At 32.7% G+C, this 144179-nt stretch overlaps 1 protein-coding gene and 1 pseudogene across 1 annotated transcript; both read left to right on the top strand.

Moving 5' to 3' along the window:
• The window catches only part of LOC126880705 (piggyBac transposable element-derived protein 3-like), a 4413-nt pseudogene extending 1666 nt beyond the window's left edge, over window positions 1–2747 (top strand).
• A 65804-nt stretch (window positions 2748–68551) lies between these two features.
• LOC126880704 (inner centromere protein A-like) lies at window positions 68552–137323 on the top strand. The gene is made up of 5 exons (XM_050644744.1): window positions 68552–68599; window positions 71483–71544; window positions 71869–71977; window positions 96464–97150; window positions 137147–137323. Exons 1-5 carry the CDS (start codon window positions 68552–68554, stop codon window positions 137321–137323), a joined length of 1083 nt encoding a protein of 360 aa, XP_050500701.1.
• Window positions 137324–144179: the final 6856 nt, after the last annotated feature.

Raw genomic sequence — 144179 nt, 5'->3', positions numbered from 1 at the left:
AAGCTGTTTTTAAATGCCTGTATTAAGCGACATTTTTTATTTTATTAAAAAAAATCTCACACTAGGATTTGTAATATCGAACTAAACGCCAATAATGGTACATAATCCATTGTCATAAACAAAAATCCGCATCTTTGTAAGTGTAATAACGAATCAAGCGCCATGAATAGTCGGTTAATTCTTTATTACAAAACATAACATATTTACTAACGTTTAAGATATCCAATTAAAAGACATCATTTGTCAGGTAACATCAGATTAAGCGCCAACTATGTCTCTTAATCCGGTATTCGGATCTTAACTCATGCATATCTTAAAAAATCATTAACGAATTAAGCGACATTTGATCGAATAACTTTTAAAATATAAATTATTTTAAAAAAATTTTACAGGGTACAAGGTACAAGTCTATTTACATTTGCATTAATATATTAAATATGAAACATGTCAGTAGTACCTACTATATTTTAGAAATAGTACCAAAAACAAATTTAAAATCTTTAAACCGATTTATCTCAAAACTACATTTTGGCGCTTAATCCGCTATTACATAACGCGGTCCAATTGGTATATAGCTTCTGCGGGACGTAAAAATAAGATATTTAAGGTCAAAAAATCTCCTTCTTCTTTTTTTCTCAAAATGTTATTTTATGCGATTTTACAGTGATTTGGTGTTTATTTCAACAAATTTGCATTTTCTGTCGTAAAGTATCCATGAAAAACATAATATTTTAATAGAAAGGACTCAAAAATGTCATTATATGGCATTATAACAAGTTATTTTGAATCAAAACAAGTTTTTGATCAAATTTTATAGTGTAAAAAACGTTAAAATACCGTTTTTTACATGTTCCTCAATTCCCAAAATACATCATCATCGATTTGGCTGAAAATTTGCCCACAGATAGCCAAAAGATAGGACTTTAAGTGGTTAGAAGGATTTGAATTATATTACAATACCAAAAGAGTTACATGTAGTAATATCAGACTCAAAAGTATATATTAGTCCAGACGGGATAGCATTTGACATTGAATGCCGAGCTGCCCAAAATTTTATTTTTCTGATCTTTAGGGGAGTCAATAGTAGCCTAAATTTAAAATCACGAATGAATTCCTTCGTTATGTTAGCTGCCATCTTGATTTTAAAGGAGAACCTGTTTTGCTCAATATCTCCGCCATTTTTAACTTTTTGACAAAAATGGTAGGAACTGAAATTGTTCGAAATAAATCGTATTTACAATTATTACAATTTCTTTTTAACAATTTTTGTCGTGAGGTCGATATTTTCGAGTTCATTGTACTTAGAGTAGATGCCTATATTTTTGACTATAATATTGCATGTAACTTTTTTGGTATTGTAATATAATTCAAATCCTTCTCACCACTTAAAGTCCTATGTTTTTTCTATCTGTGGGAAAATTTTCAGCCAAATCAATTATGATGTATTTTGGGAGTGGAGAAAAATGTAAAAATGTATTTTAACGTTTTCTACACTATAAAATTTGATCAAAAGCTTGTTTTGAATCAAAGTAACTTGTTATAATGCCATATAATGACATTTTTGAGTCCCTTCTATTAAAATATTATGTTTTACATTGATACTTTACGATAGAAAATGCAAATTTGTATAAATAAACACCAAATCACTGTAAATCGCATAAAATAACATTTTGAGAAAAAAGAAGAAGAAGATTTTTTGACCTTAAATATCTTATTTTCACGTCCCGCAGAAGCTATATACCAATTTTCAGACAAATCGGAGGTCCAAAATTTTTTTTGCTCCAAAATTGAGTGATTTGAACTGGAATGACCCACCTACTAAGTTGTTTTTTTATTTCAGAGGCCTTGCTGCAGTTCTTCAAAGAGGCCTGACTGTACAAGAAGCTATCGATATAGCCTTTGGAGAATACGATGGGATAGATGACTCTATAGAGGCAGTTTATATAGCGCCACCGGATCCGGCTATTCTGACGGATGAGGATTCCGGAGATGAGGACGATGGCGGAGATTTGGACAATTTGAGCAAACGTCAGCTACTTGCCGATGCAGAAGTTAGAACTACTAATGGAATTATACTAGGAGAAGGTGATTCTATTCAATGGTCAGAATCAACAGAAGGTAACATTTCTTTGACAAATAATGATATCTATATTACACCTGCTCATATGGTATATCCAAAAGTTTCTGCAGCCTGAGATTGGGTTTCAGGAGATTTCACATATAACGAGAAACAATTTCCTGAGTCAGATTATTCACTGTTTGCTAACAAATCAGTTGTTGATATATTCGAAATGTTCATAGATGAAGAAATCATTTTATTCCTGGTACAGGAAACAAACCAATATGCTACTTTTAATAATCTACCTGATCCAGGAGTCTCGCCAGAGGAAATGAAATGTTTTATTGCTATATTGATTCTCAGTGGTTATAATGATCTTCCCAGCAAACGTATGTATTGGGAGCAAAGTCTTGACACCAGAAACGAACTTGTATATAATTCTATGAGGCGCAACAGGTTTGAGCAAATTTTGAGGTTTGTTCACTTGAATTCTAACGCAAATATTGATAAAGGTGGTAAGCTCTGGAAAATAAGGCCATTTATAAATAAAGTGAAGGACAGGTTCAGAAAGTATTTTGTTCCTGAAAAAGATCTGGCTTTTGATGAAAGTATGGTCAAATATTACGGTAAACATAGCTGCAAGCAATTTTTAAGAGCCAAACCCATACGATTTGGTTATAAAGTCTGGTGCCTAAATACGGTGATGGGCTATTTGATTGATTTCGAGATATATCAATGAAAATCTGTAACTCCTGATATTGACAGAGAAAGAAACTTTGGAAAGGTGGCAGCACCACTGGTGAAAATGATAGAAGAACTACCTGATAATCTGAAATCTTTGCCATTCTCATTTTACTTTGACAATTTATTTACTACATTCAGTTTATTGTCTTATTTACGTTTGAAAGGATACGGAGGCACGGGGACTATAAGAGAAAATCGTTTACCTAGAAGCTGTCCTTTATTGGCTAAAAAAGATCTTCAGAAACAGGAAAGGGGATACTATGAAAGTGCTATTAGTAAGACAGATGCTGTGCTAGTAGCTAAGTGGGTCGATAATTCCGTAGTTTGCATTGCTTCCAATAGATATTGTATCAATCCAATAACAAATGTTAGACGTTATTCGCAAAAGGAAAAAAAACATATACAAGTTAGCAGACCAGCAGCATATGCAGAGTATAACAAAAAAATGGGTGGTACTGATCGAATGGTTCAGAACATTGGAGAGTACAGGATTCAAATTAGAAACAGGAAATGGTACTGGTCATTGTTTACATGGCTTCTTGATGTTTCCGTCAATAACGCGTGGTGTTTGTATCGAAAATCAAACAACTCTCAGATGTCCCAAATATACTTTCGAAGGGCTATCGTGAAAGTTTATTTGAAGAAATATTCGTCACCGCCCAAAGGCACTGGCAGAACTCCATCTCCATATTCTAATGCCCAAAGAGCAGCCGATGGAATTAGATATGATAGGATGGACCACCTAGTGGATAAAATTCCAAACGGCAAAAGAAGGCGCTGTGCTGGAATATCTTGAAAAATTTCAACACGCACGATGTGTAGGAAATGTAACGTAGGTCTCTGTATTGATTGTTTCGTTACCTATCACACAAACCAAAATGTTTAAATTCCTTTTTCTTTATTTTCCGTATTTAAATAAATAAAACTGTTTGCAGTTATATTTTGTATTTTTTGCACCCATTAGCTCCTAGCGTTACATATATGTAACGTCATATATTGAGTGATCTATAAATCCGAATGCATAAATTCATTTATTTTTATGTTTTTTAATCCAACTGCTCCTAAAAAATATTAGCATCACATTAAAAACTGAAAAAAAATAATCTGGGCACTAATGGGTTAAATTTTAACAAAAAATTTAAATTCCTTGGCTGAAGTAACTACACATATTATTACAGTCTGTCAAGGTACGGTGTCAATCTAGTACTGACGTCCATCAGAGGGCCATTCTGGTTCAGTTGTCACCTAAACTCTGCCATGTAGGGTCCTACCTACAAATTTTCCAATCAATATGTTTGATGTTATGTGATGCCAGGGGTTAATCTGGAAATATTTTTAACATCCTTTAATACAATCTAACCTCAACTGTTTAAAATCAAACTCAAGGATTTTTACCCGTACATTTTGGTGGCTTAAAGCATGTAAACCTGTAAGTATAACTATCTATTAATTTTTTACCTTTGTCAAAATTTAACCTCACGTTTGTTTTACTTATAGAGATATACTTATTTTAGGTGATAACACTGATGATGGAATATTGATTCCGAAAACGTTTTGTTGTGATATAGCCCTTTTTAGGGATTTTAAATATACCTTTTACAAGATAAGGTTTTTATTTTTGGTGATTTATGGTATACAGCCAGTAGAGGAATTTTTCCTTGTGATATTTTTTCCTTGTGATATAGATAAAAATATTATAAAATAAAAATTTGTTTTAAATTCGTATTTAAATTCGTATTGTTAGATTTAATCTAAGCGCCCAATTGCTTACGTGACCGAAGTGAGCGCGACTGCCACTGGGTTAATTGAATTAATATTCTAAGCGATTATACAAGTAACGGTTACCCAAAAGCATTCAAAATCCATCTTTAAGTTATTGATGGCAATGTCATTGTCAACTAATGTTTACATCTCCATACCAATGAGAATTTTACTACGAGTAACTTGCCATGTAAAGAAAGAAAAAGTAGGGATAGCCATAAAATATTTGCGCCTACGCTCTTAAAATGATTACCTTTCATCCATAAATTCAAACGAAAGACTAATATACATACGGTATGGTGCAAATGTCTGGAATAAATTCACTAGGAAGAATTTACTGTAGAAGAGTTGCCTGTCAGCTCTTGTAACATAATGACCTAATTTGTTACCTTTGACCCACTTACAACGTGTGGGAGTCATATGTTATCCTAGGGCCATATCCTTAGGGATTATATCCATCCTTTGGAATTTGCTATGTTAGCATTTTGATGTGACTTTTAGTCCATTTTTGAAAGGCTTTGACCTTCGTATTTTTTGGTTGGCTCACCATGTTCTTGCAACACTGATGATGCTCTTTTTAGAGCGAAAACGTTCTGTTCGATGTTTGTAGCCCTATAGGGCTTTTTAAAATAATATACCTTTTACCAAGACCAAAATTTTTTATTAAATTTTACTTGGAATAAATTCGATATTTCGTAAACCGGCGACTTTAAGAAAAAATCCCGAAACGGGTAGATTTTTATTTTTAAATTATGATATTTTCTCATATATATCATACGAGTGACGTCATACATATGTCCGTGATGACGTAATCGATGATTTTTTTTAAAGAGACTAGGGGTTGTGTGATAGCTCATTTGAAAGGATATTTAATTTTGTATTCAGTAGTTAACATATATGTTTATACACAGTGTCCAAAAAAAATTTTAATTTTATATAATTGACTAAAAAAGGAAGAATGTATGTAATTTATCCAATTTAACATACATTTTACTATTGTCAGAAAACAGAAAAAAATGTTTATTTGATAAATAAGCATTGTTTTTCGCTTAAATTCAATGTTCAAACCAGCTCCCACCAACCACCTGCCACTTGAAAGTTGGAATATTTAATTTAAGCGAAAAGCAATGCTTATTTGTCAAATTAACATTTTTTTTTCTATTTCCTGACAGTAGTTAAATGTATTTTGAATTAAATAAATTACAAACATTCTTCTTTTTTTGTTAGTTACTTTAATTTAAAAAATTTTTTGGACATTTGTATAAACAATTTTGTTAATATTTATATTACTGAATACAGAATTGAAAACCCTTTCAAATGAGATATCACATTTAAAAAAATCATCGATTACGTCATCACGTCCATATGGATTACGTCACTCGTATGAAATGTATGCCACAATATCGTAATTTAAATAGTTATTTTCCTAACAAGTGCAGACAGTCATTCTTTTCCGCACGCGACTGCGGAAAAGAGATTTTCTGCAAGAGTTAGGAACAATATTTTTTTTTAAGATTGTTTCAAAAATTACCAAATCTTAATCAATTAATTTAATTAATATGAAACTACATACACAAATTAATTCTTTGACAAGGTTGTCAAAACCAAACTTTCAATATAATTAGTTAGCATGACGACGATCTTGGTTTCCATGACGATGATTCAAAACGACTGTTATTGTCTACCGATTTGACTTTCGAATATTATGTCAAAAAATTTTATTTCATCGAATGGTCGCGTTAATTTCATTAAAACAGGAACACAATAAGATATATTTGAAATAAATTAGTAAATGATATCTAAATATTAGTTTATTGCATGTATTATAATTACTTTAAGGTCATATTAACATATCTAAATTAACACGCGTGCGGAAAAGCAAAAACCGCGTGCGGAAAAGTAACACGCGTGCGGAAAAGTGAAACTTTCTAAACTAAAATGCGTGCGCGAAAGTAGACATTTTTGCACGCTCGTAGAAAAAATAAAAATCGGCATGTTTCGGGATTTTTCCGTATAGTCGCCGGTTTACGAAATATCGAATTTATTCCAGACATTTGAGCCCTCCTGTATAATATTAAGACAGGAAATGTCATCAGTTACATTTTTGTAGACATAAATTGAATTTTAATTAACTTTTAATATGATAAAAATCCTACCAAAACTTTTAACTACTTTTGCAGGCTTATACTCTCAGAAATCCCAACATGTGCATCAACTAATTAAAATCGAACCGGATAAAACTCTGCAATTAAACTGGTCGACGTCACTCAAATATTTTCTTTTATGCTCGAGGCAATGAAAACCCTTAAGTAACTTCGTTATATGCAGTTCTAGTCAGTAATTACTTTTGTGACAGATTTCATTTTGTGTACTGGTCGCAAAGGCTTCGTTTTAATCTGCGAATAATTAAAATAATTAAATGAGAACCACTTCACGAATACATTTATTTTTATTGCATTTTTTGTTTCTCAATGCTTTGTATCTTTCTACTAAAAATACCTTTTGAGTGTGATACATGGTTAAAACTATCTTCGGTGTTTATTCATCAGTAGAGCTCGGGAAATATGCAAAATGCATATTAAGTGCATATTTGCATATTTTGGATAAATTTTGTAAGTGCATATGCATTTATTAAAATTTCATATTTTTAGACTTTTTTTCATTTCTTTGCATAGATGCATTTTAAAGAGAAATGAGAAGTCTCAGATCTAAACAATAATTCAGAAAATTTTTGTGGAACCACTTTCTGGTAATATCCTTAATATCTGCCATATACAATTTATAAGGCGACGAATAAAGGAGACGAAGGGGTCTCTACAATGTGCAGTCACATTTTGTTAGTGAAAATATTTTGTTATTGTGAAGTGATGCTGGGCCATATGATCAAAGATGGACAACATTTAAAAATATTTTTTCAAATTTGTTACTTGTCTAGAGCACGCGTCTGTTACAAATAGAGTAGCAGGATGGTACAAACTGTAAGGATGGAATTTACAATGGTCAATACCCTTGTATTAAATATAAAAACATATTTTTAAAAGCCTTTCTGCGAGTGTAGGTGTATAAAGATCGTTTAATACCTAATGTGCCTTTACCACATGAACTTGTGATAACTAGATGGAGAACATGGTTAAATTCTGTAAATTTCATAACCGATAATTTTGAGGGAATTAGAGACGTCATTTGTAGTTTCGATGTAGACGTAACTCAGGTGTCATGAAAAATGTGTGGATGTTTTAAAAAAACCGTTATTAAAAAGTAATTTGACACATATCCAAACCAATTTTGTAAATATTGCTTAGCCAATTACTAAATAAAAAAAGCGAAACAATTCTTTAGATCAAAGTATTGAAATTATCAAATCATTAAATGAAATAATTAAACACCTTGGTGAAACCAACAAAGTGTATCAAAAATCTGCACAGTGTTAAAGAAAAATGAGAGATATCAAAAAATAATTAAAAAAAAATATTATTAAGATGTAGTCTTGTCGCCAGTGGGGGTACAACGGCCTCCTTAATTGAGATGGACTTACCCAAGTTTTTTATGTATTTTGACCCGTAGAACACGAATTTTTTGGGTAACAGTTGATCCGGATGTCGATAATATTGTTATAAACAAAGAACTTGAGGAATCATATAACAGAGATTTTTCGCAAAACAAAACACTTTTTGTATTTTTTAAACTTTTTGTATTTAAACTTTCATATATGCTCTAGACAAAAGCTTTTTGCATAAGATCTGACTGACGTATCACGAAAATAAAGTCGCTCTCTACTTTTTTTTTTTTTGAAATGTAAAAATTAAACCCTCGTCGTTACAACACTAGAACTTACAATTAAGGAGAAATGAATAGCTTCCCACTTGAAATTAACTTTATTTAGGTATAATTGAAACGATGGGCGTGCATGATTTGGACGCTAAATTTAAAATTCGACGCTGAAAAATAAAATTACCTGTTTCTGCATACATGATTTGGACGCTGGGTCTAATTGAAATGTAAATGGAAAGTCAGGTAATAAAATTCTAGAGATTAAGCTTGATAAGGTTTATTTGTCACTTTGAAATAAATACGACATACATTTTACGAAATGGTATCGATCGATACAGTTAGTTTGATACTCATGTATCCTATCTCTAACGAACATAATTTTTTTTCTACTCTTTGGATCTTTAAGTCTATTACTTTCATGGACACTATTAATTTGAATGTAAGTTTCAGTTTGAAAATTTTTTAAAACATCAATAAAATGGAAAATATTTGGATGAGCATGGTAAAAATTATCATTAAAACGCGAGTGGAACGATTCACAAGCATTAGTTGTTAATTCTAAACTCTCACTCATCGTAGCCCACATCTCCGGCGGAAATGTTGCGTGGTCGCCAATGTAGTTGTCCAATAAGTAGTCGGAAAACTTTTCAATTTTTGCATCCTTTAGTTGAATAGCCATAAAATCATATATGAAAGATTCTCCGACTTCTGAGGGAGGTAAAAATGGCAGCCCAAAAATATATTTCATCCATTCAGATATTTCACTCTCTGCCAATTTATATTCCCGAATTAAGCCACAACTGCCGATATTACGATACCAAGCTTGCATAAGATGAAAACGGCACCCTTTAATGTGAACATTTGGAAATTCAAAACGCGCAGCATTGTGGATAGCAATTTCAAAATCGGAGAAAATGATTTTTGGATTGAATTTCAGACCAATTACTTCACATTTGCTTTTCAAAACATTAAATAGTTTTATATAGGTTTGTTCCGATTTGTCGGGAAGTAAACAATAACACAATGGCATATAATGTCCGTTGATAAATACATGTATGGTAAAAACTTGCTTGAAATATTGAGCACAGTAACTAAATGTACCGTCCATATAAATCGTTTCACTGCCGCACAGAAAACGCATGTTAGTGTTACACGAGAAGATGATAATATTAGAACTTGGTTCAACCGCAAATATAAAATTCTCGCCTTTAAGTGTTTTGATATTCATAATATTTACCGCAGCAATAGCTTCTTCTTTACTTTTGGGCAGTTTCGGTTGAGCCATTCGCCGTTCACTGTACATTTGATTTCGTATTAAATTAACGTCTTTAACAGTCATGTGGCTCAAGCAATCTACATTTTCTTTCAACGCACTATGTATGATTTTGGACGGCCTTTCGGTCAAATTATCCTTAGCCTTCCTTTTGGCACTGCTACGCACAATCTGTCTATTAAGCGTCTTGATATCACACTCGTGATTATGTTCTAGATTACTTCGGATCACTAACTTTTCTGGCCCTTTCGTGAACATCTTCGCTTTACACGACCGTTTTACGCACCTCCAATACGTTTCTCCCGATTTTAGTACTTTATCTTGAGAAAAAGTAAAACTTTTCACTTTGAGCAAAATTTTACCACGATTACTTACTAACGTTGAAATTTCCATATTCACTATTAGTTTATATTCCTGTCTAGTACATGAGATATTGTAAATAGACACATGTTTATGGGTTACAAACAAATTACCAGTTTGTTTTTTGCGGGAAACGAAAGTAATTAGTTTCGGTAGTACCGTAAATAAATTATCAATATGTAATCAGATGTTACTATACAGAATGTCTCACCGAATAAATCCTATTCTACCTCTTACTCTACATCAGTGGAATTTATACAACCAGTTGGATGTGCATGATTTGGACGCTAAATTTAAAAGACCCAAAGGAGGAAGACCCCACCCTTCGGTCCTAACTTTACTTTCTGGCAGCGTCCAAAACACGGGTACTTTTAAGACCCTCAGGTACTTTAGCGTCGAAAACATGCCCGCCCGAAACGATTCTTGTGACTTGATCGGTTTGGAATGCTTAGTTTAGAAAAAATAGGTAATTAAATCGAAAATGATATTTTTAAGATTTAAAACAAACTGCATTTTTCTTAAATAAATCTAAAAGTATTCATAATATAAAAAAAATTTCAAATATTAATTGTAGAATTTCTTTTACTGAAAATTTTGTTTTTTTTTTGTTTTTGTATCATGAATACTTTTAGGTTTATTTAAGAAAAATGCACTTATTTTATAATAATGTCAGTTTAGATTTAATCAACTATTTTTTTAAACTAAGCATTCCAAACTGCTCGAATCACATGGATCGTATCAATTATACCGAAATAAAGTTAATTTTCAGTGGGAAGCTATTCATTTCGATTAGGATTGTAACGACGAGGGTTTAATTTTTACATTTCAAAAAGAAAAAAGCAGAGAGCGACTTTATTTTCCTAATAAGTCAGCAAGTTCTTAAGCAAAAAAAATTTTCAGAGCTTATGTGAAAGATTTTTTTAATAAACTTTAAAATATGTCTCTTAAGTTTTCCCAACAAATTGCACCACATTCGAGTTATTTGAGATTGAAAGTTCTTCATTTCGAGGTTCTTCGAGAATAACCATCTTTTAAAGAGCAATAACTCAGTCGTTGTTGGGTTATTTAGGTATTTCTGACGCGAGTTTCTTTGCTTTTTTATTAGCCAAAATTTAGCCAGGTATGACACATGAGTTTTTTCGATGAAAAATGTATAAGACTAAGTTTTCAATCTAATAGCACATAAAACAACACCAAAAAATGTTACTCTACGTCCTACCAGATTGAAAACAATGGGAACCTTCACTGGTTACACCTCCAAGGCTGTTACAATTTGCAAGCCATAACGGATGCTGAGACTAAGGAAGATGAGGAAATTTTACAATCTATAATTCACGTCCCATCAACTCAGCGCGGTAAAGTTCCAACGAGAATGGTTCCCTTCGTACTTCAATCAGAGTAAACATGTAAATCAAAAATGAATAACCATTTTCAATTACATTGCAACACGAAACTACAGCCGGGGTCCGGACAAATAATCCCCGGACAAATAATCCTGGACAAAAAATCCCCACAAATTATCCCTGGACAAAACATCCCCGTACAAAAAATCCCCGCAAAGAATCCCCACAAAAAATCCCCACAAATTTTTTTGGACAAAATATCCCCACAAAAAATCCCGGATAAAAAATTCCCAAGAGATTTTGCTGCCTAATAGTTCTCTAAAAGTTTTCCCGTGAATGGTGGAAGATATGGGGAATAGGCTAAGGCTGTGGGAATCATGTTGTAATTGGCTTAAATCTTTTGTTCACTCTGCTTTGAATAACTCTGTTCAAAACACTGTCTATTCGTGATGATAACTGCTGGTACTGAAAACGATAATCTTGATTATACTAATGCAAAAAATCAATTCCACGCATCGCCAGGAAAGTTATTATACAAAGCTTCTCGATTATTTTGACTTTTCTGGTGGTTTTGGGAATAAATTTACGGGCATCGCTATTCGATATCCGGCTTTTAAAAAACGTAATCGAGAAGCTGGCTGTGTGTATCCATAAAAATCATTAAAAATTTGTCCATAAATCAATACTAGACATTAGGGTGCATCGAAAAAATAAAAGTTGGAAATGTTATATCTAATAGCATGAAAAAGTTTGCTAGTGTTATTTTTCAGCATATTAGTATTTTTATTTTTTTTTCTGAGCGAACTTTCTGCCCCGCAACGACCTTGAATTTTGTTAAATATCTGATTTTTATGGAAATTTCAATTTATATTATTTGGAATAAAATATGAGCTAAGTCGATCTAAGATAAATTAAAGAAAACTAAAAATGTTGTCATTTACAAATTTAAACGATATTTAAAGTTTTATTTGTTTTTTCCGTCTCCCCAGCCCCTTTGAAATGTCCCGCTTCGTGAGTCCGTGCGTGTAATTTTCGCTTATGTTTGGTGCGGTGCGTTACTTTGTTATTATTGTTGTTTGTAAATTAAAGATTTTTAAAATAGATAACCCAGGATCATGGGGAATAAAATCAAGATATGCTGTGGACCGCCCCATTTTTGGGCAACCACAAAATATACCTGAAAATGTTTTACCGAAATACAAACTAGCGATGGAGTTTTGTGGTTGCAAGAGGATACAAAACTCAGCAAGAAAGAGCCAGAATTTTCCGGTATTGCCGAACACGTTGCAATTAAATTGGAGGAAATATGGAAAAAGGCTTTAATTCCAATAATTCAACATACAAGAATTATTCAGCTTTTAAAAGCCTATCATGGCAAATATAAATATGAAACTTATGAAACCATTTAAGAACAAGCAAAACAGTGAATTTTACAAAAATAAAATTCAATGCTTTAAGAACAAAAATAAAACTACACGTTTCGATCTTGCAGCATGCAAATGTGACACTCTGATTAATTGTCTTTGTAGCAAATCTCAAAAAGTGCCTTTGGATGAGCGCAATTTTCTATTAAATCAAAGAGGTCCCAGAAAAATGGTGATAAGCTCAATTGATACGGAAAACAAAAACAAATATAATCAGAGAGAACAACGGTAAAAGAAAAAAGTTACCGACGCAAAGACAAAACTTTAGCTCAAGTAAAAAACAGTACCAAATTTTATGGTCAATCGATCGTGGAAGAACACATAACATTTGTGCATGAGCCAGGGTGCAAATATTTCGGGTATGGGTATCCGCTGTCTGGTATATCAGAAAGTATTAAATCCAGCTATTGCATGTGACGAAACAGTCGTTAATACTGGCGTTAAGGGTGATGTAATACGGCTGTTAGGAGAACATCTTTAAAAACCGCTTCAGTGGTTTGTATGTCTGCGACATTCAAATGATCTACCCCTTGGACATCAAAAGAAGTTTGCCAGTGACCAAATCAAAAAACGTGAGGGTCTTCAAACTTTCTCCTATAAAAATTTTGATTCAAGCGACTACTTTGATTTTCTAGATGACTCTATCTAAATCTAGATTTACTCTAGATTTTCGAGTGACAATCTGCGAGATTTTATTAAGAATCCTAACTTAGACCCTTTTGACATTGAGATTGAGAAATATTACTGCCACAAACAATAGAACGATGTGTCAAGCTTGTGACACAAGCTTCTCTATCAGTTTGTGGAGCGTATTCGAGGGATGGATTTATAAAAATTCGAATTGATTCCAGAAAAACTACATATGCCTCACTTTAATGCTAAATCGGAAAACATCTTCGAATAGAATGCATTTACCATATTTTTTTGTAATATTTATATTACCTAATTTTGTACTTTGCTTTATATTTATTTTAGTATTAAAAAACTTGGGTGACGTCAGGGAGACGGTTAAGTTTGGCTATTTTTTTATAAAACGAATGTTTTAGTATACTTTTCTTGTAAAATTTTTAATTGCCTTGTGAAACCAGAAAATATTTTCCAATTTAAACCGAATTTATTTATTCAAGTTCGATAAGGTATTACATTTCCCTCGAAAAAGAAATTCGCATATTAATGTATTATTTCTAATTTTTAGTTGCCGTAAAAATACTTAACAGTTGATTGGGCAACTTTTGTGAAGTATTATTTTTCCATCGCAAAAAAAATTTTTTTCGTCTGTTAACACTTTTTCAAAATTTTTAACCTTCTTGGGGGGGCAGAAGATATTTTCCAATTTCGAAAAAATTTTACCAAAATATTTAACAGTTGATTGGGCAACTTTTGTGAGGTATTACTTTTCCATCGCAAAAAAATTTTTGCGCCTTTTTCGATGCACCCTACTAGACATAGCTGCTCGGGGAGAGGCCAGATGGGATAAGGTCTGTAGGGCGGCCTAGAAAAAGGTAGAAAGATGCAATCAGAGAAGAGCTGGAGAAAATGGGAGTGAAACAATGGGAAATAGTGGCACAGGACCGACAAACATGGAAGGAAATAGTAAACACCGCCAAGACTCTAGAAGAGTTATAATGCCATTGATGATACTGATGACTAAATATTTTTGACGTTACATTTACAAAAAGGAGCAGAATTTTTTGCATTACAATCAATATTATCGTTTTCAGGACCATCAGTTATTATCACGAATAGACAATAAGTACAACATGATTCCAACAGCCTTAGCTTTTTCCCCATATCTTTCACGATTATTGAAAAAAGTCACAATTGGAATTCGAAATTTGGTAATCGAAATTACAATTCATACTTAATTTTAATTGCTAATCATTATTCTCGTGCCGAAAACTGGTTTCATGGCGATTGCTATAGCTCTCATGCACTGAGGCTGAAAAACATTTGAGTTGATGGCATTCACGGGAAAACTTTTAGCGAACTATTCGGTAGCAAATATTTCTGGGGATTGTTTTATCCGGGATTATTTGTGGGGATAATTTGTCCAAAAGATTTGTGAGGATTTTGTGTCCGGGGATTATTTGTCTAGGGATTATTTGTGGGGATTATTTGTGGGGATTTGTTGTGGGGATTTTTTGTCCGGGGATAATTTGTGGAGATTTCTTGTCCGGGTATTTTTTGTCTTAGCTTTATTATTCCAGTTCAATCAGAGAGTGCAGCAAGCACCTCTGCCGGTTTCGAAACTTATTAGTCTCTCATCAGGAGGAACATATTAATTCTGCAAAAAAATATATAGAACAAAATATACTCAGAATTGGTCACTATGTCGATTTCCATAGTTATTTTGATTAAAAAAATTTTATTCCCTAGATGGGGTTGTTTTCACCCCCAGGACAAAAGCTCAGTTTGGCATATGGTAGATTTTGAAGAAGAGTGCCAACATAGCTTAAACTCAAATTTTCATTAAAATCGGTGTTGATTCTCAAAATTCCACGGTTTTACAGTTTTTTACCGCTGATGAGTGATATGATCTAAAAGTGCAAGTGAAAAAACAAGTTAAAGCTTGAAAAAGTTTTAGACTTTTGATCACGCAGATTTTTTGACACACACTATGTTTTCCCTAAAATTATTAATATATCCAATTTTTGTATACATTTAACATACAAACATCCGCTGTATATATTATCGAAAACTGCCTGCTGACTTTTTACATCCTATAAAAAATGTTTTAATATTTGCCTCCATAAATTATACGCCTTTTTGTCAGCTATATATTTATATCAAAGAGCGCTTTATCAGGATATTTTCAACTCGGTAAATAGCAGTTCCATCTTCTTAAACCACACCAGTGAGTCTTTTATGCCTAAATATTTTGACAGTAAAAATTTATAATATCATATAGCACAAGTGTCACTGAGAAAAATGTTTCAAGGGATTATTTTTGGTCATTATCTTTTATAATTTAATAAAACCGTATCAGAACCGTTTTAGTCTAGGATCAGGGGGGAAGGGGTTTAGTATGTACTTTTTTTGTCCCCTCGGTAGGTACTTTTATGGTGTTTAAAAATAGACCCAATACTAACAAAAACAAAAAAAAATTATAAGTCTCGATTAAACTCAAATGCAACGTGAGCTTTTTAGTAAAACTCGAAATGAATTATTAAAGAGACAAGACCAAGGTGAACTTAATTTAACCATTAAATATTTTAAAAACATACCCAAAATTGTTAAAAAAAACTAAGTCAGTCTCCACGTGGCACGCCTCATAATAACTTAAATGTTCATCACCAAAATACAAATGGGCTTCGAACTAAACTTCAGACACTTTTATTAAATATTTCACATTGTTCACATTGTCCCTATGATATAATAATTAGTCTAACTGCGACCTGGCTGACTGCTGATTTTCTAGACTCTGAACTTGGTATGGAAAGTTACATGTACCGAAAAGATAGATCAAGTGAAACTAGCATTCACACTAGGGGTGGCGGTGTTTTGATTGCGGTCAGGAAATCCATCTCGAGTAATCTATTTGTAAGCAGCAGTAATGTTGAACAGGTGTTTATTACTATTGGCAGTGGTCAGTCTGTGGCAATATTTGGAACTGTTTATATTCCACCCAAAGCGGAACCAGCTGTCTATACCGAATTCAGTGAAAGTTTTGATGAAGTGAGTGAGAAGTATCCAGCTTCCAAACTATTTTTGTTCGGAGACTTTAATCTGCCAAATATTATGTGGTCTAATGATGAACTGTCTTCCAATGTTAATTTTACTCAATACTGTACTCCTAATGAAACTCAATCTGCTTGGATATTGTCAAATCTATGTAATTCTCACAATTTATTTCAAATCAACACAACATCCAATTCTCGTGGGGTTTTATTGGACTTGATATTTGCTAATTACAGTTCTATTCAAGTTGTAGCTTTTGATGAGGAATTAGTTCCATTAGATAGGCATCATCCTGCCTTGAATATTTCCATAAAAGATTTTCATTGTAGTAATAACTGCTCAACAAACCAGAACAGCTCTTACTATTTGGATTTTAATAACACTGATTTTAATGCCTTGAACGATTACCTCTCTTGTATTAACTGGGATCAATTTCTTGAAAATGAAAGTCTAGATAAAATGTGAGATACATTCTACGAAGTCATGTACTGTGCTTTTAAAATTTTTGTGCCAAAAAAAACGATGTCAACAAAAAAGTTTCCAAAATGGTTCTCGCCAGAATTAAAGAAACTAGTAATTGAAAAAAAGTTATCACATTTAAAATTTAAAGTTAGTTCCTCTCTAAATGATTATAATTCATTCTTGAGCCTTAGGCTACGGCTCCACGGGCTGGAAATTGACGCTAGCAGTAGCCGCAAAACGAACTTAAGGTTCCGCGGAACGGAATGGGAATAGCCGAACTGAACCGACTACGCACAAGTCCTGTAGTCGGTACAGTTCGGCTATTCCTATTCCGTTCTGCGGAACCTTAAGTTCGTTTTGCGGCTACTGCTAGCGTCAATTTCCAGCCCGTGGAGCCGTAGCCTTAGAAGTAAATGTAAAGCTATAACAAAAACTTGTCATAATAAAATTGGAAAGAAATCCTTTGTAAAAGGTATAAAATTTTTTTATTAAAAATCCCTTAAAAGGGCTACATCACAACAAAACGTTTTCGATTTTTATAAAAAATCATCATCAGTGTTCGATCTAAAAATAAGTATAACCGATTTAATGAGTATAAAGGTATTATTTAAATTTTGACAAAGGTTAGAGCAAGTTGGTTATACTTACAAACTGGATGCTAGCTGAGCCACAAAAGAAAAATATCTGGGTAAAAACCCTTTACATATAATATAGATGCCTTAAAAGTGCATACTTCGATAAAAAGGCCTGTGATGGTCACATGGCAAACAGGATAATGCCCTAAGGTAAGGTATACAGGTATCCCAACACGTGGGATCCAAATTGAGTTGATCACATTTCAATGACTTAATGGCAACTGATTGCAAAATGATTGATGTTTCTGAAAGGTGTCAAAAGACAGATAGACAACGTGACGTGGAATTTACCCTGTATTACGACAGCCAACTAATTGTTAGTAAAATATTTAATGAAAATTTACATAGTAATAACAAACATCAACAAAGTTATGGCTATAATTACATTTAAGTAAGTACCTTGAATATGTAAGATGAACGTGAAGTAAGAAATGATTTTTATAATGAGAAATATCCAGAATCTATGCAGCCATCTATACATGTTCCTATTCTAATTGAAGTAAGTTCAACTGTGCTGTGGAAAATTTGATTTCTATGAATTAAAAAGAGTGTTTGGTTAAATTGTACCAATGGCAGAGTAAATTAGAGAGTCTGTAGTAAATGGAAGTCTGATATTAAAGTAGTGTTGAAATTAAGATAATTATCTTAATTATCTTAATTTCAACACTACTTTAATATCAGACTTCCATTTACTACAGACTCTCTAATTTACTCTGCCATTGGTACAATTTAACCAAACACTCCTTTTAATTCATAGAAATCAAATTTTCCACAGCACAGTTGAACTTACTTCAATTAGAATAGGAACATGTATAGATGGCTGCATAGATTCTGGCTATTTCTCATTATAAAAATCATTTCTTACTTCACGTTTATCTTACATATTCAAGGTACTTACTTAAATGTAATTATAGCCATAACTTTGTTGATGTTTGTTATTACTATGTAAATTTTCATTAAATATTTTACTAACAATTAGTTGGCTGTCGTAATACAGGGTAAATTCCACGTCACGTTGTCTATCTGTCTTTTGACACCTTTCAGAAACATCAATCATTTTGCAATCAGTTGCCATTAAGTCATTGAAATGTGATCAACTCAATTTGGATCCCACGTGTTGGGATACCTGTATACCTTACCTTAGGGCATTATCCTGTTTGCCATGTGACCATCACAGGCCTTTTTATCGAAGTATGCACTTTTAAGGCATCTATATTATATGTAAAGGGTTTTTACCCAGATATTTTTCTTTTGTGGCTCAGCTAGCATCCAGTTTGTAGGTATAACCAACTTGCTCTAACCTTTGTCAAAATTTAAATAATACCTTTATACTCATTAAATCAGTTATACTTATTTTTAGATCGAACACTGATGATGATTTTTTATAAAAATCGAAAACGTTTTGTTGTGATGTAGCCCTTTTAAGGGATTTTTAATAAAAAAATTTTATACCTTTTACAAAGGATTTCTTTCCAATTTTGTGATTGATGGTATACAGCCAACTACAGGAAAACCTTTTCTTTTCCTTGTGGATTTTGTCATAATAACTTTATAGAAAAAACTGAGAATTCCATTCATAGTAACATTAAATCGTTTAGGTCATTCATAAATTATAAACGGCCGAGGATGGGTTTACCAAATGAAATGTCTTTGTTACAGACCAATTTCTATACTAAGTACTATTCCTGTTATTTGAAAGCTTAGTGTCGGACTGCCTCTCGGTATGTTTCAAATTGTTTCCAGTAGATGAGCAATATGGTTTTCAGAAACACAAATCATCGGAATTAAATCTTCTTTGCTATTTGGATGCGTTGTCAAGTGCTTTGGAGGGTGGGTATCAAATTGAAACTTCTCGAATTTATTATATATTATACATTCTTCAATTGAAACTGCTCGAATGGCTGGAAAGCTACCGAATAGGAAGGCTCCAGTAAGGATCCAGGATTGTCTATCTCAGGATGTAGTTGTCAGTTCTGGTGTCCCTCACGGTTCACATCTGGGTCCGCTATTATTTGAGGCGCTCAGAGCAACAGTGGCCTAATCCATATCCCACAATTTTACCAAAACACTTTTATTACATTAAAGTTATCCCTTATTTAAATATTTTCAGATGAAGAGTAGGTAGCTCAAGCAATGGTTGCTTGATCCACTCTGCATCTGAAAATTCTTAAGTAATGCATAACTTTAATATAATAAAAGTATTTTGCTTAAATTGTGGGATGTGGGTTAGGCCACTGTTGCTCTGAGCGCTTCATTTATTATATTTATAAATGCTATTGCAAATATAAACTGTGATAAGCTTTTGTTTGCGGATGATTTAAAAATCTTTTCGAAAATATCTAGCCCTGACGATTCTGAAAATCTGCAATATAAATTAAATTAAATACAGGATTGGTGTAAAGAAAATAAAATGGAGCTAAATGTCAAAAAGTGCCATAAAATTAGTTTTTATTAAGGTAGAACTTATATTTCGTTTGAATATAAACTTGATAACACACCACTAGATTACCACTACAATAAGAGATCTTGGAACAATGTTCCACAAATCGCTAAAATTCGCAGATCATATTATCAATTCTATCACTTCAAAGGCATTACAGATGCTTGGCTTCATGAAACGAAACTGCTATGATTTTAAAAGTCCCAATACCCTAAAGTTGTTATACTGTTCTCTTATTAGACCTCACTTGGAATAGTGCTGTAGTGTTTGGTCACCTTAGTATAATATTTACGCAGAAAGAATTGGAAAAGTTCAAAAGTTAGGTTTTTGGGATTTAAAATTAGAGTTATTAATGGGAGTAACAGGTTTTACAGTTATGACGAAATTAGAGCCTTTATAAATATCAACACCCTGGAAGAACGTCGTTATCACCATGATTTGAAAATTCTGTATAGTGTGTTAAATGATACAGCAAATAGTCATTATTTATTGTCTAAGGTTGGTTTTAAAGTTCCTTCATACAGTACTCGAAATGCAGTTGAAACCACTTTTCATGTACCATTTCATCGATGTAATTTTGGCGTCAATGAACCTATAACTAAAATGTTACGTATAGCAAATCAAAAAACTGAGAGGCTTAATTTTAGTTCCACACCTAACCAATTTATACGCGACTTGCAACAAATTAATATTGCCTCTTAATTGTTTTGTCTTGTCCACCTTTACCAGTTTGCTTCTAATTAGTTCTGTATGTAATTTATTTCTTTTAAGTATTATATTTTATGTGTTATATGGTGTCCCGAAAAGATTGGTCATAAATTATACCACAGATTCTGGGCTCAAAAATAGGTTGATTGAACCTGACTCACCTATATATAATAGTGCACACAAAAAAAGTTACAACCCTTTGAACTTACAAAATGAAAATCGCTTTATTTTCATATATCGAAAACTCTTAGAGATTTTTTGTGGAAAATTGACATGTGGCATTCTTATGGCAGCAACATCTTAAAAAAAAATTAAAGTGAAATTTGTGCACCCCATAAAAATTTTATGGGGGTTTTGTTCCCTTAAATCCCCCCAAACTTTTGTGTACGTTCCAATTAACTTATTATTGTGGCACCATTAGCTAAACATAATGTTTTTAAAACTTTTTTGCCTCCTAGTACTTTTTCGATAAGCCAGTGTTTATCGAGATATTTTGAATAATTTTCAAATCCACCACATATTTGTATTATGGTTAAGTACGATTATAGAAACCTGTTAATAATCTGAAAATTTATTTATAATTTATATTTTTAGGTATATTTTGAAAAAGAAGCCACATCTCGATAAAACGTGACTTATCAAAAAAAGACTAAGAGGCAAGAAAGTTTTCAAAATACTGTGTTTAACTAATGGTACCACAATAATAGTTTAATTGGAACGTACACAAACATTTGGGGGGTTTAAAGGAACAAAACCCTCATGAAATGTTTATGTAAACATATTAAAAAAGAAGGCGCATCTCGATAAAAACTGGCTTATCTAAAAAATACTAGGAGGCAAAAAAGTTTTAAAAATGCTGTGTTTAACTAATGGTACCACAATAATAAATTAATTGGAACGTACACAAAAGTTTGGGGGGTTTAAGGAAACAAAACCCCCATAAAATTTTTATAGGGTGGACAAATTTCACTATAATTTTTTTTTAAGATGTTCCTTCCATAAGAATGATACATGTCCATTTTCAATAAAATATCCCTAATGGTTTTCGATATATTGAAAAAAATCAATTTTCATTTTGTAACTTCAAAGGGCTGTAACTTTTTTATGAGCACATTTGTACTGAGGTAAGTTAGGTTCAATCGAACTATTTTTGACCCCAGAATGTGTGGTATAATTTATGACCAATCTTTTCGGGACTTCGGGACTTTCGGGAACCAATCAATATATGACTTATATTTAGTATACTAAATTGCTCCAAAATTTGTAAAAAATTGTAACTGTATTGGGCTTGTCCCGTGGAAAAAAAAAACAAAATTTTCGATGGTTACCTGACTGACAACCCGCCATATAATTTTTTTTAGTTAAAAATTTGATTTTTAAAGCCCCCCCCCCCTTTCCGTTCTGGCACCAAGACTATAATTGGTGGATCGATTATAAATTTTTAGATTTTACTTATTTAAGGATCACAATATACAACTTTAATAATAAATATCTGGTTTGATTTTTACAATATTTATAAACAGTTAACGATTTTGCGTTATTTTGCAGTTTCTGAAGCCAAAAATTAATTTCATAACTTTTTATAATCGCCATTTTATAGTTTGTTAGCGCTTTTTTGCTGTTTGTTACTGCAATCCTATCAACTTTCTATGGGTGATTTAATATCTGTGATCATATCTCCCAAACTACTTCAATAAAATTGTGTTTTGACTAGGAAAGTTTTGGAGTGGTTCTGAGTTTTTCCATTATAATATGTATTCTGGGCTGCTGAATCCGAATATGAGGTTTGCGGACAAAATTTCGTGACGAAACATTGAAAAAATTTCGAAAAAATCGTAAAATTTCTGCTTTTTCTCCCTTTTTTACTTAAATCTCGAAAAATATTAACTTTCAGTAAATGGTCTGTTAAAAGAAATTAAAGTACTTCCAAAATATTCAACGTATACTTCTAGGATCATGCTTTTCAACTTCCAACAGACTAACTTTCCAACAGATGTTTCATCAAAACTATTTGTCAAATAAGAAGCAATCACTGTATGACACCAGTGTAAAAAAGAAAAATAGGAATATTTACACTAAATCATTAATAATCAAAAAATACTCTGAAATATCTGCAGAAAACGTATATATCTCCTTTAAGGGGAAAGAGTAGCGATCAACAGGTAGCGAAAACGCGTTCCAAGATTGCGGCTGTAATTTTGAATATTTTTTTCGAGATATTTGGCACACGTATTCGTAATATAATAAAGAATGGCGGTGCAGAGCCCAATTTGAAAAATATATTAATATGTGGAAATTACTCTCTAATTAAATAAAATATTAAAAAAAACGAGCCTGTACCGTCATTAAGAAGAACAAAAAAAAATACACTTTCTTCAAATAAACTTTTTTATCCGATGCCTAGATTTTGTGTCATTTTGGAACTACTAATGAAATAAAAACTTTTAGTAGTTCCAAAATGACACACAATCTAGGCATCGGATAAAAAAGTTTATTTGAAGAAAGTGTATTTTTTTGTTCTTCTTAATGGCGGTACAGGTTAGTTTTTTTAATATTGTATTTAATTACAGAGTAATTTCCACATATTAATATACACGAATTACAGTAAAACAAAAACCATGACCAATCAACAAGAAGAACTAGTAATTACAGTGGCACAAACAAGAATAGAACAAGTAAAAGAATATATATATCTAGGACAAATCACTAGATTAAATAAAGAAAATCAGACCGAAGAAATAAAGAGAAGAATAAGGTTGGCCTGGGCATCATTCGGAAAACTGTCTTACATTCTAGAGAACAGAAAATACCCGCAATACCTAAAAACAAATGTCTTCGATCAATGTATACTCCCTGTTTTAATATGTGGCTCTCAGACATGGACGTTTACAAAAGAGAATATGGAAAAAATAGCAAAGACAGAAAGAGCCATGGAAAGACAAATGCTGAACATTAAATTATCAGACAGGAAAAGAAACGAATGGATCCGTAACAAAACAAAAGTGAAAGACGTCTCTACCCAAGTAGCAAAGCTTAAATGGAAGTTCGCCGGACACACCCTACGGCAGAAGGATGAAAGATGGACTAAGATGATAATACATTGGAGACCATGGAACCACAAACGAAAAAGGGGAAGGCCACAGATGCGATGGTCAGATGACCTGAAGAAACACACTGGGTCAAAATGGATGCAAATTGCCCAAGATAGAGAGGCATGGAAGAAGGAAGAGGAGGCCTATATCCAAGGATGGATGTTTAGGGCTGATTAGATATACACTAAGCACCAAAATTAACGCACCACCTTAAAAATGGGACATTTTTGATATCTTGTATTTCCTAAACCTGTTATTCGATTTTAACATTGATTTTTTTAATATGTTATAGCTTTATTCTTCAAGAATATCGATGTAATAATATTGTTGTTAAACAAATAAGTGTCATTGTATACCGGGTGTAACAATGATAGTGTGTTTTTCCCTCAAAGTTTGGAACACCCTGTGCAATATTCTGACGCATATAAAATATTGAAATTAAAACTCTACTGTAGCCTTATGCTTTCTTAACATTATCCTTTTTGATTCATTAGCTTATGTTGGATAATAAAAAAGTTAGGTACTTTAACAACTAGCCATGTTCTTCTTCAATACAGGGTGTTTCTAAATAAGTGCGACAAACTTATAAGTTTACACCTTTAAAGGGGTAATTCTGCATAAAAAATAATGACCATTTGCTTTATAAACATATGTCCGCCAATGCTTCGTTTTCGAGATACGGGATGTTAAATTTTTTCTTACAAACTGACGTTTATTTATTGCTCTAAAACCGGATGTGATATGCAAATGAAATTTGGTAGGTTTTAAGACGTAGTTATTGCGCATTTTTTGGCATACAATTAAGAATTTTATATTCACCATTGGCGTGCATACGGGTCATATTACCCGCTCATATTACCCGTATGCACGCCAATGGTGAATATAAAATTCTTAATTGTATGCCAAAAAATGCACAATAACTACTTCTTAAAACCCACCAAATTTTATTTCCATATCACAACCGGTTTTAGAGCAATAAATAAATCGTCAGTTTGTAAGAAAAAATTCAACATCCCGTATCTAGGAAACGAAGTATTTGCGGACATATGTTTATAAAGAAAACGGCCATTATTTGTTCATGCAGAATTACTCCTTAAAGTTTGTCGCACTTATTTAGAAAGACCCTGTATTGATGAAGAACGTTGCTAGTTGTTAAAGTACCTAACTTTTTTATTATCCAACATAAGCTAATGAATCAAAAAGCATAATGTTAAGAAAGCATAAGGCTACAGTTGAGTTTTAATTTCAATATTTTATATTTGCCAGAATATTCCACAGGGTGTTCCAAACTTTGAGGAAAAAACACACTATCATTGTTACACCCGGTATACAATGACACATATCTGTTTAGCAACAATATTATTACATCGATATTCTTAAAGAATAAAGCTATAACATATTAAAAAATTCACTAAAATCGGACAACAGGTTTAGGAAACACAAGCCATCAAATATGTCCCATTTTTAAGGTGGTGCGTTAATTTTGGTGCTTAGTGTATTTTTCAAATTAGGCTCTGTACCGCCATTCTTTATTATATTACGAATACGTGTGCCAAATATCTCAAAAAAATATTTAAAATTACAGCCGCAATCTTGGAACGCGTTTTTGCTACCTGTTGATCGCTACTGTATCACCTTAAGTAAACTCATAGTCCTGGATCCTGCGTACCAAAAAAAAGTTTATTAATCGCAAGTAGAAAATTGGTTAATAGCTTAACGGTGTCTAGTCGGACAAACTTTGAGGTACAGGAACACTGGAACAGTGGAAGTTTTAATTGTGGAAGAGGTTACAGATTTCGAACGTCAGACTACGAAAATCCCCTATGTATTTTGTCGGACAGAAATTCCAGTTGATCTGTTACCCTTTCATTAAATTTTCGTGCAACATCAGACTGGTATTTACCACCAACATAAATTCTGTCATTTGATATGTTCTACGTATTGGCCTTATTAAAATGCCCAACATATATCTGTCGGACAAACATTTTTTCATATACATATTATATAAAGTGTACTATTGCCAAACTTAAAAGCAATCTGTTAGTTTTCACAATCATAAACTTGTCACGATGATACGTTCCACAATTAAAATCATGTTCTACAATTAATACTTCCCGTGTTCCAGTGTTACCATACATCAAAATTTGTCCGACTAGACACCGTTAAGTTATTAACAAATGACACCGCACACACATTATGGAAAATATAATGTCATTCAAATGAAATAAAATTTAGTTGAATATACTGGTCTCGAAATTGCAATAATTTCATACCACTGCGCCAACTCTGAATTTTGCTTAATTAGGGCGTTAATTGTAATTAAAGTTGATCGAAACCCCATTTTTGAAGTTCATAAAACTGTCATTCATAAATAATATTAGTCTAGTGGCTATTGAAAACAACTTACCTACCATTAGCTTAAGCCGATTAGAGGCAGTACAACTGGCCAAATTATACCTACTTTATTATCAATAATAATAGGATAAGATAAGAGTAAGTCTCTGCCTTAATACCCAGGAAGATTTATGGAGTAAGCGAATTACAAAATCAGTTTTCTCTCTTTGACACACGTACATTCTCATTTGATTTTAAATTTATTTTTATCAATGTACGCTCTTATTATTCAAACTACAGAGTTGGCGCAATTATATGAAATTAGTATAATTTCCAGACCAATCTATTCATGTAAATTTTATTTCATTTGAGTGACATTATATTTTTCATAAGATGTGTGCAGTGTCCTTTTCAGCTTGTTATTAATAAACATTATTTTGGTACGCGGGATCCAGGCATATTTATTTAACATTATTTTAAAATCAACTCAGCATATATATGTATAAATAACATAAACGGTTAGTAAAAAAGAAAAATAGTGAGGAATATAAACACAGTTTCCTCAACAGCAACTTGACGACTACATAATTCTACATTTCTGGTAGAAAAAGCCGTTTAAACATTAAATACAACTTATGCTTCCCTGAAAGCGACCGTTAAAACTCCGTTGATGTTAAAACTCCGTTGATGCTGCTTGGAGATACGGTAGACTAGATCGCCTAAAGCGTGAAGTTGGCGTTGCTTTCGGCCGGATGTACACGTAAAGGATTTTCCGCGATTTTCAAATTTTCTACACGATATTATATTAAGCCATGTGACATTTTCCAGCGTGTACAAACTTTTGGAAGGATTAACTCATTAAATATAATCAGAAAGGTTGTTGCTTTTGTTTTAGCTTTCAAATTATGAGTAGATATTATTCAATTTGAGTGAAATATTATGACACACGGTTACTAAATAAAAACAATATATATAGACTGGACAAAATTACATAAATAAACACATTTAAATTGTATTTAACACTGTATTTTTTAAAATTTGTATAGTTATGTAGTAATAGTAGTATTAATTAAGTATAATTCGACAAGCGAGACCTGGCGGGTGACCTTGCGCGAAAATACACAACGAGAAATACACAATACGAGAAGGTCACCCGCCAGGTCTCGCTTGTCGGATTGTAGTAGTCCGCAAAACAGACTCCTCTTGTCAAGTAAATCGAATCTTTCATCTATTTCGTGTCGATAATTTGGTGACTAGAGAGAAAAACTAATACAACGCCACTATAGAATTTTTCCTTAAAAAAATATCAAAGAACTCATTCCAGGGATATAACAATCAAAGTAAAACAGCAAAAGAAATACTACAGGAAAAATATTGCAGAAAAATAGCAAAAGAAAGAAATCTTGCAGGGACGAAAGGAGTTTTTAAATGGAACGGAAGTACATATCATCATCATTTTCTTTGACTTTATTGCTATGTGGACTCCCTTTTTCAGCAATTCTTCGTTTTTGGGTGATTAATATCTCAACGTTAAACATGACCCAACCACCTTAATTTATGCTTTTACATTTTGGTATCAATTAGTACCACCCATAGTGTATAATCTTCGGGCTCAGTGGAGAATGATCTTCAGTTTATTGAAACACCAATAGCACTTAGCAATTTTATTTATATCGACTGGCACCAGGGTAGTAAACCCTACAACCCCGAGAAACCGTTTGATGTACTGGTACGTTGCTTGTACGCGAATTAGTTGAAGACTCTAGGATGCTACATATTGAATTAGGTGAACGAAGTTAAAGGCAATTCTTGCCTGGTTGAAGTGATTCTTGAGAATGATTCTAAAATGTATTATCTCTTGTTGGCAACATGAATTGCGTCATAGCCCACACGACAAAAGAACAAAGGTTTTTCATTAGTCAGATAAAATCATGACCATTTCCAAAATATTGTTTATAAATTGCAACAATTAAACAAATGAAATATCCCGCACATGTTTAAATATGATAACAAATTGGTTTGTGTGATGTACGGGGTAATAAAAATATACTGTTCAATATCGGATATTAATTCTGAATATTTCGTATTGGACACATATACTTATGGGTACCTACATCCTAATATACTCATTTTTAATTTTATCCTTTTGTGTCACTTCTTGTCGCAAAACCTTGTAAACCTTGACGGAAACTCTACGGAGGAGTAAGTCAACAACATTTCCAAGAAAATAAAAAATTCTCGTGTACGTACATGTATACGAAATATTATAAATAAAAAACCAGGACCTGCAAGATTTTTCATGATTTACTTAATGATGTTGCTATTTGGGGGTGCCTCACATCCGTTGAAATGGTACATTTAGTTGTCGAGTACACAGATATTTATATTCACAATAAGAAAGCACAACAGACAGAATCCAGTAAACCAAGATATAGTAGCATTCACGAAATAAGAGCGTGCATCGGACCGCTATACTTGGCAAGAGTTGCCAAGACAGATAGGTTGATCTTGGAAGATATTTGGACAACTGATAGAATAGATGTGGAAAATTTTCATTTGAGCAGGACTTTCGAAAGATTTAAGTTTTTTCTAACTTGCTTAAGATTTGACAATATATAGGTACGCAAGGACTGAAAGATGACAGTTTGGTAAGCATGCTTAAATTAGACAATGTTTCGAATTGTTTGTCAAGGATTGTATAAACAATTATTCTACCTTATCTTAATTCGCTATTTTGGATGAAATATTGCCCAGTTCCGAGGAATATACTCATTTAGGCAATATGCCTTAAGAGTAGGGAATGAAGATTTTTACAATCGCTGATTCCACAACACCGCAATGTAACAATATACATAATAAAATGTAAAATTGTTAATTTTGGGTCCACTAGTCCTCAAAAGTCGGCCACACGACTGCAGGGTTAACAAAATGGCCATCGAATAGAGTAATTTACTTGGTCAAATCCTGATACACAATAGGGAACTTGTACATTTTTTTTATTATACAGGGTGTAACAAAAATACAGGTCATATAATTAAACCACATATTTTGGGACCTAAAATAGTTCGATTGAACCTAACTTACCTTAATACAAATGTGCACATAAAAAAAGTTACTGCCCTTTGAAGTTACAAAATGAAAATGGATTTTTCCAATATATTGAAAACTATTAGGGAATTTTTATTGAAAATGGACATGTGGCATTCTTATGGCAGGAACATCTTAAAAATAAATTATAGTAAAATTTGTGCACCCCATAAAAAATTTATGGAGGTTTCGTTCCCTTAAATCCTTCCAAACTTTTGTGCACGTTCCAATTAAATTATTATTGTGGTACCATTAGTTAAAACATTATTTTTAAAACTTTTTTTTTGTACTTTCTCGAAAAGCCAGTTTTTATCGAGATATTTTGAATATTTGTCAAATCCACCACATATTTATATATGGTTAAGTACGATTATCGATACCTGGTTGGTAATACCTAATATGAAAATTTACATTTTTAGGTATATTTTGAACCATATTAAAAAAGAAGCCAAATCTCAATAAAATGTGCCTTATTGAAAAAATACTAAGAGACAAAAAAGATTTAAAAACGCTGTTTTTAACTAATGGTACCGAAATAATAGTTTAATTGAAACGCACACATACATTTGGGGGGTTTAAACGAACAAAACCCCAATAAAAATTTTATGTTAACATATTAAGAAAGAAGCTGTATCTCGACAAAAAATGGCTTCTCGAAAAAATATTAAGAGGCAAAAAAGTTTTAAAAACATTGTATTTAACTAATGGTACCACAACAATAATTTAATTGGAACGTACACAAAAGTTTGGGGGGGTTTAAGGGAACAAAACCCCCATAAAATTTTTATGGAATGCACAAATCTCACTATAACTTTTCTGTAAGATGCTCCTGCCATAAGAATGCCACATGTTCATTTTCAATAAAAAATCTCAAACAGTTATCGATATATTCGAGAAAATCGATTTTCATTTTGTTACTTCAAAGGGCTGTAACTTTTTTTATGTGCATATTTTTGTACTAAGGTAAGTTAGGTTCATCTGAACTATTTTTGGTCCCAGAATATGTACTTTAATTTATGACCTGTATTTTTGTTACACCCTGTATTTGTTGTGAGCCTGTAGCCAGCAAAGACTGTATATTGAATGGTGCATGCATATCAAGTTAAATTAAATTTTTATAGAGAGAGTTCGAATGCTGTTGAAACTTAGTACATTCAAAAAATATATGATCAAGATCACCCTGCTTTCCGCAATGTTTGCAATTATCGTCTTCAATCACATTTATTTTATATAAATGACTTGGATAGCAAGCATGCCCAAAACGTAGTCGATTTATAGTTGTTATATACCACACCGGCAAAATTAGCCGAACACGTTAAAAATGGGACATGTTTGATGTCTCGTATTTCATAAACCAGTGGTCCGATTTGTGTGATTCTTTTAGTATGTTATAGCCTTATTATTTAAGAATATCGTTGTAATAATATTGTTGCTAGACAGGTAAATACCATTTTATACCGGGTGTACCAATCATACTGTGTTTTTTTCTTAAAGTTTGGAACACCCTGTGGAATATTCTAGCATATGTAAAATATTAGAATTAATACTCGATTGTAGACTTAGGCTTGTTTAACATTTTCCTTTTCGATTCATTTACTTATGTGAGATAATAAAAAAGTTATGTGCGTTAACAACTATCCATGTTTTTCATCAATAAATCCTCATAGTAGGGGAGGAAAGTATCCTAAATTTGCAGTTACTCGAGCGTTATGGGAACCTATTGTATTGTGAAGAGTATGTGCTAAAATCAGAAAAAGGTTCTTCCATAAAGTGGGGAACTTTTCATTTTTTAATTTAATTTTCCATTTGAAACAATCATTTTTCTCCGATTATAGTGCTATCTATCCATAATTCGAAAAAATATGTCGAATAAAAGTTGCTTATTTTTACGTAAAGAATCCAAATCTGCAATAAAAATGGGAGGCTCCTATTTAAGATTTTAAATTAAATCCCCACCCCACCTCCGTGGGGGCTCGTGACACCCCACGGAGAGGGGTGTGGGGTAGATTAAAAATTATAAATACGAACCCTGCGATATTTTGCGAAATGAACATTAGATAGTAAAACTGCAAAACACACCTATTCAATATTTTTCAAAAATCTACCGAATGGCACCAAACACGACCCCCCACGGAGGTGGGGTGGGGGCTACATTAAAATATTAAATAGGAGCCCCCAATTTTTATTGCAGATTTGGTTCCTTGACGTAAAAATAAGCAACTTTTATTCGCAACATTTTTTCCTATTATGGATAAATAGCACTATAATCGGAAAAAACGATTGGTGGAAATGGAAAATTAAATTGCAAAATGGAGAGTCCCACACTTTATGGAAAACTTAACTTAACTTTTTTGGGTTGTAGCACCCACTCTTCACAATCCACTCCAGGTCACAAGAACGCTCGAGTAATTGCAAATTTAGCATACTTTTCTCCCCTACTATGAAGATTTATTGATAAAAAAACATGGCTTGTTGTTAAAGCACATAACTTTTTTATTTTCCAACATAAGCAAATGAATCAAAAAAGAAAATGTTAAGAAAGCATAATTCTACAATCGAGTTTTAATTTTAATATTTTATATATGCTGGAATATTCCACAGGGTGTTCCGAACTTTAAGAAAAAAACACAGTATGTTTGTTACACCCGGTATAAAATGACATTTACCTGTTTAGCAACAATATTACTACACCGATATTCTTAAATAATAGGGCTATAATATACTAAAAGAATCACTCAAATCGGACCACTGGTTTATGAAATACGAGACATCAAACATGTCCCATTTTTAACGTGTTCGGCTAATTTTGCCGGTGTGTGTATTTACGTGGAGCTTTAAAACTCTTAAACCAGGTACTTTGTGGAATCACTGGTTGTAAAGTGGTGTATCTTGTGGGGTTTGTTAAGCAGTAAAGATTCCATTGATCTTTCCATATCGATAGTTGGTTTCTTTTAAAAATATTAATAACATCTGATACACATAAAGAATATGGCAATAAAGTGCCTGATGTTATACTGGATTTTAGCTAAGTAGTCTACATACTCATTATCTTTGAGTCCAATAGGTGCCTTAACCCAAATAAATTTTATATTGAAGCCAGAGTCTTATAACTGCTTTAACATATCCTTTATTAAAAATATGTAAGGATTACTAAATGTTTTGGGCAAAAAAGTATTTTTGATATTCTGTAAACTGATAGGCAGTCTGAAAAAATTAACGTTTTTTAGTATAAGAGTTTTTATTATATTTCAACGCTTCAAGTATGGCCAATGATTCCGCAGAGAAAATTGAAAACTCATTGGGAAGTTTGCATTAAACCTACAAATTATATTATTATACACTAGAAAAAGGTGTAGAAAGAGTTTTATATTAAAACAAGATACCTATTGAGAGTATAATCGAAGGAACTATTATTTGGATTATATATTATAAAAAGAAGAATGGAAATATTTTTAAGAATTTGGAACAAGATGGAAAATCCAACATAATGGACAAGAATAATTTCGACGGAAATATAAGTTCCCGAATAAACTCAATGATTAAGAATCAAGATTGACAGAATTTTTATTTACCGATGATATGACAAAGAAATGAAACCTAGAAAGGAGAAATGTAACAAGGAAACTATGAAATGATGTAAGACTGAAATTATTGAAAATTGATATGATTTTAAATGAATCAATTTTGAAACTACAAAGAATATTTTCCCAGATACAGAGACTAACCAAGATTCGATTGATTAGAAGCATTAATAAATGCAATCGAAATAAACGATGCATATTAGGACGAAATGAAAAATTTAAGGACAAGTTACTAAGGATAATTTATAAAAAAAAAGTGGAATATTTAATGACAAAAAAGTTATTGATAAAATAATGGAGTATCTAAGGAGACATTATTTTGAGACATGTAGAATATAAGTATAAACTTATATATAAGTATATACTTTAAATTCTTATAATATAAATATATTTAAATATTTGAATAAATAACATAGTTTATGTCAGGCTTTATAGCAGGTATAACTAGAGAAATAGAGATAAGACTATTTTGTTGTGACGTTATAAAAGTGACTATTTGCGCGGAAAAGGTGAACTATTAGTGGTTGATTGGAATCAAAAGTTAAATTTTAATTATTTTATCAATTATAAGTTTTTGTAATTCGTAGTTTTATATAAAATTAGGTAAATATGTTAATGGGTACCCAGAAACAGAATCAGACGTACTATTAAGTATTCAGCGATGGTAGCTGATGAGTTTTTCGTGATTTTTTTTAGCAGAATGATATAGTCTATTTTTATGAACAATTTCTTTCCATTTTTTATTGAATTTTGAAGTTTTTAGATGCCGATAACAGGTTTTTGATTTAATTTTTTTTAATATCGGTCGAATTTTAGGAAAAATATTTTATAATAAAGTACAATTAAAGATAATTTAGACAATAAAAACCAACTCTTGTCAAGGAAAAGGTACAAAATGAAAATTAGAAGATATTAGCATACTCATTTCGTGTTTTGAAACTAACTGGATCTCATCTAGACTGAGTATATCAGATCAGACAGGAATTTAGGGATGCAAGATGTAGAAAATTTTAGACGCACAACTATCCATTTTGTCTCTTTGGAACAAACCTTTGGAAGTACCAGACAAGAAGAAGAAGAAGAAGAAGGAAAAAAGAGAATTTCTAATAGAAGAATATGGGTGGTTCGCCAAAATAAGCGGCATATTGTGTAACTCGCTTTTTTCTTAAGTCCTTTACATACTGTGTTTCAAATTGTGTTGCCAAAGTTAAGTTATACAATAGATGAATGTACGCCACTTAACATTAATTAAAAAAAAAGTATTTTTACAAGCATTCTATGCAATTTTAATGTCAAAATATCAACTCCGAGGATGTAACTCACCTTGGTTTTTGATCTGTTTTATAGTATTACACACTGAAAAGTTACAAAAGTGCAGATTATTTTATCAATAATTAATTAAAAACCCAATATAATTTAAAACTGTCAAATTAATAATTTTCATTTTTAAAATTAAACCATAAAAATCTACTACTAAAAACTGTAACCAACTTTGTGCATCAACGCCGAGGCCTCATGAAAATATATAAAAATTTAGGCCAAACTGCACTATATTGTATGGCAGGCAGATTGACAAGAGAGGAACGCTTCAGTCTAACCCAAATTGTGGAAGAAAGTGGACGAACATAATATCGTTAAGCGATAGAAAATTTTTCAAGGTGTCTTAAGTTAAGCGTATGTTTTTATACAGTCAACACCGAAGCCTTCGTAAAAGCTTAATTTTGCTAATTTTTTAATATGTTTTTCTTCTAAGTATGCGCTATAAAGTTTTTTTGACACACGATGAATAAAGCAGAACTATTTTTAATATTTTGTAGAAAGTAGAATTAAAAGTGTATGAAATCATCAAAACCGAAGCAATCAACTCCGAAGCCCAGTCGTTCCTCGGAGTTGACGAACGTGCCTCGGAGTTGTTTAAAGTGTGTGAATAGTCATTCTTAAACTAAAAAAATACAATTTAAATTTAGTCTGATATAGGAAAAGGGTTACTGGGTAAGCTGTCAAGATGTTTCGGTCGGTTTGGTAATTATCTTCTTTTTATAGAAAATGGCTCGTATACAGTGGAGTACGACGGAAAAATGAAGGCGAAAGCCCCCAAAATCGTTAAATAAAAATTTTATGAAAGAAAGTAATTTTTTATGCAGCTATGCTTATTTCTGTAAGAATATACCATTTTTGGTAGTCTTCTCTAATGTTGATAAAAGAGACATCTGCTGTCTATGTAGGCACATTATGTGAAAATATGGAGTTCATGTGTGGAAGCGGATAACAAATAATTATGTTGACATGGAGAAAATGGAGAAAAGACAGAAGAATGTGTAGAAAGGAAATGCCAATATTGTGTTCAAAATCAAATTAGATTTTTGAAGTTTAACGGAAAAGACACGACTAAATATTGGAAACTTTTGTCAACACGAAGGCCGGTCTAAATCAACTCCGACGCAATTGATATTTTACCTATTTTTCATGTTTTTCTGTAGGAATTTATATCAAAATGGAAGTGTTTTGTATAGTTTTATTACATACCAGTTTTTATTTAATTGTTACGATCATAAATTTCAATTAACAGAGAATTAAGTCAACACCGTGTACACTTGTCAACTCCGAAGTCACAACATTTCCGTTTTTCGTAAATATTTAAAAATGATCTCTGCTGGTATCATGGCTAAGTGAAATAGCTCATTTTATAAAAAATATTTAAAAATGAACTAATTCTAAATCATGTTTTAAATTAAATTTCTCTACCTCGAAATTGCCGTCTATTTTGGCGAATCACCCATATGTAAAAATTTAAGAACATCAAAATAGTTTTCTTAAAAGTGAAAGAGTTACAATTAAAAAAGGCAAATTAACAATGTAAGAGTTAAAGTTATAATTCCTTTTTAAATCTTTGAGCTAAAGTATAAAATATAATTTCTGAGTGTAGAGTTTCGCGAGTAATGAGAACAGGAATTATGTAAGAATTGACAATATTTTACATTATTGAAGTTTGTGTTTGTAAATTATGTATATGTATTTATATTTAGGTTTTTTCAAGGTAATGTTTGTGTTTTATTGGCGTATAAAAGTGAAAGTGTAAAATAAGCAAGCTTGTACATAGTTACATTTTCATTTGGATAGGTCAGTATAATAATATGATACAATTTTGACCGAGGTATAAAAAATAGTATTTGTTAGTAAACACACCGTAAAATTTATCCTAATACCAATTAAGATTTTTGTCATTTCGTAAATCAGATAGTGAAAAAAAAATCTTAAACAGAGAAAGGATGGTGTCCTGGAATAAGGAGAGATAAAGATTCCCATAAGTATTACAAGATAAATTAAGAGATGTAAAATAATATCCAATATTGAACTGGGTCAAGATTGTGTAACATCGACTTACATTTACCTTAATTCTTTATTTAAATATTAGGTGTTCTAAATATTGAGCCATGGGTGCTAAATAAGCAACCCGTGGATGATAACAATAACATAGTTTGACTGTTGAAAATAATATAATAAAAGGACAGAATAAACTTGGTGTTCGTCGAGTGAATATGTTTTATTCTCCCTTAACTACTTAACATTGAAAAGAACCCTTAGCCACCACCTTACTGACCACCCTAGTTACGAGTTATATTAGAGAATGACTGGACTATATGTATGTATGTATCAGCTTTTTTGTCAATGTTCCCCGGTGTTTTCAATTTACTGACGCTCTGATTTTGATGTGCACCACATTTTTGTAAAAATTGTTGTTCCTTTTAAAAGTCTACTGTTTACCCGGTAACGGAAAAAAGTCACAGTGGTCACAGTCATTCGAAAAGCGAAGCAGCAGTCCAATGTATTGTTCGGCATGTGTATTCAACCTCCGTCGGTCGGGTATGTTTGGTTATATTAAGCAAAAGAAACTACGGTCGAAACAATTTGCGGAAAATACCAACACAAGTTTAATTTACTGTGAATTCTAGTCAGTAATTGACGAAAAAAGTTACTTTTGTCTCGGTTATATGAAGTTTGGTTAGGTCAAAATTTGATTCCAACATAGTGACCTTTTGTAGTTTGTGTAATAATGTGGTTCAATAGTTTGTCTGTCGATATTAGAGTTATATTGTTTCATACGAGAAATAATAAAGATAACTAGGAATAGAGTGGTTAATAAGAATAAACCAGAGAAAATCAAACACAAGATGAATACTTTAGCCTGACTGCAAGTTAAGCAAAGAATAAGGCTCGAGAAGAATGAATACTGGGAAAGAAGAAATGATGCGTATAGACATAAAACAACACGATAAGGTATAACAGCTCAACGGAAGCATGGAAAAAGATAAAAAGTATCAGAATCAGAAGTAATAAATGAAGTAAAAATATCACACACTTAATTACATTAAAAGAGTGGACAAAGCATTACAGAAAATTATTATAGGAGAATAGGCCGGAATATAACAACAATGATTGCTAAATTTCGATTGCTAAAATATACAGGGTGTTAGTAAATCAGTATGACAAACTTTAAGGGGTAATTTTACATGAAAAAATAATGACAGTTTGCTCCATAAACATATGTCAGCAAGTGATTCGTTTCCGAGATACGGGGTGTTGAAATTGTTATTTCAAACTGCCAATTTATTTATTGCTCTAAGCCCGGTTGAGCTATGAAAATGAAATTGGGTGGTTTTTAAGAGGTAATTTTTGCGCATTTTTTGACATACAATGAAGAATTTTGTATTCATCATGGGCGCGACTACGGGCAATTGTCTGAATTTAAAATAAAAAAAAAATAGTACGCCTCTGTGATATTTCAAACTAATTTTTTTTAATTCTATGTTTAATTTATGATAATAATCCTTTCTTAACTTTTTCACATAGTGCTCAGTTTTATGTAAAAAAATAAAACATCATAATACTAAACTAGAACAATAACAGAAATTAGTACTAATAAGATTTTAACTAGGTGCAAAGCTACAACAAATGTTCAAAATGACGTCTTTTAGAGGTGACAGAAGAATTTTATATTCATCATTGGCGCGCGTACGGGAATAATCTGAATTTTTTAAAGAAAAAAATAGTACGCCACATAGATATGTCAAATTAAAAATCATTTTTGAATTCCTCCTATAATTTTTGACAAAAAATATATCTTGTCTTTTTTCATATGAAGAGCCGTTTTTATACAAAAATCGAGGTAGTTTCCATATGCGCATATAAACTTATTTCAAATACTTTGTAAACGTTAAGATTTTTTTATTTTTTGCATAAAAACAGCGCATCATATGGAAAAATGTCAAGAAAGATTTTTTGTTGTAAATTGAACGAGGAATTGAAAAATGGTTTTAATTTGACATATCTCAGTGGCGCACTATTTTTTTATTTAAAAAATTCAGACCATTACCCGTATGCGCGCCAATGATAAATATAAAATTCTTGTGTCACCTCTAAAGCAGGTCGTTTTGAACATTTGTTGTAGCTTTGCACCTATTTTAAATCTTATTAGTAATATTTTCTGTTATTGTTCTAGATTAGTATTTAAATAGTTTAGGTATTAGGTTTAAATATTAGTATTTAAATATTTAAATAAATACACTCGTATTAGGAAGTGAAAAATAAGCGCCAAGATGCTTTATTTTTTTTGCATAAAAACGGTACACCATATCAAAAAAGTCAAGAAAAGAATCTTATCATAAATTAAACATAGCATTAAAAAAAATTTTTAGTTTGAAATATCTCAGAGGCGTACTATTTTTTCTTTAAAAAATTCAGACTATTACCCGTAGGCGCGCTAATGATGAATACAAAATTCTTAATTGTATGTCAGAAAATGCGCAATAACTACCTCTTAAAACCCAGCAAATTTTATTTTCATAGCTCAATCGGCCTTAGAGCAATAAATAAATTGGCAGTTTGAAATAAAAATTTCAACACCCCGTATCTCGGAAACGAAGCATTTGCAGACATATGCTTATAAAGTAAACTCTCATTATTTTTTCATGTAGAATTACCCCTTAAAGTTTTTCATACTTATTTACTAAAACCCTGTATAACTACATAAAGGGTCTATTGAATAAAAAGGATTATTTGCTTCTACTTCCTCGTATTTAAGTATTTACTTAATAGTAATTGGATAAAGCATTAAAGAAAACCTTTCTCTTACAGAACCTACTTTACCTTTTCTCTAAAGAAAACCCACATACACGTGGTAGAGTCATATAATGCTGTGAGGTATATCTTTTTCATTTTCACCCATCGCCAGGGTTTAACATAATACACGCCAATGTAAGACTTTTGGTTGGCGTTTTAAGGGTTTTAACCTATGTATTTTTGGTGGCTTAGCATGTAGAGCTTGCTTAGAACACTGATGATGCTCTCTTTAGAGCGAAAACGTTCTGTCTTTTAATGTAGCTTGGGGTTTTATTGGGGTTTTAATAAATATACCTTTTACACAGAAGTCTTTCTTCAATTTTTGTAGTTAATGGTATACAGCCAGTTACGGGAAATTTTTCCTTATGGACATTAAAGACATGACTTTATTCAATTACTATTAAGTAAATACTTAAATATGTGTAAGTAAAAGCAAATACTTTTTTTTATTCAATAGATTCAATGTCATATGTTTATGGATATTAAAAAATTAAATATTTAAGTAAATGCTTAATACAATTACCAAACAAATACAATGGTTCAGATTTTTGTTTTAGATAGCGCTTTTCACTATCATAAATTTGAGAATAATTTTTTTTTTAGATTTTTTTGCTTCTGTTTCTGTAAACTGATTGATTGGTTTCGACAGTCTGGTGCATAAAGTACACGTTCACAATAAAAGCTGATAGTCCTGTCGCCAGGGGGGGTACAACGGCCTCCTGTATTCAGATGGACTTACCCAAGTTTTTTTTATGTATTTTGACCTGTAGAACACGAATTTTTTGGGTAACAGTTGATCCGGATGTCGATAAGATTGTTATAAACCAAGAAGTTGAGGAATCACATAACAGCGATTTCTCGCAAAACAAAACATTTTTTTGTATTTTTTGGGCCATTTTAACCAAAAAATGTTCCTACAAATTTTTTCGCAGGATGCATAGTTTTCGAGATAAACGAGGTTGAACTTTCAAAAAATCGAAAAATTGGAATTTTTGAACCCGAAAAACTTTTGATTAAAAAATAAAATAGCAATTCTGCTTACCGCATTTGAAAGTTCCAGTCAAATTATATCGGTTTTAATTATTTGTATTGCCAAAAATGTATTATTTTATTGTTAAAACAAAGCTATAAACACCTAGTGCTTGAGTGATGTTTCAATGATTTCTCATTTAAAATCGAACGAGTACGTAGAGGAGGTAAAAGTGCAAGCGGGGCTATTTCTAAGTAGCATGCAATAAAACGCATGTATTAGGCACGGGAAACAGTATGTGTTTATAGCTTTTTTTAACAATCAAAAAATAAATTTGTAGCAATACAAATACTCAAAACAGATACAATTTGACTTAAAATTTTAAAGGCGGTAAGCAGAATTGCTATTTTATTTTTTATTCAAACGTTATTCGGGTTCAAAAATTGCAATTTTTCCATTTTTTTAAAGTTCAACCGCGTTTATCTCGAAAACTATGCATCCTACGAAAAAACTTGTAGGAACATTTTTTGGTTAGAATGACCTAAAAAATACAAAAAAATGTTTTGTTTTGCGAGAAATCGCTGTTATGTAATTCCTCAACTTCTTTGTTTATAACAATCTTATCGACATCCGGATCAACTGTTACCCAAAAAATTCGTGTTCTACGGGTCAAAATACATAAAAAAAACTTGGGTAAGTCCATCTGAATTAAGAAGGCCGTTGTACCCCCCCTGGCGACAGGACTATGAACCAAATCTATTATATTGAAGTAGTTTCCTGAAAAGAAGCTGCCTTTTAATTACTTTACATTTGAATACTCTGTTATTCGTGACAAAAAGCAATTTTGCGACATCAACACAGACTTTTAAATATCCCCAGAGTGTAGGAGGCGTGACTAGGATGATAAAGCGTTATTTAAAAGACCTACGCATACCCGCAAATCATTAATCTGGCAGATGTAACAATACGAGTTTGATGAAGGTTATTAAAAAGTAGTATTTTATATGAAATTGTTGTGTTAATTTAACAAAGAATATAGTCCATTTTTACTCGACGAATTAAAGATATATTATATTTTTTAACAAAAAATTCTAATTAAAGCCAAAACCGGAAATTCTAACTAAAGCAATCATTTTTTTTTTATTTAGCTTTATGTGTCTCCAACACCTAGTTCACTGACACAGCTACAATTTTACTACATTACATTACAATAAAAAAAATTGGTGGCGCTAAAAACCCCGACAGCCAAAATCTCGACGGCCAAAACACCGACACGCCAGAATCCCGACACGCCAGAGTCTCGACAGGCCAAAATCCCGACATGCAACAATACTCGCATAAGCAAAAATCCCGACCACTATATTTTGAATATTTATTGTTTCCTTTTCAAATGCAATACCAAATCATATTATAGAGTATTGAAATTGAAAAATTAATTACTTAATAATAAGTAAGGGTACTAATTTATTATTAGTATGTATTTTAGAAGAAAAAATCATTAAACACTTCATTTTATAATATAAAAGCTATACTTACTGAAATGGAAGGTTGTAAGTGACATGATAATATCTATTATATGAAAGTAAACTTGAATTCAGGATTTGTAGTTCAGAGAAATAAGGAAAAAAATATCATGTTGGTGACACAACCCCCTCCAGGCCGAAACCAAACTTTTTGAGTAGTATGGACATCTATATTAATAACCTGTATGTTTCCTGCAGTCGATTTTGATGATATACATAGTTATAAACAAATGAAGACCAAAAAACGGTAAATTTTCGCTTTTTTCGTCTATAACCAAAAAGCTAAGTATTTTAAACAAATTTGAGAGTGAGAAACTCATAAATCGTATAAAAAAACTTCAATATGGTGTTCGCTGAATATGTCTATCCTTATTGGTTGCTTAGAAAATTGCAAAATAAATAATAAATTTTGAGTTTTTATAAATATTCATAACTTATATAACAATTAACTTAGAACATTCTTATTACACGGAAAGCTGAGACTTCTGGTGCTTAAATGATACCCTAAATTTCAAAGCAATTGGTCAAATAGTTTAAAAGGTATTTAATTTGTTTATCCGAAATTAATTTTAATTGCAACGCTGTAAGTCAGAAAATGATGAAGTTACAGTAATACTTTGGATAGTTTATGAAAGAAGAAGATGTATAATATTAATGTAATTAAAAAAAAAATTACAAAAAATAATTCTAAATACTGCAAAATTATTTTGCAAAAACATGTGAATTAAAAAAAAGGGGGCTAACTTCGTCCCTAATTGTCCTAGGACAATTGTTTTTCTTTCTAAATGTGCATAAAAATTCAGTCTTTCCAAATATGAAAAAATAATTTTTCTACGGGTAACGGTTAAAAAGTTATTGTAATTGTTTATAAGTAAGCAAAAAATCAACGTGTTTTTTCAAAATAATTTTACACTGTTTAAAATTACTTTTTGTCATATTTTTTTAATTTTTTTAATTAAGTCAGTAGTATAAATGTTCTTCTTCCATAAACTGTCAGAAGTCTTACTGTAACCACATAATTTTCTGACTTATAGTGTTGCAAAAAAAATTAATTTGGGATAAACAAATTAAATAATTTTTAAACTATTTGACCAATTGCATTGAAATTTAAAATATAATTTAACCACCAGAAGTCTCAGCAATTCGTGGAATAAGAAGGTTCTAAGTTAATTTTTACATAAGGTATGAATATTTATAAAAACTCAAAATTTATGATTTATTTTGCAATTTTCTAAGCAACCAATAAGGATAGACATATTCAGCGAACGCCATATTAAAATTTTTTAGACGATTTATGAGTTTCTTACTCTCAAATTTGTTTAAAATGCTTAACTTTTTGGTTATAGACGAGAAAAGCGAAAATTTACGTTTTCTGTTATTATTGTTATTATTCCCGAAATGGTTTATGTAGTTGTAGTGATTACGATGCTAAATTTGATCTGGCAACGGGCAATCCGACTTCATTTACCGGTCATCTCAATATTTTTTTTTTCAATATATTTCGAATAGAAAAAAATCTAGTGTACATTCGATGGACACTAGATCATTTGGGAGATAATGCAACAAAGGTGACCATTTATAAAGCTTAACGAGTAACAGAGAAACATTGCATTCAACTTCATATATTTAGTATATAAATAACTTTGAAAAACTCCTGATACAAGAATAAAAAACCGCTAAACGCCTTAAAAATGAGTGGCGTATACAATATTCCAGCTACAAAAGATCTGATATGAATATTACGTGGCGCAAAAATGTATTTTCATTTTGATGCAAATAACATTTTAATTTTATTTTAAAAGATTTTTCCATAATATTTGCTAAATTTGAAGTAATCGCGCCACAAAAGAGTTTCAAAATTCAAACTGTACAAAGTTACTATTTTGTGGCGCGTTTACTTCAAATTTAGCAAATATTATGAAAAAATCTTTTAAAATAAAACTAGAATTTTGTTTTGCATCAAAATGAAAATACATTTATATCAGATCTTTTGTAGCTGGAATATTGTATGCGCCACTCATTTTTAAGGCGTTTTTTAGCGGTTTTTATTCTTGTTTATTTTACAAGTCATTTTTCAAGTATTAAATACACATAGCGCGAGGGTTCATTATTAGTTCATCTTTGTCATTATCTATACCCGTGACTTTTTTTAAGATACCAGCATTTTTTTATATTCTTTTAAAGATTGAGGCTGTAGCTTCGTCGAGCTTATATACGTTTTCAAGGTCGGTACAAAGTGTAACCCTCTATATCTCGGAGCCGGACATTAGGGCGCGGCCACATAGGCGCGACCGTTTAGGCGCGGCCGTTTAGGCGCAGGGACATTTAGGCGCAGGGACATTTAGGCGCAGGGACATTTAGGCGCAGGGACATTTAGGCGCAAGGACATTTAGGCGCAAGGACATTTAGGTTAGGTTTAGGTTAGTTAGGTTTTTTTTTTCGGGGAAATATTATACTTGTATAATCCCTCTGGCCATAAAATGTCCCAAAAGTTTACACCTTTTCGGGCAGAGCCGGATTATATACAAATTTTGTTTACCTGCATACCTTATATTATTATATTTTAAGTAGGTATATTCATTCTACAAGTTCCACTTCTGAATACCCCTCTTAACTTAATGTATCTGCGCCCAAGTGTCCCTGCGCCTAAATGTCCCTGCGTCTAAATGTCCTTGCGCCTAAATGTCCCTGCGCCTAAATGTCCCTGCGCCTAAACGGCCGCGCCTAAACGGCCGCGCCTATGTGGCCGCGCCTTAATGTCCTGGACCGCTATATCTCTTTTTTTTTAACATAATTCACAGTTGCTATATCAGAGAAACTTTTGTTTATTTCTTCTGAATATGCTTTTCTTGTATAGTCGTTTTTGAGTTATCTAATTAGTTCAGAGAAATAAGGAAAAAAAATATCGTGTTGGTGACACATCCCCCTCCAGGCTGAAACCAAATTTATCGAGTAGTATGGTCATCTAGAATAATAACCTATATGTTTCCTGCAGCCGATTTTGATGATATACATAGTTATAAACAAATGAAGATCGAAAAACGGTAAATTTTCGCTTTTTTCGTCTCTTACTAAAAAATTGGGCATTTTAAACAAATTTGAGAGTAATAAACTCATAAACCGTATAAAAACTTCAATATGGCGTTCGCTGAATATGTCTATCCTTATTGGTTACTTAGAAAATTGCCAAATAAATCATAAATTTTGAGTTTTTATAAATATTCATAACTTATGTAAAAATTACCTTAGAACCTTCTTATTACATGGAATGCTGAGACTTATGGTGCTTAAATTACACCCTAAATTCCAAAGCAATTGGTCAAATAGTTTAAAAGTTATTTAATTTGTTTATCCAAAATTAATTTTTTTTGCAACACTGTAAGTCAGAAAATGATGAAGTTACAGTAATATTTTGGATAGTTTATGAAAGAAGAAAATTTACAGTATTAATTTAATTTAAAAAAAATGCCAAAAAATAATTATAGATATTGCAAAATAATTTTGCAAAAACATGTGAATTAAAAAAATGGGGGGCTAACTTTGTCCCTAAATGTCCTAGAACAGTTGTTTTTCTTTCTAAATGTGTATAAAAATTCAGTCTTTCTAAATATGAAAAAATAATTTTTCTACGGGTAACGGTTAAAAAGTTATTCTAATTGTTTATAAGTAAGCAAAAAATGGACATGTTTTTGCAAAATAATTTTACACTGTTTAAAATTATTTTTTGTCATTTATTTTTAATTAAGGTAATAGTATAAATGTTCTTCTTTCATAAACTGTCCGAAGTATTATTGTAACCTCATAATTTTCTGACTTATAGTGTTGCAAAAAAAAATGAATTTGGGAAAAATAAATTAAATAACTTTTAAACTATTTGACCACTTGCTTTGAAATTTAAAATATAATTTAAGTACAAGAAGTCTCGGCATTCCGCGTAATAAGAAGATTCTAAGTTAATTTTTACCTAAGTTACGAATATTTATAAAAACTCAATATTTATGATTTATTTTGCAATTTTCTAAGCAACCAATAAGGTTGGACATATTCAGCGAATGCCATATTGAAGTTTTTTATACGATTTATGAGTTTCTTACTCTCAAATTTGTTTAAAGTGCTTAACTTTTTGGTAATAGACGAAAAAAGCGATAATTTACCGTTTTCGATCTTCATTTGTTTATAACTATGTATATCATCAAAATCGGTTGCAGGAAACATATAGGTTAATAATATAGATGTCCATTCTACTCAAAAAATTTGGTTTCGGCCTGGAGGGGGATGTGTCACGAGAAAAACCTTATTTCTCTGGACTAAATGTTTAATGATGTATTCTGGTTTTTTCTGTTGGGTGTAGAAAGCCTTAGTTTAACATTTTCAACTAAGGGATTGGTCGGACCCTATATCTACTCCAGGGAATGCACCTTACTAATTACATTTATGTGTCTTCTATTAACGACTTGATCTATTTGAAAGAAAGGCCAAGAGAAAGTGGTTAAGACATCAATGCATAGAAATAGAAGAGTATGGCAGAAAATACGGCAGCTTTAATATGCATAAAAAAATAAAAGAACTAACAGGTACCAAAAATCGAGCACACTATGGGATACTTAAAGATGATAATGGTAAACTTATTGCAAACATCAAGGCTTTGGCAGAAGTACATAATGAAACTATTCGACGATGATAAAATGATACAAGAAGAACCACAGGAACAAACAGGGCCGAAAACAATAATCTGCGAATTAGAACAGGCAATTAGAAATGCAAAGACCGCAAAAGCAGTAGACCCACTGAGATACCGACTGAGATAATTATAGTGTAGGAAACAAAGGTTGAACCTTGCAAAATGGACACAAGTCCGGTTTTATTTTTTTTCTGGTATATCAAGGGGTGCTTATTATAAGACTTACTTTTTCTGAAAAAATTTCGCCCCGGAACCTCCCTTTTCACCCCTTTAAAGGGGGTAATTTGTGGTTTTTGCGGAACGTAGCCCTTCCTGTAACTTTTACAAAAAATTTCTTTTATAAAAATATAAAGAGGACTATATTTTCTACGATTTATTTCCAACATCATCTCTCTATCATCCACCGTTTAGCGGGGGTGGCGCCCTAAAGTTGACAAATTTTTAAAAAAGATGTTTTTTAAAAAAATATATTTTTCCCTAACTGTAACGGAAATTAAGAAGAAATCCTGCGGCAATTATTCAAAAATAATTGACTGATTTTTTGGTATAGGTTTTACTTAAGGGTAATTGCCCTTTTTTTAATTACAGGGTGTTACATTTTAAAAAACCTCATTTTATACCATCTGATCCGTTTATGCTAGAGTAAAAAGACTTTCAGCGATTACCCATGTAGTGGTGCTATTTACAAATTTGTATAATGCACCCCCATTTTTTCCCCGGAACCACCCCAAAAAAAAGAAGAATTAATAAATAAATTGATTTTCTTGGAATCCTTCACACACAATGCCCTTTATTAATATGCTTCATATATCATTTTGTGGACGTTATTATGACCCATGCAAGGACACCAAAAGCAATTTCCTAGTAGCAAAAAAAAAATAAATAAAATGGGGGTTGAAAATTTTTTTTTGTTTTTTGCTTTTTGATCCGTATGGGCATATGCTTCATCAATAGTGCTTTTCAAAAATATATATGATTATTGCAACATCTCTGCGAAAACCAACCCTATCCTTGAAAATATACTGCAGAAACTACCCCTATCCCTTGGCGAGCATGTTTTTACGATTTTCTCATTACCAATGTATTCTTTTTAAACAAAACTTATACAACGTTAAAGACCACTATTTACTCTAAAAATTATGTCCTGTTCATTTTTTCGTATAAGCAACCGTTACGGCACAGTGGCGCCGTAAACCTCATATATGCTTTGGCGGGCTCCAGTTTTCTTTTTTTTTTTTTCGTCATCTGTTCGTTTTATTGATAAAGTACTTATGCAAAATAAAACAACACAGTGTAACCTACAAATCATGACCTATGCACATTTTACATTCTTTGCTCCTCAAAGCTACAGTGGTGGCCCAAAATAAATTTTTGCATATTTTCGCCACCTACATGCATTTTATTGCATTAATGCTACCTTAACAGCACAATATTTACCCTTAGGTGGTCACTACGCAGTGGCGGATCCAGGGAAGGGTGATGGGGGTGATCACCTCCCCCCCTCTCAAACCAAGTGATATTATATTCAAAGATTATAAAAATATTCATTTATTTTTATAGAAATTTAACCAATTGGCACCCCCCTCTTAACGATGCTGGATCCGCCACTGTCTCTAAAGCATAAAAAGTCATTCTTATAAAAATAATATTAATATAATATAAGTATTTCTATAAAAAGAAAAGAATATTTTTATAATCTTCAAATATAATACCACTTGGTTTGAGAGGGGTGGGGGTGATCGCCCCCATCACCCCTCCCTGGATCCGCCATTGCTTAGCGACCATTTAGGGGTGAATATTGTGCTATTAAGGTAGCATTAACGCAATAAAATGCGTGTAGGTGGCGAAAATATGAAAAAATTTATTTTGGGCCACCACTGTAGCTTTGGGGAGCAAAGAATGTCAAATGTGCATAGGTCATGATTTGTAGGTTACACTGTGTTGTTTTATTTTACATAAGTACTTTATCAATAAAACAAACAGATGACGAAAAAATAAACAAAAACTGGAGCCCGTCAAAGCATATATGAGGTTTACGGCGCCACTGTACCGTAACGGTTGCTTAAACGAAAAAAATGAATAGGACCTAATTTTTAGAGTAAATAGTGGTCTTTAACCTTGTATAAGTTTTGTTTAAAAAAAATGAATAGGTAATGAGAAAATCGTAAAAACATGCTGGATAAGGTATAGGGGTAGTTTCTGCAGTATATTTTCAAGGATAGGGGTGGTTTGCGCAGGGATGCTGCAATAACCGTATATATTTTTGAAAAGCACTATTGATGAAGCATATGCCCATATGGATCAAAAAGCAAAAAACAAAAAAAAATTTTCAACCCCCCATTTTATTTATTGTTTTTGGCTACAGGGGTTGCACTAGGAAATCGCTTTTAGTGTCCATGCATGGGTAATAATAACTTTCACAAAATGATATATGAAGCATATTAATGAAGGGCATTGTGTTTGAAGGATTCCAAGAAAATGACTTTATTTATTAATTCTTCTTTTTTTTGGGTGGTTCCGGTGAAAAAATGGGGGTGCATTATACAAATTTGTAAATATCACCAGCATATGGGTAATCGCTGAAAGTCTTTTTACTCTAGCATAAACGGTTCAGATGGTATAAAAAGGGGTTTTTTAAAATGTAACACCCTGTAATTAAAAAAAGGGCAATTACCCTTGAGTGAAACCTATACCAAAAAATCAATCATCTATTTGTGAATAATCTCCGCAGCATTTCTTTTTAATTTCCGTTACAGTTAGGGAAAAATATATTTTTTTGAAAACATCTTTTTTAAAAACTTGTCAACTTTGGGGCGCCACCCTTGCTAAACGGTGGATGATAGAGAGACGCTGTTGGAAATGAATCGTAGAAAATATAGTCCTCTTCATATTTCTATAAAAGAAATTTTTTGTAAAAGGTACAGGAAGGGCTACGTTCTGCAAAAACCATAAATTACCCCCTTTAAAGGGATGAAAAGGGGGGTTCCGTGGCGAAATTTTTTCAGAAAAAGTTAGTTTTATAATGAGCACCCCTTGATATGCCAGAAAAAAAATAAAACCGGACTTGTGTCCATTTTGCAAGGTTCAACCCCTGTTTCCTACACTATTAAATGAATTGACGAAGAAACACTGCATATACTTTTAGATCTATTCAACAAAGTATATACAACAGGAGTAATACCCCAGGATTGGTTGCTGTCCATATTTGTAACACTACCCAAGTCAGTATATGCGACAGAATGCTCCCAGTATAGAACAATTTCCTTAATAAGCCACACACTTAAGATATTCCTCAGAATAATACACGGACGACTGTACAAAAAATAGAGGAAGATATAGATGACATCAAGTTTGGAATCAGAGGAGGACTAGGAACGAGAGAGGCTCTGTTTGCTTTTAACGTCCGCGAACAAAGACGACTATATACGAACCAGGATCTCTATGCTTGCTTTATAGATTATCAAAAGACTTTTGATAGGGTACAACATAAGAAACTCGTAGAACTTTTAAAAGAAAATAATATGAACAGTCGAGGTACGCGGGTTATTGTCAATCTGTACTGGAATCAAAAAGCAAAGGTTAAAGTCAAAAATGTCGAAACGGAAACCATAGAAATCAAAAGGTGTTAGACAGGGTTGCGTGTTGTCTCCATTGTTATTTAATCTGTACAGCGAAGCTATTTTTAAGGAAGCAATAGTATCGTTCGCGGTAACGATTCCGTACTTGTCCAGGACAACTTCGCATGCGCACTTTAAAAATCGCATGCGCACTTTAAAAAAGAGAACGCTCTTTTTTAAAGTGCGCATGCGAAGTTGTCCTGGACAAGTACGGAATCGTTACCGCGAACGATACTAATATCAGAGGAAGAACAAGGTACATCAATAAACGGAAAAATCTTGAACAACATAAGATGCGCAGACGACACCGCTATTTTTGCAGACAGTCTAGAAGCACTGCTACGATTAGTCAATAGATTGCATCAAGTCAGTTTAAAATATTTACTACAAATGAACGTTAAGGAAACCAAGTTCATGATTATTTCTAAGCAACACACAATAAGGAAGGCTAGATATCGAGGGAAAACAAGTAGAAATAGTAAATAACTACAAATATCTGCGAACCTGGGTAACAGAAAACGACGACCAAGGTAGACAAATTAGGACACGCATCGAAATTGCAAGAAAATTATTAATAAAAATGAAAAAAATGTTTGTTAATCGAGACCTTCCTTTGGAGCTGAGAATAAGAGCCTTAAGATGATACGTGTTCTCGACTTTGTTGTATGAAATGGAAAGCTGGACACTAAAAGTAGACAACTTAAAAAAGTTGGAAGCATTTGAGAAGTGGTGCTATAGAAAGATTTTAAAAATACCATGGATCAACGAGTTACGAATACAGAAGTGTTAAGAAGGCTACAAAAGGATTGCGAGGTGATAAAGAACATGGAAACCAGAAAGCTGAAGTATTGGTGCAAAATATGAGATATTAAGGCTCATAATGCAGGGCAAAATTAGGGGGAAAATCCATAGGTAGAAGAAGAATTTCTTGGCTGAGAAACTTAAGAGAGTGGTAGAGTTGCAGCTCAGTAGATCATTTCAGAACAGCCGCCAATAAGGTACGGATAGCTGTGATGATAGCAACCTCCGATAGGAGAAGAAACTACAAGAAAAAGAAGAAGAATCTATTTAATTCGTTATAATGTCTTCTAAGCGCTAACTTATACCAAGTATTCAATATGACTTGAACTTTCTCTTGGTAGTACTGTATCAATATATCCCTCTATAATTTTTCTGACTTTTGTGTTATCTCACCCCTTGGAAATTCAAGGTTTGCCCGGGACTAGGGGCCGTTTATTGTGGTTCTTCCAACATGAGAAAAAATATCTACGGAATGATGTCCTGAGAAATCATTATAATGCGGCAGTTTCCTACTTGCTTTCATTCTCTGTTTATCACAAGTTTACCGGAGACTAAGGACATTATTAGACATTAAAGCCGCTGGACCAGACGAGTTCTACTCAGAATTTTTGAAAATTGTGGATAAAGACGAAGTAAAAAACCATTGATCTTCAACAATATATACCAAAGTGGAAAAATACCCCAACAGTGGCTAAGATCAACTTTTATAACAATCCCTAAAAAACCCAATGCCAAAAAATGTGAAGATTATGGAATAATAAGCCTTATGAGCTATCTCCTGAAAACTTTTTTAAAAATTATACATAAAAGAATATATAAAAAGTGTGAAGAACACATGACAAACACACAATTCGGCTTCAGGGATGCATTGGGTACTCGAGAGTCACTTTTTGCAATACAAGTTCTCTTTCAAAGATGTAGAGACGTGAATTGTGATATATATGTGTTTTGTTGATTACCAGAAAGCGTTCGTTAGAATAAAACATGACGAACTGATGAAAATATTAAATTCAATTGGTCTAGACAGCAGAGATCGCCGTATAATAAACAATATCTATTACGAACAAACTGCAGCTGTTAGAGCAGGCGATCAGTTAACAGACGACATAAAGCTATAAAAACTGTGCGACAGGGATTTATATTGTCCCCATTATTGTTCAATACATATTCAGAGAACATTATGAACCTAGCGCTAACGGACATAGACGAGGGAATACTTATAAACGGAGAACGATTGAACAACATAAGATACGCTGATGACACTGTCATTTTTGCAGACAGTCTTGAAGGTCTGCAGACACTTATCTCCAAGGTGGTAGAAGTAAGTAGTAGGTTTGGGCTTAATTTTAACATCAAACAAACCAAATACATGGTTATAAGCAAAAAAAGGATACCACCTGGTCAATTACTAGTTAACCAACAACCTATAACACAAATCACCAACTCTTGTTACTTGGGTGCAAACTTAAATGAACAGAGGGACCAATTGACGGAAATTAAGATAAGGATCGGGACGGAAAGATCAGCATTCGTCAAAATGAAAAAAATCTTTAACAGCCACGATATAAAATTGGAAATAAAAGTTCGTTTAGTAAAATGCTATGTATTCTCCGTTCTTTTATATGGCGTGGAGTCATGGACCTTAACTGAAGCATCACTGAAGAGACTCGAAGCATTTGAGATGTGGTGCTATAGACGCATGTTGAGGATTTCCTGGATAGACAGAATTACCAACGAAGAAGCTCTACATAGAATGGGTAAAGAGCGCGAACTAGTCGTAATCATAAAACGTCGCTAACTGGAATACCTGGGCCATATAATGCGCAATGAACAACAATATGACCTACTTCGGACCATACTTCAAGGTAAAGTGCATGGTAAGAGAGGTCCAGGACGAAGAAGAATATCCTGGCTGCATAACCTTCGAAAATGGTTTAAATTAACCACTACCGGACTTTTCAGGGCAGCAGTCAACAAAGTCAGAATAGCCATGTTAATGTCCAACATCCGTAACGGATAGGCACCATAAGAAGAAAAAGGACATTATCTTGTATTTTAATATTGTCGGTAAGATTATACGAGGGAGGAATAATAAAAGAGTGGACCGTTGATTTCTTATTGCCAAACTAGCAATAATAAAAATTATTGGATTGCCGAGATGGCAATATGCCATCTTGGCATATCACCATCATTAGTATAATTTTTCATGTCTTACTTTGTCAGTTGCTTTTTCAAAATCAACGTAACAAACATGCATATCTACATTCATATCAATAATGCTTCATTGAGCTATCACATTAAAAATCAAATCACAGAAATCTGAAAAAAAATTTTTTGCACGATCCTATAACTTTATCTATTATACTACGTATGTAGTACGATAAAGTAATATTATACTACGTATGTAGTACGATAAAGTAAAAAACATGTCGGAAGTATGTACGTATGTACGTATGTATGTACGTACGTATGTCGCCACCGCCCAGCAAAAACTACCGGCAATATGAAATCCGGTATGAGTAAGTTTAACAGAATTTTGTCGAGAAACTAAGCTTTTAAAAAAAACTTCTCAAAAGGGGGCCGAAATAAGCGGGTTATTTAGGGCCAATTTTTGCAAATTTTGACCGAAATGAATGAAATTTAACTCAAAGTTAGATCATCGACAGGTAAATAGAAATACGGAATTTGACATTTACATATTCAAAATGGCGGCCAACATGGCCGACCGCTTACCCGACACATTTCCCTACCTATCTAAAAACTTGTTTAAGATAAGTTTAATTTGAAAAAGTCGTTATATAGCCTAAAGATGAATATTACCTATTTCGCTATAAGAAGAATATTACCGTTTTTCAGAAAAGTTTTGGGTTGCCTATATTTAAGTGGTCAAAATTTGACCTAATTTTGAACTAGATTTTCTCAAAAACGGCTCCAAGGAATTTGTTTATTTTTTGATATATTTTTGATATCCTATCGGTAAACTGAATGACATTAGACAGATTTATTAACTCCGCAGAGGAGGGGAGTTATGAATTTTTAATAAAAAAATATTCGAGTGCTCGTAACTTCCTTTGTAATAAAAACTAAAATTTTAAGTTTTGCAGACATGTATGGTACTTTATTGTCTATTATCACAAAAACTTTTACCCAAAATATGGCTTCCGGTTGAACCGGAAATGAAAAAAAATCTTAGTTTTTTTAAATACGCCTTGTATATTTTTACGGATTTTGAAAGAATGTAAAATTACCTTTCCAATGACATAAAACTCGTTGCTGTAGCTCAAAAATTCGAAAGTTACAGTAAATAGAAATTTTGCTATAATCTTGTGTGTGTCCTCTCTCAGGCGATCAGAGCAGAGCATTATTATAGGGCAGTCAATGAGGGTATTTGGCTCCGAATTCCATCTTACTACATCGATGTACTTGATATTTTCACAGTAAGTAGGGAATAGCTCAAGAAACAAAATCTACCCTATATACTATGGCGCTTTTATCTTGGGGCGCTTCCCACCCCTTTAAGGGAGTGGACAATGTGTTTTTCAAAATAAGCACGGAAGTGGCTAGAGAACCTATTTCTAAGCAAAAACTGGTCTATACTTTTTTTTGAGAACTCAATACTTTTTGAGTTATGCGTATTTGAAAATTGGCCATTTTCATTGAAAAATGACACCTTTTCGTACGGTTTTTTGTGAATACCTCAAAAACTATGTATCGAACTAAAAACACTATATAAAACATTTTTAGATTATAAATAACAAAGAGATTCGTTCCTTGGTAAATGTTCTATTTATAAAAAAAAAAGAGATATTGTAGGTGAAAAAAAGTTTGTTTTTTGGTGTATGCTCAAATTGGTATATTCAACTTGAAATAACAGAGGAACGGTAGATTTTAGGTGTATAATGCTACCAACGCATTTTGTAATGTTTGAAAAGGCCTTTAAAACGAGCACCGTTAAATGTCGGTTACATTCAAATTAAGCGAGATATGGTGCAAAAAATATATATGACTATAATGTACTTTAAGGAAAAAGTGAGAAGTACATACATTTAACCCCTCATCCACCAGAAATTAAATGCATTGTTTTTCTTCTGCAATACCTTTTAATATAGTATTATTTCTACTTTCAAAAAGTTGAACTGGTTTAAAATGAATGGTTTCTGTAAAAAAATGTGGTCAAATTATAGAATGCAGTTTTAAATTTTCTTAAAAATCTTCCTTTTTCTCCATGTAATTCGAAAATAAAAATGCCCCCCCCCCCCGAGAAGTGGTGGGAACCGCCACCATGATAAAAGCGCCATAGTATATAGGATAGACTTTGAGTTAGGAGATTGGGCTACTCCCAAAATTTCATTAAAATCCATGCAGTAGGATAGAATTCGGAGGTAATATCTTGTTCTTAATCTCGCGCTTTGACTGGCGTAATAGAAGTAGAATGAAATGAAAATATTGTAAACTATTAATTTCTCAGAAAAATGAACTAATTTGAAATGAAAGTATGACTATAATATTCTATTGATTTATGCAATAATCTATACATCTATTGGGACCGTGCAAGTTCGGAAAAGCGACACCTGGTTTCAACGCTCAGCAAATTTATTCGCACTTTTAATTGTATTGGCCAATTACGTTAGGTCTGGCTGCTGGATAATTGTCAAGGCCACAGCCCAAAAAAGTTATAAGAAGAAAAACCAAGACTGAGTTTATGTTATTAAAAAGTAAACAATTGTATATAGTAAATAAAATTAATTATTAATGCAGTACTGCAATCAAAATACAATTAATTAAATTTAATTTTATATAATATTTGCATTTTGCATATCATATCAATATTGTGGAGCAACATATAATTTTCTTCTTTAATGACATTAGGTATGGAATATATGTCAATTTGACAATTCCAATTGACAATATGAATTATTTCAGAAAGTTTCAAGATGTCTCCAATATTTACGCACGATCGTTTCTCATATCCCCTCCAAGTACTTGCACACCGCCAATAGTGTGTCCCCGAAATGTGGCATCGAACATTTTCTTAGATGCAGGAATTAATGATGTGTAGAACCATAAAATATTTTCGAGTAAACAAGGTGTTTCTAAAATATCAAAATAATAAGTAACTTTGTTATTTTTATAGAATGCCAGTATCTAATACGATAACGATAATAGATCGGTATGATAAAGTTCTCGGGCGGGCGGCTCTTCCGTCCAGCGTTTTTGTATATTGTGTTAAACCTAATATAATGTCCAATGTTTCATCATTCATGCATTTTAAGCTTTCTACTGATATTTGATCTGGATTTATATTATAATATTCTGATACTCAACAACTGAACTATCTTTGAAGCGGTCATCCCGGTCTAGCTTATTGTTTTGATTATGATGTGTCCTGAATGTTGCCACAAAGACAAAACTAGCCATAAAAACAACTTCGTACTATTCTCGGTATTTATCTTAATCTAGCTTGATGTTGTCCATTGTGCTAGACCGGCTAGTTTGCTGAGTTAATAATGTTACAATTTAATATTACTGTTTGTATCTATATTAGTTGATTTCCGTACCGAGTAATTGTAAACCAGCTAACTAATTAGCAGAGCAATCTAGAGGATGGTAATAGGAAACAATATATTTATTTCTATGGAACTACATTACTTGACCTGAACGGAAATTAACATCGATATAATTTATGGAAATGTAAAAGTACATCTAAATTATTCTAAAACCGTTTTCTTGTTGTATATCTAGTACAATCAGATGTAAAGTCGAATTCAGAAATTGTATTAGAGAAAATTTCCAAAAATTAATTTGCAAAAAATATTTTGTAGGATCAAGGGATATTATAAGTAATACAAAAATAAAACCATTCTAGGCGACACATTAAACAAAAGGCGACACATTAAACGAAGGATATAAAATAAATAATAGGCAATTCATTACTTGCTTAAAAAGATTAAAAGGCAACGAAAGACAAGAAATAAGAACATTACAGATAAAATAAGACAAATACAGTCAATTAAAAACGGTGAAATTAGAGACATTAGGAACTTGGAAAAAACATTACGCGCAAATATTATTTGAAGGCGAACTGGCATTGGCAGAAGAATATTTAGAGATAGGCCAAGTAGTGAACGTTCACCAGAGGTAACAATAGAGGAAATGGACGAAGATATAAATGGAATCAAAACATGAAAAGCATGTGGGTAGGATGAAATTGCACCAGAAATGATAAAGTATCTAGGAGTAAAGGTTACTGAAAATTTGTGTTTAATTTGCAAAGAAGCTTGGCGCAATCAAAAGATGCCTAAGGAATGGGAAAACAATTTAATTTTACCAATATATTATAAAAAAAAGGAAAAGAAACTTACAGAGAAGAAAACTACAGAGCAATATGCCTAGCCCAATTTAGCTGTAGAAAATATTAGGGGAGTACTGTTAGTTCTGAAGCTATTTCTTTGTGGCAATTTTGTAATTAACTATTATAATTGGAAAATAAGCCACAATTTAGCTTGAAAAAATAATTTTATTAACGTCAGATATCGTTGTCAAAATACAAAATATTAATAAATTAAACAAAAATGTTGTTGCTTAGTAAAAATTATTCTATAGTCAATTCGCTAATCTGAGACACAACTGTCTACACTACAGTCAAAATAAAGATGCACTAGAAATAAACAAGCACGAGGAGCACTCCCAAATCATGATTTGGGAGTGCTTCTCGAACATTCAACGTGTCTAGGTTTGTTTATCTCTATATAGTGCATTTTTATTTTGATTGTAGTGTAGAGAGAGCCGCCTATCCACTGTTGGGTGAACTGAGTAGCTCAGCAGCGGGTTGCCGGTCCCAAGCCCGGATAAAGGAGGATGGTTCGAGGGTGAGGCTAGCTACCTACCACGGTAAAAACGAAAATGCTCATAGAACAGATCACCAAGCCTCGGATACCGGACAGAAACATTTTTTTAAGACGACTCTAGCAAAGAATAGGACTACGAAAAAGGATAAAGAATTAAGAACAGCATGCTGGAACATTAAGTCATGGACAAAGAGAGACCAAGAGATACTAACAGAAATGAACACTCACAAAATAGATTTATGCGCGCTCTCCGAAACCAGAAGGAAAGGAAAGGGAACTTCAAAATACCAAGATTTCGTACTCATATACAGCGGAAAAGACAAGGGGGACTGTGGTAGCTCAGGAGTGGGCCTTATAATCCACATGAAATTTAAAAAGAGCATAGATAACATCGAATATATCAACCATAGAATCCTGATGACGACTTTGAATATGGAAAACACTAAACTCCACATCATATCAGTCTACGCACCAGATATAAGTAAACCCGAGGGAGAGACCGAAGACTTCTATAATAAACTACAGGATGTAATCGACAAGATACAGAAAAACGAAAAATAATTATTCTTGGAGATATCAATGCAAGAATAGGAAACGACAGCATAGATAATATCAAACAACGATTTAACGAAGATACATTGAACCGAAATGGAGAGTACCTTGTTGAATTCTGTACCCAAAATTTGTTGAGAATAGACAACACGTTTTTTGCACACAAACCCCAACACAAATACACGTGGCAAAACACGCAAGGCCAACAATCAACAATAGACTAAATAATTACAAATAGAGGAATCATACCTAAACAAATACTAGACGTAAGAGCATTAACATCGCCCAATATCGGATCAGATCATAAAATGGTGCTTGGAAAATTTTGCTCAAAATACCCCAAAACAAGAAAAAACCACCAAAGTACTTCGAAAAACTAAACATTGAGTCTCTAGAGAACCAAAACACAAAATGGTTGTATAAAAGACGTTTAGAACAAAGATTTGAGATAAACCCAGTAACAACAGGTGAAGGAGTAAATAAGACATGGGCAAAAATAGAATATAATATATTACAAGCCGCAAAGGAAAGCATAGGGGTCAGAAAAATTAACCTGAATGCAACAAAAATATCAAAGCCCTGGTTCAATACTGAAATAAAAGATCTAGCGTATGAGAAGAGGAAAGCATACCTACAATACTGCACTAACAAAACACCAAACAATTACCAACAATACAGAGACACAAGAAATGACATTATTTGTATGGGGCGCAAAGAAAAGTTTGGAAAATACTAAAAAATAGGAAAAAACCCATTAACGAATATAGAAGTTTAAATAGAATAGAAGCAGAACAATGGACCGCCTATATAGAAGAACTATATAAGGAAGATACTATAGTACCTGAAGAAGAGGAAGAAACAGGAAATGAAGACGAATCCAACTTAGACACAGAACTAGAAATCACAAAAGAAGAAATAAGGAATAACATACGTAAATTAAAAAACAGAAAAGCACCAGGACCCGATGGGATACCAAATGAACTCCTGAAATACGGAGGAGAAACCTTAATCGAAAACATAGAGATCCTCTTTCAAGAAATAATAATATGTAGCCAGCGTGTACCAGACCAGTGAAGGACGAGTATAAAAATACCTATACACAAGAGAGGAAACAGCAAAGACCCTAGCAACTACCGTACCATCACCTTGCTGAACACAACTCTTAAACTCTTAACAAAAATACTTGCCAATAAAATAAATGAAGAATACAAAATTAGTAAGGAACAACAAGGTTTTCGGAAAAATAGGTCCAAAATAGACGCCATATCCATAGCCAGACAAATTGCTGAGAAAGCACTGGCATATAATAAACCTGTATTTATGTGCTTTATAGATTTGACTAAGGCCTTCGATTGTGTAAGATTGGAAGATGTGCTAATATTGCTAAAGGAGAAAAAACAGCTCAACAAAATGATAAGGTTAATTAAAGACATTAATACGAAGAACAAAACCAGAATAAAAGTCGAGAATGAACTAGCGTCGGAAGTAGAAATCAACTCGGGAATCAGACAAGGGGATAGCTTGAGCCCATTGCTTTTTAATTTAGTCATGGACAAAATCATAGAAAACATTAAAGGTACTGGAAATGGATATAAGATGGCGGAAAAACAAATAAAAATCCTCTGTTATGCTGACGAGGCAATCTTAATCTCCCATAACGAGGATAACCTACAGCGAATGGCACAAACTTTCAATACAGTGGCGAAGAATTACAACATGAAAATATCAACAGCCAAGACAAAATCCTTGGTAGTGTCAAGGGAACCCATAAGATGCAAATTAGTAATTAACAACGAACTAATTGAACAAGTCTCGAGATTCCAATATCTGGGAATCGAAATATGTAGTTATGGATATGTTAAAGAGAGCGTCCGAAAGCAAGCAAATAAAGCCAATTACGTGTCAGGATGTCTGAGGGATGTCATCTGGAGAAACAAAGATATGAAGCTGGAAGGGAAAGTACGCATATACAAATCATGTGTAAGACCAATTACGACGTACGCGATAGAAACAAGATGTGACACAGCAGAAACCAAGAGGATAATGAGAACATCAGAAATGAGAACGCTGAGGTCAATAACTGGGAAAACACTGAGAGACAGAATACCGAACGACAGAATAAGAGATCTCTGTAACATACAAGAGATAGTACGGTGGGGAAGACAGAGACGACGAGAGTGGAATCAGCATGTGACGAGAATGGACAGCGAGAGAATAGCCCGTATAGCCAGGGATTCGAAGCCAACAGGCAAGAGACCAATAGGAAGGCCCTTTAAAAGGTGGCGAGATAGCTGGCAGTCAACATCACAGCTACGAATACAAGCGCAAAATCGGTAAGGAACAGGCCAAGAGGCCTAATATAAGAAGAAGAAGAAGAAGAAGAAGAAGAAGAAGAAGAAGAAGAAGAAGAAGAAGAAGTAGTGTAGAGAGTTGTGTCTCAGATTAGCGAATCGACTATAATAATTTAATTTAATCTGACTCATTTATATCGGCAATTTAGACATATATTATTATACATTTTAAAGTAGGAGACTTAAAAATGGTTTTGCCAATATTTATTAGTTGCGTTCCTGGGACGACTTTATTGAAAGACAGTTTATTCGATTACATGAAATCAACTTTAACTCAAGAATATCGGTCATAAAGAAATCATAGCATGTGATCTGTCTTTAAAAAGGCAACCACACGCAACGGTGAGAGTATTTCTCGTGTTAGTGATTCCATAGTAAATCACGAGAAATAGCCAGGAAAAAACCTCGTGATACTATTCCGACATTGTAAGTTTTTGGTCTTAAATTTAGTTTACTCTCAAAACTAACACCAAATTCTGACTTTATGTGTACCTATGTTATGTTAAATTATAAATATTATTAATAATACATAGATATATAAATAATACTAAAATATAAAATATATACTATTCTTGATATGTTATTGACTTTCTAATCGTGGTATTTTTTTTAATTGACTTCCTCTTTTATTTATTTATTTATTTATTTATTAACCATACAGACTAAATTTCTCATTACACGGCTAAACAAATATACGTTTACAATTCTATATTTTTAAATAGATGACTTTCTGAGTTATATAAAAATCATACAAATTATCTCATTATCATTTCCAGCATTGTAGAGGCTTGAATACTTTTTTTACACAGAGATGTTTAAAATTTGACTTAGTATCAATTTATAAAACTTTGTCCGATACAAGGACCAATCTACATCGATTAAACTGTTTAAATTGTTTAATAACTTAAGTGCATTGGTAAGGGTAGATCTTGTTGCAACAAGATTGTGAGGTATATTGAACATTAATGAAGATCGTGTCCGACGAGGAGCAATATTGAATGGAATGAGTGAAAGTATATTATTATATAGGCTGTTAATCTTATTCTCAATTATATTGTATATAAACATAATTATCATTAAGTCCCTTCTTTGTTATAGAGACAATATTTTAAACTCGTTTCTTACGTGAGCTGACCTAACAGAATTATGATCAGGCCATTTTTTGTGCTTTTTAAAATACAAATACCGAATAACGTTATTTTGTACCTTTTCTAACTCTTTAAGTGTTGACATATACTCACAAAACCCTATTACGCTTGCAAATTCTAATTTAGGTGGCACTAAAGTAAAGTAGAGAAATTTTATTGTATTAATGTTTGTAAATGCCATTGTCTGTCTCCTAATAAATCCAAACAATTTGTTTGCTGCTGAGATCGACTGATTTATATTTCCGAAACGAAAAAACTTGATTGTATGTTACTCCCAAGTCTTTTACTTCAGTAACCCTGGTCACTCTCTCACCTCCCATCTCATAATCAAAAATAACTGGTTCCTGTAACCGAGTTATCGTCATAACTTTACATTTATTAATATTAAACTCTAACTTATTAACTATACTCCATTCGTAAATACTATCAATGTCTCTCTGTAACTTAATACAGTCACGTACTGACTGAATAACTTTGTAAATTTTTAAATCATCTGCAAATAAAACACACTCAGTATATTTACAACTAGAAGGAAGGTCGTTAATGAATATAATAAAGAGAAGAAGTCCTAAATTTGAACCCTGAGGAACTCCGGAATTGGCGTAAAACTTTCCTGATACATTACCTTTGTGTCGAACTACAAAACGTCTGTTTTCCAGATAATTATTGATGAGTTCAATAAAATTATTAGACAAGCCATATGTACTTAACTTTTTTAGTAATACATCATGATTAACGCGGTCAAAAGCTTTTCTAAAATCCGTATATACCGTATCAAGTTGCAATTTAGTGCTTAATGTGTCAGCCACCTGGTCTGTAAAAATAAATAAATTTGTATTTACTCACTTGTTTAGCACAAAACCGTGCTGTTGAGACATTTTAGTATGGGTCTATCTTAGTCATCCTACTGCATTCTACCGAGGAATATGCGACACAATTCAGCGACTCTGTTTCCTTCAGGACTATACTTGAATCTCTCCACTGAACTCTATGTTCATTATCCCATGCTAAAATGTTATATTATTATTATTATTACAGATTTAGCCATACGGCTCACACTCCCTCTAAGGGGAAAATTGACTCACCCCAGATACCTACGGTATCAAAAGGATTGAGCTCTGGTTGGACTCTTTCCGTGTTATCGAGCCCTAGGTGACTTGGAATGCAGGTGTATCTCCCAGAAATTTTCGTACGGATCTGGCCGTCGCGAGTAGTACAGCTTTCTGCATGGTCTTATAAAGAAATTCATTCAGACCCAGCTTTTTTATGCTTTCGAGGAGGGTCTTCGGAATGACTCCAGTAGTAGAAATAATAATCGGTATCGTCTGGGTACTTTGCATTCTCCATTGTCTTCGTATTTGAATTTCTAGATCTCTGTATTTGGCGATCTTTTCAGTAAATTTACTACGTAGATTATTGTTGTTAGGTATCGCCACATCAATTAGTGTTGTTTGTCTTGTTAATTTATTAACTAGTACGAGATCTTGTCTATTATGTGCCACTGTTTGGTCTGTGAGCACAGTGCGGTCCCAGTATAGCTTGTAGTTGCCATTCTCAAGCATACTCTCAGGGACATATTGATAATACGGGAGATGGTCTGTTTGGAGAAGTCCCAGCTTGATAGCTATCTCTTGATGAAGGATTTTTCCCACTGCATCATGCCGTTCCTTGTATTCAGTTGCAGCAAATGCCTGGCAGCCCCCTGTAAGATGTTGGATGGTTTCTTGGGCTTGACATCCATATCGGCATCTGTCGTTTTGAACCTGAGGGTCTTTGATGATATATTTCAGGTAATTTCTGGTTGGTATAACCTGATCCTGAATGGCCAGTAATGACCCCTCCGTTTCAGGGAACATCTTTCCTGATGTCAACCAGTAGTTCGACGCTATATTGTCGACATAATCTTGGCTGACCTCATTGGGATGTCGCCCGTGCAGAGGTTTACCTATCCAGGCGCGCACTTTTTCGTCCTTAGTAAGGTGATTTATGCGCATTTCTGGTTCCCTCAGTTTGATCGGTGTTGTGTCATCTACTGCGCAGATAGCGCGATGTAGAGTAGATATCTCAGCCTGCATCTGAAAATAAGTTCTTAAATTAGCAATTTGTTTATCTAATTGCTCACCTATATCCATAAGTCCTCTTCCTCCTAGATTCCGTGGTAATGTTGTTCTTTCTACTGAACTTTTAGGATGGTGCTTTTGTGCTTTTGTGAGGTGTGTTCGTACTTTTCGCTGTAGAGCTTCTATATCTGTTTTTGTCCACTTAACAATACCAAATGAGTAGCTAAGCGCGGAACATGCGTAGGTGTTTAGTGCCTTAAACAAATTTCTACTGTTAAGGTGTGAGTGAAGCAGCTGTTTTACCCTTCGTATAAACTCAGTAGTTATCTCTGTTTTCATTTGTTTATGGTCAATTTTCCGCGCTTGCTTTACTCCAAGATATTTATACATATCGTTTTCACCCATGGCCTCGATGTTCTGGCCATTTTGCATATCGAATCCTCCGGGCGTTATTATTATTATTATCCCAGATTTAGCCATACGGCTCACACTCCCTCTAAGGGGAAAATTGACTCATCCCAGATACCTACGGTATCAAAAGGATTGAGCTCTGGTGGGACTCTTTCCGTGTTATCGAGCCCTAGGTGACTTGGAATGCAGGTGTATCTCCCAAAAATTTTCGTACACTTCTGGCCGTCGCAAGTAGTACAGCTTTTTGCATGGTCTTATAAAGATGTTCATTGAGACCCAGCTTTTTTATGCTTTCGAGGAGGGTCTTCGGAATGACTCCAGTAGTAGATATAACAATAGGTATCGTCTGGGTACTTTGCATTCTCCATTGTCTCCGTATTTGAATTTCCAGATCTCTATACTTGGCGATCTTTTCAGTAAATTTGCTACGTAGATTATTGTTGTTAGGTATCGCCACATCAATTAGTGTTGTTTGTCTTGTTAATTTATTAACTAGTACGAGATCTGGTCTATTATGTGCCACTGTTTGGTCTGTGAGCACACTGCGGTCCCAGTATAGCTTGTAGTTGCCATCCTCAAGCATACTCTCAGGAACGTATTGATAATATGGGAGATGGTCCGTTTGGAGAAGTCCCAACTTGTTAGCTATCTCTTGATGAAGGATTTTTCCCACTGCGTCATGACGTTCCTTATATTCAGTTGCAGCAAATGCCTGGCAGCCCCCTGTAACATGTTGGATGGTTTCTTGGGCTTGACATCCATATCGGCATCTGTCGTTTTGAACCTGAGGGTCTTTGACGATATATTTCAGGTAATTTCTGGTTGGTATAACCTGATCCTGAATGGCCAGTAATGAACCCTCCGTTTCAGGGAACATCTTTCCTGATGTCAACCAATAGTTCGACGCTGTATTGTCGACATAGTCTTGGCTGACCTCATTGGGATGTCGCCCGTGCAGAGGTTTACCCATCCAGGCGCGCAGTTTTTCGTCCTTAGTAAGGTGGTTTAAGCGCATTTCTGGTTCCCTCAGTTTGATCGGTGTTGTGTCATCTACTGCGCAAATTGCGCGGTGTAGAGTAGATGTCTCAGCCTGCATCTGAAAATAAGTTCTTAAATTAGCAATTTGTTTATCTAATTGCTCACCTATATCCATAAGTCCTCTTCCTCCTAAATACCGGGGTAATGTCGTGCGTTCTACTGCACTTTTAGGGTGGTGCTTTTGTGCCTTTGTGAGGTGTATTCGTACTTTTCGTTGAAGATTTTCTATATCCGTTTTTGTCCACTTAACAATACCAAATGAATAGCTAAGCGCGGAACAAGCGTAGGTGTTTAGTGCCTTAAACAAATTGTGACTGTTAAGCTGTGAACGAAGCAGCTGTTTTACCCTTCTTATAAACTCAGTAGTTATCTCAGTTTTCATTTGCTTATGGTCAATTTTCCGCGCCTGCTTTACTCCAAGATATTTGTACATATCATTGTCGCCCATAGCCTCGATGTTCTGGCCATTTTGCATATCGAATCCACCGGGCTGTACCTTTCCTCTGACTATATTCAAAACACGGCACTTGTCTAGACCGAACTGCATACTAATATCATTAGAGAATGTTTCTACAGTTTTTAGCATTTCTTCTAGGTGTTCTCGAGTGGAAGCCATTAATTTCAAATCATCCATATACAACAAATGATTGAGCTTCGCTACCACAGTATTATTGCTTTTAATGCTAAAACCTGAGTCAGTGGAGTTTAATAGCTGGGAAAGGGGGTTCAAAGCTAAACAGAACCACAATGGACTCAACGAGTCTCCTTGAAATAGGCCCCGGTTGATTGCGATATTTTCGGTTTCGATATTGTTTTCACCAGGTATTTGGAGGTGAATTTTAGTCTTCCAATCTCTCATTATATGCCTTAAAAAGGTCACTATGTTATCATCGACTTTGTATATTTTCAATATATCTATTAGCCATTCATGCGGTACTGAATCAAAGGCCTTTTTATAGTCAATAAAAGCAGTAAAAAGGTTCCTTTTTTTAGTGAATGCCTGGTTAGAAATGACTGAGTCGATGATAAGCTGTTCTTTGCAACCCATGGAACCCTTAGCGCATCCTTTCTGTTGAGGCTCTATGATATTGTTTAGAGCACAATGTTGGTAGATACGCCGGGTTACACAGGATGTGACCAATTTATACAAAGTTGGAAGACAAGTAATTGGGCGGTACTTGGATGGATCTTGGGTGTTATTTTGATCCTTGGGTATTAAATAAGTAGTTCCCTGAGTTAGAAATGATGGTAATTCCTGCGGATTAGAAATAACATGATTAATTAATGTTGATAAGCACTCATGAATACTCCAAAACTTTTTAAGCCAGAAGTTCTGAACTCCGTCTGGTCCAGGAGATTTCCAGTTATGAAGCTCTTTGATGACATTTGAGACTTCTTCAGTCGTGAATGGTTCGTAGTTAGCAGTGACGTAGTGGTGACAGTTGTGCGTCGTATCTTCTATCCAGCCAGCATTGTTGTTAAAAACAGCTGGTGTGGAAAGTTGATTTCCCCAAAACTCATGAATTTTTTCTTGGCTTGGGTAAGACTTGTCGACACTTTCTACGGTGGAATTGAGTTTTCGGTAGAACGCCTTCTCAGAGTTCTCAAAAAGTGCATTGTCACATTTTCGGCTGTTACTAACTTTATACCTTCTTAATCGTCCTGAATAGACGGAGAGTTTTTGTTTTAATGTATCCAGACACTGTTGGGCTGTGTTATTTTCTGGATCGTATCTCGAGTGTCTTGCAGTGCTCCGCATTATTTCTTCAGCTCTCTTAATGACCTTTCTACTTGTTACACCTCTTACATATTCTGTAACTTGACCAATATCCCTACGCAGTAATTCAATTATTATTATTATTATTATTATTATTATTATTATTCATGTTCATTAATGATATAAATCAGTCAGATTAAATTGAATTATTAGAAGAATTTTTACTAAGCAAAAACAATTTTGTTTAATTTATTAATATTTTATATTTTGACAACGACATCTGATGTGGAGATCGAAACGTTAATAAAATTATTTTCCAAATTAAATTGCGGCTTATTTCCCAATTAGAATAGTTAATTAACCCGCGAGTAGTCGCGCGGTGAGATAGAATTTCAATTTTTATCCTTTTTCGCGATAACTTGATGAAAAATTTTGTAATTTTGAAAAAAATTCGTAAGTGCCTCGAGGAAGGGTGTAGTAATGCGTAGGATTTTTTTTTCTTCTTCTTCTTCTTTTTGTGGAATTTATGGCTTTGGGGAGAGCCAATTAGCTTTAACACGCGAGTAGTCGCGCCGTTAGATAGAATCTCACATTTCATCCTTTTTCCTAATACAGTAAAACCTGTCAGTAACGGCCACTAAAAATGAAAGAACTATTGGCCGATATAGAAAGGTGGCCGCTATTGCCAGTTTTTGTAGTCTACATATAATTGGTTTAGGAAATTTTTAAACTGGCCGTTAGGACAGGTGGCCGATGTTGGCAGGTGGCCGTTAACACAGGTTTTACTATACAGTAAAATTTGTCAATAACGGCCACTAAAAATGAAAGAACTATTGGCCGATATAGAAAGGTGGACGGTATTGCCAGTTTTTGTAGTCTACATATAATTGGTTTGGGAAATTTTTAAACTGGCCGTTAGGACAGGTGGCCGATGTTCGCAGGTGGCCGTTAACACAGGTTTTTTTAATAAAATTGTTAGAAATATATATTTTCAATATAAAAAGTAGATAAAAATAGTACAAAATAAAAATTTGTTTTAAATTCGTATTTTGAGATAGAATCTCACACGCGACTATCGACGTTACAGAAGTGAGCGCGACTACTCCCGGGTTAAGGGAGTACGTTGGACCAAAAAACTGGAAGATAGAAGAAAAGCAGGCAGCATTTAGAACAGACAGGCACATAAACTTTGATTGGCAGCAAAAAATATGGAAATCTCTGGAACATCCCTAAAATAGTTTAAGCACATTGTTGTTCGTCATAATAAAGGATAGAACTTATAATGAACCTCAAAAGTAAGGAATAAAACCTAAATACAATAATTGGATAAAAGAACTTGCAACCAGTAAAACTACAGAGCATACTCAACGCAGATAAAGGAAGCGAAAAATAAAAATTAAATGAAAAGACTGGTAAATTTGTGGACGGTAGACCTACTAAATATGAATTGGAGGAGAATATAAATAAAACCAAAAGGATGATAGTTAATCAAAAGGAAGACCAAAACAATAAGTAGATTAACATAACATTAAAACAACGATATTTAAAAAGTAACAACGTAAAAATATCTGGCACAATTGCAACTGATGATGGCAAAATAGGATGTAAAAATAAAAAATAGAGGAAATAAATTCACACGATTATACTGCACAATTAATACAACAATACCAGAACACAAAGATGTAAAAATAGAAGTCAAGCAAAAAATTCAAAATACGATAACAGTGCCGTGATAATAATCTACCCAAGCGAAAACTGGGCCATTAATAAAAACATTAATTAAAAATCAATTTAGTCGAAACTAAACAAAGATTTTCTGGGCACTCTAAATAAAATTCGTTGAACAAATGCTTTCTCTATACAATAGTCCAAGACAATAATTCGACATCAGATAATCACGAATCCATTGAAAACAATTAATCTCGTGTCCGAACCAGTTAATTCGCTTGTGAAAACCAGAATATGTGGCTGATCAAAACGCGAACAGTGAACAGTGACACAGGACCTTGGGTAATATTTTTTATGAACTTATAATATTGTCTGTTTACCATAACCCTCTCTTAATTCCACTTAAACCACCAACCTAAACATACCGTCCACACCTTTGAATTTATGTACAAGCCTAGATTGTACAGGTCTCTTATAAAAAATACATAATATGTATTATGTAACTATAAATGTTATAATGTCTATGTTATATTATAACATAGAAATTATAACATTTATAATTACTACTCGGCTTAGTTTCGAATTAAATTGAGAACCTATTGATTGAATTCGCTCTGTAGTCCTATCAGTTTTTACATTCATTGTTAAATTTTTTTATGAGTTAATATTAAAAATACCATTCAAAAACTTCGTGTCACAAAAGATGGTCATCCTTTTTACCGAGAAAATCTAAACGGATTAAAACCTTAAGTTTATAGCATTTTTATAGTGTATCCTTTTCCCACCGACTTCGAAGGGTACAAAATTGAATACATACTTTACCGACATAATCTATGCCAAAATCCTTAAAGTTCGTCATAAGAGACCCTGTCTTAATTTGCACTCTAATCTTCGCAAATTATCTTTGAGTTGTCCTTAGAAGATCACCCTTATAATACTCTCGTAACAGCTAAGAGATTCATCTGCTGAACTTTTGAATATCTGGAGATACCCTTGCATAATTTTAGTCACTAGAGTGACTTTTTTGCCCTTTTTAGGATTCAGTACGTGAACGATTCAACTGCTCGAAGAATTAATGAATAAAAGTTAAGATTTACGAATATTAACTGCTGTAAAAAATTATGGGTCCAAATCATTTAAAGTAAATCAATAAAAATGTTATTTAAATAATTCTTCTTCTCCTTCTTTCTCGAAACTCCTTATGCCCCTCAGGGGCGTCGGAGGTTTTATTCATCCTCTATCCATATCTTATATTTCTTGCGGTCCTTTGCTAACTCTTTCATTTGTTGATGTGTTTTCCCTTTTTCCTGTCCAATTTCTATAATCTGATCGATTCATCTCTTCCTTGGGCTCCCTTTCCTTCTTTTACCATATCTTTTTGATTCCATCACCTTTTTTGGTAGTCTTTCCTGGTCCATTCTGTTAATTTATCCATACCATTTTAATTTTATTTTTTGTATCTTGGTTATTATCGATTCCTGTTTCAGTATTTGTCTAATATCTTCATTTCTTATTCTGTCCAACTTCGTTTTTCCTGCTATTTTTCTTAGCTGCTTCATCTCCGCTGCGTTTATTGTACTGTCTATTTTTGCATTGTTTACCCATGTCTCACTTGCATATATTAAAGTTGGTACAGAGATTGCGTTGTATACCTTCAGTTTTATTTCTTTATCTATTTCTTCCTTTCCAAATATTATTTTATTTAGTGCATAGTAGATCTTATTTTGCTTTTTCGCTCTGTATGAGATTCCTTGATCTACCTTTCCATCCTCGGATATTATTACTCCAAGGTATTCAAACGTCGAGACTGTTTCTATTATTTCGTTTTTGCATTTAATATCGTTTGGTTTATTTCTTCCCTTTTTTTTTGGTTAGTATCGTGGTCTTCGTTTTCTTTAAATTTACCTCTATTTTCAAATTTTCTATTTCCTCCACCCAGATACCGATTCATTTTTGCATTTTCACTTTATTGTCTGCTATTATTACTAAGTCATCTGCATATAGTAATCTCTCCATTCTCACTGGTACTAAATTCCTGTACCTTATTGTTGACTGTAATTGCCTTGACCTTCTTTTAGCGCTCTTCATTACTCTATCCATTACTAATATAAACAAAACTGGGCTGAGACTGTCCCCTTGTTTTATTCCTCTCCTTAGGCTTATTATTGGTCATCTGTTTCCGTTTATTTGTACTTTAGCAAGTACGTTTCTATATGTACTTTTTACCACGCTTACTATCTTTTGCGGGATTTGCAGATCTTCCATTACTGACCATATTACTTCTGTATTTATAGAATCAAAAGCAGCTTTAATATCTATAAACGTAATATATAAGTCTTTCCTTTTAATTATATTTCTCAGTGTGTATATATTATCTGTTGTTTCTATTTCCTTCCTAAAAGCCGCTAGTTCTTCTTCTAGCTTTCCTGCCAGTTCTTTCCTGAGCTTTCTTTCTATTATCCCGGTGTAGACTTTATATGCCACTGATGATAAGCATATAGCCCTATAGTTATCACATTCCGCTTCATCTCCTTTCTTGTGTATTGGTATCAATAAATTTTCTTCCCAGTCTTTCGGTATCTTTTCTGTTCTCCATGCTTCCTTCATTATTTTCAGTAGCCAAAGCTTGCTTCATTCTCCCACGTACTTCATCATCTCCGGATCTATGTCATCGGCACCTCCCGCTTTTCCAATCTTTATTCTTGCTAATCTTTCTTCAATATCTTTGATATGAATTTCGTCTACTCGATTGTCCCTATTTTATGAAATTCTAGAACAACAGAACAGAATGGCACCCAGACACGACGTCAAAATCATACTGGGAGACTTCAATGCCAAACTAGGTAAAGAGGACCATCTTAGAGCGGTGATCGGCACACAGAGCTTACACGATAACACCAATGATAACGGATCAAGATTGGCAGAGTTTGCTGTAGCCAACAATATGGTAGTGAAAACTACACAGTTCCAAAGGAAAAATATACATAAAGTAACCTGGGTGTCAACCCACACGACCCACACACCTGACGGAATCACACGAAACCAGATAGACCACGTGCTCATCGACGGAAGACACTCTAGCAATATCATCGGCGCACACAGTTTGAGGGGAGCAGAAAGTGACTCTGACCACTTCCTGGTCAGAATAAAAATGAGAAAAAGGCTAAACACGAGACATACAAAGCAACTCCAACAAAGAAAAACAGATGGGACATTTCAAACAAGAAGAAAAACCAGTGGTTTGACCAGGAGTGCGAACAAAGCCTACAGCAGAAAGTAATCAAGAGGCTGGAGTTACTAACATGACCTACAGAAGAGAACAGGGAAGACTACAACAAAGTAAGGACTCAGACAAGAAGACTTTTGAGAAGAAAAAAAAAACAGTACCTCGAAGCACGAATACAGCAACTCGAGGAGGAACATAGAACCGGTTAGTCTAGACAGTTTTATAGGGACCTAAAAACAATGACGGGCAACACGATCAACAGCCCAAGATTTATAAAAGATGATGCAGGACAATTGCTCACAGACGACGAAGAGATAAGCCGCCAATGGAGAAAGTATTTTGAGCAACTCTTAAATACAGAAAACCCCACGACAGGGCAACAAAGACAGAACCAGTTAGCCGAACTTGAAATACCAGGGCCCACACTAGCTGAAGTAAAGTCCGCAATTTCGTCTCTAAAAAATCATAAAGCCCCAGGCCCAGACGGCATACAGGCGGAACTACTAAAAAAAGGGGGAGACAAACTACGTCTTGAGATATATCATCTTATAAGAGAAGTCTGGGAAAGAGAAGAAATATCGAAACACTGGCATGAAAGCCATATAATACCTATTCATAAGAAGGGAGACAAACAAATATGTCACAATTACTGGGAGCTCAGGGTGTTGTTTTAAGGTCACAATTACTTTATAATTTTTTGTTAATCCGGACCTGGATTTTTCTTGTGATTAGTATGTCGGTCGTTTGGGTTTTGGATGAGACACATGTGTACCAAATATCAAAAAATATACATGGTGGTTCTAAAGTTATGGCTTAGGAAAGAAATTGGAAAAATCGATAAAACACCCTGTAACTCGGTTATAAAAGTCGGTAGGGCAAAAAATGTAGTATACCAAGAACCGCCTCGGTGACCTCTATTCACAATTAAAGTATTTCCGTTTCCCAATGAAACACCCTGTATACAGACAATGAACAAATTATTAGTATAATGAAAAAAGTCATTGGATAGGTAAAACGATTCATTGAATTAATGCTTATATTCATTATTTTTTAATGAAAAGAATTACATTGTAATAATGAATATGGTCATTACTTAATGACTACGTGTTTATAGTATTAACGAAATTTTCATTGAATCAATGAAAAATAAGTCAATGATTGGCGTTCATTGGTACTATGTACAATATTTTTTTCAGTGCACGTATTTAGTTTTATCTTCTTTTAGTTAGTCCATGTGATAAGACCGCTCCCGTCTGGAAAAATTTCTGATTCGGTTTCTTTGTGGATTCCTATTCAAAAATGTCTTTTTTAAACAAATCTAAAGAGTGCCGGGCGGAATTTTTGGGCAGAAATTGTTTAAACAATTTTTTTAAACAAATATAAAAGATCACTGTTTTTTGCTCCGGAACGTATTTTTAAGTTTTGTGGATCATTCTAAACAAGAAAGGTATCTTGTAATTTTTCTCACAAATTGATAGTTTTCGAGGTATAGACGATTTAAAATCTGAAAAATGCAAACATACGCATTTTCGAGGCCTAAAAACTCATATTTAAATTAGTATTTTTGAGGTTGCCAGATACTTAAATTGAAGTTTAAACATTCAGCTTCGTGATTCTGAAGAGTGATTGTGTCTAACGTTAATTAAAACCGTTTTTTAAATGTCAAATATGCATGTCCATCCGTTCTTTTGCCGGCGCGGCGCGTTCTATTTCAAAAATCTCAAATTTTCCTCCGAAAAATATTTTTTCTAGATTCTTTGGGACATTTTAAATAAAATAAGTTTCCTGGTACTTCTCTCAAAAGTTAACAGTTTTAAAGTTATAAGCGATTTAAAATCCAAAAATGCGTTTCTTGTGCATTTTTCGGATTTTAAATCGCTTATAACTTTAAAATTATTAACTTCTAAGAAAAATGTCAGGAAACTTATTTTATTTAGAATATCCCAAAGAATCTATAAAAAATATTTCTTAGAGGAAAATAGGCGATTTTTTAAATAGGACATGTTTAACATATATGTACGCATATTTTTTTTTATTTTTTTTTTAATTTAGCTAATGCCTCGACAACTAATGGCCATTGGCATGGTAGGTACGGTAATTTTGAACAGTTAGGTACCTTGTGTCATGTGTAGTGTGTGTGTTGAGTAAGTGTCTTGTTACTTTGCAAAGTCGACGTCATTGTCTTTGCAAAGAGACGCTAATTGTATCCGAACGTCTGCGGTCCCTCCGGTGAGTACCGATCCCACAAGGTGTACGCATATTTAACAATTAAAAAACAACGGTAGAAATTAAGGTTAGATGCTATCACTCTTCAGAATCTGGATGTTGAATGTTTAATCTTCAATTTAAGTACATGTCTACCTTACAAATACTAATATACAGGGTGAGGCAAATAAAGGGCCTATTAGAAATATCTCGAGAACTAAAGTCAACAGAATAATGAAAATTTGAATTAAGGGGTTTTGAAAAGTCATCTATTTAATGAAAATATTTTCATCTATTTGCTACTTCCGGTTATACCGGAAGTTGCTTATAACTTCGTTTTTTTAAATGGGCCACCCTGTATATTTTTACATTTTTGGATTCTCTTCGACGTCTTCTTTTTTAAAATATGAGGTTTTGTAAATGTTATATAGGGTATTTTCAAAGATAATTACGTTTTTGTATTAATTTCGTAGCAATATTCACACCCTGTAGAAATGTAGTAGTTTGACATATAAAACTCTACTTACGTTCAAATGATTTTTAATATAGTCTACTACTGTTAAGAATCATTAGTATAGCTAAATTTTTATTTTTAGTATACAGGGTTGGTCGAAACTCGGAATGAGTATTTTCTGAGTTTTCTTAAATCGAACGTATTTTAGTATTTTAATAAAATGATATTTTATGGTACTTTTTTATTTCTAAGCATTCCCTATACCTAACTGCTTTAATTTGTGCTTAATTGTTAATCGCACCAACAATCTTAACTACGTAGGTATTTTGATAGCTAAACCATTATTGGTAGTTTTAAGGATTAGTCTGGATTAATATGTATTTATTTCTGAAAAATTATTTGTGATTGAATTTTTTCACGGCCAACCTAATAAAATTTTACGTATTTTTTGTTGCAATTAATGTTTAGCTTGAATCACCAATAGCTCACAAATTAAAGCAATTAGGTATAGGGAATACTTATAAAATAAAAAAGTACCATGAAATATCATTTCATTACAGTACTAAAATACAGGGTGTTCCATTTAAGAAAACTCAGAAAATATTCATTCCGAGTTTCGACCAACCCTGTATACTAAAATTTCAAAATTAGCTATACTAATGATTCCTAACAATAGTAGACTATATTAAAAATCACCTAAACGTAAGCAGAGTTTTAAATGTCAAACGGTTACAATTCTACAGGGTGTGAATGTTGCTACGAAATTAATAAAAAAACGTAAATATCTTTTAAAATTTTAACTATTTATAATGGGAAATAAGCCACAATATTATTAAAAAATTATTTTTATTAACCTTTCGACGCCCAAATCGGGTGCCGTTGTCAAAATACAAAATACTACTAACAGAAACAGAAATGTTGTTGCTTAGTAAAAAAAATTCTTCTAATAATTTATTTAATTTGACTCATTTATATCGGCAATTCAGATACTATTGATACATTTTAAAGTAGAAGACTTTAAAATGATATTGCCAATATTTTTGAGTTAAAAAGGGAATCATTAAATCCTTATATGATAGAGCCAAAATTACTTGTTCTAACGAAAATTCATTTTTAGAAGAAAAACAAGTCTTAACATCTGTTTTATTAAAAAATGATTATCCTTTATCGTTTATAAATAAGGAATTGTCAAGATTGGATCGAATGGAACAGAACAACATAGAACGGGATCCTACAACATTCACAAGAAATAATACGAGGAAAATATCAATACCATACATAAAAGGACTATCCGAGAAACTTAAAACAATAGGAAATAAATTCAACATTTCAACAACATTCAAAACAACCAACACATTGAGATCTATTCTATCTAAAACTAAACCTAACAATGAACAAGAAAAGACAAAGAATTGTGTTTATAAAATACCTTGTGAATGCGAACAGTTTTATATAGGTGAAACATCAAGACCATTAAACGTTAGAATAAGTGAACATCAATCTTATATTAAAAATAGAGAATTTGATAGATCTCAAATATGTCAACACGCATGGGATAATGAACATAGAGTTCAGTGGAGAGATTCAAGTATAGTCCTGAAAGAAACAGATAGTAAAAAGAGAAAAATCAAAGAAGCGGCTCTAATTATGCTAAACGAAACCAATTGTGTCGCAAATTCCTCGGTGGAATGCAGTAGGATGTGGATACCCATACTGAAAGAGGAAGTCAATAGAAAGAAAATACCACAATTAGTAAGTCAATAGTCGAGTTAGTACATATTTTATATTTTAGTATTACTTATACAGCGTGTCTACTTAAGTTGGAAACATATGGGAAACTTTTTTATTATTAATTTTACGAAAAAAAGGTATTCTTTATAAAAAGTTCTGCATGCCCCAAAACCTAATATTCAATCATCAGATATCAAATTTTCTCAATATTATACGAGGTATGTCAAAAAATATGAATTTCGGTCGAGGATAAAGTACCTTTATTTCTCTCAATATCGAAAATTCTTATGATAAAAAGTTGTTTGGAATTAAAAACTAAGATCAAATATGCAATTACATGCTTCTAATTGGAAAAAAAAATTTCTCAAAATTATGGATACCCTACATCGTTTTTAATTATTACAAATATGATAACTCGTTTATTATTTATTTTATGACAAAAAGTTATTCTTCATAAAAAGCTTTGCATGGTCCAAAATCTAAGACACAACCGTGATATATCAACTTTTATTAATTTTATACGAGGTGTGTCAAAAACTATGAAATTCGCTCAAGATTATAGTACCTTTATATTTCACAATATTTTAATTAGAAGGATGTTATTGCATATCGAAATATAGTTTTTAATTCTAAACAACTTTTTTAATAGCCGTTTTCAATATTGTGAAAAATAAAGGTACTTTACTCTTGAATGAAATTCATATTTTTTGAAATACCTCGTATAAAATTAATAAAATGTGATAGCTGATGGTTGCGTCTTCGGCCTTAGGACATACAGAGCTTTTTATAAAGAATACCTTTTTTTCGTAAAAGTAATAATAAAAGAGTTATCGTATGTGTAATAAATTAAAACGAAGTTAGTATCAATAAATTTGAGAAAAATTTGGAAAATATTTTTTTCCAATTAGAACCATGTAATTGCATATTTGATCTTAGTGTACATTTCCAAACAACTTTTCATAATAAGAATTTTCGATATTGAGAGAAATAAAGGTACTTTACTCTTGAACGAAGTTCATATTTTTTGACATACCTCGTATGATATTGAGAAAATTTGATATCTGCTCATTGAATCTTAGGTTTTAGAGCATGCAGAACTTTTTATAAAGAATAACTTTTTTTCGTAAAATGCATAACAAAAAAGTTTCCCATATGTTTCCAACTTAAGTAGACACGCTGTATATCCATGTATTATTGACATTATTTATAATTTAAACAAAATTATAGTAAAGTCAGAATTTGGTATTAATTTTTGAGAGTAAATTAAATATAAGACCAAATACTTACGATGTCGGGATAGTATCACGAGGTTTTTCCTGGTTTTCCCTCGTGATTTACTATGAGATCTCTAACGCGAGAATTTTAATGTCACCGTTGCATGTGGTTGTCTTTTTAAAGACAGATCACATGCTATGATTTTTTTGTGACGGATATTCTTGAGTTGGGGTTGTTTTCATGTAATCGAATGAACTATCTTTCAGTAAAGTCGTCCCAGGAACGCAACTCATAAATATTGGCTTCTACTTTAAAATGTATCAATAGTATCTGAATTGCCGATATAAGTGAGTCAAATTAAATAAATTATTAGAAGAATTTTTTTTACTGAGCAACAACATTTTTGTTTCTGTTAGTAGTATTTTGTATTTTGACAACGGCACCCGATTTATGCGTCGAAACGTTAATAAAAATAATTTGTTAATAATATTGTGCCTTATTTCCCATTATAAATAGTTAAAATTGTAAAAATGCCGCAAGAAAATAGCTTCAGAACAACATCTTTTAAAATACCCTATATAATATTACAAAACCTCATATTTTAAGAAAGAAGGTATTGAGGAGAATCCAAAAGTGTAAAAATATACAGGGTGTCCCATTTAAAAAAGCGAAGTTATAAGCAACTTCCGGTATAACCGGAAGTTGCAAAGAGATGAAAATATTTTCATTTAATAGATCATCCTTCAAAACCCCTATAGTCTAATTTTCATGATTCTGTTGCCTTTAGTTCTCGAGATATTTCTAATAGGCCAGTTATCTGCCTCACCCTATATATCGCACTAATAATACAATAGTGTCGTAACTCAAAAAATATGATTTTTCAGAATCAACTTAAAACTCATTGCTCATTTCCTATTGCAGGTAAACAAAAAATTATTGCATGTGTTTCTAATTAATATTAAAGTAGTTTCTTTGTACTTAGTTAAATAAAAATACTGTCAGTGAAGTTATTTAACAATTTTGAGTTAAAACGGTATTGTTCTAAGCAAAATGTTGGAAATGAAATATTATTTTTAGTTATGACTTTATTTATGAAATATTTTGTGTTACTACAATTTGATTTACTATTTTTTTTTCTGCGTTTTACGTCAGTTTTTGGGAAATTTTGCGGACCCTTTGTCGCTCATTGTAAAATTGAAACAGTTAATTTTACTTTTATAAAAAAAATAATGAAACTTGCCCTCTTGGTACTGGCAGCACAGCTTGCAAGTCACATACAGCCACTATTGTTGAATCTATGTTAGCATTTTTGTCTTCTTTCTCCTTTCTGGACAGTTCTTTTTCTTTCAAGTGGTTTTCGTACGTCACAACAATACTGTTTTTTCCATCCTCATCAGCATTTTTGAAATTTTCACAAAGATCACATTGATCTTTTTTGGTATATGGAAGGAGATATTAAAACCTTTAGTAAAAATTCGGTTAAAAGTAGTTGCAGACGCAAATGATTTGAAGTTTTTTTCTGTACATTTGTCTTTGTATTCTCGATATAAATCAGCTAAAGAATTGTCACACTGGATATATTCCCCTGACGTCTGAACTCTAAAGTAATGTGATTCGACATGTGGTATAGCGTTTATAAAATGTTTGACACCTTCATAGATCTCCGGTTCCACAGTAAGTTGTTTTCCATGTTTCCCGCGTAATTTTCCATGTTTTCTGCGTTTCTTAAGATCTACTAGTAGACGAGCTACTCGATGAAGGGCTTCTTGAAGAAGAGCTTCTTGAGGAAGAACTACTTGATGGTTTTACTGGTCGACTTCGAAACAAACTATAGGTTTTCCTTTGCACAACAGAAACGAAATTCGGATCCCGGTCGGAATGATCGGAATCAAAGTCACTATGGTCTGAGTGCACCGGTCAAGTGTGATATTGCCTTTGGTTGGATTCTGTAATAGGTTTAACATTACTGACCTTACTAAAGGTCACTGTTTACGTCAATTTCTTGAAGTACTTTGATTACTCGTAAATGGTGAAGGTATAGGTGCCGGTTGTACTTTGGTAACGTCACTGTTCTCTATCTGGGCACCAGGTTCATTATTTGTACTCACCAGTGTGAATATCGACGGTAAAGAGTTTTCCTGCTCGCCATCCTCAACATTTGTTGCCATAGCAACAAGTAATCGCCCACGATCACTTGTTGCTATAAAACGGCCCCTTAAAAATTAATTAAGTAAATATTATCATAGGTAATTGACGAAATGAACAAGAATGTCACGAAGAGTGGGGTAACTCTAAATTTATAAAATAGTTAGTATTTAGTAAGCTATTTTAATAACACTGCTGCACATTTTAAATGAGTTATTCCTATACGGTGATTGACAAAATAGATATATTGATTAATAAATGTTTTACAAACAACAACAAAAAAATAGTTTAAAGTTATGATTCAACAATAATGTAACATGTCAAAAATAATGAACTGAACAAATAATAGTGTCGTTAGTAAAAATATTATTTTAAAACATGCTTGTGTAAATCAGTAATAGTGTAATAGGTAGAAAAACAACAATGTTATGGTTAGGTTCAGATCAACAAGAATGCAATAACTCAAAATACTCTCAAAATAAAACTCAAATTACATACCTGATTCAGCAATAACGTGGAAACTCGAAATGATGAGCAAAGCAACACGTACGTTCCCGATCACTGTTGGCCGCAACTAAAAATGGCGCAATATTTTGAGAGCCATAACAGTTGGTCAGTCATGAATAACGTCTTATGGCGCCATCTCTTATTCATTTTTTGCACTATTAAAACGACGGTTTTATAGACTTGTAAGGAATTTAATTTTACGTATGGATATAGCGTTATGTCAAATTCGAAACATTTTGAGTTACGACGCTATTGTATTATTAGTGCGATATGAGTTTTTAAGCCTGCGTATTTTTGCATTTTTCATATTCTAAATCGCCTATAACTCGAAAACTATCAATTTTTAAGAAAACTTACAAGATACCTTTCTTGTTTAGAATGACCCAAAAAAACCTAAAAATATATGTTCCAGAGCAAAAAAACGTAGTCTTTTGTATTTGTTTAAAAAAATTGTTTAAACAATTTCTGCCCGAAAATTGCGCCCGGCACCCTTCAGATTTGTTTAAAGGGAACATTTTTGAATAGGAATCTACAAAGAAACCGAATCAGAAATTTTTTCAGGCGGGAGCGGTCTCACCATCTGGACTAATTACATTTTTCTATTTCCAAAAGCGGGCTTCAACACGCTCCGTTGGAATGTAAGAACGCCAGTCTAGTAGAGTAGAAATAGTTGCGAATTTCTACTTTAAGCAAAATAAAAATAATGTGTAAATATTACACGAACAGAAAAATTCACACCTCGTCTACCTGCCATTCTGTGACACGTATTTCATTAGGTAACACTGCAGTATTTTGTGACAAAGAAAGACTGCAGTTGCCTCACAAGGAACAATCAAAGATGCAAAAGCGATACGCATAAAATAAGCTTTTTGAAAACTTTAACATTGTCATTCGGCACAAAACTGTCGAGTCTTTTCTAGAGTAATTAGTCGAGGGCGGATCTGTTTTGAGATGGACGTTCAGATGTGACTCTAATTTTTTTGCATAAATTGCTTGGATTTAACCCATATAATAATAATTGAGTTATCCTCCCACTCAAAATGGTCTGGAACATTAAAAATAATCAAAATGTCAAAAAATGAATTAAAAATTCGATTTTTTCTTAATTTTTTGATTATAACTTTAAAAGTATTCACTTCAGAGAAAAGCTGCACTAAAATAAAGGTTGGGTAATTAAATCTCCTATAATATAAGATTGGATAAATTTTTTTAAAATTGTTACCCTTGTTGCAAAATAGCAATAATTGCGGAAAAAAACATAAAAAACAAGTATTCGCATTTTACATCTTTCAACCATTTTTGCTACACTTAGAATCTTCATATTTCACCAAGAATAACTCTATAATATAGTAAAACAACACTGTAAATTTAGTTAAGATCGGATGAACAGATTTTGCAAAATAAATTTTGCAATCCAGCTTTCGAAAAAAAAAATTTATTTTTTAAAATGTTGCAGGACTGAAAATAAAGCAGATGGCAAGTTAAAAGTTTTTACAAATAGAAGAATACTGTACCTTTCATTTGCAATTTGATAATTAAAATCGATTAACTACAGCGGCGTCAGGAATTTTTTTAAATATACGTTAATTTTTGGTGCTATGCGCAGGACAGCGGTGTTCTATTCACACAAGTTGATTTTCACCAAAATTTCTTCCAATCTTTTTTTAATATATTATTTTCTTACTCTATATTTTGTTGTATATTCATATTTTAATTCCACAAAAATCAAACTAATTTGATTATTGTTTATGAAAAATTGTTTAAACAATTAATATATTTAAAAATAATACACTTTTATTATCTAAGATAAAATATACAGTGCGTCCATAAAGTAAGGCATAAATTCATTATTTCGTAAACCGGCGAATTTAAGGAAAAATCCCGAAACAGGTCGATTTTTATTTTTAATTTCCGATTTTTTTCATGTTTATCATACTCGTGACGTCATCCATCTGGATGTGATGACGTAATCGATGATTTTTTTAAATGAGAATAGGGGTCATGTGATAGCTCATTTGAAAGGGCTCAATTCTCTCTACATTAATGTAAACATTAACATAATTATTTATACAGGGTGTTCAAAAAAACATTTTTTTAATTAAAATAATTGAGACTAAAAGCTAACTAACTCTGCCTGGGGGTTGTGAGCGCGAAGACTGAGTGGATTGAGTAGCTCAGAAGTCACGTTCACACTCACAGCCGGTCCCAAGCCCGGAAAAAAGAGGAGGGTTGATGGGCCAGGTTAGCATCCTACCCATTATAAAAGAAAACAAGGCTCAAAGAACCGATATAAAGCCTCGGAACTCGACGGAACCTAAGATGACGAACCACGCAAAGAAATGGAAAACGAGAAGGAAAAAGAAGCCAACAATCAGATTAGCAACATGGAACATAACTTCGTTCAACAACAAAGACCAAGAGATAATCGAAGAATTGATAAACAAAAACATAGACATTTGTGCAATCCAAGAAACCAAGAAGAAAGGTAAAGGTCAAAGAGACTATAACCAATATATTTTAGCATATAGTGGAGTGAAGAAAGAAGAACGAGCACGAGCAGGCGTAGGTATACTTGTCCATAAAAAATTTAAAGACAACATAAGTAACTGCCGTTACGTCTCCGAAAGAATAATACATATGAACATCACAATGGACTACCAAAAATTAAATGTTATATCTATCTATAGCCCCGAGGACTGCAAACCTAAGAAGGAACGAGAGGCATTCTACGAACAGTTGCAAACCATCCTGGACGATATACCTCATGAAGAACACTTAATTCTTATGGGGGATTTTAATGCACGAATCGGAAATGAAATAGTTCCAGGAGTAAAACAAAGATTCAATGAAAACCATGTCAACTCAAATGGAGAACTCATGGCTAATCTCTGTGCTTTTAACGAACTGCGAATCAATAATACATTTTTCGACCATAAGCTTCAGTATAAATATACGTTTGAAAACTCCAGGGGGCACAAATCTATGATTGACTTTATAGTCACTAATAGAAAAATCCACCCAGAGCAGATTCTAGATATTCGAACTTTAAACTCGGCAGACGCAGGGAGTGAACACAAATTAGTCCTAGCAAAAATAAGAATGAAACTAACACCAAAACATTTTCCACAGGAAATCACCGAGGAAAAATTCAATGTAGAATCACTGTGGAACGATTCTACCAAAGAAATGTACCAAAGGAGGCTAGCACAGAAGATACAGCTGAAGCAGATAGACGACATCGAAGATATAAACGCGAGCTGGGAGAAAATTAAAAACAATATTGAAGAGGCAGCAACAGAAGCTCTAGGAAAACGGAAAGTCATACTGAACAAAAGAAACAACAACAATACACCATGGTTCAGAAAAGAAATAAAAGACAAATGTAAAGAGAAGAGAGACGCCTACATGAAGTATAAAACATCAAACACTCCAGAATCCAGAGACACCTATAGAAGAATACGAAATGAAACAAAGCAATTGGTACGAAGAACAAAAAATGAACACTGGGAACAGTTTACAAAAAGGATGGAAAGCGACTTCCACGGAACACAAAAACAAATATGGAGATTCATAAGAAACCAACGGAAAGAAATGGCAGAATTGAAGGAATACAATAACATACCAGCAAACGAATGGGAAAGATACTTGACGGAACTGTTTAAAGGAAAGGAAAATCATAATCAAAATAATAACCTACCTGAATTAAGACACGAAATTGAAATCAGTTTTCAGGAAGTAGGGGTAGCCATAAATTCACTCAAAAATAGGAAGTCACCAGGACCAGACGGAATAACCAACGAGCTTCTAAAATACGGAGGAGAAAGTATAACCCTAGAGATGACAAAACTTATACAAAAACTAATATTGCACTGCAAGATACCAGACGCATGGAGAAACAGCATAATGATACCAATGTTCAAAAAAGGAGACAAAGAAGACCCCAACAATTATGGAGGTATAAATCTACTAAACACCGCACTTAAGCTAACCACAAAAGTCCTAACCAACAAAATCAATAAACTAACAACTTTATCAGATGAACAACAACGATTCAGATCCGGAAGATCCTGCGTAGACGCCGTATTTGTACTGAGACAAATCACAGAAAAGGCCATTGAGTACAATAAACCAGCATATCTATGTTTTATAGACCTGACAAAGGCTTTCGATCGCATCCAAGTCGAAGACGTCTTACATTTACTGTATGGAAGAAACATACCAATCAATATTATACAAACCATCGAAAACATCTACTTTCATAATCGAATACAGGCAAAGATAAATGGAAAACTAACGCAGTTTATACCAGTACAAAGTGGAGTCAGACAAGGTGACTCATTAAGCCCACTGCTCTTTAATATAATAATGGACGAAATAATAGACGCAGTACGTAAATGTCGTGGTTACAGAATGGGGAATAAAGAAATCAAAGTATTGTGTTATGCAGACGACGCCGCATTAATTGCCGAGACAGAAGACGATCTCCAAAGATTAACACACATCTTTAATACAACAGCCAAGAAATACAATATGATAATATCAGCAGAAAAAACCAAATGTATGACAACATCTAAATACCCACTACGATGTAAAATCGAAATTGATGGGAAAATAATAAAGCAGGAAGCAAGGTTTAGATATCTGGGAATTGATATAACCAGTTACGGAGATGTTGAAGAGGAAGTACGACAACAAAGCTTAAAAGCAAGTAAAGCGGCGGGATCTTTTAATGACACAATCTGGAAGAACAAACACTTAAGACAAGACACAAAAGCAAGAATCTATAAAGCAGCAATTAGACCTATATTAACATACACGGCGGAGACAAGGCCTGACACATCTAAAACGGGACGACTACTAGAAACAACAGAGATGAAAATACTCCGACGAATATCAGGGAAAAGTCTGTTGGATAGGGAGAAGAGCGAAAACATAAGAAGATCATGCAATATAGAAGACATAAATGGATGGGTGACAAAACGGAAACAGGAGTGGAACGAACACATTAGTAGAATGGCAGAGGATAGGATAGTACGAATAGCACGAGATAAGTCACCAAATGGACGAAGAAGTATTGGCAGACCAAGAAAAAGGTGGTGCGATAACCTAAACAATTTAGGAGGATAATATTGAAGAAGAAACAGGCTTTAAAGCCTACATACAAGAAGGAAGAAGAAGAAGAAGAGACTAAAAGAAGAATGTATATAATTTATTTAATTCAAAATGAGTTTTACTACTGTCAGAAAACAGAAAAAATTTATTTGACAAATAAACATTGATTTTGGCTTAAACAAAATGTTCAAACTACCTATCAAAAGGCAGGTGGGTGGCACCTTTAACATTGAATTTAAGCGAAAAACAATATTTATTTGTCCAATAAATATTTTTTTCCTGTTTGCTGACAACAATAAAACGTATTTTGAATTAGATAAATTACATACATTCTTCTTTTTGTCTCAATTATTTTAATTAAAAAAATATTTTTTTGAACACCCTGTATAAATAATTATGTTAATGTTTACATTAGTGTATAGAGAATTGAATACCCTTTCAAATGAGCTATCACATGACCCCTATTCTCATTTAAAAAAATCATCGATTACGTTATCACGCCAAGATGGATGACGTTACTAGTATTATATATATGCCAAAAAATCGGAAATTAAAAATAAAAATCGACCTGTTTCAGGATTTTTCTTTAAAGTGGCCGGTTTACGAAATAATGAATTTATGCGTTACTTTATGGATGCACTGTATGAACAAAGAAAGTTTTTGCAAAAAAAGTGTTATTTCAAAGGACAGAGTATGTGTTTTTATTTTGCAATAAACAAATTTATTTATTTATTACGAAATGTACTAAAAATACTAAAATTTATCAATCATTATCTAAGGTCATTGGAATGTCCAATCAGAGCGAACGTATCCGTAACCGTTGTCCTGCGCGAAGCACCAAAAATTAATGTTTATTTAAAAAAATCCTGACGCCGTGGTAGATAACCGATTTTAATTTTGCAAATTGCAAAGGAAAGGTACAGTATTCTTTTATACGTAAAAAAAATTCAACTTGCTGTCTGCTTTATTTTCAGTGCTGCAACATTTTGAAAAAATGAATTTTTTTTGCGAAAGCTGGAATTCAAAATTTATTTTGCAAAATCTATTCAAACAATCTCAAAGAAATGTATAGCATTGTTTTATTATATCATAAAGCTTTTCTGGGTAAAATATGAAGGTCCTAAATGTAGCATAAATGGTTAAAAACGTAAAATGCGCATACTTATTTTTTATAGTTTTTTCGAAATTATTGCTATTTTGCAACAAGGCTGACAATTTTTAAAATTTTCAGTTAATCCTATATTGTAGGAAATTTAATTACACAACTTTTATGTCGGCGCAACTTTTCTCGAAAATGAATACTTTTAAAGTTTTAATCAAAAACCCAAGAAAGAATACGAATTTTCCTTTATTTTTTGACATTTTGATTATTTAAACAATGTTCCGGACCTTTTTGAGTGGGAGGATAACTCAATTATTATTATGAGTTATTTTCAAGCAATTTCTGCAAAAAAATATGAGCCACCTCTTAACATCCAAATGTACTAATATTTTTACAGATGAGTTCTGGTCTAAATCGTCACCGTCAACGAAATGGAGAAGCGTCTATTACTATGTTTCGCCTAGAGCTAGAAACAAAACTTTGACCAAAACATTTGCGGCTTTAAATCGAATAAAAGAACATCCAACTAACTATCGGCTTAATACAATCAACCCGAACCCGAATCCCGAAATTCGTTCCAACTTACAAAGTAGTCAGATCATTTTCTAGGGCGTGCTGGGACCGATAGGGTTAGTTATTCAACCGGCCCTTTGAAATTATACCGCATGCTTGTCGTCGGGATGCAACTCATTCAAGTCAGCGGCGCTACATGACGCGCCGTTTGACGTCCAAGTGCGTGGTAAAGTTTTCAGTTTTCAACGCGCCAGCCTTGCCATCGGAACCGACGCTTCTGCCGGCTATCGCAGCGCTGAAGAACGTTTTTGCGAGTTCGAAACTTCGTTAAAAAGTTTTGGGTGTTATAAACGGTAATCTCAAAAAGATTTTAAGTGGTAAAAACTAATTTTGTAGGTGGTAATTGTTGTATAAACTGCATTAAACCTGTTTTGTTGAAGTTTTTAATACCTGTAGGTAAGTAATTTATCTTAAATAAATATTCAAATAAGCAAAATTTACAGTTACGATAGGTAGTTTGTCCTTTCTTTAAAACCATACTTTAGCCCATAAAGTGTTTAATAAATTGTGATGAGTGTTTTCTACACAGTTTATACTATAACAACAATACTCTCATTGACTGGTAAAAGTACTAACTCTTAAGGTACATCCACAAAAATCTAATGCCTTGTCTTTATTGCATACTTCATAATTTTGGTAATTGGGGAACCAAGCAATAAATAAATAAATTAATAAGTAAATAAATAAATAAATAAATAAATAAATAAATTAATTAATAAACAAACAAATAAATAAATAAATAAATAAATAAATAAATAAATAAATAAATAAATAAATAAATAAATCAATGAATGAATAAATAAATAAATAAATAAATAAATAAATAAATCAATAAAAAGATCAATAAATAATAGGGTTTAAGAAAATAATTTACGTAGAATGTAAAGCCTTACTTTACCATAATTTTTAATAGGCCGTCACGGTAATGAAGGTACTATTTTTGGGAACGCTCTATATCAGAAATAAATCTGAATATGACTTTACCCCAGGAAACGAAGCCGAAAAAGCACCGAAAATTCGAAAAATCACGGGCCCCTAATTTTTACCCTATAATATATGGGGGAAGTCAAAGGAAAATATTATCTAAATCTCGGGGGTTTTAAAATTTTTACTGCATCATAGATTTTTATGAGTGTTTAATAGGCCAGGAACCGAAGCTTTTCACCTCGCAAATTTTACAGAATGGATCGATTTGCTTGAAAATTTGAGAATAAATAGTGAATAGTCCAAGGATCAAAATCTATATGATTCCGAAAGGCGCTTTTACAATGGGGGTGGTTACCACTCCATCTCGTGGGTGGAAATTTTTTATTATATTTTGACCGCAAAAGTTGGTAAAAAGATTCATTCTAAGTAAAAAAATTTTTATACATTTTTTTGATAAAATTAATAGTTTGCGATTTATTCGCTATCGAAAGTGTTAGTTTTGCACAGAAAAGATAAATGTTTTTCGAGATACTCATTTACGATTCACTCAATTTTTGCCGTAGAAAAAATTTTTTCAAAACAAGTTATTGGGAATTAAATAACCTACAATTTTATATTGAAACATTTTTACGTTTCGTTGATGCTAATCTTTCTATTCTGAAGAAAATTGAATTTTTTACCAAACTACAAAAATTCGTTATTCGCCTTTAACTCAAGTTTTTTAAAAACTGATCATTCTAAGCCAGTTATGCTAGAATCTATTAATAATACATAAATAAATAAGGCGAATACAAGCACAGCTAACTTACATTATTATGCTTCCAATTGGATTTCTCCTTTTTTTTTTCAAAAAAAATATGGATTTTTAACCGTAACTTTTTTATTTTTTATCTAAGAAAGTTTAGTAAAAAACAATTTTGTAGGTTTTTACAAGGTCTATAAGGCTATTAATATTAAATCTTTTTAAAATCATCATTCGCAAAAAGAGGTGACTTTGAAAGGGTTGGTAAAGGTGGTTTTTGCATGTTAATACAAGTTTTATTTGTCAATAGCTCACTCAATTTTTGCCGTAGAAAAATTTTTTGCACACTGGATTCTTGGGAATCAAATAGGCTACAATTTTATGTTAAAACATTTTTTCGTATCTCTGATGCTAATCTTGCTATTCTGGAGAAAAAGCAAACTACAAAACTACAAAACTATTTTTCCAAACTACAAAAATTCGTTATTCGCTTTTAACTCCTTTTTTTAAACTAATCATTCTAAGCCGGTCAAACTACTGGAATATATTAATAATACATAAATAAAAAAGACCAATAAGGTAAATGACGAATTTTAATTAGGGTGGTGATTAGGGGGTTGTTTGCGATCACTTTTTCGCTGAAAAAAATAGGGACTGACATTCTTTTTATTATAAGTAACTTTTTGAGCTAGAGACTTCTTATTTATTTCTGAAGATAGATATTTTTAAGTACGTGCTTTAAATTAGTTTGAACAAGTTGTGCTCGAAAAATCCATAGTTTTTTCCGTCTTTTGACTTTGAAAGTACAATATTTAGCATTTGACGAAAAAGAGCCAACATATAATAAAGTATAGCTCGATTACCATTGGTCTTAAAGAAAATTAAAAAAAAAACGGTTTTATTTATTTTTTCAAAAGGTACATTTATGTTAAGTAAAGTTGTTTTGATAAAACGAAAACTTTTGGAGTTATTAGCAGAAAGCTTATTAAAAACATTGATTTTTTCGATATAAAACTAACACTTTCGATAGCAAATAAATCAAAAACTATCAATTTTATCAAAAAAATATATAGAACGTTTTGTGCTTCGCATGAACGTGTTTACCAGCTTGTGTGATTAAAATATAATAAAAAATGTCCACCCACGAGATGGGTTGGGAACAACCCCCATGGTAAAAGCGCCTTTCGCGCTACTTTTTCTCAAATTTTCAAGAAAATTGATCCATTCTGTAAGAATTGCGAGGTTTTGTCCTATTTTAAGCTTCATTACTTGGACTATAAACAAGAAAGTGACATTTTTCATTCATTTCGATATTGTGAAAAATTATGCATTGTACATGAAAACTTTCCTGAAAATGAGGATTTCCATTCAAAAGAGAATTTTCCTGAAAATGCTTGTTCTTTAAAATGGAATTTTTTTTTTAATTTAAAAATGTTTATAAACGAAAAGTTATGGAAAATGAAATCTTAAAGTAAGCATATTTTTAATTGTTTGTAATTATTTAAAGAAACGATTAAATTATTTAAAACATTATAATAAAAGAATACGAGCGGTGGGCTCTAAACGTGATTTCAACAAAAACGAAATACATGTGTATAGAAAATAATCTCAGAAGAATGAATAACAACCGTGAGGTACTGACCACCATCAAATGTTAAAAGTTAAAATATTTAGAAAACATTATGCGAAGTATTCGCTCCGTTGTCGCTCGTGCTCTAAAAATCGTGTGCGATCGCAAAAAGCATACTTCACGAACTGTTTCATAAATAACTATTATCTACAAATGTTTATTTATAATTTATTGATACAATAGTAACATTAAAATTACGAATACATTATTACATTCCTTAAAACAACTTAATCTTTTTGTCAATTGTTATTTTTGACTTGGGGTCATTTTTTACCCCCGTTGGTCATCCGTGTAACAAAAAAAGGTTGGTCATCGGAAGGTTAAAGAAAGTGGTCTATTGAACCTTTTCATCTGCAATGCATATATTGCATTTTTTGCTTAAATGTTAAAAAACCATGACGTAGGAAAAATTTCGACACCCTTGAGATTACAGGTCTTTTCTATTGACTTTCCCTAGATATTCCAGATTCCAGTTAAGAAATAGCTCGAGTTTTTCGATTTTTAAATGTTTTGTTTCTGGGGTAAACCTACAATGAACGAACGAAGAAAGAATGATATCAAAGTTATAAAACTTTGAATTGAAAAACAAGAAAAACAACAATTGTTCGCTAACATTTCCCTCTAAATAGAAACTAGGTATATCCACACCACAAAATGTTAAAAATAAAAATACTTTTCTTGTTGTTTGTTACAAACAAACATTAAATATTTTTGTATCATTGCGTGTGTAAGAGGTATTTGTTTTATGCGACAGATATTTCAGATCTTGTAAAATGATACAAAAAAGCAAAAACGCGCAATCAAGTATACATGATGGTTAAATTATTAAATTTCTGTTTTTGATGTGTACTGTGTCTACTGGCAGTGTATTTTATTAGTAAATAATCTTTTGTAAGGGGTGTTTTAATGCTGATCGGAAATGATAAGATGATCAGAAAGTATTAAGGCTGATTTAGGTTAGGAAAGTCCTAGTTCCTACACGTTCTAGTAGGAAAGAATAACCTTATACTGGATGTCCCAATAAGAATGGCTCTCGGCCATATCTCAGGAACCGTTTATAGTACAGCTTTGAGAAAAAAATATATAGAACAAAAGTTGCGTCAGAAAAAGCCTGAAAATTATTTTCATAAAATTGTAGGACCGTCCCTAGAGGGCGTAATTGAATATCAAAAATTTTAAAATCAAAATTTTACAAAATTTACCTAATGAAAGGGCACTGGAAATCCAATCATCGTATTCATCATAAAATTCTGCGCATATTTGATTTCACAAGTTTAAGTCTACCTTTGCAAATAAGAGGTTGGGGTGAGTTAGAACCTTCTTATGAAAAAATTGCTGTAATTTCGATTCTGCTAAATCGAATTTTGCATACTTGGTCTTGTTAACAGATCTTTTTCGTCAATGTAAGTGTCTTATTTTCGAAATAGCATAATAAGTAATATGCCAGCTAGGAAGCGTTATTTAATTATTTTCAGAAATCTAGTTATCTTTGGAAAATATTAAATGCAAGTATGCATTTTTAATCCTGTATTATAAAATTAGACCAAATTAGCAACATAATACCGAAAACCGCATGTCGGTACAATGCACCATGGAACAAGAATACAATAATTAACTTCCTTTATTGGATGTGCTAATTACAAAAGAAGGCACAAGATATGCAACCAAAGTCTACAGAAAACTTACCCACACCAATATAATATTAAATTTTGACAATTCACTAGCTCTACACACTATATTTTTTAAAGTTAGTTTCGTCAGAATAAATATTTCTTTGTTGTTTAATCCAATAAAGCTTTCTCTACTGTGGACTCAAATAGTCTTGTCGCCATAGGGGTACAACGGCCTCCTTTATTCAGATGGACTTACCCAAGTTTTTTTTATGTACTTTGATCCGTAGAACACGAATTTTTTGGGTAACAATTGATCCGGATATCGATAAGATTGTTATAAACAAAGAGCTTGAGGAATTACATAACAGCGATTTCTCGCAAAACAAAACATTTTTTTGTATTTTTTGGGTTATTCTAAGCAAAAAATGTTCTTACAAGCTTTTTCGTAGGATGCATAGTTTCGCATAGTTCAACGCGGTTGAACTTAAAAAAAAAAATTGAAAAATTGCAATTTTTAAAACCCGAATAACTTTTTATTAAAAAAGAAAATAGCAATTCTGCTTACCGTATTTGAAAGTTCAAGTCAAATTATATCGGTTTTGATAATTTGCATTGCTAAAAATTTATTTTTTTATTGTTAAACAAAGCTATAAACACATAGTGTTTCCCGTGGACGATACATGCGATGTAATGCATGCTACGTAGAAATTGCCTCTCTTGCACTTCTTGTACCTACCACTACCACTCTTGTACCTATTACCACTCTTGTACCTACTCTACCTATACTCGTTCGATTTTATATGGGAGATCATTGAAAATATCACTCAAACACTATGTGATTATAGCTTCGTTTAACAGTAGAAAAAATAAATTTTTAGCAATGCAAACAATTAAAACCGATATAATTTGACTTCAACTTTCAAATGCAGCAAGCAGAATTGCTATTTTCTTTTTTAATCAAAAGTTACTTGGGTTCAAAAATTGCAATTTTTCGATTTTTCTAAAGTTCAACCGCGTTTATCTCGAAAACTATGCATCCTACGGAAAAAATTGTCAAAACATTTTTTGCTTGGAATGACCCAAAAAAGTACAAAATAATGTTTTGTTTGCTAGAAATCGCTGTTATGTAAATCCTCAAAATATATAAAAAAAACTTAGAAAAGTCCATCTGAATAAAAGAGGCCCCCCTGGCGACAGGACTAAAATCCACGAGGCTAATTTTTTATATCTATATAAAAATGATATTAACCCTCTTATCTTCCTTATTACGCGTATAAGAAATAAACCTTTCAAATATTTCATTTATATCTGGTATACTGAATGCTTTGATTTCATTTAATTCTCTTTGAAAATTACATTTTTTTGGAATTGTGAATTCCAAAATGTTTATAATCTCAACTCCCCCGCCACCTATTAAATTTAAAAGGATAGCAACTTTAATTTTGTCTGGCTTTGTATCCTTTTCGGAAACAATCAAGTAATTTTCCAAGTTTTGAAGGTTACTACTTGACTTCAACTTACAGGGTAGCTTTGTAACACAACAAACAACATATTATCAATGTGATTACAAATGACAACATATTATGTGATTTTATTTTCCGTTTGATTGTGCCATGTTTTATTATTAATAAAAAATGCTTTTTATATTTTTACAAAATGTTTTATTTAAGAACTTTTACATAATACAGTAGAATATTTGTTCTCTTTATACTAATATTCATAAAACAGAAAACTAATATGACCTCTACCACAAAACATACCTACAACGAATAGAAGCTAATATGACAATTCTAGCTATTGACTAACTTAGAGCTAAGTTCTTGTAAAATTTCTCGTCTTTCTCTATTTTCTCTTCTATTATGTTTCTTAAAATAATTATATTTTATTATCTGAGGGACCTCAGATATTCGGATACAATAAGCGTCTCTTTGTAAAGACAAAAGAGTCGATTTACTTAGTAACAAGACACTTACTCCACACACAGACACTACACATTCCACTACAATCTGATTGCGACTGGATGAATGGTTAATATCCATGCCATTAAAGAAATATGTATTGGCTCTTCCTTTATTGTAGGCTGCTTGTTCTTTTTCGAGTTGTCTTAGGCTTTGTTTTATTAGTCTTATGTATATTAATAAGATACGGTTAAATGCTCGAATATACGAATTTTACCAATAAAAGGCAGATATCGAGCACATTTTTATTAAATTTTGCCTATGTACTTTCGCTCTCAGAGCATGATATGGGGCATTTTGTCAAAAAAGGAAGCTATTCACTATCCAGCCCATCCTGGAATGTCGTAGATCGTAGACATTTACATAAAAATATTAGATAACTAGCTGGACCCGGCAGCCTTCGTACTGCCTCAATAGATAAAAGCAAACTTTTGTATACAATAAACTTAAAATAAACAAAAGGAATTCCTAATTAATAAACAAAAAATGCTGGATGTCAATGAGGTTTTATTATTATTTTTAATTAACTACACATGATTTTTGAAGTAATAAAGTTTAGTTAGAACAAAATAAAGTTTGTAGTGCAACAGTTACAATATTAAATTTGTTTATCTTTTAATGAATATAACAGCTTTATTTTATCTACATTCAAAACAACTCTGTATTTATAATTGGGTTCGGGGTGGTTCCAACTCTATAGGTGTTGATTAAATAAAATATAATTAAATTAAAATAACTAACATAAAATAAAATGAAATAAAATAAATAGAATTAAATAAAATTTCATAAAATTGAATAAAAGTAAATAAAAATAAACAAAACTGAATAAAATTAAATAAAATTAATGAAATTAAATAAAACAAAATTAAATTAAATTCAAATAAATAAAATCATATTCATTTAAATACAAAAGCTAAAAAAAATTAAATTAAAATAAATAGAATCTAATAAAAATAAAAAAATGTAATTAAAAAATTAAATAAAATAAAATAAACGAAAATAAATAAAATACTTAAATTAAATAAAATTAAACAAAATTAATTAAAATTACATAAAATTTTATAATTAGCTGCTTGTTCTTTTCGTGTGCTCAGAATTTTTCTCCTGTTTACGGTTCGTCAGAAAAGTTCCGTTTAGAGATATTTTTTGAAAATTTCACAGTATTAAAAAATTCATATTTTGCCCAATTCGAGTCCCAAAGTTAAACTGTTCCACTTCTCTTCTATGAAATTTGTCACTCGTTCTTCTTCTGTCCTCAGAATATTTCTATGGCTTAAGATAATGTATTTCGGACACCTATTGTGCAGGAGAAAAAATTTTAATACGGTTCTGCTCGGAATTCAGCAATGAGTCTACCTACTTAATTAAGTATTTTTAAGTCATTATTATGAGAGTTATGGCGTCATGGGCAACCCCCTTATGACGTACTCGTATGAAAATTAGATAACAATTTATTCTTAGACCTGCCGAATACACGTGTAAAATTTCATAAAAATCGGTCAAACTCTTATACATATAGCTGTAAATATTTTGGTGGCTACCAAAATGACTAAATAAAAAGGAATGAACCTTCCCTGAACTTTCACGAAACAATTCAACATCAAAATTAGCCAAATCGGTCCAGCCATTCCTGAGTGTTAGCGAGAGTAACGAACAGCAATTGATTTTTATATATAAGATGTAAAAATTTAGATGGCTATTACAAAATAACGGTTGGGGATTGAAAGGTGAAAATTTAGGATTGTATTTACCTTTGCCTTCCACATCATACAAAATTAAGAAAAAACATTTTGTTCAAAAAAATAAAAAAATATATTAGGGGGCAGCCCCTACGGATAAGAAAACAGATACCAACCTATTCTTAGGCCTGCTAAATTCACGTGTAAAATTTCATAAGAAACTATTCATCGTTCTCGAGTGGTAAGTGTTGGTAACTAACACGACTTTCTTTTGTTTATATAGATGTAACATATTTAAAGGGCTATTAAAAAATAACAGTTAGAGATAGAAAAGTAAAAAATTAGGGTTGTATGTATCTTTACGTACCACATCATATAAAATAAAAAAAAAGAGTTTGTCCAAAGAAATAGAAAAAATATTAGGGGGGCAACCCCCCTTATGACATATGGGTATGAAAAATAAATAACAATCTATTCTTAGACCTGCTGAATACACGTGTAAAATTTCATAAAAATCGGCCAAAGCGTTTCGGAGGAATATGGCAACTAACACTGTGACCAGAGACTTTTTTACATATAGCTGTAAATATTTGGGTGGCTACTAAGATGACTAAATAAAACCGTATAAACCTTCCCTGAACTTTCGCAAACAATTCAACATCAAAATTAGCCAAATCGGTCCAACCATTCCTGAGTTTTAGCGAGACTAACGAACAGCAATTGATTTTTATATATAAGATAGAATAAAACTCTGTTAAAAGTCAAATTTCAGCAGTGAGTACGGTGCCGGTCACCGTAGAAGTAAGACGTGCGAGCAGCAAAAGTGTGCAACAGAAAAACCGCCTGAAGGAAAAGAGGGAGCTTGATTAGCTGGTCTTTTCAGACCACCGTGAATGTAAGACACGGTTGCGAATCAAGCACTCGGCTTCTAAAGGCCAGAATAGAGGCAAAAACTGGTTTTTGTATGCAGTGAACTTAGGAAATTATTATTGATTTTCTGAGACGCTGTAGATAAGAATCAGTTAGCAGAAAAAGCAAACGGGCTCTCGGAGAGCCCGTCAGGATACCTACTGTGCTCCGTAAGGGTAGACACTGCAGGGTGTAGCTTTTTTAGAATCTACACGGCTGCAGACACGGCCCCTTGGCGAGTAGGTTAAGAACAGCAAGGGGATCCCCGTACCCAGTTCTGTCTGGGTACGTGAACAACCGCGGATTGTCTAGGGCAGCCTACCCTAAAACCGTGCTGGCAACGGGCCAGACGGCGGCAAAAAAGGCTCTTCAAATAGAGGATTTTCGCCCCAACAAAATGACTGACGGTGCTAGGTCACTGTCTTCTCAATTCCACCCATATGCAGATTCACGTAAAGTGAATCTGAACCTATTTCAGGAATTAGAATCCGACAACGACGGCAAACCAATCAGAAGGACAACAGGACATCTAGTGACACTGAACGACGGCGGAGGCAAATTTAGAGAGCCAGAGAAGCCAAGGAAGAAGAAAATTAAGAAGAAGGTAGACAAAGGACCCGAAAAAGACGACTTCACGACAGATGAAGAAATGAACAACACGAGTCAGAGAAAAAACGAAGAAAAAATGGACCACGAGACGACGAAGAAATCAGCCACGAAAAGGCAAAGAACTACAGCACAAAATGGCAGCGAAGACGAAAAAACAGAGGAAATAAACTCCCTGATGAAGATTATTCAACAACAAGCTGAAGATATCAAAATCAGAGACGAAGAAATAAAGAGACTCCATGCCCAAATAGAGGATCTAAAAATCACTATGATTCAATCAAATAAAACCCTGATAGAACATATGGATTCTAGATTCAATCAACTTGCGAATACACCAACGGAGAAGGCCACGCCTACAACCAGAAAAGAGGACCCGCCTACTGCAACAACTAAGGGGGCAAAAGATACCAAAGAAAACACGCCTACAGAAGCATCTAAGGGGGCAAAATCAAAAATAAAAAAGCAGAATGAAGAATTTCCAGCACTAAAGGAGAAGAAAATGGTTGAAAAACCAAAGGAAAATGAAAAAGATGACTGGGAAAACAAAGCCACAGCGGCGATGAGACCACACACACCAAACGATGACTTGTACGCGCTTCCAAAGGGAACAATGGAGCCCATACACCCCGCCAAAAAAGCGAAAACTCAAACAGAGGACAAAACAAATCAGCAAACAGAAAACGAGATGGAAATAGACGACCAACAACAAGAAGTACCCGCCAGACAAAATAAAAAACCACCAGTTATCAAACTGCAGTCAGTCAACGAGACAAAAAATATACTGACATTAGCCCAAAACCAAGGAGTGATAACTAGCAACAAATTATCAAGAAGCGGCCGTGAGACGCTGATACAGACGAAAAACATCGAAGACTATAGAAAGATGACACACATCATAGAAGATTACCACAAGCACACGAAACCCATACAATGGATCGCGTTCCCCCTGGAAGAAGACAAAAACGAGCAAAAAATAGTCATCAGAGGACTACCAACAAACACTAAACCCGAAGACATCATAAAGGATCTGCAAGATGAATATGAAATAACAGCCAAAGACACAAAGAACATGACTTCAAGAAAGCCAGACAAAAAAGAACTACCTATGTTTATAACTACGATAAACAAAGAGGACACCAAAAAAGCCTTGAAAATCAATAACATAGGTTACATGAGGGTAACAGTGGAAACACTGAAAAAACCAGCAGGACCCACACAGTGTTTCAACTGTCAAGGGTACCACCACGCCCAATCGGCATGTCATAAAGAACCAAGATGTGTGAAATGCGGAGAAGACCACATCAGCAAAGACTGCAAGAGACCGAGAAAAGGAAAAGCAACCTGTGCCAACTGCCAAGGGAGTCATCCAGCAAACTTCAGAGGATGCTCAAGATACCCTACCTGGGGAAGAAAACCACAGCAGCAACAACAAACACAACAACAGAGACAACAACAAACTCCGAGAGACAGAGTAAGCGGCAAATCGTATGCACAGGCAACGAAGAAAACAACAGAAAGCGTGACAGAAAAAATTCTACAACAAACCGACCTAACAGAAATGCTAGAAGATGTAATCACATCTTTAGTATTTAAAGCGATAGGTAACCTAAAACTGTCACTGAACTAAGAAGAACCAATTTGGGATACTTGAGGATAGGCTCCTGGAATTCAGGAGGAATAAGGACCAACCAAAACATCTTGGACGAACTGGTCAACAGGTATGAAATGGACGTAGTAGCCCTACAAGAAACAAAAATTACTAACAACATCAACTTGAAGTTTCCAGGCTACGACATTTACAGAAACGACAACACAGGCAGATCGGGTGGCACAGCTATCCTAGTAAAAAGAGGTATAAAACATACTAGGATACCAACACCACAACTAGTTAACATGGAAGCCACTACAGTGAGGATACAAATGGAACAAGGAGAAATCAGAATTACCTCTGCATACGTTAGACCACTAGACCCACTGTCAAATGACGATCTGAACGCGTTTCTCGACATTGACGAACCTGCAATAATAATAGGAGACCTAAACGCAAGATCCCCAAATTGGAACGACAGAGCTACGAACAGAAACGGAAGAATTCTGAATCAATACACAGAAAATAGAGACGACATAGAGGCAATGGGACCAATTGAACCAACCAATTATCCACCTAACGGACTTCCTACACACATAGACATAGTAGTAGCAAGAAACATCGATATGCAAACAGAACTACAAACAATAAATGAAGGTACAGTAAGCCACAACCCGATACTACTAGAAATAGGAACGTGGGAAGAAGAAACCGTCACAAAAAGAACAAAAAAGAGGACAAAATGGACAAACTTCAAAAGACTAGTTAGCCAAGGGATAAACACCGTTCCTGTAATAAATAGTCCGAGAGACATCGACGAAAAAGTCCTAGAGTTGGAAAGGATAATTCAAGAGGCGCTAAGAAACAGCACAGCAGAAGAAGAAATCGAAATACAGACAGGAAGGTTCAAAAATATCACCCAAGAAATAAAAGACATGATTCGGGAAAAGAATAGAGCCAGACAAAGAGCCAGAAGAACAGGACGACAAGCCGATAAAGAAAGAGCAAACAGATTAATAAGAGAAGTCAAAACCGCACTAAACGAACACCGAAGTGAAACGTGGAATAATTATATACAAGAGATGGACGAAGGTGCACCAAATATGCAAAACATTTGGAAACTACAGAGAATACTAAGAAATGACAGAAAACCCATCCCACCACTACACGGACAAAACGGTATAGTGTATACTATAGACGAAAAATTAGAAGTAATGAAGTCCACCCTAGAAAGAGAATGTACGCTAAACTACAGACAAGAAGAGGACGTGGACTTCATAGAAGAGGTAGAAAACCAAAGAAATAGGCCAGATGAGCCAGAAGAAGACATCCCTCCAACATCACCAGCAGAGATAAATGTACACATTAAAAAATGCTCACCAAAAAAAGCTCCAAGCCCAGATAACATCACGAACAGAGCTTTAAAATATCTACCTGCGAGGGCTATAGTATACCTAACAAATATAATAAACGGCATATTAAGATTCAAAAAATTCCCGAATCAATGGAAAGAAGCCCATGTCATAATGATACCTAAACCTGGCAAAGACAGCACATTTCCGCAAAACTACAGGCCGATAAGCTTACTTCCAGCAATCAGTAAGATAACAGAAAGAATAATCCTAAGCCGCTTACAAGCCGAAACGAACAGGCTAGAAATCATCCCTGAAGCTCAGTTCGGTTTCAGAGCAGAACACTCCAGCGAGCTACAAGTACTCAGAGTAACAGAGTACATAGCAGCTGGACTAAATGATAAGCAATACATAGGGACAGCATTCCTGGATGTAAGCAAAGCATTCGACAGAGTCTGGCATAAAGGACTAATATACAAAATGCGTGAATATGGATACGGTGAGGCAATGACAAAGCTGATCTCTTCGTACCTGAGCGGCAGGAGATTCAGGGTTCGGATAGGACAAAACCTGTCGGAACTCGGAACTCCAGAAGCGGGGGTACCACAGGGAGCAGTACTGTCACCCTTGTTGTATACAATATTCACTGCAGACGTACCTAGGTCACACGGTACTATGCTAGGCCTTTATGCTGACGATACAGCAATAGCGGCCAAACATAGAAACATCGATACAACAGTAGAGAACCTACAATCCGCACTAGAAGATGTAGAAGAATGTTGTACAAAATGGAAGATAGCCATAAATGCGGACAAAACACAAGCGGTAATGTTTAAAAAGAGAAGACAACAGCCAGGTGAACAGCTAAGACTACTAGACAATCCAATTGAGTGGAAAGATGAGGCAAAATACCTAGGAGTCACATTAGACAAAGGCCTTACCTTCAACAAACATGCAGAAAAAACAATAAACAAAGTCAACGCTGCAAGAGCATCGGTAAGAGGACTCATAGGTAGAAAAAGTAAACTAAAAGTAAAAACGAAGATACGACTAATAAACAGCCTAATTATACCGATAATAACTTACGCATCTCTCGCATGGGGGCAAGTATGCACGACAACGAAAAAGAAAATCCAAGCGGCACACAACAGAAGCGTAAGGGAAGCAGTAGACGTACCCAGATACGTAGCAGAAAGGTTCCTATTTAGAGAACTCCAACAAATTAGAGTGATCGACACCATCAAAGAAAGAGCAAGGACAATATTCCCTGAACTAGAGAACCATCCAAGTCCAATACTGCGAGAGATGCTAAGGTACGACGCTTTCCACCGATGGAAACACAGAAGACCGAAACAACAGATAGCTGAATAAAGGTATAAAAAAGACAAAACAGACAGTTCGTAGCTCAACAAAACGCAAGAGACAAATCAAAGGTAACAAATTAAGACATATTTATTTAAATTAAATAATAATAATGGGACCAGACCTTAAGTCTGGGACCCAAGCAAGCAAAAACAGTACCGCGGACAAATCACTAGCAGATAAAGGCTTAAAGCGCATCACGCTGGCCTAGTTTTTCAAACCGATTAGGACACCACATTAGAATCTTATTAACCAGGATTTTAATGTGAAGAGCATTTGGCTGATAGTTGTGCCCCCATCGCGCATCAGCGTGCTATGGGGGGGAAAGGGATGGCCTGGAGCATTGGAGCGAGGTGGGGTGACTCCTGTCAGTGACACGGGTTAAAACAACTCGCTCCAATGAATTGTTACACCCGAACGTAATTAATAAAGGGTGAACAAGTCTCACGGGTCGGGTTTAATCATAATGCTTGCTTGCTTGTTAAAAGTCAAAAATTGTCATGGTTGGGATATGTCCAGAGACATGAAGATGCAAAGCCAGCAAAGAAAATGTTACAATAGAAGCTGATAGCAAGACGAAGAAAAGTAAGATCCAGAATGAGATGATTGAACAACGTGGTAGACGACCTGAAAACCATGAATATAAGACAATGGAGGAGAAGGATACACGAGAGGTCTGAAGGAAGGGCATAGCTAGACGGGCAAAGACCCATCCAGGGTTATGATGCCAAAAGAAGAATAATAAATTCGACACTAAACATGAATAATTGATTACAATGAAAGAGAAGTATTATATGACTTGAAATTGCTTGGTTTTGAAATAATTTCTGAAACATCAAATAGTATTTAAAACATTAGGATATGGTAATTGGTTTAGTATTTCTAAAAATATGTGAGATTCATCTTTCCTCTTCCTTAAAATAAATCGTGTATACTGTCCTAGTTTAAGGCATTAAAATCATGGCCATAAACCCATATTTTTTTATTCAGTGCTTTTTCCTCAGTGGAAAATGCCTTTAAAGAAAGCGAGAATAATCTTAAAATTTTATGGACTCACACTTTTCCACAATATTTAGAGATATTTTTGCTACGTACATAAAGCAAGCCATTTATAAGCCTTAACTTTAATACTGCAATGAGCAAACTAAAAGACCAAAGTGAAAAGTTCACTCCACATGCATCTTGAGAAAATTACCAAGTCTAGCATATGGTAACTGTCTTAAAGTTCATAATGTTTTGCTATATTTCACTTCGTTTTAAAACGTTTTTTAAACTACAAAAGGGAACGGAAATATATGGCTCTTATTACTTGAGAAGTTTATTAAGTAGTATATGAGTGATATACGATGAAAGTTAAGACAATTATTTATTATATGGTCTATAAGATAAATTCTAAAGAAAAATCAAGGCTAATTTAAATTAAACTTAGATAATAAAATAAAGCTATATAGATGAGGATTTGAAGCGGTAAACCCTACCAAATTTTTGTAGTTGGATGAATCTCAATGAAACTCTTTGCATTCGATTGATAAGAGCCGTAGGAAAGTTCGTTATGGTAGGCGAACCCAATCGGGGATTTTTTTCAGTTACTCTGGGGAGAAACTTCGTACCCTGCAAATGTACCCCTATTATATATGGACCCTTAATACAGGGGAATCCGTTTAGTGGGGTCAGAAAAAAAAATCTATCCATAGAAAAACCCGAAATCGCCAGATTAAGAGAAGGTAAGTTAAGTACATGCAGAACAGTGTATGAAGGGTACAGGGAAAAAAGGGAAATGCCAGAAATTTTCATTTTTTATTTTAAGTCATGCGATAACACTAATAATAAAATACCTATACATGAGAAGACGGGGAAATGTCACGGTGTTACTGGTTAATTAGGGGGAATATCAGTTGTGAATCACGCAGAAAAAAAGTAAGATATATTGTTATATATGTTACAGTTCAAGTTGATTATCTAGTTGGAGTTGACTTTTCCTAGTTCGAGTCGACTCAAATGGCTGGTATTAGTAAAAGTTGATTATAAATATAAAATGAAGATTTTTATTCAACATCTACTAGTAAAAGTAGACTCAAACTAGTTAAAGTATACTCTTCCCAATGCCATTTAGTAAAAGTTGATTGACACAAACAGCCGATTCTAGAAATTAAATGTTACTGTATATTATGTTCAAATCGTGATATTTTTAGTCCAGGCTGTATCGTCGCCCCTGTTAGGTAAATTTTTCCAGTTCGATTTTTTTGCACAAACTTACTCAAAAAGAGGTCCTCATAACGAATCCATAGGGTGTCAGGTAGTACCGTAATCGAAAAATTGTTTAAACAATTTTTTTAAACAAATTCACAAAAAAAAATTTACTTCGGACATTTTTTTACATCATTAATTTGGGTCATTCGGAGCAAAAGAGGTCTTTCGTGATTTTTCTGTAAAAATTATTGTACTCGAGTTATATGCGATTTAAAATTTGAAAAATGCAAAAATGACCATTTTCAAGGCTTAATATCTCAGTTAAAAATTATTATCATGAAAGTCAGAAAGTCACCAAATCAAATTTTAACTACCCCCCTACAAGGTACTGAAGAAATATTTGTCATTATTTTATTACTAAGCTGTTATTTTTAATTATTAAAAATGAGCGCTAGGAGCGTATTGAGGCGGCTGTCAATGTGAGTGCGACTGAGATGCACCATTAGACGGTCGGAATGGAGGATCTTACTCGCACTCACATTGACGGTCGCCTCAATACGCTTTTAGCGCTCATTGTTTATAATTAAAAATAACAGCTTAGTAATAAAATAATGACAAAAATTTCTTCAGGATCTTGTAGGGGGGGCTTGAAACTTTGATTAGGTGACTTTCTGACTTTCATAATAATAGTTTTTAATCGAGTTATTAAGCCTTAAAAATGGTGATTTCGCATTTTTCAAATTTTAAATCGCATATAACTCGAAAACTATCAATTCTAGAGAAAAATCACAAGAGACCTTTTTTGCTTCGAATGACCAAAATAATCTAAAAAAATTTGTCCGGAGTGAAATGCTCAGTTATTTATAAAACAGTTCGTGAAGTATGCTTTTTGCGCACGCACGCGATGTTTAGATCACGAGCGGACCGAGTGCTATACATCGCCTAAGTGAGCAAAAAGTACTTCACGCACAGTTTCATACAATATTTATCTACCAAAAACAAATAAAAAACGAGAATACATTCCTGTTTTACAATTTTTTAGAACTTTGACATTTAAAAATTCAAACTTAAGGATATTTGATTATATGAAAGTGTGCTCAAAAACAGTGCGAAAAAGTAAATCCCATTTAAGATACATTATTACTTCAGCCACACTTTAAACCCTTCATGTACTGCTATCTATTATTGTGTATCATTTTATCAATCAAAGATAGAATAAAAACCTTAGTTTTCTTTATGTAACGCGGGCACATAAATTTGATACACCCTGTATATTGATTTGTAACTATTTATTAGAAGTTTGCTTTATGCAGTGGGTTTATCCTTAATGAGTTTGTCCCTGAAGAATTAAAGATATTTGTGAATAGAGTGAAGTGAAAAGACAATTTATTTCGGATTATAATTTTAAAAAGTTGGGGTTAATTTCATGTAATCGAATGAACTATCTTTCAGTAAGTCGTCCCAGGAACGCAACTCATAAATATTGGCAATATCATTTTAAAGTCTTCTACTTTAAAATGTATAATATATGTCTGAATTGCCAATATAAATGAGTGAGATTAAATAAATTATTAGAAGAATTTTTTTGCTTAGCAACAACACTTTAGTTTATTTTAGTAATATTTTGTATTTTGACAACGGCACCCGATTTGGGCGTCGAAACGTTAATAAAATTGTTTTTTTCATTTTAATTGTGGCTTATTTCCCATATAAATAATTAATTTTAAAAAGATTGTTTTGTTACGGGAAAGGCAAAATCCACAGGTAATTTTAATTATTAGTTTTTAGAAAAATAAGGTAGAGAAATTTGAAATTTTAAGTCCTTTTGTTTAAGCCCAAGAATATTTGTAGAATTCCCGAAAAGTAATTATGATGAGTAGAAGTATTTGTTGAAAGAATGCATGGGTTTTTTCGAATATAAAATTTGGAATGGGGAGAGAAGTTTGAATGTTCAGACAGTTTGGAAAAGGAGATTATTATGTGACCGGCATCCGAGAAGAGCAGTCAAAAGTTTTCGTGAGTAGTTCAGAAGCAAGTACTAGTGGTTGTTTGATAGTGAAGCGTAGCTGAAAAGTGGAACGAGAGACAAATCAAATTGAGAAGAAATACCTCTTTGATTCTGTAAAGTCCAAGAGAGTAAGTTACAAGAACTAGAGTTATTAAAATTATTTGTGAAACCAAGTAAAAAGACTCTTGGGGCTCAGGAGATTATTATTGTGAGAAAGAGAGGAGAGAGATTTGGAGTTTATTGAACGAGTACTGGTCAAAAGAGGCCTGGCTCGTGTTTTGGAGAAATAGTTGCTGGTATGCTGCTGGATTGATGCTGAGAATGGAGAGAGCTTTGATTGGTAGCCTAACATAATCAACAAGGAAGAGCTGTTTGGGTCAAAAGGAGACATTTTTGTGTGTGAATCAAAAAGGTCAGTTAATAACTTATGTGATAGATTTTCTTTATAATCAGAAGTTAATTTTTTTTGCGTAAAAGCATATGAATTAAGATTCCAACATTTCAAAAATTTAATAGGAAGTACGAGATAAGCTCGTATAAGTAGTTTTGCGAATACCTAAATCTGTTTGTTTAGCTTGTTTTATTAATGGTATCAAGAGAAAAGCGATAAATATTTGTTTGAATTAGATTAATTTATATGGTAAAAGTTTCATTTGGACAGTTATGCCCACAGGATTTAATTGATAAATTTTCAGAGCATTGCTTTTAATAATAAAGGTATTTTTATGTGCTTATTCATGGTATTTCTATTTATTTCCTTTTCCTATTTTATTCCGATAAAGATCAACTAAGAAATACTGAAGCCACGAGAAATGATAAGTATAACCTAAGATAATTTAGTTATTTTTTTACGACAAAAAGGCACCCTGAGATTTTTCTTAATTTTTTTATGTATGATTTGCGACAATTGAATAATTAATTAAATAAATACTAATTAATATTAAAGTAAGAGAAAGCTGGTCATAACACTATATTTACAATTTTCACAATACATAATATGAGGTAGAGTAGATAAGAATTATTTTTGTGAATTTGGTTAACAAAAATTGCTTAAACACTTTTTCGACCGCGGTACCTCCTGACACTGCGTATTTGTTATAAGGATGTATTTGTTTGAGTAAATTTGTGCAAAAAAATCGAATCAGAATAATTTACTTAACGGGGGCGACGTTACAGCCTGGACTAATAAGTAGTCCTGAGTACACACTCATCAAAAATGCACGTAAGATTAGACTCGTATAAATTGTATAATCTACTTTTACTAACAAGAGTTAGGAAGAGTCAACTTCAACTAGTAAAAGTTGATTTAAATTTTTCAAATCAGCTTTTACTGCTCGTTTCAGTTGGAGTTGACTCGAACTAGGAAAAGTCAACTCTAACTGAGAATCAACTTGAACTATAACATATTATATAACACAGAAATATTGTTTTCGTGTGTTCCCACAGAGTAAATTTTCCAAACATATAATTTTGAAAAACAAAATACCATCAAAACATATCAATAATGTTAGTCTTATAACTTCGAAAATTCTCTGCTGAAAAATTCAACAAAAGTGACATTTCTCCTTTTTTCCCTGTACCCTTCGTATATTTGAAAAATCTGACAATTTGAGTGGACCATAAATATATGGATAAGTCACAAAGTTTCACAAAAAAATCGAGTATTTCACGAACTGAACGTCAGATCTAGAAACTGAAAAATACGTGATCAATATTCTTCAAAAATCTATCGAATGATATCAAACACGACCCCCACGGAGATATGTTGGGGGTTACTTTCAAATTTTAAATAGGAACCCGGTAATATTTCGCGACATGGACATCAAATTTAAAAACTGAAAAATACGTGTACAATATTTTTAAAAATCTATCGAATGAGATCAAACACGACCACCCACGGAGGTAGGGTGGAGAGTTACTTTAAAATCTTAAATAGGAGTCCCCTTTTTTTATTACAGATTTGGATTCTTTACGTAAAAATTAGTAACTTTTATTCGAGACATTTTCTCGAATTATGGATAGATAGCGCTTTAATCTGAAAAAACGATTGTGGGAAAAGGAAAATTAAATAAAAAAATGGAAAGTTGTTACTAAAATGGAAAACTTAACTTTTTTGGTTTTAAGACCTAATCTTCACAACCCAATAGGACCCCATAACGCTCGATTAACTGCAAATTTAGCATACTTGCCTCCCCTTCTTCTTCTACGACACTACAGCCCAAATTGAGCCTTGGCCTCCTTTATTTTTTGCCTCCACCCTTGCCTGACGGTGGCTGCTCTTCTCCATACACGGACTCCTAAAAAGACTTGTGCGTCGCTGTTTATTGTGTCTTCCCAGTGCGTTCTTGGCTTTCAATCCGGTCTCTTTTCCTGCATTCTAGCATTCAGTGCTCTTTTTGGTGGCCTATCCTCTCCCATTCTTATCACATGTCCGGCCCATTGCAATCTTTTTATTCTAATGGAGTCTGACAGGTGTGCTTCTTTATAAAGTTGATAAAGTTCGTTGTTGTATCGACTTCTGAAGATTCCGTTTTCCCTCACAGGCCCTAGTATTCTCCTCAGTACCTTCCTTTCGAATGTGTCGAGTTTGTTTTTGGATGTGTCTTTGAGGACCCAGACTTCACTGCCATAGCATGTTATTGGTCGAATTATAGTTTTATAGATTCTCATCTTTGTATTTCGGTAGACCCTTTTAGACCGAAATATATGGGAGAGGGCAAAATACGCTCTGTTTGCTTGCGTTATTCTCTTCCGTATTTCTCCATCTTCTGATCCGTCGACATATATTTCTACTCCCAGGTATGTACATTTCCCAACCGGTTCAATGTCATCTTCATGTATAATATTTTTTAGGAATATATTTCTTCTCGTCTGAGTCATTATTTTTGTTTTTTGTTTGTTAATTTCAAGACCTAGCAATTTTGTTTGTGTTTTTAACTCTGCGTATGTTTCCTGTGCTCCTGTTGATGTTGTACTCATAATCTTAATATCATTGGCATAAGCTGCCAGTTGAACCGTTCGGTTGGTCAGTAGGTTTCCTCGTCCAGTTTGCATTTGCCTAACCAGTGGCAGGTTAAACCATGTTGGGGCCAGCCCATCTCCCTCCTTTAGTCCCTGCGAAATTTTGAAAAAGTCTGTCCGGTGGTTTTGTGTTCGTACACATACCTGAGTTTCATCCATTGTGGCTTTAATGAGTCTTATTAGCTTGTGTGGTATTGCCAATTCAGCCAATATATAGTATAGTTTGTTCCTTTTGACTGAGTCGTATGCCTGTTTGATGTTTACAAACACATTGTGAAACTACCCGGACTTTACCAAAATGTACTGTAACAAGATACCGATCTTGTATTTTTTATTATTTAAAAATATATTTATGAAAGTAGTTTAACATTTTTTTTTAATTTCTAAACGGGAAAACACTGTGGTTGGCTGTATACGTGTACATATACCTACCATAGTTATCACAACAATTTTTTAATGGTAGCAGGTAGGGCCCCGCATCATTTCTGCCCGTGGGCCCCCACTGCGTTAAATCCGGCTCTGCCGTTCTTCTGGAGTTTTGTGAAAATTAGAAAGGAAATGAGTATGCAAAGTCATTAACCGAAATTTTTGGGTCCGCTGATCACGAATATCATAATGGCCATGGCCTCTAATGCACTTGGTGTCCAGGACAGGCTTCGTCTCCTGGAGTTTTGTAGAAATTCGGTACAAAATCTTTCCAAACCTCGTTACTCGGAGGTTTTTGGGATCGCTGAATACGAATATTACGTCGTCAATGGTATCCTAGACACCTCGTGCCCAGGAGGGGACTCGTTTATAGGAGTTTTATGAAAATTCGATAAAAAGTCAGTTGATCCTGCTCATCAGGTGTCTCGGAGGTCACGGATGACATGATTGATTTTATATCGATTTCTACAAAAGCCCAGGAGATGAGGCCCGTTCTGGTCACCAAGTGCATTGGAGATAGCCGTTATAATATTCGTAATTAACGAGCTCAAAAACCCCCGTGTATCAAAACTGAACTCATTTTCTGTGAATTATAGATTTTCCTTGTGCAATAATGCAATTTTCATTACGTCATCATCATTTTTATTTACAAAGTTTCCTTATGCTCTTACGAATGTAATGCCAACATTTTCATTGAGATTCATTTAACTGCAATAATTTGGTAGGTTTATTTCTTCATTTCTTCGCCTAATTGGGTCTCAATATTTATTCAAATTTTATTCTGCTTAAAATGTTTAAAAAAAAATTAAGGGGATGGGTACGTAGTTTCGGCTCCAAGCTGATTAAATTGGATTAATTTTTTTCGAATCCTGAGAAAATTAATAAGTATTTTAAAAAAATTTAAACGCGCAATGAAATATTACGTTCTTACCGAGGGCCGAAAGTACCTGAAAACTGTTTATTTTAATAAGTTACACGGGTGAAAAACTAAGAGAAAATGTAGTGTAATTTTTAATTTCAAATATCTAATTCAAAAGAAACTTTTGATTTATTCTAGGGGACCTTCGGCCCTCGATAATAATTTAGTCTTTCATTCTGCGTTTAAATTTTTTTAAAATATTTATTAGTTTTTTCAGGATTCGAAAAAAATGGACCATGTCCGTGGTGATATTTTCCAAATCGAACATTCGCTATCTTCGTCATACAACGCACCGGGTCGAATAGAATATGGTGACAAGACAGTGACAATCTTAAATATTTGACATCGGGCATCGGGAATATTTTGAGTTGTTGATTAAATAATATTGATAGTGTATTTGATAAATATTTGATTTAAGACGTGAACTTAATAAAAAGTTATTTATTGTTTATTATTTATGGAAGATCCGAGCAGAGAATACAGCAGGATATATTCTGTGACCCAAGTATTTTGTTGTTAAAGATGTTCAAATTTGTAAGCGTTCCGTAGTAACAATATATTATTAAAAAATCACTTCATCACTTTTCCTCTTTTCTCGATTGAGTATTAGTTTTTGTTGTACAGTATAGAAATCATTGCAACCACTGAATACGTAGTTAATGAAAAAATCATCATATTAATTAACTGAATTAATTATGCAATTCTACAAGTAACAGTTATCCAAGAACATTCAAAACCATCTCTTTAAAATTAATAATGCCATTTGTCAAGTAATGTTTACAATATACATACAATGAGAATTTTACTACACGTAACTTGCCGTGTAAAGACAGAAAAAGTGGGGATAGCCGTAAAATATTTGCGCCCATGCTCTTAAGTGAAATATTCAAGGAGTGAGGAGGATTTAAATCTCTCTCAGCAGGTTTTATGTGTTGTCGACGTTATTATAAGCAGTAGAGAATTGCGCACTTATTGAAGCTTCTTTAGGAATGCTCGAGGCATTTCAGATGTGGTGTTACAAACGTATCGTAAGAATTTAGTGACTAATGTTGTTGCCCTACGTAAAATGGGCAATGAATGCGAAAATATTATCACAATCAATGAGCGGAAAGTAAAATATCTTGGCTATGTTATGTAAACTGGACTTTCACAGAGATATGGCATTCTGCAACACATTCTTCAGGGCAAGATATGGGCCAGTTATTAAAAGTAATTTAAAAAGAGAGGAGCGGGGAGGAAAAGAATATATTGACTTAAAAACTTCCAAAAGAGACTTTTTTTGTTTAGGTCACAAAATCCCTAAAAAATATTTTCCGGGGCCAAACGGTGCTTTTTGAATTTGTTTAAAAAAGATCGTTTCAACAATTTCTACCAAAAAATTTCACCTGGTACCGTTCGTGTTTAAAGGGGACATTTTTGAATATTAGTCTGCAAAGAACCCAATCGAATTAGAAATTTTTTTTCAACATTTTTACCAATTAGAGTTAATTTTTTTCAACATTTTCAACAATAATAGTAACAGTAATAATAATATCTTTTTTCTAGTTACAGTTTTCAGAAAAACTCTTCACACTCCAAATACCACCCTCTTTCTTATCTATTTTACGAACTCAGCAAAAATTTAAATTAGATTTTATCTAGAAGTGTCGTGGGATGATATACTCGTCCTACTCAATTTAAACCAACTGCTCAATCTAATTCTAGGCTGATCCGCTATAAATAAATTCAGGATGCATACTAAAGAGCAATATTGTTGTTTTCCTTGTAAAATACGTATCTATTTTCTTGTGTTGCCATCAATTCGAAAATAACCTACTTATTTCCGAGACAAATTAGAAATTATTCGAATGTATCTTCAAGTCGTTCAATATTATTGACAATTTGCATATACAGTTGAGTCCACGATTCTTTACCAGTGCGTCATCAACACCTGGCGAGATAAAACACATACTTTTTATCTAGCATCATTTTCTTCCACACGCAAGAAATTAAAGACAAACCAGCTACCGCCTGTTATTAAGTAAAAACACATGATATTTTTATGTACGCTCTAGCACATTGAAAAGAGATAGGTACAAAAAATGACGCTTTCAGATTTGAAGTTCAATTTGTGACGTTTCTAGTTAGTTTACTTTTGTGGCTGTCAGACTGTTGAATTGTTTGTTGTTTATTTGTCGAATTCTTGTATTATGAAGTTTTTTACATTACACAAACAGTTGTTTTCACAACTAATTTTATATTGGGGTTTAAAATTTTATGGTAAGTGCATCTTATTTTGCCATTAATTTTTACAACATACAAAGCTAACCTCATTCACACAGTTAAGGAATGGTGGTGTTTAAGTTTCCGCCAAAGTGAATAAAATGATAAAAAGAAAATTTGTTACTGAATTTTTTTATAAATTGTTTATTTATTTATTAATCACTAATGATATTAAAATAATTTCTCAAATGTAGCTGTAATTCTGCACCAAAATTTTGAAGCAAAAACTTACATTGGACATTCTATTTATATGATAACGTCAAATTTTATAATATAACCCGTGATCGGAGCAGTAGCCACTTTCTGTCGACTTATTTCGCATGCTTTAAATGATGACGCACCGGTAAGTAACCCTGGACTTAACTGTACTTTTGATGTTGTATCGGTATTAGTGCAACCCTATTGTCTCTGTTATGACATTTATTGTGGTAAATGTAGACGGCGATAATTAGTAACAGCTCCGAACTCTGACTCACTAAATGCATCCAGTTTGTTTATAAGTTCCTGCCTTTATTAATTTGTAAGACAAAACGCACCCCAACTTCCTTAGTGCCATAACCCTAAAAAAATGTAAAATCGTTTTTTCGCCTAACACGTTTCTTTTGTCATATAATTTAGTTATCTTAAAATCAAGATATGACGCCTATGTCGGTATTATCTTCTCCGGTCTTGGCGCTCCCAGCATTACCAAACCTGCCACAAGACAGTTTGCGTCACGCCTGTGCTCGAGATAGCATGTCGCACCCTCAGTGCAAGACTGCAGTAAGTCAAAATAAGTGAGTTTCGAGATAAAGACGATTTTGTTTATTTTCGTGCTAATATCGGTGAAATAAGACACAAGTTTTAAGAAAAATTAACATTTGATTATGATTTTGCATGCTTTTCAGCCTATATTACATTAACCAAAAATAGAGATTTAAATAAAATAATATTAATGCAAAAAAAATTAGGAATTTCAAAGTAACACTTTTGCACGGAAAAAATTGTTAATCACTACAAATTTAGTATTAGAATTTCAAAGTTACAACAGTTTTGCACGGATAAAATTGTAAAAAGTGTAGACACATTTACTTTTACAGTAAAACCTGTGTTACCGGCCACCTGCCAACATCGGTCACCTGTACTAACGGCCAGTTTAAAAATTTCCCAAACCAATTATGTATATCTAGACTAGACTACAAAAACTGGCAATATCGGCCACATTTCTATATCGGCCAATAGTTCTTTCATTTTTAGTGGCCGTTGCTGACAGGTTTTACCGTAGTTGTTGTCATCTTCTCGTACATCATCTTATGCCAAAATATTTTTATAAAAACTATGGTGGGCTTCTGGTGTCATACCCGAATGGCATAAGTATACCAAATCTTTCTTTTTGGCCATTTGAATTTTTGGCTGTTCTTTGGCAAATTTTCTGAGAATAGATATTTTTGACCTCTCAGTATTGTCAATACACAAGTTTTAAGACAACTGTTTTTCCTTTCATGAGAAAAAATACTTTTTGGTCGTAAATAATTAGTCTTAATTTATGGGGTTTAAATCCAATCTAACAAATAAATGGTCAAACGACATCGCACACATCTTATGGAAAATAAATATAATATCACACAAAGGACATAAAATTTACATGAATAGATTGGTCTCGAACATCTTTGTTTATTGTCTCAGCCGTTAATGGATTACGTAGACGCGCTGTATATTAAAGTTAAACACCACAGATATAGATATTAAAATAACAAATATCTTACTTTTTTCATTGCTTGTTATTGCTTGTTATCGAATCCGTTGCAATGTTCCGTGCAATGTTCCGTAACTCTGTTACATTAGAGTTACAACAGTTTTGCACGGAACTTATGTTCAAAAACGCAAAATAGTTAAACTGTTGTTGTTGTAATAATTAGCCCATTAAGCATTTTAGAGTTACTAAAGTTTTGCAGGGGATAGATATGCATGTTTACAATCGAATTCCATGATTACTTCATTTTCATAAAATTTTTAGTTACTGCAGTCTTGCACTGAGGGTGCGATGTGTCTTAAGTACCGTTAATTTTTGAATATTGCCCTAACATTTGTGATAATGCACTTATTTGCTAAGAAAAATTACTCAGATAAAACCTGTGTTTGTGTCATAACCTGTGATAAGGCGAGTTAATATGCACTAATCCTCGAATTTTGAATATGGGCGCCTTAGTAAAAGCGCTTTATCATATTTTACGGATGAATATCGGGGTAAAGCAATGTCAATAACTAAAAATGAAGATAGCATTTTGTGTAGCATTAGATAGCTACACATATAATCAACATGAGTGCAAATTTTGGTTAACTTATATAGTGAAGTTGTGAAGAAAAAAATGAACGGTTCACATAAAAGCTTGTTTTTTGCTCTGCTGAAAAGTTTGAGATTTCGGGGTTATGGCACTAACGAAGTCGGTGTGCGAAAATAGTCTCTGAGTTATCAGAAAGAAAAAAAAAGTTAAAATCCTTTACAAAAGATATTTTTAAATTATAAAATCTCTTAAAGGCTACATCGCACAACGTTTTCGAACTAAAAAGTTCATCATCAGCGCTCTTAATACCTTTTTACATGCGTGAGCCACCAAAATATAGGAGTTATGTTAAATTTTGTAGTTCAATTTATATGTTAAAGTATTAATGTTTATATTATCTATGTAAGTTAAGAGTGATGTTTAAAATAATCCTAGATTTGACGAATATATTCCACGAATATACGACTGTCTTGGATTATCGCGACAACGAATATTTTAGTGTGCAACATAAGAAGTGCGAAAGTAAATGGCTCCAATAATGGTTCCAATAAACAACAATGTATTTTGCAGTTTACTTTCGTTCTTCATAATTTGTACAGTAAAATATTCGTTGTCGAGATAATCCACAACAGTCGTATGTTCGTGAAATAGGGTATAAATAGTAACCCTAAGTAATTTGTTACTTTATACTAGCATCGGTATATAGGTACTTCAAAATTTCCAAATCAAAATATTCCGAAAATAGTTCACATTATCGTGTTTTATCAATAGTACCTTTTTGGAGTTTTATCAAGTTTACTTCGAATTTTGATAAATAATTCTACCCCTAAAAAATTATGTTGAATAATAGTTGGTACGAACCTTGTTACTAACGCCCTACATGAGAATCAGAGTAAAAAACAAATTCAGGGGATATAATAATCAGCTTCGAAAACATATTGGCATAAAATTGCATTGCAATGTTATCAGTAGTTTCGACAAAATCGTAAAAAATGTATAATTTTTTTTTCAACGCGCTTTACCTTGAAAACGGATGGCATTACAAAAATATTTTACTAAGCAAACCCCAATTATTTTTCAGTTTTATACCTATAGACAGTATTACCTTTTTTTGAAACACCCAGTATACTAAAGTTCTCTGTTTGGTTGGGATCTATGGTGTTGCCTGCATTTTGTGTTTTTAAAACAATAATTTTAGTTCTTTGTTAGATTATTGATGTCAAAATCTGGCTTAGTCTCAAAGTATACAATACGGTGCAAATGAATAGAATAGATTGGTTATTTTGTAAGCCGGCGACTTCAAGGAATAATCCAGGGCGCATCTGTTTTGAGATGGACGTTGAGAGGTGACTCAAATGTTTTTGCAGAAATTGCTTGAAAATAAATCAAATAATAATATTTGAGTTATCCTCCCTCTCAAAAAGGTCCGGAACATTGTTTAAATAATCAAAATGCCAAAAATTGAAGGAAAAATTCGATTTTTCTCTTCGTTTTTTGATTATCACTTTAAAAGTTTTCATTTCCGAGAAAAGTTATACTAACATAAAAGTTTTTTTTTTTTTTTTATTAACTCCATTGAGTACAACAATCTGCCCATTGGGCATTAAGCATTTGTTATGGTAAAAAATATAGACATGTAGAGAGTTACTCCAGTGAGTAACCTCTTTACAATTCTAAAACTAAAATTTTATCAGTCTGAATACACTTTTGATTACGTTCAGTTGGTTAAGTCGGACGGCAGTTGCCGTTTTAGTCTACGCACTTCAAAGACGTCCCGCACATTTAATTGTCTGGCAAACGCATTAGGATGCACTAACACTCGTTCAAAGTATTTAACACTAAAACGTTGTATGGCTTCTTTCACGGATTCTAGGGGGATGTCGTGTTGAATCACCTCGTTGGATACATAGTATGGCGCATTGACTATGGAACGCAGCACCTTGTTTTGAAATCTCTGTAAGATGTTTGTATTGGAGACGCTAGCAGTGCCCCATAGCTGAATCCCATAAGTCCATATGGGCTTGAGGATGGACTTGTAGAGTAAAATTTTGTTATCCAGAGATAGTTTGGAATTGCGTCCAATGAGCCAATACATATTTCTCAATTTAAGTCCAAGCTGTTTTCGTTTTGTAAAAATATGTTTTTTCCAAGTAAGGCGGCGGTCCAAGTGCATGCCAAGATATTTGGCGTCCTCGGATTGAGGAATTAGACAATTATCAATATATACAGGGGGGCATGTTTCTCTGCGTAGCGTGAATGTTACATGTAATGATTTAGTTCCATTAGATTTGATGCGCCATACTTTCATCCATTGCTGAATTCTATTTAGGTTTGATTGAAGATTCCTTGATGCTGTTGTTGGATCTGTGTGGGATGCCAGGATAGCAGTGTCGTCTGCATACGTTGCAACTGTAGTTGTACTAGATGTTGGAATGTCCGCTGTGTATAAAAGATACAGAATTGGGCCGAGAACACTGCCTTGTGGGATGCCTGAGTGAATGGGATATATCTTGGTGTGCTCGGTACCGTGCTTCACAAGGAAGTGTCTATTTTCTATGTAGGATTTTAAGAGCTGGAAGTGAGGATAGGGTAGGAGCTTCTTTAATTTTATTTGTAGCCCTATGTGCCATACCTTGTCAAAAGCCTGAGATATGTCAAGGAAAGCAGCAGAACAGTATCTTTTGGAGTTAAAATCCTTGTTTATTTGGTTGACTAGCCTATGCACTTGTTCTATGGTTCCGTGTTTGTCTCGGAAACCGAATTGGTGTTCTGGAATTATTTTATTTTCGTCTATTATCGTTTTCAACCTTTTTACGTACATTTTTTCAATGACTTTGCTAATCATAGGCAAAAGGCTTATAGGCCGGTATGAAGATGCATTTTCCGGTCTTTTTCCTGGTTTAAGGATCATTAGGATTTGTGCCACTTTCCATGAACTAGGGAAGTACTTTAGGCGCAGAATTGCATTAAATATAAAGGTGATTAGTTTTATGCACTTATCCGAGACTTCTTTTAGAATCTTGCCAGAGATTAGGTCAAATCCAGGGGCTTTTTTGATGTTGATTTCATCTACTATTGTTTGTTTTACTTGGTTGACTGTAAATTTCGTGTGGGGCAGATCCATTTGAAACGGTGCTGTTAGGAATCTGGTTAGTTCTGTTTCTTCCTCTGTAGATACTGTAGAAGGGTATGGCGTAAATACTTTTTGAAGGTGCTTGCCAAAAAGATCAGCTTTTTCTTTGTCGTTCCTAGCCCAGGTGTTTGCCTCATCTTTGATTGGTGGGTTATGCTGTTGGGGCCGTTTGAGCTTTTTCGTGGCTTTCCAGAGTGAATAATCTGTAGCTTCAGTTGGTGTTAAATTTTCTAAATATTCTTGTATTCCATGGTTTTCTTCTTCATGGATTAATTCCTTTAATTCCTTTGTTGCTTTGTTAAGTTTTTTCTTATTTGCTGCCGTTCTTGACTGTTGCCAATTTTTACGTAATTATCGTTTTTCTAAAATTATTTGTTTAATTGTGGGAGACACATTATTTCTGTTTTGAGATGGTTCGTAGCTGGGAGTCGCGTACCATGCAGCAATTTGTATGCTTTCTGTTAGTCTATCTACAGCTGATTCAAGTTCGAGTTCATTTTTCAAGGACAGATTTAGTGAGATCAGCCTGTCTAGTTTTTCTCTAAATTGGGACCAGTTAGTCTTGGTGTTATGCAAAGTTGGTTGATGTCCTTTGTTTAAGATTTTTTCGGAGATTGTTATTATAAAGGGTGAGTGGTCTGATGATAAATCAAAGCATGATTCAGCTTTACATTTTTTGGTATCGATGCCTTTTGTGATGCAGAAGTCAACGACATCAGGTATTTTGTTTAAATCAGACGGCCAATAAGTTGGTTCGCCAGTAGAAATTTGTTGCAGCTTATTTTCTACCATTGCTTTAGCTAATTCTCTGCCTCTTGGTGTTGTTAGTCTAGAACCCCACATCGGATGTTTTGAATTATAATCTCCACCTGCAATGAATTTGTTCCCTAGTGTGTTAAAATATTTTAGGAAATGTTCTTTTTTAACGACATGTTTAGGTGGGCAGTATAAGGCAGATATTGTTATTGGGCCGTGTGCTTCCTCAATTGTTAAGCTGGTTGCTTGCAGGAAAAAATTCGATTTTTTTCTTGGTTTTTTGATTATAACTTTAAAAGTGTTTATTTCCGAGAAAAGTTGTACTAACATAAAAGTTGCGTAATTAAATTTCCTACAATATAGAAATGATCAAAAATTTAAAAAATAGTCACCCTAGTTGCAAAATAGCAATAATTTCGAAAAAACCATATAAAAACAAGTATTCGTGTTTTACGTTCTTCAACCATTTATGCTACACTTAGGACCTTCATGCTTCACCCAGAAAAACCTTATGATACAGTAAAACAATACTGTAAATTTCATTAACATCGGTTTAATAGATTTTGCAAAATAAATTTTGCAATCCAGCTTTCGCAAAAAAAATTTATTTTTTCAAAATGTTACAGGACTGAAAATAAAGCAGATAGCAAGTTGAAGTTTTTTTGCTTATAGAAGTGTACTGTACCTTTCAGTTGCAATTTTCAAAATTAAAATCGATTAATTACCACGGCGTCTAAAAATTGTTGAAATAAACAATAATTTTTGGTGCTACGCGCAGGACAGCGGTGTTCGATTCACACAAGTTGATTTCCACCAAAATTTCTTCCTATCTTTATCTAATATATTATTTTCTTACTCTATATTTTGTTGTGTTTTACTATTTTAATTCCACATAAATCAAACTAATTTTATTATTGTTTGTGAAATATTGTTTAAACGATTGCATATGTTTAAAAATAATAAACTTTTATTATTTAAGTTAAAATATATGAACAAAGAAAGTTTTTGCTAATAAAAGTGTTATTTCAAAGGATAGAGTATGTGTTTTTATTTTGCAATAAACAAATTTATTTATTTGTATCGAAATGTAATAAAAATTAAAATGTATCAATCATTATCAAAGGTCATTGGAATGCCCAATCAGAGAAAACTATCCGCTGTCGTGCGCGTAGCACCAATAATTAATGTTTATTTAAAAAAATTCCTGACGCCGCCGTGGTGTTAATCGATTTTATTTTTGCAAAATTGCAAATGAAAGGTACAGTACACTTCTAAAAGCAAAAAAAATTTCAACTTGCTATCTGCTTTATTTTCAGTCCTGTAACATTTTGAAAAAATGAATTTTTTTTACGAAAGCTGGATTGCAAAATTTATTTTGCAAAATCTATTAAACCCATCTTAATGAAATTTACAGCATTATTTTACTGTATAATAAAGTTTTTTAGGGTGAAATACGAAGGTCCTAAGTTTAGCATAAATGGTTGAAAAACGTAAAATGCGAATACTTGTTTTTGTGTGTTTTTTTTCACAATTATTGCTATTTTGCAACAAGGGTGACTGTTTTTTAAACTTTTAACCAATTCTATATTGTGGGAAATTTAATTACGCAACTTTTATATTAGCACAACTTTTCTCGAAAATGAATACTTTTAAAGTTATAATCAAAAAACCAAGAAAAAAATCGAATTTTTCCTTACTTTTTTAACATTTTGATCATTTAAACAATGTTCCGGACTTTTTGAGAGGTAGGATAACTCAAATATTATTATTTGATTTATTTTCAAGCAATTTCTGCAAAAAAATTTGAGTCACCTCTCAACGTCTAAATGTACTAATATTTTTACAGATGGGCCCTGGTCTAGAAAAGTACCGAAACAGGTCAATTTTTATATTTAAATTATGATTTTTTGACATATATCACACTAGTGATGTGATCCATCTGGATGTGATGACGTAATCGATGATTTTTTAAATAATAAGAGGGGTCGTGTACTAGCTCAATTCTTTATTCAGTAATATAAACAATAACATAAATATTTTATACAAGCTGTCCAAAAAATATTTTTAAATTTAATTAATTGACATAAAAAGAAAAATGTATGCAATTTATCTAATTCAAAATACATTTTACTGTTGTAAAAAAACAGAAAAAATGTTTATTTGAGAAATGAACATTACTTTTGATTTAAATTCAATGTTCAAACTGAAAAGAAGCGGGTGGGTAGCAGCTTGAACATTGAATTTAAACGAAAAGCAATGTCTATTTGTAGTTTCTGACAGCAGTTAAATGTATTTTCAATTAAATTTATAAACATTCTTGTTTTGGTGTCAATTAATTTATTTATAGAATATTTTTTTGGACACCTTGTATAAATAATTATGTTATTGTTTATTTTACTGAATAGAGAATTGAATAACCTTTCAAATAAGCTAGTACACGACCCCTATTATTATTTAAAAAATTCAAAATTAATCGATTACGTCATCATGCCCCGATGGATGACGTCCTAAGTATGAGATGTATGTAAAAAAATCAAATTTAAAATCTACCCGTTTTACGATTTTTCCTTGTAGTCGTCAACTTACGAAATAACGAATTTATTCCATTCGTTTCCAATATACTGTAGAAAATGCAATAAATATTCTGGTACAAATCGATATCAAAATATGCCCTGTCAGTTCCAAATCTTTTGCTGAAGCTTACTCGTGTATCACATTTAATATATTTTATATTCTAGTTTGTTATAAATACAATTTTGCATACATTTATTTCAAAGCATTATCTACTGGATATCTTCTATTTTTCCAGAAGTTACGAAATTATTTTCTTTCTGATATGGAACAACATCCGACTCCTAACTCGGTTTTCCATGGATCTGTATAAAGCAGAATCATAAAAAGTTATGTTGACTAGTTCTTGGAAATATTGCCTCGGTATTAGGCTACGGGGTTTATTTTTGTTAAACATTTTTAGATTGAGGTTAATTTTTGTATTGTTTCCAGGGAGGGGCCAAATAAATTATATTAACTTTTCTCGATGGAGTGTTTCAGAGATATCAGAGATATTAGAAACATATCTTTCTTTATACACATCTTTATGCACATTGTTCTGGTAATGACTAAGATAATGACAAATTTATCAACATTGTTGTTTTAAGAAGAAACATTCCGATGATGCTGAAGTCCCTATGGTGTATTGTAGTCCAATTATTACTTTCCAATATTTTCCATATTTTTTCTCTAATTTATCGTATCCAATCAGAACCGCCATCAGATCAACGAGCATAAAAATCATAAAAATCATAAAAAACATAAAAAATATTAATTAAATTTATTAAGTTAGTAGGATAAAATTATTATATTCTCTATTAAAATATTTAATTATATATAATTCTATTATTAACAATAAAATATATAATTAAAATTAAAAACAAGTATAAATAAATAAATAATAATAAATAAATAATTTAAATTTATTTATTATTAATAAAATTAATTTTTATATAATATAGAATATATAGATATAGTTCATTCTTTTCACGGCATTGTATCTCCTGTTTGTCTCCTGTGCGTCTTCAATTTTTTTCTTTATTACTGATTTTAGACGCCCTTCTATAATAATTCTCGTATATGCCGACCAATGACAAGCATATTGCTCTATATTTCTCACATTCATTATATGTTATCCTTTTTTTTAGATTGGTAAATATTTTTCTTCTAGTCTGCTGCGATTTTCTCTGTGTACTCCATGCTTCTTTGCATACCTCTAATAGGCAGTCCTCTCCTTTCTCTCCCATCCATTTCATCATTGCTGGCTCTATTTGGTCCTCTCCTACTACTTTTCCAAATTTAATATTCTTTATAGCCTCTTTCTTATATTCCCTAGTTCCTCTTTCCCTTTCACTTCTGCTCTATTTCCTCCTGCTTCATTTCTTTCTACTTTCTCTTGTTTGAATCTATTTTGTATCTGTAGTCTCTTTTTCAAAATGGTCATTTTTATCTATGATTACATACTGTTCCCTATGATTTAAACTGCAGAGATTCCAGAATTTTCTTTTATATATTTTGTAATTTGCTTCCAATTCTTTTCCGTACTGTAACCGGCTCAGCTTTTTCGCTTCCGTTAGTGCTAGCTGTAATTGCTCTGTTATGTTTTTCAATATATTCTGCTTTGTTATTTTAATCTCTACACTGTTTATATTTCTTCGTGGCTTGCTTCTTCTCATTTATTACTTTCTTTATTTCTTAGCTTCACCATTTTGTTCACTTAGTGTATTTTTTATCGATTACATATTCCTTTTTTGTGTAGTCATTTCGTTTTTTTTTTTAATTTTTATATTTTTGATACTATCCCATTTCTGCGGGAATCACAATGTAACCAAGTTTTAGCATTTATTTTTGTGCTTCAAAAGTATATTTTTTCCTCCTATTTTGATGCCAGAATACATTTTCAATGTTTAGGATGTTAGTTACACAAAATTGTATCATCTTATTACCTTTTCTGTTCTCAACTTCTCCATACTGCCCAATAGGTACTTCCGAGTCCCTTGTTGGTATCATTTTTAACTTTTGCATTCCAATCCCACGTAATAATTATGTTATTGTATTATGTATTATTTATAAGTTAAATATTGTCAAATAACTTTTAGAAAGACAAATAGATAATATAATAAACAAACCATACGGGTAAAGTTCTTTTCCACTTAATACCTTCTACAGAGGATACAACTTTCTAACTTTATTGATTACCAGTAAACTTTTAATTATAAATTAAGTTCCAAAAACATGTTTTTCCAAAACTTTAGATCAAATACTAAGACAAAGTTTTATATTAAAAGTTTTGTTCCTTAGGATCGGTTTAAACTTGACTCAAAAATTTTTAAAATAACTAATTAGTTTAAGAAAGGATCTAGGTGTTTCTTTAGGCTTTATTAAAATTAATTGTTTTGAGTAATTAATTAATTTTTAAATTAGTTTTATTATTCGCTTATGCAACGCTTGTGTATGGCCCTTTAAAAAAAGTTTATTCATCATCAATTCACGACGCTCCTTTATACAGTGACAAGCAAAATTAGGGCTCGATTTTTAGTGGCAAAAAACAAGTGGTTTTTATGTTGAAAATATGCAATTTTTGGCATAATAATGGGTAAGAATTGTCTAACACGCCATAGAAAACTCCAACTAATCAGTATTAGGTACAATCGATTGTAAAATTCTCGTTCAACATTAACCAGAACGCGTGAAAAAGAAGAAGTTCTTTGTGTTTTCTCTTGGTGAATCCAGCGTCTTATTCGATTTCTTATTGTGCTTTTTGACATACCTACCTAGAAACAATCAGTTCCTTGATGACCTAGCACCTAGCACCACAAATTGTGAGTGTGCCGGCGCATCCGGCACTTTCTTGAGTTTGTAACAATAATTGAATGCTATGCTGGAACAACGTTGTAAACGCCAAATCACATTTTGTTGACTAATTGAAAAAAACACTTTATAATTGATTATTTTGAAAAAAAAAAATTTATGAGCGTAATACGATAGACTATAGGATGCATAACTTTTTTTTATGGCCTTGGCACAGTAGTTCTGGATCCCGCGTATGAAAAAAAAAGTTGATTAATAGCAAGCTGAAAAGTTGTTAATAGCTTAAGGGTGTCTAGTCGGACAAACTTTGATATATGGGAATACTGGAACAGTGGAAGTTTTAATTGTGGAACAGGTTAAAAATTTGTAACGGTCAGATTACGAAAACGGTACATGTATTTTGTCCGACAGAACAGACTTAAACTCTCGGAACAGAGATAACACTCTCATGCAAAAATCAGACTGCTATTTATCACCAAATGGGCGTTTTAATGAGTTGAACATGTAGAATATGTCAAATGACAGGAATTATGACAGGTGATAAATAGCAGTCTGACTTTTGCATGAGAGTTTAATCTCGGTTCGGAGAGTTTAAGTCTATTTTGTCGGACAAAATAAATGTGCCGTTTTCGTGGTCTGACCGTTCCAAATTTTTAACTTGCTCCACAATTAAAACAGCCCCTGTTCCAGTGTTACCATATATCAAAGTTTATCCGACTAGACACCCTTAAGCTATTAATAAATTTTGAGCTTGCTATTAATCAACTTTTTTTTCATACGCGGGATCCAGACCTATAGCCAATTAGCCAGTCTAGTTTGGTATTAACGCAATTTCACAAGTTAAATTACAATATGTTACACATTTTCATATATCATATAATATACATACACATACACATATAGCAGACGTATCAGAATTAGGCCACGGTTAGGGGGGTAAGAAAACATTAGGTAAAAGACAAAGGTTATCGGGATAATACTAAAGCCTAATATTTGATGACAGGTTATAATTTAAATTTACACCTCTTGGTGTGTTCATATAAAGATTTTAAAATTTCTATATTTTTATGAAATATTATTAAATTTAGATTTATTGGAAGTAAACATTTATTTTTACATAGATCTACATATAACTGTGATATACTATTCTCTCTCTGATTACATTCTAAGATGATGTGATCTAGACTGCCAAGTTCTCCACATATGCAATTTGGCGATTCTATTAAACCCATTCTATGTAGATGCATAATATTAATATCAACAAAAATAACCGTAGGTTACACAAATCAAGCATTTATCAACTTACATGCTATATTTTAATAAAACAACGTGTTAAATCCCCGTCGGTTAAAACGTTATTGTGTGGAAGTAAGGCGGTTAAAACGTTGTTTTAGAAATAAAAAATGAAGTACACGTGAAATTAAGAAACGTTTTTCCCTCTATTAATTTGGGTAATCACTGAATCGGTTATACTAACATCCATTTTAGCTCGAAATGACAAATTATACACGATAGAAAACGTTGATTTACAAAACACATGCAGAAAATTTGATACGAAAGATAACCCACTTTAACACATACAACGTTATTACACCGAAAGTTGAAGGTTGACTAATTTTCAAACTACCAAAACAGGCAAGTTAAGTCTCATAATATTCCCCACAGTCAGCAGCACATTATTTTGCACATTTAGAACGTTGTTCCATGGAAAATCCACATATGAAATTATTGGCGGTTATAACGTTGTTCCAACATAGCATTCAATTTTCTTTATATTTCTGCATGGTTCTCCACAACAGGAAATGGTTCTCGACAATAACAAATAATCTATTTAAAGCATCAGTTATAAAATAATTATAGCCAGAATGATCGCCAATATTCGAAACGAATAGGCACTAAAAGAAGAAGAATATCCTTTACGGAGAAATGGATGTTGAAAATATCTTCCAATATAAGTTGGAGGCCATCGAAATGTGGACCTTACGAAGAATGTTCCTCATACAATGGACAGATAGGGGGAGAAACAAGGAAATCTCAAGAAGAGTGTCAACTATCAAGCATTCATTATTCATATCCGATATTTAACAGTATAATTTCATCACCCCGTATATCACATGAACCAATTTGTTATTGTATAATTACATGTGCGGGTCTCCATTCAACATGTAGCTTCATTATAGAATCTTCAACTAATTCGCGTACAAGCCACATATCAGTACCCCAACGTTCTCTCAGGGTAACTGCCCTGGTGTCTACCGCTATCAATAAACTATCTAAGTGCTATTGGTGTTTCAATAACTGAAGATCAATCTCCACTGATCCCGAAGAGTTAGTCATGGTCTTTCGAGCCGGATAACGAGTACAAATACGGAGAGATAATAATTGCTCAACTTGATCAAAGTACGAAAAATTGGATAACTGGTAGGGATGGCGGTAATTGACAAAAACCGGATTCGGTTATAATGTTTTCTTTTTACTTACGGTTTAAGCTGTATGTAACCGTTTAAACAAACCGGTTTCTTCAAAAAACGATTTTCGGTTTTTTAATCAATTGCCAATACCATTAGGTTACAATGTTACATTTTTATGTTGCAATTTAGTTTGCGATACTTCATTCAAATCGACATAAATATAAATCATATCGGTAATATCGAAAGAATGTATCGAAAGAATCGATTTATATAAACGGCGTTAACCAGCGAGCAGTCGCGCTGTTAGAAAAAATCTAACATTTTATCCTTTTTCGTGATAACTTCATGAAAAATTTTGCAACATAACTTTCCACCCGTAAGTGCCTCGAGAAAGGGTGTAGTAATGCGTAGGTTTATTTTTTTTCCTTTTTGAAGTTACACTTCTTTATAGACAAGGCGAAAATGACATCTCTCTCGCACACTCAGCATATACGGCCGTCCAACACGTGCATGGCGCTCATTATTATTACTTAAAAATAACAGCATAGTAATAAAATAATGACAAAAATTTCTTCAGGATCTTGTAGGAGGGGCATTAAACTTTGATTTAGTTACTTTCTGACTTTCATAATAATAACTTTTAACCGAGTTATTAAGCCTTGACAATCGCTATTTTTCGTGTTTTTAAATTGCTTATAACTCGAAAACGATAAACTTTAGAGAAAAATTATAAGAGACCTTTTTTATCCAGAATGGTCCAAAAAACCTACAAAAAATTGTCCGGGCCAAAAATATTAATTTTTGCAATTTGATTAAAAAAATTGTTAAAAAAAATTTGGACCACTTTTCACGTGGGCGACTCCTTGTACCTTATTCTGGGATGTCTCATGAATGTGATTATGCAAAAAAAACTTATGGGAATATTTTTCTCAACGAACCCGCCGTTTTCGCCTTGTCTATTAGGCACGAGGGTGAATTTTTATTTTTCTGGGCGCATGCGCAGACCGACAGTATGGTATTAGTCGCTACATCTTTTAAGTTATGTAGCGCAAATAAGGTGTGCGTGAAAAGAATATATTATTAGTGTTTTTAGTAAATATATTTATTATAATTTTCGTGCCTGTGGATTTGTCTTCCTCGTAATAAGTATTATTGAAAATGTTTATTTTCAATTAATCTATCTATCACCGTGATTGTAATTATGTGCTAGAAATGATCGTCTGTATACAGAACGGTGGTAGCTCATCGGTCGAGCCTTCGCCTACGGATCGGGAGGTCCGTTCAAGTCCGGACAAAATCATAGTCTTTTTTTTTAATGTTTTGTATTCTTTTAGGTCTTTCTAAAAATAGTTTAATATTTAAATACAATAAAAGATATATTGATTTCGTTGAAATCATAATATGAAATTAGATTAAATTATAATGGAATTATAACTTCTTACGTGCGTACAAAGTACACAGCATTCTTTTTTTAATTTTTTTCTTCTTCTTTTTTGGAGTTTATGGCTTTGGTGAGAAAAAATTAAACGCGCGAACACATAATATCACAGCAGATAAATAGTAAAATGCACAGAATATCAAATATATCAAACGAAAACAGAACTATTAACGAATGTTGGTACGATATTCAAAACTCGATTTTAGAGGACGTAAGGGAATCTTTAAAAACACCTACAATGTTGGCAAAAAATGACTTGATAAACCAAGAAATTCTAGACCTGATAGAAGTTCGACGAAAATAAAAAATAGAAATATTATCAAATACCGTGAAATCAACAAACTCATAAAAAGGAAAATTAAACAGGCCAAAGAATACTGGTTTGGGAATTCATGTAAAGAAATAGAAGACCTCCAAAAAAAGCATGACACTTTCAACCTCCACAAGAAACTTAAATATACCTCCGGAATTAGAAAACAGAAAAATGCTCACGCACTTAAAACCGCAGACGGAAAAATTTGTGATCACCACGAACAACAGTGCAAAGAATGGGAGAGACACATCAGTGACCTTCTTGACGATGCTTCTCGAGAAAATACTCCAAATACTACCTGTGACAACCAATTAGACAGAAGTCCCAGCATACTGAAGTCAGAAGTCATAAAAGCAATACAACAAGCCAAAAACAATAAAGCACCTGGACCAGATCAAATCCCTGTTGAGCCACTTAAACTTTTAGATGAGGAAAACACTACCTACTTGACTACTTTCTTTAACAAAATTTACAACGAAGGAAAAATACCAGATGATTGGCTGGAGTCACTGTTTATAACATTACCAAAGAAAAGCAGGCCCACCAAATGCAGCTATTTTAGACTAATCAGTTTGATGAATCACACACTTAAGATACTTTTACGTATTATACAAAACCGAGTATTCTTTCTGTGCGAAACTAGAATGGGTAATAAGCAATTTGGATTTAAAAATGGTCTAGGAACTAGAGAAGCACTATTTTGTATGCGCGGTCTATTACAAAAAAGTTGTGAATTCCGAAATAACGTTTATGTTTGTTTCATCGACTTCGAGAAGGCATTAAGGCATTCGACCGAGTACAACATGATACACTATTCGATTGCCTGCAGGCAGCAGGACTTGACCACTACGATATAAGACTGCTGAAATACTTATATTACAATCAAGTAGCCTCTATCCAAATTGCAGACAGTCGTACTGAAATACTGCCGATAAAACGTGGAGTACGACAAGGTTGTGTTTTATCACCCAACCTTTTTAATCTGTACTCGGAAGAAATCTTTAGGGAGGCTTTGGATGACAGACAAGAGGGAGTAAGGCTAGACGGAGAAGTAATCAACAATATTAGATACGCTGACGATACAGCCATTCTTGCTGAACATTTACAAGATCTTCAGACACTACTAAATCTAGTCAGTGAAGCAAGTTATCGGAGAGGCCTTAAAATCAACATTTCAAAGACAAAGTGGATGGCAGTTGGAAAGATTAATATAGATCAAGGTCAGCTTTCTCTTGATGGAGATGAGTTAGAACGGGTAAATCATTTCAAGTACATTGGCAGCTGGTTAAATGTAAATTGTGACTCTTATGAAGAGATAATAACTAGGATCGAAATATCACGGAAGGCTTTTATGACCTGGAAACCAGTTATATGTAACAGAAACCTGTCGATGAATATTCGAAAGAAGGTGCTGAAATGTTATGTGTGGTCTATCCTATTGTATGGTTGTGAGACATGGACGTTAAAAACCACAATGCTAAACAAAATAGAAGAATTCGAATTGTGGTGCTATAGACGAATCCTAAAGATATCGTGGGTTTCGCACACTTCCAATGAAGATGTTCTTCAAATGCTGAATTCGGAACGTCTGCTCATAAGCATCATAAAGAGGAGAAAAACCGAATACTTCGGCCATATACCTTATAATCGCCTTAGAATACAAGGAAAAGTGGAGGGAAAGAGATGGATTGGTCGAAAGAAACTTTCATGGCTGCGTAATATTAGACAATGGTGTGGCTGCACAGTAGAAGAATTATTTCGCGCAGCAGCCGGTAGAGAGAGATTTCAAGAAATTGTAAACATGATGACGGCCAACGTCTGAATACAGACACGGCACCTAAAGAAGAAGAAGAAGAAATAATACAAGTAAATTAAAATACTAGAAGATAAAGATTTGTTGTAAATTCGCATCTAAATTCGTATTGTTAGACACAATCTAACGCGCGACCGATTACGTGACAGAATAGAGCGCGACTATTCCCGGGTTAAGATCGTACCAAAGTGAGATTGAAAATAGAAATCAGTCAACAGTGTTGTCAAATCGGTTTCGATTTCGGTCAGCTCAAAATTTCTTCATCGTGCGCTCGGGGGCAAAAAATGTCCCCATTTGTTCTCTGAATTCATCATTTTTTCCAGATGTAGTAACTTATCAGGTTTTTCATCGGTTATTACTGTAAATCGAAAAAACCAGTTATAACCGGGACAAAAACAACCTGAAGAACCTATTATTTCAGAGTACAAAAGCCGGGTCGCTGTTATGACCGATAGTGTAGGAAACAGAGGTCGAACCTTGCACAATAGAAATTTAACCAACTGGCACCTAACGATGCTGGATCCGCCACTGTCGCTAAAGCATAAAAAGTACGCCATTTTTATAAAAATAATAATATAATATAAGTATTTCTATAAAAATAAATGAATATTTTTATAATCTTTAAATGTAATATCACTTGATTTGAAAGGGGGGTGATCAACCCATCACCCCTTTCTGGATCCGCCAGTGCTTAGCGTGCTTAGCGACCACTTACGGGTGAATATTGTGCTATTAAGGTAGCATTAATGCAATAAAATGCGTGTAAAATGCGTGTTTGGGCCACCACTGTGGCTTTGGGGCGCAAATATTGTAAAATGTGCATGGGTCATAATTTGTAGGTTACACTGTGTTGTTTTATTTCACATAAGTAATTTATCAATAAAACGAACAGATGACGAAAAAGAAAACAAAAACTGGAGCCCGCCAAAGCATATATGAGGTTTACGGCGCCACTGTGCCGTAACGGTTGCTTATACGAAAAAAATGAATGCGACCTAGTTTTTAGAGTAAATAGTGGTCTTTCCCCTTGTAGAAGTTTTGTTTAAAAAGAATGCATAGGTAATGAGAAAATCGTAAAAACATCCTCGCCAAGGGATAGGGGTAGTTTCTGCAGTATATTTTCAAGGATAGGGGTGGTTTCCGCAGGGATGTGGCAATAACCATATATATTTTTGAAAAGCACTATTGATGAAGCATATGCCCATATGGATCAAAAAACAAAAAACAGAAAAAAATTTCAACCCCCATTTTATTTATTTATTTTTTGGCTACAGGGGTTGCACTAGGAAATCGCTTTTGGTGTCCATGCATGGGTAATAATAACGTGCTTAAAATGATATATGAAGCATATTAATAAAGGGCATTATGTGTGAAGGATTCCAAGAAAATCACTTTATTTATTAATTTTTCTTTTTTTTTTGGGGTGGTTCCGGGGAAAAAATTGGGGTGCATTATACAAATTTGTAAATAGCACCAGTACATGGGTAATCGATGAATGTCTTTTTACTCTAGCATAAACGGTTCAGATGGTATAAAAAGGGGTTTTTTAAAATGTAACACCCTGTAATTAAAAAATGGGCAACTACCCTTAAGTGAAACCTATACCAAAAAATCAATCAATTATTGCAACAAGACTAGCAAATGGTTGTTGAGCTAATAGGGAACTTGCACAATTTTTTTTTATTACATAATAATGTTCAGTCTTGTTTAAAAATGAGATTTCCAAAATTTCACGCTTCAAAAACTCGTAATAACTTAGAAATACGTATTTAAAGTCTTCAGCGGTATAAAATAGTTCAAACGACCCGTGACGTCACATAGTTTTACATTAGTTATTATTATGGTTATATTTCGCTGTGTCTAGGTACACGCTAACGTGTACGCAAATAAAAAAGTTAGGTATGTACACGCGAATTAAACTTCATCAAGCCAGTGACGTTATTATTTAGCGTGCGCAGTGACTGTATATTTTGGTACATGCTATTTTGACATGTTTAGCGTGTGTTTGATAAAAAAATATTTGTTAAAGGAAGGGAAGCAAAACTATTCAGATGTTTCAAACTTAATTGTAATAAATGAATGTATTTATTAAAGTATATATTTAGGTTAGCAAAATAAATATATGTATTTAGTTGACATAACACGTAAAAAATATTGTTAAAATAATTTTTATACGTAAGTTAATTATTATAATCAACTATTCTAAATGGGAAATAAGCCACAATTTAACTAAAAATTGATTTTATTAACGTTTCGACGTCCAAATCGGATGTCATTGTCAAAATACAAAAATTAGTCAGATTAAATAAATTATTAGAAAAATTTTTTACTAAGCAACACCATTTTTGTTTAATTTAATAATATTTTGTATTTTGACAACGACGTCCGATTTAGACGTCGAAACGTTAATAAAATCATTTTTTGGTTAAATTGTGGCTTAGTTCCCATTTAGAATAGTTGATTACAAAAATGCCACAAGGATAATAGCTTCAGAACAAGTTAATTATTATTGTGAAAGCTTTAGGCCTTCTTTTTATTTTAATCTTTTACGGTAATACATACTATTTCATTTATAACTAAAAAAAATATATATTAATTTATAGTCTCGTTATCTTTTTCATACTGTTTGAAAATGTTCTTAAACCCATTAAAAGAACTAAATAATTGTCCACACTCCGTAGTTAATTTAAAAACAAACACTAAACAAATAAAAAATAAGAAATCACTGACACTCTAACTTTTTTATTTGCGTACACGGTAACGTATACCTAGACACAACCTTATATTTAGGTATATTCTTCTTCTCCTTCTTTAGTTTATTGGCCTCCACCTACTTGGGTATTTCTTGGCTCATCGTTGTGGAATAAGTCAAAAATATTTATATTCTAATGACATTTATCGTATGTCATTGTAATAATATATACCAGTTTGTTAAAATTGTAGTTTTATACTGTTTTTGAAGAAAATGAAGGAAGGTTTACTATTGAAAATAAAACCATTTTGTAAAAGTACGAATTTTTCTATGAATAGTTCAAACGATCAAAAACACTTGTAACGTCACATAAATGTATTTTCTACTGACGTTTATAACGTCTAATTTAAAATTCTGTTTACTTTATTGGAAAAATGTAAATGTAAAACCAAGTGACGTCACGACGCGTTTTGGACCACCTGTTGTAATTTGAATTTTTAATCGTCTTTAGGGGCCAAACGAAAGACAAACAAAACTTTTTTATCTTTGATACATGTTTTAAATTATGTTGTGTTGTGATTTATAACATTTTTTTCGAATTTAAAAATTTATGCAAGTTCCCTATTATGATGACAATGACACTATTAGAATGTCTCTTCCTCTTCTTCTTCCTTAGGCGTCTTCTTTCGAGGGTTGGCGATCATCATGACTATTATTTGTATTTTATTTACAACTGTTTTAGAAAGATGGTAATCGAGCAATAAAACCACCCTCTGATATTGCGCAGCCCTGATATTCATCTCTTTCCATAGCTACTCTTGGCTAAAACCTTTTCCTACATGATTTCTGCAGATTGCAAGATTATATTCTACAATAATTAGAATCATTAATGGTTGTTAATATACAGGGTGTTACAAAAATACAGGTCATAAATTAAATCACATATTCTGGGACCAAAAATAGTTCGATTGAACCTAACTTACCTTAGTACAATAATATGCACCTAAAAAAAGTTACAGCCCTTTGAAGTTACAAAATAAAAATCGATTTTTTTTCAATAGATTGAACACTGTTTGAGGTTTCTTATTGAAAACGGACATGTGACATTCTAATGATAGGAGCATCTGAAAAAAAAAAAATTATAGTGAAATTTGTGTACCTTATAAAAATTTTATGGGGGGTTTTGTTCCCTTAAACCTCCCCAAACTTTTGTATACGTTTCAATTAAATTATCATTGTGGCACAATTACTTAAACACAATGTTTTTAAAACTTTTTTGCCTCTTAGTACTTTTTCGAAAAGTTAGTTTTTTTTGAGATATTTTGAATATTTTGTCAAATCCACCACATATTTTTGTACTGTTAAGTACGATTTTAGAGACTTGGTAATAATATGAAAATTTATTTTTATAAATTACAGTTTGAGGTATACTTTGAACCATATTAAAAAAGAAGCAACATCTCGATAAAAGGTGCCTTATCTGAAAAATACTAGGAGGCAAAAAAGTTTTAAAAACACTGTGTTTAACTAATGGTACAGCAATAATAGTTTAATTGTAACGTACACAAACATTTGGAGGGTTTAAAGGCACAAAACCCCCATAAATTTTTTATGTAAACATATTAAAAAAGAAGCCGCATCTCGATTAAAACTGGTTTATCGAAAAAGTACTAAGAGACAAAAAAGTTTTAGAAACATTGTGTTTAACTAATGGTACTACAAAAATAATTTAATTGGGACGCACATAAAAGTTTGGTGGGGTTTAAGGGAAGAAAACCCCCATAAAATTTTTATGGGCTGCACAAATTTTAATATAATTTATTTTTAGGATGTTCATGTGGTAAGAATGCAACATGTCCATTTTCATTAAAAAATATCTAATAGTTTTCGATATACCAAAAAAATCGATTTTCATTTTGTAACTTCAATGGGCTGTAACTTTTTCTGTGTGCATATTTGTACTAAGGTAAGTTAGGTTCAATCGAACTATTTTTGGTCCCAGAATATGTGATTTAATTTATGACCTGTATTTTTGTTACACCCTGTATAATAAGTATGTTTTTTGGGACAAAATTTAAGCAGTTTTACCTTATAATATAATATTTTTTTTACTTTCGTTCTCTTAATTTATGCAGTGGCCGCCCGTGAGGTAGTGCCATAGAGCCATGGCACTACCTTCCTAACTATGCAGAAGCATATTTTTTATTTTTAAAATCTTTTAATGCCTGTTAATTTTTTGTGTGTATTTCTTTTTATCTTCATAAATTATATAAAATCTGGCAACTGTGCGCGTAGTACAATCGCTGCCACTTACAGCGGAGATTATTCGGCTGGAGAATCTTGAGCCGAAATTGGTACTGGCACGGCTGAAAAGAGAAAGATTTTACGTGCATCCTATATAAGTGACAGAGAAAGAGCTATATTGGACTATTTAGTATACCTTAAATTATAATCTCGTGCCGGGCACAAGATTTTGAGTTTCTTTAAGTGCTGGCTTGTCGCTTTTGTTATGTCTATTTTCTGTTAAAGTTTTTGTATTTATAATGTTATTATTAAACTTTTATTGCATCATCATCTTGGGTGTAGTATAAATAATATTTTGATTATTTCTTAAGTTTAATTTATTAATTGACAATGAATTAAATCAGATTAGTATCTTAAAAAACTCTTTTGGTGGTTTTTATTTACAAATTTTATAAGGTTTTGTGGAGCTTTCGGGTTAGTTTAAAGAGGTCACGACGAAAAAAATTCACAAAATAGAGGCATGTTTAAGGAACTGGTTAATTTTAGCGCCAAATTAGACAACGACTTAAAGGTTCATAATATTTAAAGCTCCTGATCATTCAAAGGTCTACCGTCTCCTGACATGTAGTTGCTTCTAATTTATTTATGTCGGAGAAGTTTTCTGCTTACAAACGTCGGTTCCCCGAATCATTTTTTAGTGAAACATGGAGACAATTTTAATTTTTAAACAAAACTCGGTATAAAACTGAATTAGAAGTACTGTATTAGTGAGACGAATGAAGTACTACCTCTGGGGCTATTCCGCTATGAGTTGTTTTAAATGAGGAAGGTTTAAAAACACATTGGAAGGAACTATTAAACTTTTAAGCATTTTAGGTACCATTCCTATTAAAACGATCTTTTAAAACGAATTAAAACGTTAGTTAAAATACAATGAAAGAAGAACGATTTAGGTATGTTATCTGCAGAAGAGCATTTTGTAAATGGTATTGATAATTTTAATAATAAAGTCATTGAAAACTTTGCAACCAAAAAAAAACAAGAAGAATGTATCATAAACTTTAAAAGTGGTATTAACACAACTTTGTGCATGTGTGTAAATAATGAAATAGTATTATTTTTATAATTTTGTAAATAGAGACTAAATCGTAATACAAGCTAAGTAATATTAGCAGTAAATAATGGTTGTAAGTTGATAGTTTTTTATTGTTAATGAATTTACGGAACTGTTTTGATAAATTTTGAACAATTTCTTGGCACCTCAGATAAATATACATAAGATACATAAGGTAAAAGTATCAGTGCCTATTTTTTTTTTAATTTTTGTTTTATAACTTTTTTGACAATATCGTGAACCCGTCACTAAAAATTTTGGCGGCTGTCCGAATTCTGGCACTACCTTCTTAAAGTGGTATGGGGCCGCCACTGAATTTATGACAAACTAATTTGTGGATGAATAGAATCTGTTGCTCTAATCCCTTCTGTACACATATTGGCTATCACAGTTTCGCCATGTTTCCCTATCCAGATACATATCATGGATTTCTGAGCCACGTGTGTAATGTTAAACAGCGGATGGACGAACGTGCTTGATATACTCGACACATATCCGCAAAATAAATATTTGTTTCACAAGAATAGATTTCCTTTATAGCAGATTTAAATTTTAGTCAACTTGATTAGTGCACTATTCCAGTGTTTCTGTAAAGAATCAAGGTAACTGAAATTTTCTTTAACGTTAATATTTTATTATTTGTTTTTATTGTAGAAGTGATGTTAGAATCATGCAAATTGTCGCAAAATACATGAATTAGTTGAAAAATTAAATATTTGTCCCGAGATTTCTAGATAGTATTACAGATAAACCGACATAGATAGTATTGCAGAAATCTAAAAAAATTACTACTCGGAATTATACAAAACACTTCAAAAATACATCAATGTTCGAAATCCAGAAACATGCACGCAGAGAGGCAAGACCAATAATTTTACGAGGAGCAGAAGTAGAGAAGGCTGACAACCAACTAAGAAACAAAAAAGCCCATGATCGGTGGCGGAGACTCTAAAAGCAATATGTGAGACTGGATATTTGCATTATAGCCTATTAAAATAAAAAAAAAATCAAAATGTAATTCCGTAATTAAAAAGGGGTTATTGCACAGAGCATTTTTAGAGAATCTAAAAATGGCGATAAAATGGCAATTTCGCCAGTGACGTAGAATTGGGGAAGGGTCGACGATTTGCTTTCTCCTGTCGTACGCCTCTGGTAAAAGCTGGAAACCTGTATTTAATATAATTTCATAGGGTGTATAGTACCTACACTTTCTACCAAGTATGAAAAGGATACGTCGAATATTTTTAAAATATTGAGTAAAAATATTTTTTAAATAAAACACCCTGTAACTCAATAAAGAGCCATATTTTATTTAAGTGATTTTGGTTAAATAGTTTTTAAATCAAGAATCTAAAACTCAGAAATTAGACATTCTTTTACCATAAGAAAATTATATCTTTTACCATAAGAAAAAAAAGAAGAAGAAAAAACGACACAAACAAATTGTTAATTAGTGAAAAATTCTCAGGAACCCGACTATTGGAACAGCATTTCAAAATATTTAATCCCCGCGACGTTATTAAAAAAACAAATTAATAACAAATAAAAATAATTTTCAAATGCCATCTTAGAGGGGAGTTAAATTTAATAATGCTTTCCGTATATTATTATTTATATGATAATTTGTAAGACGTAGGAGGAAAAATATTATAAATCTCTAAGCCGATTTACTCTGAAATGCTCCGTAAAATTAAAAGAGATTAAAATTACTGAAAGTCAATCTTTTAATGTAACTTTTAGCCTACAGCATTCTTTCCTTATGTATAGACATATTTAAAAATTAATGTGGAAAAATGGTAAAGGGAGTGACATTTTATATTAAAAAAATAAATAAGAAGATATAAATAAAATTCTTGAAAACAATGTGATCAAAATTTACAAACAGAGCAAACTAGGGAACAAATTAAATCTGCCCTTGGAGAGGCTAGCGAGAAAATTATTAAAAGGCGATTTCAAGAGAAGTATAAATAACGGTTGGTATGACAATAGTGACTGCAAACGAAAAAAGAAGACTAGACAAGAATTAGTAACAGATAACAGAGATTGTAAAACAAAGACATAAATTCCAGGGAAAAAGCTCTGTGCAGAAAGAAAAACAAATACCATAATGAGTTTAAATTAAAAGAGATAGAAGAAAAGTTCATAAATCAAGAGGTGGAATAATTATATCAAGAAGTTAAAAAGGGGAAAAGGCTACCAAAGTTAATGCAGGTATATGAAAGGCAATGGCAGAAATTTAATCAGTGATCTTCTGCAAATAATGACGAAATATGAGAAAAACAATTACAAGAGTTATTAATTAAATGGGGTGGTAGGGTGTAAAGCATTAGTCAACAGAGCAGTTGGAAAAGATGAGATAGTTGAAAGGCAGCCTTGAGAGGAGGAGGTTTAAATGAGGAGGATATGAATCATCCGGGATTTGAACCCGGGACCTCTTGATCTCCGGTCACAAGCTCTACCACTGAACTATATTCCTTTTGCTTTGACAGGTTACAAGATTTCTCATACATACTGACAAATTTAATAGACCAAGTGAAGTATACAAAATTACTTTAAATATACTTACTATTATTATAAAATACCTTACTCCCGAGGATGACAAATCCAAAGACACAAAAATTATAATAAATAATACATTTACTAAGAACACTAATATATCCTTTTATATGATATCATATGACTTATTTGCGCTGACCTCTCGATATTATTTGCTCTCGATCGTACAGAAGGAAAACTTCAAAAAAGATCTTAAACACTAAAAGGTAAGGGACTGGAATAGTAAAACACAAAACAGAAGTTAATGGAGAAATATTGTTTATCAAGATCTTCACAGTAGTTACGAATTTTATATAGGTAGGTACATTTAAGTTTTGTTTAAAATAACTCTAATTACTTAAGTTATTCTTATGATTGTAAATTTATAAAAATGCCCTAGGTATAAACGGCCTGTTCAGATCAATAAATAAAATAAATTTTATATTTATACTTAAAACAAAAAAAGTTTAAAATATATATATTGTTACGTTGAAACTTAATAGTCCAGAGAAATAAGGTTTTTCTCGTGACACATCCCCCTCCAGGCCGAAACCAAATTTTTTGAGTAGTATGGACATCTATATTATTAACCTATATGTTTCCTGCAGCCGATTTTGATGATATACTTAGTTATAAACAAATGAAGATCGAAAAACGGTAAATTATCGCTTTTTTCGTCTATTACCAAAAAGTTAAGCACTTTAAACAAATTTGAGAGTAAGAAACTCATAAATCGTATAAAAAACTTCAATATGGCATTCGCTGAATATGTCCAACCTTATTGGTTGCTTACAAAATTGCAAAATAAATCATAAATATTGAGTTTTTATAAATATTCGTAACTTAGGTAAAAATTAACTTAGAATCTTCTTATTACGCGGAATGCCGAGACTTCTTGTACTTAAATTATATTTTAAATTTCAAAGCAATTGGTCAAATAGTTTAAAAGTTATTTAATTTATTTTTCCCAAATTCATTTTTTTTGCAACACTATAAGTCAGAAAATTATGAGGTTACAATAATACTTCGGACAGTTTATGAAAGAAGAACATTTATACTATTACCTTAATTAAAAATAAATGACAAAAAATAATTTTAAACAGTGTAAAATTATTTTGCAAAAACATGTCCATTTTTTGCTTACTTATAAACAATTAGAATAACTTTTTAACCGTTACCCGTAGAAAAATTATTTTTTCATATTTAGAAAGACTGAATTTTTATACACGTTTAGAAAGAAAAACAACTGTTCTAGGACATTTAGGGACAAAGTTAGCCCCCCCATTTTTTTAATTCACATGTTTTTGCAAAATTGTTTTGCAATATCTATAATTATTTTTTGTCATTTTTTTTAAATTAAATTAATACTGTAAATTTTCTTCTTTCATAAACTATCCAAAATATTACTGTAACTTCATCATTTTCTGACTTACAGTGTTGCAAAAAAAATTAATTTTGGATAAAGAAATTAAATAACTTTTAAACTATTTGACCAATTGCTTTGGAATTTAGGGTGTAATTTAAGCACCATAAGTCTCAGCATTCCATGTAATAAGAAGGTTCTAAGTTAATTTTTACATAAGTTATGAATATTTATAAAAACTCAAAATTTATTATTTATTTGGCAATTTTCTAAGTAACCAATAAGGATAGACATATTCAGCGAACGCCATATTGAAGTTTTTTATACGGTTTATGAGTTTATTACTCTAAAATTTGTTTAAAATGCCCAATTTTTTAGTAAGAGACGAAAAAAGCGAAAATCTACCGTTTTTTGATCTTCATTTGTTTATAACTATGTATATCATCAAAATCGGCTGCAGGAAACGTATAGGTTATTATTATAGATGACCATATTACTCGAAAAATTTGGTTTCAGCCTGGAGGGGGATGTGTCACCAACACGATATTTTTTTTCTTATTTCTCTGAACTATAAGAGGATTAGAAAACATTACAATGTGTCACTAAAATGTTAAAACTGAAGCTCTTTATGTCACATTTGAGCTTTGTACAGCGTACCTGCTATAATTTTGTGACAAAACATTTCTACTTTTATAAAAAATATAACTGTAGCTTTACTCTTGTAAAACCCTTGATTTAATTCAAACGATATGACCAGCAAATTAAAACAATAAAATATAAACATCTGCTTTTGAAATTAAAAGCATTTTATACAAACATTTTCATACAAAATTAAAATCCAAATTTAACTAATTTTTTGAATAAAAAAGATCATAAAATCTATTTTATTTAGCGTATGCCGTACATGGACCGTATAAATGATTATAGCGCATTACAAACACAAATACAAAAAATAATATACAAAAACAAATATAGTTGTTTCAACGGATATTTGCACAAACGTAATGATTTATTTGCAAAACAAGTCAAATCAAAACATTAACTGAAACCTACGTCGGCGTGTACTGTCAATTAAGAAATGTCTATTAACCCGGTGGACGTATTTATAAAGGTACTTTATTGATTATCTTTTTTCACTATTAGAAGATTGATGGACTCAACATTAAACACCTTAAAAATCATACCGACTATTACTAATATAAAGATAAGTATAGAACGGTACTAACTAAAGAAAAAAAAAAACAAAAATTTAAACAATAATCTCAAAAATAAACAAATAATTTCCCTTCGACAGAACTATAGCCAGACTTATGTAGTATACCTAATGACAATTTGTAGGTTGAAAAATATTACTTGTCTCATTGGCTTAATAATAAATAATTACCGGAAGTAATCAAATAAGAAAGCAACAGTTAGTCGTTCTAATAATTATGCTTGAAAATAAAAATTACAATGAAATATACAAAGACTAAAAGTTTCAATAATATGAAATAGTTATCTATGAAACAGTTCGTGAAAGATGCTTTTTGCGAACGCACGCGATGTTTAGAGCACGAGCGACAGCGGCGCGGGTGCTATACATCGCGTAAGTTCGCAAAAAGTACTTCACGCACAGTTTCATACAATATTTTATCTACGATACACAAATAAAAAATCTGTAACTCTTCGTTACTGGAATTCATTTCTATTCTACAGTTTCTAGAACTTTGACATTTGGGGAGGGAGCACTGGCAGAGTTTCTCAAAACAGATGGAACACGACTTCTACGGAACACAAAAAGAAGTATGGAGAATGACCAGAAAAGCGAAACACATTCAGAGGGAAACATGGGCAGACTACTTCCGCTCTCTATTTGCTAAAGGCGACGATAATGAACCACCAACACCTGAAGTTACGACAAATGAAGAAATAAACATCGAGGAGGGAGAGGTAAAGGAAGCATTAAGAAAATTAAAAAATAGAAAATCTCCAGGAGAGGACAGAATATCGAACAAACTCCTAAAGTACGGAGGACAAGATCTAACTAAACAACTATTAAAACTAATACAAAAAATATTAGAACAAAACAGAATACCACAAGAATGGAGATCAAGCATCCTAATACCTCCCTTCAAAAAAAGAGACAAATCAGACCCAGATAATTACAGAGGGATTAACTTATTAAACACAACATTAGAATTAACAACAAAAGTGATAACAAACAAATTGAATGAAATTATAACATTAGCAGAAGAACAACAAGGTTTTAGGTCGGGAAAGTCATGCACTGACGCTATATATAATGAGGCAAGTTCTAGAGTAATCGTTGGAATACAACAATCCGGCATATTTATGTTTCGTGGACCTTAAGAAAGCATTTGACAGGGTCACATTAAAGGACGTCATCTACTTGTTATACTAGAGAGAGGTACCTCTGGGAATAATTAAAACGATAGAAAACGTCTACCAGAACAACACAATAAAAGTAAAAGTGGAAGATGAACTAACTGACCCAATTGAAGCCGGCAATGGGATAAGACGGGGGGATTCCTTGAGCCCTTTATTGTTTAACCTGATCATGGACGAAATAATAAAACAAGTAAGAACTAAAAAATTATACCAAATGTAAGAAAAACAACTTAAAATAATCTGCTATCCGGATGATGCAATACTAATCTCTCAAAGTGAAGATGATTTACAACCTATGCTGCACCAATTCAACATAATCGCCAGAAAATTTAACATGTTAATTTCCTCAAAAAAGACAAAATGCATGGTTATAACAGCAGATCCAATAAGATGTCAATTGGAGCTGGAAGGTCAGATAATAGAACAATAAAAGTGATGGAGTTTAAATACCTAGGCATCACACTATCTAGCTACGGAAGGCTCGAAACAGAAGTGGAAGATCAAGTGAATAAAGCAAACAGAGCCGCAGGTTGCCTGAATGACACAATATGGAGAAATAAATATATCGGAAAAGAAGTAAAAGGCATAATTAACAAAACAGTCATCCGACAAATAATGACATACGCGGCAGAAACACGACCCGACAGAGAGAGGACAAAAAGGTGGCTCGAAACAGCGGAGATGAAAACCCTTCGAAAAATCGATGGTAAGACTCTATGGGACAGAGCTAGAAGTACAGATATAAGACGGAGATGAAAGGTGGATAACATTAATAACTGGGTAAGAAACAGAAGAATAGAATGGAATGACCACATAAACCGAATGACAACAAATAGGGTAGTCAGGACAGCGAGAGACGGTTCCCCAATAGGAAGACGATCAGTGGGAAAAAAAGAAGAAAAAGAGAAGATGAGAAGAGCTTTTAGAACTTTGACATTTAAAAATTCTAACTTCTTTCAAACCACAAAACTGTCAAAACTTTTGTCGTAATTTATTGCTCACACGTTATCACCATGACAACGCGAAAGTTAAGGATATTTGATTATATGAAAGTGTGCCAAAAACAGTGCGAAAAAGTAAATCCTATTTAAAATACATTGTTACTTCACGGACACTTTAAGTCCTTCACGCACTGCTATCTATAATGACAGTTTTCACAAACTAAAAACTTATACATAGTATGAGAGAGAGTAGATAAAATAATTTTTAAACACAACAAAAGCGACAATGTGAAAGAGAAATTGATGGTATCAGTATTGAATAAGTAAAATACCTTGGAATTACATTATCAAGTTACGGAGACCTGGACAAAGAAGAAGCGAGAAATCAAGTACAACAAACAAATATACTGGCAGGATGCCTTAATCACACTATATGGCGAAACCGACATATTAACACTGAGATAAAGTCAAGAATTTATAAAGCCAGTCTAGACCAATAATGACATATTAGGGTTACAATTAGAACGAAAATATATACATTGTTCGGAAAAATTTAAACAAGCTTATATTTTTCTAAAACTATTCTTGTTAGTTTATATACATGTTAACGTAAAAAGTTCTACTCGCAGATTTGGCCGCTACTTGTTTATTAATTGTTTAAACAATAACAATTGTTTTGTATAAATAATTTTAAAAATCTCGTTAAATTCATCATTTTACTTTGATCAAATATGTTTATATTTTGTTTTTGATTATGCTGAATCCGAATCTGGCATTGCAATTTGAAAATTTTTATACAGAAGCTCTTGTTGTTGTTGTTTGTTTGGGTTTATATGACTGCGGACACTAAATCCATTCGCCAATTTTACTATTTTTTATTTTATTAGTCATTTTTTCGTATCTTATCCTAAAACTAATACTAATATAATAAACAATTCTACTAATAAATAATTATTTTTGTATTTTTTTTTTAATAATTTTTTATATATATATATATTTTTATTAATTTTTTTCCAAATGATGTTCTCAGAGTTCCACAGCAAAAACTGCAACATTCTTCTTTAGCCCTCTACTTCATTCGAAAGCTATTTTACTATGGACTGTCCAAGTTCGTCATTCATTTTTATCTACATATTTTTTTATATTTTTTTAATTATTATATTTTTTTTTCTATTTTTTTTTATATATCTTTTTTTTTTGTATTTTTTCTTTCTTTTTTTTTTGTTATTTTTTTATTTTTTTTTTATTTTTTTTTTATTTTTATTTTATTATTTTTTTTTATATTTCTTTTCTTTTTTTTTTTCTTTTCTTTTCTTTTCTTTTTCTTTTAACATATAACAATTTACAAGAAATACTTACTCTATATTTTACAATTACAATTTAAGCTTAATATCTAAAATATGTTTATACAATAGTCGGTATACCAACTCATTATTTTCTAATGTTAATAAATAATTTAAATTAATGGGATGGTGGACATCAGTCAAAGAATACAGTGAATTTAAAAACATATTAACTTTATTAGAGATAAGAGAACAGGTCAAAATTTTGTGTTGTAGATTGCCCAACTGTCCACAAATACATTGTGGACTATCAGCTATATTAATTTTAAATAAATATGATGGAGTAAGATAATATATATAATATAATATATAATGTAATAATAATATATAATATAATAATATAAGACA

Source organism: Diabrotica virgifera, chromosome 2, assembly GCF_917563875.1.
Source record: "Diabrotica virgifera virgifera chromosome 2, PGI_DIABVI_V3a".
Lineage (NCBI taxonomy): Eukaryota > Metazoa > Arthropoda > Insecta > Coleoptera > Chrysomelidae > Diabrotica > Diabrotica virgifera.
The sequence above is the reverse complement of the archived record's forward strand: the minus strand, read 5'-3'. Positions and strand labels throughout refer to the sequence as shown.

What these genes read in the sequence shown, in the direction of transcription:
- LOC126880704 (XM_050644744.1), top strand. Translation starts at nt 68,552, where the DNA reads ATGTGGCTGATCAAAACGCGAACAGTGAACAGTGACACAGGACCTTGG. An exon ending in ACAGTGACACAGGACCTTGG is followed by an intron (nt 68,600 to 71,482) that starts GTAATATTTTTT and finishes ATTTCAAACAAG; the next exon opens with AAGAAAAACCAGTGGTTTGA. An exon ending in CAGCAGAAAGTAATCAAGAG is followed by an intron (nt 71,545 to 71,868) that starts GCTGGAGTTACT and finishes AGGGCAACAAAG; the next exon opens with ACAGAACCAGTTAGCCGAAC.